The sequence below is a fragment of the Pecten maximus genome, chromosome 6, assembly GCF_902652985.1.
Source record: "Pecten maximus chromosome 6, xPecMax1.1, whole genome shotgun sequence".
Lineage (NCBI taxonomy): Eukaryota > Metazoa > Mollusca > Bivalvia > Pectinida > Pectinidae > Pecten > Pecten maximus.
Window position 1 is genome coordinate 45,247,591 of NC_047020.1, and position 144,179 is coordinate 45,391,769.

At 37.9% G+C, this 144,179-nt stretch overlaps 3 protein-coding genes across 9 annotated transcripts in view; 1 reads left to right on the plus strand and 2 right to left on the minus strand.

Annotated features, from left to right (window-relative positions):
* Positions 1-528, minus strand: part of LOC117330217 (serine/threonine-protein kinase fray2-like) — an 867-nt gene extending 339 nt beyond the window's left edge. The window contains exon 1 of the mRNA XM_033888439.1: positions 1-528. This exon is cut by the window's left edge and continues 339 nt beyond it. Within this exon, the coding sequence (XP_033744330.1) occupies positions 1-528 (528 nt within the window).
* Positions 529-12,115: 11,587 nt separating this feature from the next.
* On the plus strand, positions 12,116-101,597 carry LOC117329882 (protocadherin beta-2-like). 7 transcript variants are annotated; one of them, XM_033888090.1, is made up of 6 exons: positions 12,116-12,452; positions 71,753-74,630; positions 95,362-95,506; positions 97,961-98,546; positions 98,860-98,952; positions 100,235-101,597. In XM_033888090.1, the coding sequence occupies exons 2-4, from the start codon at positions 71,964-71,966 to the stop codon at positions 98,263-98,265; spliced, it is 3,117 nt and encodes a 1,038-aa protein (XP_033743981.1). In that variant the 5' UTR covers positions 12,116-12,452; positions 71,753-71,963; the 3' UTR covers positions 98,266-98,546; positions 98,860-98,952; positions 100,235-101,597. The 7 variants fall into 7 exon arrangements, with proteins under 7 accessions (XP_033743981.1, XP_033743978.1, XP_033743980.1 ...); XM_033888087.1 differs by lacking the exon at positions 12,116-12,452 and adding an exon at positions 55,089-55,208; XM_033888089.1 differs by lacking the exon at positions 12,116-12,452 and adding an exon at positions 55,249-55,416.
* Positions 101,598-135,117: 33,520 nt separating this feature from the next.
* LOC117330218 lies at positions 135,118-135,675 on the minus strand. Its single transcript, XM_033888440.1, has one exon. The coding sequence runs from the start codon at positions 135,673-135,675 to the stop codon at positions 135,118-135,120; it is 558 nt and encodes a 185-aa protein (XP_033744331.1).
* Between the last annotated feature and the right edge of the window lie 8,504 nt (positions 135,676-144,179).

Sequence of the window (144,179 nt, forward strand, 5' to 3'; positions counted from 1 at the left end):
ATCTCGTAATCTATCTCGTAACATATCTCGTAGTCTATCTCGTAGTCTATCTCGTAATCTATCTCGTAATCTATCTCGTAATCTATCTCGTAACGTATCTCGTACCATATTTCGTAGTCTATCTCGTAACATATCTCGTAGTCCATCTCGTAACATATCTCGTAATCTATCTCGTAACATATCTCGTAATCTATCTCGTAACATATCTCGTAGTCTATCTCGTAGTCTATCTCGTAGTCTATCTCGTAATCTATCTCGTAACATATATCGTAGTCTATCTCGTAACATATCTCGTAATCTATCTCGTAACATATCTCTTAGTTTATCTCGTAATCTATCTCGTAACATATCTCGTAATATATCTCGTAACATATCTCGTAATCTATCTCGTAACATATCTCGTAGTCTATCTCGTAACATATTTCGTAATCTATCTCGTAACATATCTCGTAGTCCATCTCGTAACATATCTCGTAATCTATCTCGTAACATATCTCTTAGTTTATCTCGTAATCTATCTCGTAACATATCTCGTAATATATCTCGTCACATATCTCGTAATCTATCTCGTAACATATCTCGTAGTCTATCTCGTAACATATCTCGTAGTCCATCTCGTAACATATTTCGTAATCTATCTCGTAACATATCTCGTAGTCCATCTCGTAACATATCTCGTAATCTATCTCGTAACATATCTCGTAATCTCTCTCGTAACATATCTCGTAGTCCATCTCGTAACATATCTCGTAGTCCATCTCGTAACATATCTCGTAGTCCATCTCGTAACATTTCTTGTAATCTATCTCGTAACATATCTAGTAGTCCATCTCGTAACATATCTCGTAGTCCATCTCGTAACATATCTCTTAGTCTATCTCGTAATCTCATATTTCTGTTCATGTCTGAAACCATTCTTGCCTCATGATTCGGTCTTAAACTAACTTTCCTATATAATATTGACCTAAATCAGTAAAACGTTCAATAGCGTAATCAACAAAATGACGTATCACGTGCCCCTATAGATAAATTCAACACAGCCTTCGCGATCAGTGCAGAAGTTTCCGGTATGTCAGAGGAGTCGGTGTAAGACAAATATTATGATACTAGATTTGTATTAAGTAAACTACATCTGGGCCTATTCAGGTAGGCATATTTAAAATAATGTTATCAAAAAAAAGTGCCAATTATGTCATCAAAAACATGATTCCGGTACATTTGGCTGACCGAGTAATTTGACTGAGTAATTTGGCTGACCGAGTAATTTGACTGAGTAATTTTCGCTGACCGAGTAATTTGACTGAGTAATTTGGCTGACCGAGTAATTTGACTGACCAAGTAATCTGACCGAGTAATTTGACAGAGTAATTTGACTGAGTAATTTTCGCTGACCGAGTAATTTGACTGAGTAATTTGACTGACCGAGTAATTTGACTGAGTAATTTGTAAAACCCGCCTGTCATGGGGTCATGATTTGCCTCAACATACATTTGATGTAATACTAGCAAATGCAAAATAAACAGAAAATTGTTATTGCCTACGTGCTCTATAAGATAAGCATTAAACAAATTTACAAATTTTGTTATATTGGTCTGGAAATCACTGCTTATCATAAATACGTTTGTAAGACAAGTAAAACAGTGTAAGGGACATGATTATGTATCAAAAAAGTTTAATCATTTTTTGTCTGTGTAACTGGACTGACTGTTAGAAGATGCTTGATATTTCGTTTAGAATGTTCTCAGAGAGTTGTAAAGTGTTGACATTTAACTAATAAAAAAAACCGTGTTCCCTAAAGGCAGGTCGTGTGGTACAGTACTTACAAGTTCACTATAAGTTCAGTGTGGATAGAATCTACAACATAAAATAAATAATAATTTTGACAAAGATTTGAAATATCATATTTATTAATTATTATTATTTTGATAGAACATACCGGGACATGAATTGTGTTTTAAACATGTACTATCTAAGTATTAACTAACAATGACAGCACTATATCCTTAATCTCATTTGATTTATTTTAATTACCAAAAACAACAAAGAATACCAACATATAATATCGAAACCATAATGACTCCTGGAAAATACAGGGAGATTAGGAGATTATAGCATATCATGTCCCCAGATAGGACTACAGCCCTGACAGAGTAAACAGTATCCCAGATAGGACTACAGTCCTGACAGAGTAAATAGTATCCCAGATAGGACTACAGCCCGGACAGAGTAAATAGTATCCCAGATAGGACTACAGCCCCGACAGAGTAAATAGTGTCCCAGATAGGACTACAGCCCGGACAGAGTAAATAGTGTCCCAGATAGGACTACAGCCCTGACAGAGTAAATAGTATCCTAGATAGGACTACAGCCCTGACAGAGTAAATAGTATCCCAGATAGGACTACAGCCCTGACAGAGTAAACAGTATCCCAGATAGGACTACAGCCCTGACAGAGTAAACAGTATCCCAGATAGGACTACAGCCCTGACAGAGTAAACAGTATCCCAATAGGACTACAGCCCGGACAGAGTAAATAGTATCCCAGATAGGACTACAGCCCTGACAGAGTAAATAGTATCCTAGATAGGACTACAGCCCTGACAGAGTAAATAGTATCCCAGATAGGACTACAGCCCTGACAGAGTAAACAGTATCCCAGATAGGACTACAGCCCTGACAGAGTAAACAGTATCCCAGATAGGACTACAGCCCTGACAGAGTAAACAGTATCCCAATAGGACTACAGCCCTGACAGAGTAAACAGTATCCCAGATAGGACTACAGCCCCGACAGAGTAAATAGTATCCCAATAGGACTACAGCCCGTACAGAGTAAATAGTATCCCAGATAGGACTACAGCCCTGACAGAGTAAACAGTATCCCAGATAGGACTACAGCTCTGACAGAGTAAACAGTATCCCAGATAGGACTACAGCCCTGACAGAGTAAATAGTATCCCAGATAGGACTACAGCCCTGACAGAGTAAACAGTATCCCAGATAGGACTACAGCCCTGACAGAGTAAATAGTATCCCAGATAGGACTACAGCCCTGACAGAGTAAACAGTATCCCAGATAGGACTACAGCCCGGACAGAGTAAATAGTATCCCAGATAGGACTACAGCCCGGACAGAGTAAATAGTATCCCAGATAGGACTACAGTCCTGACAGAGTAAACAGTATCCCAATAGGACTACAGCCCTGACAGAGTAAACAGTATCCCAATAGGACTACAGCCCTGACAGAGTAAATAGTATCCTAGATAGGACTACAGCCCTGACAGAGTAAACAGTATCCCAGATAGGACTACAGCCCTGACAGAGTAAATAGTATCCCAGATAGGACTACAGCCCTGACAGAGTAAATAGTATCTCAGATAGGACTACAGCTCGGACAGAGTAAATAGTATCCCAGATAGGACTAGAGCCCGGACAGAGTAAATAGTATCCCAGATAGGACTACAGCCCTGACAGAGTAATAGTATCCCAGATAGGACTACAGCCCTGACAGAGTAAATAGTATCCCAGATAGGACTACAGCCCTGACAGAGTAAATAGTATCCCTAGATAGGACTACAGCCCTGACAGAGTAAATAGTATCCCAGATAGGACTACAGCCCTGACAGAGTAAATAGTATCCCAGATAGGACTACAGCCCTGACAGAGTAAATAGTATCCCAGATAGGACTACAGCCCTGACAGAGTAAATAGTATCCCAGATAGGACTACAGCCCTGACAGAGTAAACAGTATCCCAGATAGGACTACACCCCTGACAGAGTAAACAGTATCCCAATAGGACTACAGCCCCGACAGAGTAAACAGTATCCCAGATAGGACTACAGCCCTGACAGAGTAAACAGTATCCCAATAGGACTACAGCCCTGACAGAGTAAATAGTATCCCAGATAGGACTACAGCCCGGACAGAGTAAATAGTATCCCAGATAGGACTACAGCCCGGACAGAGTAAATTGTATCCCAGATAGGACTACAGCCCTGACAGAGTAAACAGTATCCCAGATAGGACTACAGCCCTGACAGAGTAAACAGTATCCCAATAGGACTACAGCTCTAACAGAGTAAACAGTATCCCAATAGGACTACAGCCCTGACAGAGTAAACAGTATCCCAGATAGGACTACAGCCCTGACAGAGTAAACAGTATCCCAATAGGACTACAGCCCTGACAGAATAAACAGTATCCCAATAGGACTACAGCCCTGACAGAGTAAACAGTATCCCAATAGGACTACAGCCCTGACAGAGTAAACAGTATCCCAGATAGGACTACAGCCCTGACAGAGTAAACAGTATCCCAATAGGACTACAGCCCTGACAGAGTAAACAGTATCCCAATAGGACTACAGCCCTGACAGAGTAAATAGTATCCCAGATAGGACTACAGCCCGGACAGAGTAAATTGTATCCCAGATAGGACTACAGCCCGTACAGAGTAAATAGTATCCCAGATAGGACTACAGTCCTGACAGAGTAAACAGTATCCCAATAGGACTACAGCTCTGATGGAGTAAACAGTATCCCAATAGGACTACAGCCCTGACAGAGTAAATAGTATCCCAGATAGGACTACAGTCCTGACAGAGTAAATAGTATCCCAGATAGGACTACAGCCCTGACAGAGTAAACAGTATCCCAATAGGACTACAGCCCTGACAGAGTAAACAGTATCCCAGAAAGGACTACAGTCCTGACAGAGTAAATAGTATCCCAGATAGGACTACAGCCCCGATTTATTCAAAATGTCGTTAAGAAGTTTAGAGACTTTATCAGGATTCTTATGAAGCTTAACAATCCAATATAAACGAGGGATATCCTAATCCTTCGCACTATCAGGAATAACATAATATCTTAGTCTTCACTTCCTAAAATGTACCTTAAAACCGACCGAATAATTTCAACATCTGAATGATGTTTACTTCAATTTCACTTTAGCTTCAACTAACCAGCGTCCACGCCTGACCTTTGACATAAACTACATGTGGGATTGAATTAACTAGAACGGTACTTTTCATAGTCCAAGTCAGTTGAGATTTGTATCTTGAATTTGATTGGGGTTACAGGTTACGTAATCTAAAACAGAGGTAATATATCTACGTCTTCCGTTCGTTTTGGGGTTTAAGTCCCGGGACTTGGAGGTAGTCCTACTTATTTAACGTATAAGACGGTCTATTAATATACGTACACACAACATCGACCTCTGTTTGTTTAGTGATGACAACAAATCTTTATCCCAAGAGATTAAATCAGATTTATGAATATAAATATTCCGGCCCTCAAGTGAAAATAAGAAAAAAGAACTGACGGCAAACATTGCTCGGGTCGTTTCGGACGGAAGATCCTGGTTTTTTATCATGTAACAAAGACATACAGGTGTACAATCTATTGTTATCACAATGGTACACACTAATACACATACTTCAGCTCGGGACCAATCTGGGTCCACGGGACCGCCCGGGGGTGGGGATTTGTTGTCTTTTGTCCGTGATATCAGATGTTTAGTAAACATGACTATACAAATAATTCGGTAAACACAAAGAAACAGCTGGACGTTCAAACAGAGTCCTAAATCACATTGTTACTGGTATAGACACCACTATCAGGTAAAATTCTCATCGTCCGGGCAAGATCGCCCTTTAACCACACTGGAGAATATACATGTGCATGTATAAAGATGTTTGTACATTTTGCTTCGTTTCGCTTAAATGAGAAGATATTTTCATCATGATATACTATTGTGTTATTGATATATTTGTACCTTTTTATTTAAGTCAGGCGTGATTCAATTAATAGTCAAAATTGTAGTTTTTATATCGTAAAAATTACTAATACGGTATTCATTCTAGAGTTATTTGTTTACGGTTATCCTGTTAATTTTTGTGGTATTTTTTATTTTGAAGATTTTTGTTTGATATGTACGGCAGCGTATTAGGGCCACTATGAAAAAAAATTTAATCGTACGTACGGATTACTAATTCGTACGTACGATTTACTAATTCGAAATAGTAATCCGTACGCACGAATTAGTAAATCGTACGTACGAATTAGTAAATCGTAAGTACGATTTAATTTTTTTTATAGTGGCCCTAATTCGCTTCCGTAGATATGCATGTACGAATACACAAAAAAGTAGAAACAAATTAAGAGTCATTCATCTTCTGAAGACTGCAATGTTTATCACAATGTAAAATTACAAATGTTTATTCGTAAGCATTAATTTGCTTTGTTTTAAGGTATTTAACGTCCTCGCAAAAGCCAGGGTCATATGAGGACGGGTGTCAAGGTCACACCAACAGCCAGGGTCATATGAGGACGGGTGTCCAGGTCACACCAACAGCCAGGGTCGTATGAGGATGGGTGTCAAGGTCACACCAACAGCCAGGGTCATATTAGGACGGGTGTCAAGGTCATACGAACAGCCAGGATCATATGAGGACGGGCGTCAAGGTCACGTCAATCGCCAGTGTCGTATGAGGACGGGTGTCATGTCAAACCAACAGCGAAGATCATATGAGGACGGGTGTCAAGGTCACACCAACAGCCAGGGTCATATTAGGACGGATGTCAAGGTCACATCAACAGTCAGGGTAATATGAGGACGGGTGTCAAGTCACATCAACAGCCTGGGTCATATTAGGACAGGCGTCAAGGTCCCATCAACAGCCAGTGTCGTATGAGGACGGGTGTCAAGGTCACACTAACAGCCAGGGTCATATGAGGACTTGTGTCAAGGTCACATCAACAGCCAAGGTCATATGAGGACGGGTGTCAAGGAGACGCCAACAGCCAGGGTCGTATTAGGACGGGTGTCAAAGAGACGCCAACAGCGAAGATCATATGAGGACGGGTGCTAAGGTCACATCAGCAGCAAGGGTCATATGAGGACGGGTATCAAGAAGACACATGGGGTGTGTGTGTGTGGGGGGGGGGGGGGGGGGGGTACTGCAGTAATAATATGATGTTTTTTGGTTTCTTGAAGGACTGGTCGGGGATATACAAGTACAGTAAACCTGGCTAATTTGCACTTGTTTTCTCCGAACGACAAATTACCTGTCAGAACCTCAACGACAAACGGATTATGAAACATGACAAATAAAACCTTTCCCTTCTGAGATGTGAATTCGGCAATGAAAAATGATGTTAAATGTCAAACAAGAGATAGATATGAAGTGGCTTAAATACAGCGACCCCGGCCCGAGAAAGTTCCCCCTTAACTTTACGTATGAGTATTTGTCGTTGTGACAGTCGTCTACATGGATATGTATCATTAGAAATCAATCTGGATTAAAAGAAGGAAGCCCCCTGTAGCCGTACATAAATACGAATTCACTTCGCGATGTCTATTGTTGTTTACAATAAAACCATTCTAAATTAAGCCATATATCTGAATTAGTTGGCGGGAGACCGTTGTCTTTTGGAGCCTGATTAACGAGATAGCCCGCCGAGATGTTCGCTTTACTGGAGACACGACTTACACCTCTCCTTTCTCCCCCTCCTCGCAACTTCCGCCCAACTCTCGCACCGTAAATAAATCGGAACACGTGATAACGCCTTCGGCCAATAATAAGACACCATAGTCTTTCAAAACAGGACGGTTTAAGGACGCACCAGAAAAATATTTTTACTATATGCTGGTTCCTCCGTCCACTTAATCGCTCATTTGATGTTTAAATTGAGTGAGATTTACATCAAAATAAATTTGAAATTCGCGCTAACTGAGAAATGATGTTATTGTCTAACTTAATGACATATCAGAGCACACGAGTACTCGAAAGTGGACCTTAAGAATTCCGGCCTTTTTTCATCTGTAGTTCTGCGTCATTCTATTTTGCATTAGGGGTGTATATTTAAGTTTTTCATGTCTTAAGACATTGCTCTTTATTCTTGTATATAGGAAGTACCTTTTTACATATGCTATTTTGTCAGGAAAGTTACCACAAACCTCATGGTCGGACAGGAAACTCCTATATCTTTTCACGCCCGAACGGGGAATCGAACCCCGGTCGCCGAGGTGAAAGGCTAACTGATTTCCCATTGCGTCATATAACAACCCAGCAAGTAATGAGTAAATAGCTATGTATTACACCAATTAAAATCAGTATACATAACGATACCCTCAGGAAGTGATTTACACTGTCGGAACCCGTACAGGAAACTCTGGATAGTGTATCCTCTTCCGAGTTCCGGACAGCTGGTGTGGTTCAATATTTAATGGATCCTTGGTCACACCTCAACAGAAACCAACCAGATAAACAGTATTTTACACCACACTCACCTCACCAGAAATCTTACACGTTGGCAATATTGTTCATTTCAACTGACGAAAGGTTTATTACCAGACCCAAACCTATGTGTATGGTACTGATTCCATTGTTATTCAAAGTATTTCTCTCCCGCCGACAGCTTCAGCGCCTGCCAAAAATCAGGCTTTACGGAAAAAGAACATTTCCCCAGCTTCATTAAAGAAACATTCTGAAGTTTATGTACCTAGTTTTTGTTTTAAAGATTATCCAAAAATAACCGACATTGTATGTTGGAATTCTCTCAGCATAATGGAACGTTATTTTATTTTGATAATGGCCGTCTTTATAAAATCTCCAAATCAATGAAATGCAATTCCAAATCTCTTTAAGTGTTGTAAGGCCGTTGAAGGAACCAACTGTAAAAGGCATTTCATTAACAATATGGTAAATTCTCTCCTGGTTTTAACCGCTATACAAATTGTTCCATGTACATGTGTTCATCATAGTTTCCGGATAAAGTGAATTAGTTGGATCGGTTACTACACTGCCGCTGTGAGGAATGTAACACAATGAGATTGTCCCTTATCGGAACATTCTAAGTCGAGAAAACGCTGTCGTAACTAACTTAATATCCGGACCGTCACTCAGATAGACACACTTACTTGATCAATTTCTAATTTGCAATCCGTTATATTCGGAGTACAGGGAGCGGTTGTCTTCATTGTACCAACGTCAACGTAGGCAAACAAAAATTCAGCCAATTCTTATACAACTCTTTAAAGAAAGTGTAATTGTTGGAATTTGCCATGTATTACCATTAGATACTAAATAAATTGATCACCTCGGAGGACCAGCACCATTTTTGTATAAATATTTAATTTTTGTTTTATTCCAACTCCGGGTAAGGACAGTGAATTTCTGTTGTATTGGTGAATTATTTACATCTGTGTGTCTAACTAAAAGTATACTTATATAAATTACCATGTTGTGCAGGCCAAACGAAGGATATCGGAAAAGTCAACAGTACATTGATACTGAACCTGTTACAGATGTACACATTGACCCTAACCCTTCCCCGACGGACACTTCCCACGTAGGAAGTCGCACTCGTAGAATACTACCGTCATGCCGTATTTCTTTCTGTTGATTCGTGTAGCGATAATTTCTCTTCAGTTATTCGATAAGCACCTGCTAAATAAACCAGAAATTATAGGTTCGATCCCTAGATGAGTCATTCACTTCCGGTATACTGACATATTGACTTCCGGTTTGTGTGGGTTGTTCTGTATCGAGATTTATTCAATTGATTGTCACTTTTTTTCATCAGAGACACGATGGTGTCCACCGATACATATCATAGCTGTGCTGCACTGAAATGCTGTCATTTTGCAGTCATAGCGTAACCTCTGTTTTCCTTCTCATGAAAATGACCTTTGACCCCAGAATATAGTGTAACAGAGCGCAGGATTAGTTAAATTTTAATCACTGCCTCCGCTAGGGATCGAACCCGGGACCTCTGGCTTACTAGCCTTACTCTCAACCGATTGAGCTAAAGAGAAGATCTCTCTAGCCGAGCGGTATATTGCGGCTAGTATTTACCAGGGTTACATACTCCCCCTCCAGGAAAGAACTCGTCCTCGAGTTTCCAGGAGTAACAGCGATGCTTTCGCAAGCAGCGATGAGTATCATTTCCGAGTCCCTACATGGGCGCCAACGTAACAGAGCGCAGGATTAATTAAATTTAAATCACTGCCTCCGCTAGGGATCGAACCTGGGACCCCTGGCTTACTAGCCTTACTCTCAACCGATTGAGCTAAAGAGAAGATCTCTATAAGAGCGGTATATTGCGGCTAGTATTTACCAGGGTTACAATAGTAAGGGTAATTTAAACAAATAAAAACAAGGAAATATATGTTTATTCTTAAATGGATTATTTTTAAATCGGAATTTGCTGTCGTTTCACAAATATATAGTATTTTAGTAGTTGTCATAAGTTTTTATTTTTGCGTGATCACCGAAAAACGTAACGAGCAGGAACTGTATGGTAACATACCATTGTATGTGGTACTTATTTGATAATATATTTTACCTTTATCATCGGACAGACCGTATTTCGAGAGAATGTTCTGGTGACTTATAAGGAGCCAGATATGATGTTAATTTCCCTGAACAACAACTTAACCATAAAACTAGACTCGGTCTCACACTTAGTAACGTGGTTACGTTTATCTATTTCTCTCGAAAGCTCAGACAATCCCAGAATCTTCTAGTGCAAAATTTCTTTAAATAGAATCACAAATAATTCCATTGTGTCAATGTCATACAACAGTATGCTCAATACGGAATTCGTAAACCGCACCATATAGTTATCTAAACAGCTTCAACAGTTCCAATGGCAGAACACGACAGACTCGCACTTAAAATCCATATAATTTGTAGTTTATATGTCAACAAGATATTGTTTTTGTGAACATAACCACATATTTCCCCTTCTCCTTTACAATGCATTGATTTGTATGCATTTCCTTGTTATTTGACCAGTAGGTCAAGGTCGAACTTAACATTGTCAGTATTATTAGATAATACCACTTTGACCTTTGACCCTGATATTACGGTAGCGCTTAGTCTTGAGGGGAGTGAGATAACTGGTTTGCCGATTGTCAGTATAATGTGACCAAGTGGTGTGTCCTGCTGGGTGTCTTCGTCAGTATTTTTCGGTGAGGTAGCAATCAAAAGTCGGCATTAGTTCCGCGCTATCACATGGAGACAAACACAAAAATACCGCAGCCTCCAAAAAATAAACAACAACAACAACAACAACACACATACATCATAAGCATGCATCTGGCAGACATGGGAGGCTGTCTTTAAATGACCATAGTTGTTGATATGACGTTGGACAATACCAAACCAGCCAGGTAGGACGATTTCTGTCGGAGATATATCTTTGTATCCGTATCTCGTTTTCTGATCAGATTTAGTAGATATGAATAATTAATTTTGATTCTTTATTTACATATTAGTCAGCAATCCGCATGGTAATTCCCCCATATTGCTTGCATCTGTGACTGTAGTTGGCTTTTAACGAAATCTCGGTTTTGAAGATTTCGCTTTGATGGAATATCCATTAATTTATATTGAATAAAAAAATTGCGGGAAATGCTGATATTTAAATGCCATCATTTTTCTGAAATGGTCTGTCATAGATCGACGAAAAGTCAAACGCTAACATCTGATAGCTTTAATGCAATGGGTAATTTGGTTCCGTAGAACACGGGTTCAAAGGGAGATATCAGTTTGATATTTCGCTTTGAGACCCTAGAATAGGTTAAGTTCAGTGAGTGGGGATTGAGTATATTACGCAATTAAACGGAATAACATGTAAATGTCTGTCGTTTAGGAGTGCCGCATGGATTATGGTATCAGACTTTCATTTCATTGCAATTTCTTTAATTTAAAATCGCATATCTGGAAACAATATCCATTTATATTGATAGATCGGCTATCCGAAGTCCCGGTCTGGTTCGGTCGGTATCTGGACTACAGCCCACGGATAACGATGTATACTTTACCTAATCCATGGACACGACATGGACACGATATGGCCAGGCTGATTGCGTTTCTATTTCTGTCCAACGATGATTCTCTGGGTTTATTACGGAGTTGTGAGTACGCGCGCTCCACAGCGGATTGGTAGTATCCGACCCAACAGCTCCAAGAACACTCAGTATTACTTGTACAAGATACAAAATAACTCGGACAGGTTTGATTGATGTCTCGTGTCGTCCACGTGATCAAGACTTGTCAATCACTCAGTGGTTTGAATATCGGAATCACTAATCCATGACCATATCTATCATTCAAAGACTTGCCATGGTATCAGCGTAAATGTCGTATTGGACGTGGTAAAGGATTTGTTCCAAACAAGCTCTTAAAATATAGATCTGAACAATTGACAAACTGTGCTGTGCTGTTCAACAACGACCCTTAGAGAGGACGGATGGTTTGGTGTTTTTAAAACTACAAATGTTTTTAGTGCTGAGCATGGACTCTCTTGGGCGAACATGTCTTAAATGGAATGCCAAATCTGTTCTAAACAATACAAGTTGTTCGATTGCTCGCCTGGGAGTCAGCAACGAGGAAATCTATATACCGGCCTCGTGCTCACGCGCAGCTGACATAGTTTACAGGTATGTACAGGTAGCATGTTATGGATCATAAGATCGCACTCAAAACTGTGTTCTCTGAGGTGACGCAATAATGTGTTTTTAATGGTTTGGGAAATGCATTTGTTTTGTTTGTCGATATTTAATGAAATAATTAAACAATATACTGGTGATTAGGTTTGGACTTTAAAAGCAATTGTAAAAGTTCAAATCCACGTATTTATTGATTTCGTATCATTCAAGCCATTCTATCATCCTCTTGAAATCATTTAACATATTTTCTCATATTACGGGAACCCGTGGCGTAATCAAGAATGACTAATTGCCGAGATGACAGCTCCAGTACGGCGAAGTAACGTCATGCCCACAGTTTGACAGATTAACAATTTATTTTCATTAGCAGATGAAATATGAAAAATTACAGAATTATTTTCAGATTTACACCAGTTTGTCTAAGTCCTGGCAATAACATCGATATATTCCCCACGCACTATCCACATCCTCGTCTTTTCACCGTATGAGGAGGAAGCTAAACTCGATTTAAAATTTGAACAAACGCTTCCTCCATCTTTTATGAATTCCCTCTCCTACCGTTTCTAATTAAACCACTTAATGTGTTCTACACTGGGAATTTAAACTGTTAAACTTATCCGTACCAAAATATACTCCAGCTCCATAGTGTGAATATACTCGGCACTCATATCCACTTCAAATCGTTAAAGAAAGAGAAATTTTATCAGTTGGCTTGCAAGCAAGTGCGTGTTTATTTCTTCATTAGAGAAAACAAATATGAATCATATATCTGTTTTTCCTACTATTTTTACACTCTCTTTTGAGTTTATTTACAGCAAAGATGTATTGCAGAAGAAAGATATTGGGTAATTGGCAGTAGTTAAGGACCGTTTCTGTCAAACGAGTCGAGTTTAATCTTTCTACGAACGATGTTAGAGTATATGTTTTAGTGTAGCACACAATACAATACTAAGATTTACAGCGCTACATAACCTCCCGAGAAGTAGCGTTTTGATGGGTAATCGTCTAGAATTCCAAGTCCGTCTGTGTACTTCGTAACTCATTTGGATTAATGTCATGTTGTTGTGTTGAGTATGGTAACTAGTTTTTTTTCACGGCCAACGGTTGTGATTGAAGATGTGTATTTATCAGTCTGAGAGAATTACAGTATTATCAGAGGCACGTGACAAAGGTAAGATATGTCCATCGATCTGATCTAGCCTAATAAGCTTTTGTAACTACAGGTGTCAACGAAACATGTCACATGTCAGCATTCTTCTGTCCCACCTCTCCCTCATTTTCCCAATTTTGTTTGTTTTCTTGGTGCCCCCCATTTTGCATATGTTTCCCTTTTCTCATAGCCATCTGCTCCATCTAAACTCCCCTCTCCTTCTAAGTATCCCGTAACCCTCCCCACGCATATTATTTCTCTTTGGCTGGTATTCCTCTCAGCCTTTATTAATTTTCGTTTCTCTTTGCCACCCACACCCCAATTCCCCCTCCCAAACCCGTTTTCGGCCCTATGTACCTGGCGACCTCGGGTCGATATCCAATCATAAGAAGGGATGTGAGATGATGTCATGTTATTTGGTTCCAATATCGATATGCACATCTGAGGCGCACATTGAAAAAAGAAAGAAACACATGCTCGACCATGGCATATTTATATAACCAGACAGATTGATTAATGGAAAGTTTATCTCCGAAATTGAGACAGAAAATATTGGTCTGAACTAAATAAAGTCAATATGTCGTTTCCGGTTAGTGTTTTATTACTTCCGGTGACAATCTTTGCTATCGCTCTCAAGCATTCAAGCATATTTTGTCTGTATTTACACTGCGGAATATTTTGCATGTCCTAAACCAATATCAGAAGATTGGAAAATGCCCCGAGCAGGTCGTGTTTTCACCAAGGATACAACTGAATATTGCGTTTAATGGGAAGATGCAGATGGAAAATATGTTCCAGAATGTCCTCGACACTCTCAAAGGTCATCGACACCCGTCAAGGTCATCGCCCAGGAAGCACGCAATAATTACCAGAATTTATCGTTATCGTGTATGTCGTGGAGGCGAATTAGTATTATCTGTGTAATAATAACTTACTAAGACTTTGGTTTCATTACCACTGAGCGTTTCGCTAAATTGAACTTTTAACTTCCGTCTACACTTTTCCGGTACGATGTACATGGATTACTCAAGAAAAACCACTTTAGTGCAATTCTGTGCAGTATTGAGAATGAGTTTCCAAAAATTTGCCCTAAATTGCATTATTTGTGAACTTCTGATGGTTTTGTCAGAATTAAAAAAAGAGAAATTGATTTTGACAAGCTATAATTACATGCTAAAACTGAAAATAGTCATTCAACTTCAACCCGCATGCTACAATTGGGTAATTAGACTGAAGTATAAAAGCCGTGCCTTTGTCAGGTACAAAATCCCTATGGAGCCGTACGATACTTCAAATACATTGCAGAGTTCACTTTTAAGTATGATATGAATATGGTAAAATTCTTCCAGTCAAAAATCTGTATTTTTCAATTGAACATCGCCATATTTCTTAATAATTTATTGCACTCTTTCGCCTTCAATTGTTTATTGATTTTAGGAATGAAATAAATAATCCCAGACTCTTTTGATTCTTTATGCTGAAGCATATTTTGGATCGTTTGAACGTTCACATCAGAGTCGATATGATTTACCGTCCATTTTGAAGGTATTTCCTTTGTCTGAAGGTTGCGTTTCCCATTTAATGTCTGCTGTTATGCTGTTCATTCTACAGGCTTCACATGTGCATGGTCAATGGCCTTGCGCGAGCCTTGGTGGTCTGCACGTGTACGTTTACTACGACTTAAAACCCATGTCTTTGATTGATAATTGGTTTCCTTCCTAGATCTGAGCTTTACCAACAAGCGTTCAGATGATCAGTTCATCAAACAAGCGTCTACACCACCATGCTCTGTCTGCGTATATAATGATGAATCCATCTGGTCTACATTCCTCGAACATTACCGTTCCTGTAGATTTACGTCCAATTTTTCACCGATTGTGTCTCAATTAAGCTATACCAGGGATTACATTGAACAATCCCTTTGTTTGCCAATCCACATATCGACTCAGTGTTTTTTGGCGGGCAGTGTTTTTGATGTCGAATCTTTTTAAATTTTATTTTACAACAATTGCAAACGTTATACCAGCTTATGTTAACAACGCTTTTTGGTCCGGATTGACGCGCGCGAGTTATCTTACTGTGGCAGGAAACCTGGAGTACCCGGAGAAAAAAAACCCACGTACATTATTGTAGGCAGGTGACCCCAAAAAATTCACGACCTATCGGGGAATCGAACAACGGCCGCCTAGCTAGATGAAAGGCCAACCACGTCCCATATTCCGTTAAAAAGTAAACACGTTACCACTTTGGCGCTATTTAATTATTGATATTAGTATCAAACAGTAAACACGTTACCGATGTGTCGCTATTTAATTACCAACATCAGTATCAAACAGTTTAATTACCAACATCAGTATCAAACAGTAAACACGTTACCACTGTGGCGCTTTTCGTTTGCCAGCAACAGTATCAAACATGAACTAAATGATTGGCTAAACCTCTGAACACCAATTTTTAGGTCACCTGAGACAAAGTCTCAAGTGACCTATTCTAATCCCCTTTTGTCCGTCGTCGTGCGTCGTGCGTCGTCCGTCGTGCGTCGTCCGTCGTCCGTCGTGCGTCGTGCGTCCGTAAACAATTCACATTTTCAACTTCTTCTCCAAAACCCACAAACCAAATTCTATGAAATTTGGCAGACAGCTTCTATGGCTAAAGGTCAACCAAAATTGTAAATTATATGGTCCCCACCCCTAGGGGCCTGAGGGGCGGGGCCAAAAAGGGTCAAATTGACTAAAACTTCAAAAATCTTCTTCTCTACTCTCAGATATGCTGGAATCAAACACTCTTCATAGATGGAAGGGTCTTAAGGTGCTTTACCAAAATTGTAAACTTCATGACCCAGGGGTTTCACGTTTGCCCCTGGGGAGGGGCTAAACTTTACTATAGTTTATATAGGGAAATCACATTTTTGAATTTAATTTATTTTATTTCTATTGGAATTCATTCTAATTTTGTAAACATTGTCAGCATGGGATGACAGTTTGATGACATGCACATGTTGGCCCTGACTGACCCCCAGGGGCTGATGGGCGGGGCTAAAAAGGGCCAAATTGACTAAAACTTCAAAAATCTTCTTCTCTACTCTCAGATATGCTGGAATCAAACACTCTTCATAGATGGAAGGGTCTTAAGTTGCTTTACCAAAATTGTAAATTTCATGACCCAGAGGTTTCACGTTTGCCCCTAGGGAGGGGCTAAACTTTACTATAGTTTATATAGGGAAATCACGTTTTTGACTGAATTTATTTTATTTTTATTGGAATTCATTCTAATTTTGTAAACATTGTCAGCATGAGATGACAGTTTGATGGCATGCACATGTTGGCCCTGACTGACCCCCAGGGGCTGATGGGCGGGGCTAAAAAGGGCCAAATTGACTAAAACTTCAAATATCTTCTTCTCTACTCTCAGATATGCTGGAATCAAATACACTTCATAGATGGCTGGGTTTGAAGGTTCTTTACCAAAATTGTGAATTTAGGACCCTGGGGTCTCAAGTTTGCCCCTGGGGTGGGGCTAAACTTTACTATAGTTTATATAGGGAAATCACATTTTTGACTTTTATTTCTATTGGAATTCATTCTTATTTTGTAAACATTGTCACCATTGTGTTACTATAGTTTATATAGGGAAATCACATTTTTGACTGATTTGTTTTGATTTCTATTGGAATTCAAAAAGGTTCATTTAAATAAACTGAAATATTTCAAATCTCAGGTGACCGTTAAGGCCCATGGGCCTCTTGTTATATTTATGTCAATTGATTGTCGTTATATACATATGAAACCTAAAACACCAGAGAATGCGCCAAACAGTATTACTCTACTGTGATGTAGATAAAAACATCCAATATTTTCACCAGGTGTTGGACCTCTTTCGGGCTGGTTTGATATTAATCATGTTGTATCTAGCAAGCAAGATTTTAAAACTCAGCATTCAACTGAAAACACAATGCATATATATCCATCGTCGATGGTAACATTATATAAAGTAATTTGATATTTTTGATAATAGAGTTCAGATTTTTTAAAGAATTTTAACAGTTCCATATAATGCACGTGTGAAATGCCTTGCTATAGGTACGAGGAACAAAATGACCTTTTTGTAGAAAAAAAACACGACACCTGTGTGGTGTGGGAAAAATCAGCGAAAACGGAAAATCTTGAGGTACGGTAGATGACGTTATGACGAGAACGGAAGCTACCTTCCCCGGAAGCCACAAGCAGGACCGGATGTTTGGTTTGTGTTTTAGATGATTTTTATAGTTAACTAATCACAGATAGCACTCTGTATTGTACAAACAAAACTTCCATGATGTGCAGCTAACAAATGTATAATATACAGTTTAAAGGACTTACGAGATAATTGAACGTTTTAAATATTTCAGAAATAATAAAATTATGAAATACAGAAACTCCAAAAAGTTTAAATATTTGTATAAACTGAACGTGAAAACCATAATTTTGCAAGTGCTTTATAAATTGATTATATCATTTATAGAAAAAAAAAGTAATTTGAACATTTTTGAAGTTACGTTGTGTTTCATTCGGCCCACTTCCCTGTTGTACTAGTTCCGGACTAGTCTCCTAGACGGATCAGCGCATTTCTAATCATTTTCCAAATTGTTTAAATCTAATAATCGAAAATTATGGGGGAAGGAACCGAATTTTTCCGAGAATAATCTGAACGGTTCTGTCGTAAAATCTGTTACACAATGATGTTCTTCTTCCGTATCTAAATCTTTAACACATCGTGACGTCACTTTGAGTAGACAATACCAATACAGTTTATATTGAACTGAAGATATTTTAACTGGCATACATGGCATCTACACGAAATCTACACATAATTCATCAACAATTTCTACAATTTAGTAAACATCTATAATTTGGGATTTTGTCTTTTCTCCTTAAAACCATATTTTCTTCCTACTGTATACTGCCCCACATTTGGCCTGTTGGACGTTCGACTACTGTATACTGCCCCACATTTGGCCTGTTGGACGTTCGACTACTGTATACTGCCCCACATTTGGCCTGTTGGACGTTCGACTCCTGTATACTACCCCACATTTGGCCTGTTGGACGTTCGACTACTGTATACTGCCGCACATTTGGCCTGTTGGACGTTCGACTCCTGTATACTACCCCACATTTGGCCTGTTGGACGTTCGGCTCCTGTATACTGCCCCACATTTGGCCTGTTGGACGTTCGACTCCTGTATACTGCCCCACATTTGGCCTGTTGGACGTTCGACTACTGTATACTGCCTCACATTTGGTCTGTTGTACGTTCGACTACTGTATACTGCCCCACATTTGGCCTGTTGGACGTTCGACTCCTGTATACTGCCCCATATTTGGCCTGTTGGACGTTCGACTACTGTATACTGCCCCACATTTGGCCTGTTGGACGTTCGACTCCTTTATACTGCCCCACATTTGGCCTGTTGGACGTTCGACTCCTTTATACTGCCCCACATTTGGCCTGTTGGGCGTTCGGCTCCTGTATACTGCCTCACATTTGGCCTGTTGGACGTTCGACTCCTGTATACTGCCCCACATTTGGCCTGTTGGACGTTCGTCTCTGTGATGAAGGCTTTTGATTCTGACGATATTGTATGATTTGTAAGAGGCGACTAAATCTTATTGTTTCTTTTAATCGTCTCCCAAGTCACTGACTCAATTTTCACCTTCATCTGATGAGTGTACTTCATGTGAGGAATGCTATGGATTGTGTCCCTTGGCCGTGACATACACACCTCGTATACAATCCATGTGAGGAATGCTATGGATTGTGTCCCTTGGCCGTGACATACACACCTCTTATACAATCCATGTGAGGAATGCTATGGATTGTGTCCCTTGGCCGTGACATACACACCTCTTATACAATCCATGTGAGGAATGCTTTGGATTGTGTCCCTTGGCCGTCACATACACACCTCTTATACAATCCATGTGAGGAATGCTATGGATTGTGTCCCTTGGCCATGACATACACTCCTCGTATACAATCCATGTGAGGAATGCTATGGATTGTGTCCCTTGGCCGTGACATACACACCTCTTATACAATCCATGTGAGGAATGCTATGGATTGTGTCTCCTGGCCGTCACATACACACCTCTAATACAATCCATGTGAGGAATGCTATGGATTTTGTCCCTTGGCCGTCACATACACACCTCGTATACAATCCATGTGAGGAATGCTATGGATTGTGTCCCTTGGCCGTGACATACACACCTCTTATACAATCCATGTGAGGAATGCTATGGATTGTGTCCCTTGGCCGTGACATACACACCTCTTATACAATCCATGTGAGGAATGCTATGGATTGTGTCTCCTGACCGTCACATACACTCCTCGTATACAATCCATGTGAGGAATGCTATGGATTGTGTCCCTTGGCCGTCACATACACACCTCGTATACAATCCATGTGAGGAATGCTATGGATTTTGTCCCTTGGCCGTGACATACACACCTCTTATACAATCCATGTGAGGAATGCTATGGATTGTGTCCCTTGGCCGTGACATACACACCTCTTATACAATCCATGTGAGGAATGCTATGGATTGTGTCTCCTGGCCGTCACATACACTCCTCGTATACAATCCATGTGAGGAATGCTATGGATTGTGTCCCTTGGCCGTGACATACACACCTCTTATACAATCCATGTGAGGAATGCTATGGATTGTGTCTCCTGACCGTCACATACACTCCTCGTATACAATCCATGTGAGGAATGCTATGGATTGTGTCCCTTGGCCGTCACATACACACCTCGTATACAATCCATGTGAGGAATGCTATGGATTGTGTCCCTTGGCCGTCACATACACACCTCGTATACAATCCATGTGAGGAATGCTATGGATTGTGTCCCTTGGCCGTCACATACACACCTCGTATACAATCCATGTGAGGAATGCTATGGATTGTGTCCCTTGGCCGTCACATACACACCTCGTATACAATCCATGTGAGGAATGCTATGGATTGTGTCTCCTGACCGTCACATACACTCCTCGTATACAATCCATGTGAGGAATGCTATGGATTGTGTCCCCTGGCTGTCACATACACTCCTCGTATACAATCCATGTGAGGAATGCTATGGATTGTGTCCCTTGGCCGTGACATACACACCTCTTATACAATCCATGTGAGGAATGCTATGGATTGTGTCTCCTGACCGTCACATACACTCCTCGTATACAATCCATGTGAGGAATGCTATGGATTGTGTCCCTTGGCCGTCACATACACACCTCGTATACAATCCATGTGAGGAATGCTATGGATTGTGTCCCTTGGCCGTCACATACACACCTCGTATACAATCCATGTGAGGAATGCTATGGATTGTGTCCCTTGGCCGTCACATACACACCTCGTATACAATCCATGTGAGGAATGCTATGGATTGTGTCCCTTGGCCGTCACATACACACCTCGTATACAATCCATGTGAGGAATGCTATGGATTGTGTCTCCTGACCGTCACATACACTCCTCGTATACAATCCATGTGAGGAATGCTATGGATTGTGTCCCCTGGCTGTCACATACACACCTCTTAAACGATCCATGTAAGGAATGCTATGGGTTGTGTCCCCTGGTCGTCAAATGCACACCTCTCATACAATCATAATTGGGGTTTTTTTGGGGGGTTTTTTATCATTATTAATATTATTCAATGCTCAGCACTGAGAGGATCACACATGTAAATATAACTGTCAATATCCAGTGTACCGGCGATATGACAGTTCAGTTAACAACACTATAAAACGACACCCACTTGTTCCCATTGACGAAGGCGCAAGCTTTAAATTGCCTTATGTTGACTTGTACAGTGGAACCTCTATAAACCGAACATGCATGGGACATGACTATTTGTTCGGTTTATAGAGGGTTCGGTTTGGAGAAGTTGATCGAAAAATGAACGGTCAAATTCTGGATATAATTGGTAGGACGATGTTTTATTAGAATGCACCCGATTACAAAACGGCACGTACATACTTAGACAATTTGGATTGTCTGAATAATATGCATATTATGAAAGTTAATCAATGTTTATATTGCAGAATATATAAGAAAGGCAAATGACTATAACAATAGTTTTAAACAGTATTTTCACATGTACAACTACACTTTACGATCGGCCTATATTTTGTTACATCCGGTGAAGCTTCGTCATGTGGATGGGGCCAATAGTCCGATACGGAATATTTTACACATCAAATAATATTAAAGGGTGTGAAGATGTTTTGTTTCAATATCAATTACAATTGATCAGATGATACTGGTCGTATTTCCGACATCGCTGTTGTCTAAAAAAAACATCACGGGCTTCTTTACGAAAACAACCCCTTTTGGGCCTCATTTAAATTAAATGCGAAACTCAGGCTTCTAGCTCTACTTGCATTGAGAAGATAAACGAACCGACGCGCTTCAATGAAGTGTGGCATTGTTTCATACTTGTCGTGTTGATTATACACTAGGCCTTCCGTCATAATGCCCCCTTGGGGTATATATTGGATACCTGTACAAATCACCTACGTAGGTCCCGAGACAATAAGGCTTCACACAATACCCGTCACAGTTGTTGTTTCACGGTTGACTGGCCTGACCTCGTGTCATAATCGCTCAGGTAAGACCGGTTTTCAGAAGTAATTTTTGTTATATTTTAACAGGAACAGGACACAAAATCAGTCCGGTGTTCGGAATTCAGAGGGATCGGTATTTGGAAGTTTTTTAATACTATAATAAAGAAGGACCAATTCCGTACAATGACAATTCGTTCGGTATTCAGAGGTGTTCGGTTTTTAGAAGGTTCGGTTTTCGGAAGTTGCACTGTATTTAGCAAAAATGGTTCGTGCCAACAATTCTGGATAAAAACTGGAGACACGACGTCAGTATTTGCTGTCAATCCAGATTATCCGGATTAAGGGACTCGTGTTAGAAAGTTGTTTTATTTTAATGGCTGTAACTTTTATATTACTTATTTTGGTATTTCAATTCCGTATGTTGTTTTCTTTATTATGCGATGCACTTCCGGATCCGGGGATATGGTATAAAGCCGGGAAATGAGAACACGTATTTGAGATATTATAATTTAATCCCTCCACGTCGCATAATCAGCACAGTTGATTAAACAATTATTCTGCTCTGAAATGAAACACACTTTTAAACGAAACTACGTGTAATTCCATTAAATTCCCCACCGGAATAACTTGCAGGTCAGAACTCCTTCCCTTTGTTTGGTGCGAGCGAATTGGTACATCGTTCACTATTTTGATAACCATGGAAACAGTTGTTGTGGAAACTCGCTGTTCATCTGATGGAGTGAAATGTTTCAGTTTAACAGTTACCTGTGTGTCGTCAAAGTACGTACACTGACGTTAGAGTAGTTTACGTTTCAATAAGTTCGTTTGATGATTTTTTTTTCTAATTTGGTCACCAATTCGGTTCCATATACATCTGGCCGTTATACAAAGGAATCGATTTCTGGTTCGAAATAATGTATCTTAAGAGTACATGCTAACTCTAAACTGATATGTACCAGTAGTTAACCCCGCCTCCATTCACAATTCCCTTTCTCCCCTCCCTCATCCCCCTATCATTCTATCTATCTCTCTATTTCATCCTTCCTATATTTTCTCACTCCCCCCTCCCTTTGCCCCCCCCCCCCCCCTCCTCCTCCTCCACCCCCCCGCCCCCCTCCCCCCGCCTTGCCGTTCCCTTAATCGCCTTCCCTCTATCCATCTCGTCTCTCCTGATATGACGATATGGTAATTCTAGTGTAGCCCTAGTCACTAATCTATCGGTAAATACATTATTTATACGAAAAGAAAAAGGACTGTTGTATATTTTTGTATAATTCATACTGAGTTTTGTTACAAATTACCAATTAAGTAAATACAACATGCTCGGAGGCTTCACCAACAATTCACCAAATCCATACAAATCACGCGTAAGCCAATGACTTGCTGTCTAAGGTCCCTCTTTTTGCTGGCCTGTTGTCAAAATCTAGTCAACAGCTCTGACAATGCAGGTAGACTGCACTTATGATCTTGCTAAATGCACTTGTTTTATTTGATTGCAATCTTGACATGGCAAACATGATTTGACAGATTTGTAGGCAGAACGCCCCGATCGTGCCTGATAGGGTTCCCGGATGAACGCCGATCAGACAGGCGGATACAACGACAATATATGCTGAGGAAGTGATCGTATTGAACGAGATTGTGTTTCTATCAAAAGCTGCTGCATTCGTATAGCAAACAATTTTACGTTCTGTAAAACATTCCGAAGAAGAGGTAAGCTCGTGCATGGTAGATGCACAGCGCGTGCATAAAAAGTAAGCGAAGGATGACCATGTCCCTGTATATCATGTTGTCACCATGGCAATACTTACACGTGTACATATTGCTGTCGCCATAGAAACATATACATCTTGTTGTCATGGAAATACTAACGTCTTGGCATTTTGACAACATTTACATCATGTTGTCAATGTGGGAAATCTCTTGTTGTCATCAGGGATCTATGTAAATGACTTTGTCACCATGACAACGTATACATATTGTTATTACCACGACAACATGTACATATTGTTGCCAATATGGCATCTGTTATCGTTACTTTCGCAAATGTACACATTGTCATAATTATGTCAACAACAATCACCATGGCAACAATATAACATATTAGCAACATGTAGAGTTCTTTATCATAATGACAACATAACATATGTATCATTATATCGGTCCCAATGCTTAATGGTGTTTGAATAGCAACGCCAAAAATTGCAGTTATTACCTAGGCAACGCTGATGCCATTTGCGTATATTGTTGTCATTGTTTCCATGGTAACAACACAGCCCCTTCTGCAAGCAATAAACACATCGATACACTATGGAAGTCTGCCAGATCTCTACATGCATTTAAATTAATAGTCACATCAACGCCATGTTCGGTAGATTAAACATTATACAGAGCAAGGGGCCTATATATAACATTATACCGAACCCAGGGCCTATATATATAACCATGTTACGCGTGTTTTCAATTGTTTAAGGATATCACGGTTAATACTACACAAGTGTTCGTCGTCCCGAGAGCACTTCACACACTCCCAAAACATCGAAATCACCGACATCTAGGCAAATAGGCCAATAACATTATAAACAGGTTTTACAGAAAACATTCATTAGATAAACCGTTCTCGTACAAACAACCACCGATCGACAATGTTCTCCTCGGTATTAATAGAGACGGAGTCATTAAAACTAGCTTCTAGAATGAAGGAGGAACTGCTCAAATTCTCTGAACGGCAGACAAGAATTTCGTTTTATGTTTTCAATTAAATGGTTGACGTTCCCGTATGATTTAATTTTCAGACGAGTTGTGTTATCATAAATATAGAAGTATGGAAAATGTTAGAGTCACGTGTTTTGCTTTAGTTTATCTATTTTCTCAAGAAGACGGATTGTCGAGAACGACTGCATAAGGACGATCTAATCCTTGTGTTAAGATTCTAAGTAATTTGAGCCTCTTTATAATTCATTCTTTTAGAAACGAAGATTAGTTTAAGATATATGCCTGGGTTATAAATCAGCATCAGTTGCTTTTCTCGTATCGGGTGTTCACGACCGACAATCATATATCTGGTGCAGAATAGTCATGCCATTAAGTGGGTTGTCGCATATGTCAAAATTTTCCGTTTAAACTTAAATATAAGTTTCGTCTTTAAAATTGGCAATTGGTGATATAGAAGGTAGCATACACGCATAAGAGAACAGCTATTTGTTCAGGATGTTTCAAATAAATTATTACAGAAAGAAAGATATAGAAAAGCACGATAACTCCGTTTGCTTACTTGCTTGTCCATAGATGTTTGTCATCCATAACACTTATCATGTATGGTGATAGGAAGATACTGCCATGCGTTTATGACAGGGCTTTAAACTTCCTTTAAGTAACATATTGATTAAATTGTTAGGCGTTTATTCTTCTTTAAAAAACTTAACCAAGGGAGACATTCTGAAGAAGTTAATCATGAATGGCTAAGCAGACTTTCTGACAAAAAGTAACCAGGATTTGCTAGGGAGATATTCTGAGATTAGATAACCAGGGGTTGCTAGGGAGATATTCTGTCAATAGATAACCAGGGGTTGCTAGGGACATATTCTGACAAAAAGTAACCAGGAGTTGCTAGGGAGATATTCTGACAAAAAGTAAACAGGGGTTGCTAGGGAGATATTCTGACAAAAAGTAACCAGGAGTTGCTAGGGAGATATTCTGACAAAAAGTAACCAGGGGTTACTAGGGAGATATTCTGACAAAAAGTAACCAGGAGTTGCTAGGGAGATATTCTGACAAAAAGTAACCAGGGGTTGCTAGGGAGATATTCTGACAAAAAGTAACCAGGGGTTGCTAGGGAGATATTCTGACAAAAAGGAAACAGAGGTTGCTAGGGAGATATTCTGACAAAAAGGAAACAGGGGTTGCTAGGGAGATATTCTGACAATAGATAACCAGTGGTTGCTAGGGAGATATTGTGACAATAGATAACCAGGGGTTGCTAGGGAAATATTTTGTCAACAGATAACCAGGGTGTGCTAGGGAGATAGTCTGACAATAGATAACCAGGTGTTGCTAGGGAAACATTCTGACAATAGATAACTAGGGGTTGCTAGGGAGATATTCTGACAATAGATAACCAGTGGTTGCTAGGGAGATATTCTGTCAATAGATAACTAGGAGTTGCTAGGGAGATATTCTGTCAATAGATAACCAGTGGTTGCTAGGGAGATATTCTGTCAATAGATAACCAGGGTTGTAGGGATATATTATGTCAACAGATAACCAGGGGTTGCTAGGGTGATATTCTGACAACTGATAGCCAGGGGTTGCTAGGGAGATATTTTGACAAAAGATAACAAGGGGTTGCTAGGGAAACATTCTGACAATAGATAACCAGGGGTTTCTAGGGAGATATTCTGACAATAGAAAACCAGTGGTCGCTAGCGAGATATTCTGTCAATAGATAACTAGGGGTTGCTAGCGAGATATTCTGTCAACAGATAACTAGGTGTTGCTAGGGAGATATTCTGACAATAGATAACCAGGGTTTGCTAGGGAGATATTCTGACAACTGATAACCAGGGGTTGCTAGGGAGATATTCTGACAATTAACCAAGGTTTGCTAGGGAAACATTCTGACAACAGTTAACTAGGAATTGCTAGAAAAAACATTCTGACAATATGTCATGTATATGGTAAACTTTATTCATTTCACAACAATAAAGAAAGAATTTAACCTGGGGTTGTCAGGGAGACATTGACACAATAGGTAACCAGGGGTTGTCAGGGAGACATTGACACAATAGGTAACCAGGGGTTGTCAGGGAGACATTGACACAATAGGTAACCAGGGGTTGTCAGGGAGACATTGACACAATAGGGAACCAGGGGTTGTCAGGGAGACATTGACACAATAGGTAACCAGGGGTTGTCAGGGAGACATTGACACAATAGGTAACCAGGGGTTGTCAGGGAGACATTGACACAATAGGGAACCAGGGGTTGTCAGGGTGACATTCACACAATAGGTAACCAGGGGTTGTCAGGGAGACATTGACACAATAGGTAACCAGGGGTTGTCAGGGAGACATTGACACAATAGGTAACCAAGGGTTGTCAGGGAGACATTGACACAATAGGTAACCAGGGGTTGTCAGGGAGACATTGACACAATAGGGAACCAGGGGTTGTCAGGGTGACATTGACACAATAGGTAACCAGGGGTTGTCAGGGAGACATTCACACAATACATGTAGGTAACCAGGGGTTGTCAGGGAGACATTCACACAATAGGTAACCAGGGGTTGTCAGGGAGACATTCACACAATAGGGAACCAGGGGTTGTCAGGGTGACATTCACACAATAGGTAACCAGGGGTTGTCAGGGAGACATTCACACAATAGGTAACCAGGGGTTGTCAGGGAGACATTCACACAATAGGTAACCAGGGGTTGTCAGGGAGACATTCACACAATAGGGAACCAGGGGTTGTCAGGGTGACATTCACACAATAGGTAACCAGGGGTTGTCAGGGAGACATTCACACAATAGGTAACCAGGGGTTGTCAGGGAGACATTGACACAATAGGTAACCAGGGGTTGTCAGGGAGACATTCACACAATAGGGAACCAGGGGTTGTCAGGGTGACATTCACACAATAGGTAACCAGGGGTTGTCAGGGAGACATTCACACAATAGGTAACCAGGGGTTGTCAGGGTGACATGCATACAATAGGGAACCAGGGGTTTTCAGGGCGACATTCACACAAAAGGTAACCAGGATTGTCAGGGAGACATTCACACAAAAGGTAACCAGGGGTTGTTAGAAAGACATTTTGAAAATAGGCAACCTTTGGTTGTTTTCGAGACTTGCTAAATATGTAAGACAACAAGTTATAAAATACAACAACAAACTTTCGATATAATGTCTTAGTTTATATAAACCACCCCCAACATACCGTCACCCGTTGCAGGTGTACGCTGTACATACCTAAACCCCATTACATCGCCAAACGAAGACTAGAGACGACAATATTCTGTAACCAGTTTTTAAAACAAATCTCAAATGAATCTTATTGACATCTGACATAGGTACCGATATGTTACCAAGGAAATACGTCCCTGATTACATTCACAAACTGTGTCTTGTAAGTGATGGATACGTAGTCTTTCGACCGATAAATAGTATCAGTATGTCACACTACTGTGATATAGATATAATCGGGACGTAAATGTCACGTCCTCCGCGGAGGGGAATCACGTGATCTGAAGATGAGAATTCAAAATGGTGGCCACCAGTGTAGAAAGCATAAAATGAGGTAAGACACTGAAAATACATAGGCTTTTCATTGTAGCGAGCATATGATATACTCTAATCTAGACATATCCATACCTAATGTGTTCTGGAACGTAGTTTTCCGTAACATTCTAACCAAAATTTTGAATCGAATTCGTCAGTGGAATCCTTTCGATTCGAAATTTTGGTCAGAATGTTACGGATAACTACAAACTGTCCTAGCACACATGAGGTATGGATATGTCTAGATTAGAGTATAGAATATGCTCGCTACAATGAAAAGCCTATGAAATGAGTATTTTCAATATCTTACCTCATTTTATGTTTTCTGCACTAGCGGCCGCCATTTTGAATTCGTTTCTTCTGATCACGTGATTCCCCACCGTGATCCTCGCTGTCACCTAGCGGTGCGTGACCAGTATCGGCAAGTCATTTTTCAGTATGCTGACAGATTTAAGAATTTCGTCTTTTCATTTTTTTGCCGGCAATAAGACATCAAACGACAAACGTAATACAATTTGATATCTATTTAAACATGCGTGTATGGCTGTATTACATCGAATATGTTATTATGGATTAAAAAAATTGTGATTAGGTCCCAATACCGTTCTACGATTTTCCAAGATTAGGAGACTTAATTTTTGTAAATTTTCTGTATCATGTTCAAATTCATAAAACCCCATTTTGGTTTTCTAGCTCCCTTGTAGACAATCACTTAATGCTTTATACTTGTAAGGCATACTCAGGGTGGTGTGGGTCACGTGCCTTGAATAGTAAACATTTATTTCCATTAAAGTAGGTAAATGTTCTTCTAATTAATCCTACAACACTGTTTCTTTATTTACAATGAGGATATGTCCGCTGTTATAGTCTACATATTCTAAGGATCCTGCCTATTTCTGGAACTTAAGGTTAAATCATCAAACCTCAATTTAGCTGATCTACATTGATTATATTTGTCCATTGTCTATATTTGTACATTGTTTATGTTTGTCCATTGTTTATGTTTGTACATTGTTTATGTTTGTCCATTGTTTATGTTTGTCCATTGTCTATGTTTGTACATTGTTTATGTTTGTACATTGTCTATGTTTGTACATTGTTTATGTTTGTACATTGTCTGTGTTTGTACATTATCTATGTTTGTACATTATCTATGTTTGTACATTTTCTATGTTTGTACATTGTCTGTGTTTGTACATTGTCCATATTTGTACATTGTCTATATTTGTACATTGTCTATGTTTGTACATTATCTATATTTGTACATTGTCTATGTTTGTACATTGTCTATGTTTGTCCATTGTCTGTGTTTGTACATTGTCTATGTTTGTCCATTGTTTATGTTTCTACATTGTCTATGTTTGTACATTGTCTATGTTTGTACATTATCTATGTTTGTACATTTTCTATGTTTGTACATTGTCTGTGTTTGTACATTGTCCATATTTGTACATTGTCTATATTTGTACATTGTCTATGTTTGTACATTATCTATGTTTGTCCATTGTCTGTGTTTGTACATTGTCTATGTTTGTCCATTGTTTATGTTTGTACATTGTCTATGTTTGTACATTGTCTATGTTTGTACATTGTCTATGTTTGTCCACTGTTTATGTTTGTACATTGTCTATGTTAGTACATTGTCTATGTTTGTACATATCTATGTTTGTACATTGTCTATGTTTGTACATTGTCTATGTTTGTACATTGTCTATGTTTGTCCATTGTCTATGTTTGTACATTGTCTATGTTTGTACATTGTCTATGTTTGTACATATCTATGTTTGTACATTGTCTAGGTTTGTCCATTGTCTATGTTTGTACATTGTCTATATTTGTACATTGTCTATGTTTGTACATTGTCTATATTTGTACATTGTCTATGTTTGTACATTGTCTATGTTTGTACATTATCTATGTTTGTATATTGTTTATGTTTGTACATTTTCTATGTTTGTCCATTGTTTATGTTTGTACATTGTCTATGTTTGTACATTGTCTATGTTTGTCCATTGTTTATGTTTGTCCATTGTTTATATTTGTCCATTGTTTATATTTATCCATTGTTTATATTTTTCCATTGTCTGTGTTTGTACATTGTCAATGTTTGTACATTGTCTATGTTTGTACATTGTTTATGTTTGTATATTGTTTATGTTTGTCCATTGTTTATGTTTGTACATTATCTATGTTTGTACATTGTCTATGTTTGTCCATTGTTTATGTTTGTCCATTGTTTATATTTGTCCATTGTTTATATTTATCCATTGTTTATATTTGTCCATTGTCTGTGTTTGTACATTGTCAATGTTTGTACATTGTCTATGTTTGTATATTGTCTATGTTTGTACATTGTCTATGTTTGTACATTGTCTATGTTTGTCCATTGTCTATGTTTGTCCATTGTTTATGTTTGTCCATTGTTTATATTTATCCATTGTTTATATTTGTCCATTGTCTGTGTTTGTACATTGTCTATGTTTGTACATTGTCTATGTTTGTATATTGTCTATGTTTGTACATTGTTTATGTTTGTACATTGTCTATGTTTGTCCATTTTCTATGTTTGTATATTGTCTATGTTTGTACATATCTATGTTTTTCCATTGTCTCTGTTTGTACATTGTTTATGTTTGTACATTGTTTATGTTTGTCCATTGTCTGTGTTTGTCCATTGTCTATGTTTGTACATTGTCTAAGTTTGTACATTGTCTATGTTTGTACATCGTCTATGTTTGTACATTGTCTATGTTTGTACATTGTCTATGTTTGTACATTGTCTATGTTTGTACATATCTATGTTTGTACATTGTTTATGTTTGTACATTGTCTATATTTGTACATTGTCTATGTTTGTACATTGTCTATGTTTGTACATTGTCTATATTTGTACATTGTCTATGTTTGTACATTGTCTATGTTTGTACATTGTCTATGTTTGTATATTGTTTATGTTTGTCCATTGTTTATGTTTGTACATTATCTATGTTTGTCAATTGTCTATGTTTGTCCATTGTTTATGTTTGTACATTGTCTATGTTTGTCAATTGTCTATGTTTGTCAATTGTCTATGTTTGTCAATTGTCTAGGTTTGTCTATTGTTTATGTTTGTCCATTGTCTATGTTTGTATATTGTCTATGTTTGTACATTGTTTATGTTTGTCCATTGTTTATGTTTGTCAATTGTTTATGTTTGTACATTGTCTATGTTTGTCCATTGTTTATGTTTGTACATTGTTCATATTTGTCCATTGTCCATATTTGTTCATTGTCCATATTTGTATCTTGTCCATGTTTGTCCATTGTCCATATTTGTATATTGTCCATGTTTGTACATTGTTTATGTTTGTACATTGTGTATGTTTGTACATTGTCTATGTTTGTATATTGTCTATGTTTGTACATTGTCTATATTTGTATATTGTCTATGTTTGTACATTGTCTATGTTTGTACATTGTCTATGTTTGTACATTGTCTATGTTTGTACATTGTCTATGTTTGTCTATTGTCTATGTTTGTACATTGTCTATGTTTGTATATTGTCTATGTTTGTACATTGTCAATATTTGTATATTATCTATGTTTGTACATTGTCTATGTTTGTACATTGTTTATGTTTGTATATTGTCTATGTTTGTCCATTGTTTATGTTTTTCCATTGTTTATGTTTGTACATTGTCTATGTTTGTACATTGTCTATGTTTGTACATTGTCTATGTTTGTACATATCTATGTTTGTACATTGTCTAGGTTTGTCCATTGTCTATGTTTGTACATTGTCTATATTTGTACATTGTCTATGTTTGTACATTGTCTAGGTTTGTCCATTGTCTATGTTTGTACATTGTCTATGTTTGTACATTGTTTATGTTTGTCCATTGTCTATGTTTGTACATTGTTTATGTTTGTACATTGTCTAGGTTTGTCCATTGTCTATGTTTGTACATTGTCTATATTTGTACATTGTCTATGTTTGTACATTGTCTATGTTTGTACATTGTTTATGTTTGTCCATTGTTTATGTTTGTCCATTGTTTATGTTTGTACATTGTTTATGTTTGTCCATTGTTTATGTTTGTCCATTGTTTATGTTTGTACATTGTCTATGTTTGTACATTGTCTATATTTGTACATTGTCTAGGTTTGTCCATTATCTATGTTTGTACATTGTCTATGTTTGTACATTGTTTATGTTTGTAAATTGTTTATGTTTGTCCATTGTATATGTTTGCCCATTGTCTATGTTTGTACATTGTCTATGTTTGTACATTGTCTATGTTTGTATATTGTTTATGTTTGTACATTGTCTATGTTTGTCCATTGTTTATGTTTGTCCATTGTTTATATTTGTCCATTGTTTATATTTATCCATTGTTTATATTTGTCCATTGTCTGTGTTTGTACATTGTCTATGTTTGTACATTGTCTATGTTTGTATATTGTCTATGTTTGTACATTGTCTATGTTTGTACATTGTCTATGTTTGTCCATTGTCTATGTTTGTCCATTGTTGATGTTTGTCCATTGTTTATATTTATCCATTGTTTATATTTGTCCATTGTCTGTGTTTGTACATTGTCTATGTTTGTACATTGTCTATGTTTGTATATTGTCTATGTTTGTACATTGTTTATGTTTGTACATTGTCTATGTTTGTCCATTGTCTATGTTTGTATATTGTCTATGTTTGTACATATCTATGTTTTTCCATTGTCTCTGTTTGTACATTGTTTATGTTTGTACATTGTTTATGTTTGTCCATTGTCTGTGTTTGTCCATTGTCTATGTTTGTACATTGTCTAAGTTTGTACATTGTCTATGTTTGTACATCGTTTATGTTTGTACATTGTCTATGTTTGTACATTGTCTATGTTTGTACATTGTCTATGTTTGTACATATCTATGTTTGTACATTGTCTAGGTTTGTCCATTGTTTATGTTTGTACATTGTTTATGTTTGTACATTGTTTATGTTTGTACATTGTCTATATTTGTACATTGTCTAGGTTTGTCCATTGTCTACGTTTGTACATTGTCTATGTTTGTACATATCTATGTTTGTCAATTGTCTATGTTTGTCCATTGTTTATGTTTGTATATTGTCTATGTTTGTACATTATCTATGTTTGTCAATTGTCTATATGTGTACATTGTCTATGTTTGTATATTGTTTATGTTTGTACATTTTCTATGTTTGTCAATTGTCTATGTTTGTCAATTGTCTATGTTTGTCAATTGTCTAGGTTTGTCTATTGTTCATGTTTGTCCATTGTCTATGTTTGTATATTGTCTATGTTTGTCAATTGTTTATGTTTGTACATTGTTTATGTTTGTCCATTGTCTATGCTTGTACATTGTCTATGTTTGTCCATTGTTTATGTTTGAACATTGTCCATATTTGTCCATTGTCCATATTTGTCCATTGTCCATATTTGTATCTTGTCCATGTTTGTCCATTGTCCATATTTGTATATTGTCCATGTTTGTACATTGTCTATGTTTGTACATTGTCTATGTTTGTACATTGTCTATGTTTGTATATTGTCTATGTTTGTACATTGTCTATATTTGTATATTGTCTATGTTTGTACATTGTCTATGTTTGTACATTGTCTATGTTTGTCCATTGTCTATGTTTGTACATTGTCTATGTTTGTACATTGTTTATGTTTTTCCATTGTTTATGTTTGTACATTATCTATGTTTGTACATTGTTTATGTTTGTACATTGTCTATGTTTGTCCATTGTCTATGTTTGTACATTGTTTATGTTTGTACATTGTCCATATTTGTATATTGTCTATGTTTGTATATTGTCTATGTTTGTACATTGTCCATATTTGTATATTGTCTATGTTTGTACATTGTCTATGTTTGTACATTGTCTATGTTTGTCCATTGTTGATGTTTTTACATTGTCTATGTTTGTATATTGTCTATGTTTGTCCATTGTTTATGTTTGTACATTGTTTATGTTTGTATATTGTCTATGTTTGTCCATTGTTTATGTTTGTATATTGTCTATGTTTGTCCATTGTTTATGTTTGTACATTGTTAATGTTTGTACATTGTCTATGTTTGTCCATTGTTTATGTTTGTCCATTGTTTATGTTTGTATATTGTCTATGTTTGCCCATTGTTTATGTTTGTACATTGTTTATGTTTGTACATTGTTTATGTTTGTACATTGTCTATGTTTGTACATTGTCTATGTTTGTACATTGTCTATGTTTGTACATTGTCTATGTTTGTCCATTGTCTATGTTTGTCCATTGTCTATGTTTGTACATTGTCTATGTTTGTACATTGTTTATGTTTGTATATTGTCTATGTTTGTACATTGTTTATGTTTGTACATTGTCTATGTTTGTACATTGTCTATATTTGTCCATTGTTTATGTTTGTACATTGTTTATGTTTGTACATTGTCTATATTTGTACATTGTCTAGGTTTGTCCATTGTCTACGTTTGTACATTGTTTATGTTTGTACATTGATTGTCTATGTTTGTACATATCTATGTTTGTACATATCTATGTTTGTCAATTGTCTATGTTTGTCCATTGTTTATGTTTGTATATTGTCTATGTTTGTACATTATCTATGTTTGCCAATTGTCTATATGTGTACATTGTCTATGTTTGTATATTGTTTATGTTTGTACATTTTCTATGTTTGTCAATTGTCTATGTTTGTCAATTGTCTATGTTTGTCAATTGTCTAGGTTTGTCTATTGTTCATGTTTGTCCATTGTCTATGTTTGTATATTGTCTATGTTTGTCAATTGTTTATGTTTGTACATTGTTTAGGTTTGTCCATTGTCTATGCTTGTACATTGTCTATGTTTGTCCATTGTTTATGTTTGAACATTGTCCATATTTGTCCATTGTCCATATTTGTCCATTGTCCATATTTGTATCTTGTCCATGTTTGTCCATTGTCCATATTTGTATATTGTCCATGTTTGTACATTGTCTATGTTTGTACATTGTCTATGTTTGTACATTGTCTATGTTTGTATATTGTCTATGTTTGTACATTGTCTATATTTGTATATTGTCTATGTTTGTACATTGTCTATGTTTGTACATTGTCTATGTTTGTACATTGTCTATGTTTGTCCATTGTCTATGTTTGTACATTGTCTATGTTTGTATATTGTTTATGTTTGTACATTGTCCATATTTGTATATTGTCTATGTTTGTATATTGTCTATGTTTGTACATTGTCCATATTTGTATATTGTCTATGTTTGTACATTGTCTATGTTTGTACATTGTCTATGTTTGTCCATTGTTTATGTTTTTACATTGTCTATGTTTGTATATTGTCTATGTTTGTCCATTGTTTATGTTTGTACATTGTTTATGTTTGTATATTGTCTATGTTTGTCCATTGTTTATGTTTGTATATTGTCTATGTTTGTCCATTGTTTAGGTTTGTACATTGTTAATGTTTGTACATTGTCTATGTTTGTCCATTGTTTATGTTTGTCCATTGTTTATGTTTGTATATTGTCTATGTTTGCCCATTGTTTATGTTTGTACATTGTTTATGTTTGTACATTGTTTATGTTTGTACATTGTCTATGTTTGTACATTGTCTATGTTTGTACATTGTCTATGTTTGTACATTGTCTATGTTTGTCCATTGTCTATGTTTGTCCATTGTCTATGTTTGTACATTGTCTATGTTTGTACATTGTTTATGTTTGTATATTGTCTATGTTTGTACATTGTTTATGTTTGTACATTGTCTATGTTTGTACATTGTCTATATTTGTCCATTGTTTATGTTTGTACATTATTTATGTTTGTACATTGTCTATATTTGTACATTGTCTAGGTTTGTCCATTATCTATGTTTGTACACTGTCTATGTTTGTACATTGTCTAGGTTTGTCTGTTGTCTGGCTTTGTCCATTGTTTATGTTTGTACATTGGTTATGTTTGTACGTTGTCTATGTTTGTACATTGTCTATGTTTGTCCATTGTCTATATTTGTACATTGTCTAGGTTTGTCCATTATCTATGTTTGTACACTGTCTATGTTTGTACATTGTCTAGGTTTGTCTATTGTCTAGCTTTGTCCATTGTCTATGTTTGTACATTGTTTATGTTTGTCCATTGTCTATGTTTGTCCATTGTCTATGTTTGTACATTGTTTATGTTTGTACATTGTCTATGTTTGTACATTGTCTATGTTTGTACATTGTCTGTGTTTGTACATTGTCTATGTTTGTACATTGTCTATGTTTGTACATTGTTTATGTTTGTACATTGTCTATGTTTGTACATTGTCTATGTTTGTACATTGTCTATGTTTGTACATTGTCTATGTTTGTACATTGTCTATGTTTGTACATTGTCTGTGTTTGTACATTGGTTATGTTTGTACATTGTTTATGTTCGTCCATTGTCTATGTTTGTCCATTGTCTATGTTTGTCCATTGTTTATGTTTGTACATTGTTTATGTTTGTCCATTGTTTATGTTTGTCCATTGTCTATGTTTGTACATTGGTTATGTTTGTACATTGTTTATGTTTGTACATTGTCTATGTTTGTACATTGTCTATGTTTGTATATTGTCTATGTTTGTACATTGTCTATGTTTGTACATTGTCTATGTTTGTACATTGTCTATGTTTGTACATTGTTTATGTTTGTCCATTGTCTATGTTTGTACATTGTTTATGTTTGTACCTTGTCTATGTTTGTACATTGTCTATGTTTGTCCATTGTCTATGTCTGTCCATTGTCTATGTTTGTACATTGTTTATGTTTGTATATTGTCTATGTTTGTCCATTGTCTATGTTTGTACATTGTCTATGTTTGTACATTGTCTATGTTTGTACATTGTCTATGTTTGCCAATTGTCTATGTTTGCCAATTGTCTATGTTTGTCCATTGTCTATGTTTGTACATTGTCTATGTTTGTCCATTGTCTGTGTTTGTCCATTGTCTATGTTTGTACATTGTTTATGTTTGTACATTGTTTATGTTTGTACATTGTCTATGTTTGTACATTGTCTATGTTTGTCCATTGTTTATGTTTGTACATTGTTTATGTCTGTCCATTGTTTATGTTTGTCCATTGTTTATGTTTGTCCATTGTTTATGTCTGTCCATTGTCTATGTTTGTACATTGTTTATGTTTGTCCATTGTTTATGTTTGTACATTGTCTATATTTGTACATTGTCTATGTTTGTACATTCATTGTCTATGTTTGTACATTGTCTATATTTGTACATTGTCTATGTTTGTACATTGTCTATGTTTGTATATTGTCTATGTTTGTACATTGTCTATGTTTGTCCATTGTCTATGTTTGGACATTGTCTATGTTTGTCCATTGTCTATGTTTGTACATTGTTTATGTTTGTACACTGTCTATGTTTGTCCATTGTCCATGTTTGTCCATTGTCTATGTTTGTCCATTGTCTATGTTTGTCCATTGTCTATGTTTGTACATTGTTTATGTTTGTACATTGTCTATGTTTGTACATTGTTTATGTTTGTACACTGTCTATGTTTGTCCATTGTCCATGTTTGTCCATTGTCTATGTTTGTACATTGTTTATGTTTGTCCATTGTCTATGTTTGTACATTGTTTATATTTGTCCATTGTCTATGTTTGTACATTGTCTATGTTTGTCCATTGTTTATGTTTTTCCATTGTCTATGTTTGTCCATTGTTTATGTTTGTCCATTGTTTATGTTTGTATATTGTCTATTTTTGTCCATTGTTTATGTTTTTCCATTGTCTATGTTTGTACATTGTTTATGTTTGTACATTGTCTATGTTTGTCCACTGTTTATGTTTGTCCATTGTTTATGTTTTTCCATTGTCTATGTTTGTCCATTGTTTATGTTTGTCCATTGTTTATGTTTGTCCATTGTTTATGTTTGTCCATTGTTTATGTTTGTCCATTGTTTATGTTTGTCCATTGTCTATGTTTGTCCACTGTTTATGTTTGTCCATTGTTTATGTTTGTCCATTGTTTATGTTTGTCCATTGTTTATGTTTGTCCATTGTTTATGTTTGTCCATTGTTTATGTTTTTCCATTGTCTATTTTTGTCCATTGTTTATGTTTGTCCATTGTTTATGTTTGTCCATTGTTTATGTTTTTCTATTGTCCACTGTCATATCATCAGTAGTGTTATATGTATGATCTACCGGGAATAAAACCGAAAATTGCCTGATACTGGATTGGTTGATTTTATCTATGTGATTTACAATGCCGTTTCTTTCCGGTATTTCTGAAATATATTGAAACATCGCGATAGTATTTTCTTCTTCTCCTGTATTTCAGGTATTTTCTGTCTGACGGAGATTTAGTTTCTGTATGGGTGTGTATTATATTAAGTCCCTATGATTTACTTTCAAGTTTAAACAATAGTTTTATCAGAGGTTAGCCCGTTATATATAACACACATTTTTTTCTAATTGATGAGATATTTTCCTATTGCTAGGTTTAGTGTCACCCACGTTCTCCTATACAAAAGCACGCTAGCGGCTTTAAATTTTGTCAACAATTCTTTGTATTCAGAAATACAGATATCACCACTTATCATGATTTTTTTACTGAGGAGGCTTTTAGGAAAGGAATTAAATTTTGCTGATATTGCTTAGTACTTAAAAAAGAGATATTTAACAGTAGCACGCGAGGGATACAGTTTATCAATTATGCGTTTCCAAGGTTTAGCTTGGGCGAACTCTTAGATCTCAGATCTTACAAATCCAATATTTTATGGAGCCAACTTGACAGAGGACACGCAAATAATGGCACGGCCGCTCCTGTGTGCACTAAACTCTAAACAATCCTAAAAGTATTAATAAGCATATGTCATTCTTTAAATGGCTCTTCAATCGAGGGAAGAGTTCACTAAACGCTGATTAGTTTTAATTGATTAAAATTAACTAAAGTTTATACCAATTCCATGCCATGAACATAATGACAGTCTTCAAAACGTCATCACACCAGGATTGTTTGATGGTGAATAACCGATGACGATTGATGGTCAATTAACGATGACGTTTGATGGTGAATTACCGATGACGTTTGATGTTGAATTACCGATGACGTTTGATGGTATGGTGAATTACCGATGACGTATGATGGTGAATAACCGATGACGTTTGATGGTGAATTACCGATGACGTTTGATGGTGAATTACCGATGACGTATGATGGTGAATTACCGATGACGTATTATGGTGAATTACCGATGAAGTTTGATGGTGAATTACCGATGAAGTTTGATGTTGAATTACCGATGACGTTTGATGGTGAATTACCGATGACGTTTGATGTTGAATTACCGATGACGTTTGATGGTATGGTGAATTACCGATGACGTATGATGTTGAATTACCGATGACGTATTATGGTGAATTACCGATGACGTTTGATGGTGAATTACCGATGACGTTTGATGTTGAATTACCGATGACGTTTGATGGTATGGTGAATTACCGATGACGTTTGATGTTGAATTACCGATGACGTTTGATGGTATGGTGAATTACCGATGACGTATGATGGTGAATTACCGATGACGTATTATGGTGAATTACCGATGACGTTTGATGGTGAATTACCGATGACGTTTGATGTTGAATTACCGATGACGTTTGATGGTATGGTGAATTACCGATGACGTATGATGGTGAATTACCGATGACGTTTGATGTTGAATTACCGATGACGTATGATGTTGAATTATAGATTGTTTTTGATGGTAAATTACCGATGATGTTTGATGATAAAGTACTGATGAAGTTTGATGATAAAGTAGTTATGGATTTTGATGAGAAAGTATTGATGACGATTGATGGTGATAACGATTTAGTAATCCCGATGGTAATGGATCGTGTAGTCCCCTGACATAGCAATGCGGCCACGTTAAAGTGCGGCGTAAAGAACATTCAATAACAATGAATTATTTCTGCTTCACGCAAGATGAACGACGACAATCAAATGTAATTCATCACCAACTGGAATTAGATAGAAGCCATCAAACGACCAACAATATTAACAGGGTAGATTGTCTTATAGCCGTACATTATAACGAAATGAGCTGTATAGATTTCAAATTTTAAATATGCACGTGCGGATAATATTATCACGCTTTTTCAGATATATGAAAAGAGAAGTTCCTTCTGTTTGTTTCAATACCGGTACACTTCAGATAAAATTGACACGTGTTTCCAACCCTACGCCCAGACTTACCTACATGTTATAGAGCCGTTATAAGTGTTCGTGGTCTATAAAACTGTATAAATTTCAGTCAAATTCTACGCATTCAGTAGAAAAAAAATAAAGATTCACCGACGTACTTTTCCCCAGGGGAGGAGCACAAGTACTCTAATTTGACCTTTGACCTGTCACACGTGTAACCCGATGGTGCTCAGGCTGAGTAGAGAAAGGGACCCCTCGGGCCAGTAGCAAACCGCAATCAGTGAAAGGTGCAAAGACTTCATCTCCTTGAGTTGACAAAACCCACACGGTAGGATCGAATTGAATCTGGGACCTGTCAGTCCTAATCAGGGTTTGTGAATTGTGATTCGAACCGTAGTTATCTCTGTGACATAGCCCCTCTAGTTTATATCGCCATTACCCCAATAACACATGAACTATATTGGTCAAACTACCAAATGCTTGTTAAATGTTGGGTGTCATGCCCCCCCCCCCCCCCCTTCTATGTAGGGGTTTTTAATGAAGTTTATTCAATAAACTTTTCATTGTCTCAGTAGTTATACATGTAAAAACATATTTTCTGTTGGTGCGTATGCGCGACCACTGTAGAAGGGGGATGTATCGATTGACACTAGCAATAAGGTAGGCAGTTACTGAGTATTACTTCTATATGTGATTTGTTTTACTTGTGTGATTTGTTTTATTTCTGTCTGTGATTTGTTTTACTTGTGTGATTTGTTTTATTTCTGTGTGTGATTTGTTTTATTTCTGTGTGTGATTTGTTTTATTTCTGTGTGTGATTTGTTTTATTTCTGTGTTTGATTTGTTTTATTTCTGTGTGATTTGTTTTATTTCTGTGTGTGATTTGTTTTACTTCTATATGTGATTTGTTTTACTTCTGTGTGTGATTTGTTTTATTTCTGTGTGTGATTTATTTTAGTTCTGTATGTGATTTGTTTAATTTCTGTATGTGATTTGTTTTATTTCTGTGTGTGATTTGTTTTATATCTGTATGTGATTGTTTTATTTTTGTGTGTGATTGTTTTATTTCTGTGTGTGATTTGTTTTACTTCTGTGTGATTTGTTTTACTTCTGTATGTGATTTGTTTTATTTCTGTGTGTGATTTGTTTTATTTCTGTGTGTGACTTGTTTTATTTCTGTATGTGATTTATTTTATTTCTGTGTGTGATTTGTTTTATTTCTGTGTGTGATTTGTTTTATTTCTGTGTGTGATTTGTTTTATTTCTGTGTGTGATTTGTTTTATTTCTGTCTGTGATTTGTTTTACTTCTGTATGTGATTTGTTTTGTTTCTCTATGTGATTGTTTTATTTCTGTGTGTGATTTGTTTTATTTCTGTATGTGATTTGTTTTATTTCTGTGTGTGATTTGTTTTACTTCTTTATGTGATTTGTTTTATTTCTGTGTGTGATTGTTTTATTTCTGTGTGATTTGTTTTATTTCTGTATGTGATTGTTTTATTTCTGTATGTGATTTGTTTTACTTCTGTGTGATTTGTTTTACTTCTTCATGTGATTTGTTTTATTTCTGTGTGTGATTGTTTTATTTCTGTGTGTGATTTGTTTTATTTCTGTGTGTGACTTGTTTTATTTCTGTATGTGATTTATTTTATTTCTGTGTGTGATTTGTTTTATTTCTGTGTGTGATTTGTTTTATTTCTGTGTGTGATTTGTTTTATTTCTGTGTGTGATTTGTTTTATTTCTGTATGTGATTTGTTTTATTTCTGTATGTAATTTGTTTTATTTCTGTGTGTGATTTGTTTTATTTCTGTGTGATTTGTTTTATTTCTGTGTGTGATTGTTTTATTTCTGTGTGTGATTTGTTTTATTTCTGTGTGTGATTTGTTTTATTTCTGTATGTGATTTGTTTTATTTCTGTATGTGATTTGTTTTATTTCTGTTTGTAATTTGTTTTATTTCTGTGTGTGATTGGTTTTATTTCTGTGTGTGATTTGTTTTATTTCTGTGTGTAATTTGTTTTATTTCTGTATGTAATTTGTTTTATTTCTGTATGATTTGTTTTATTTCTTTGTGATTTGTTTTATTTCTGTGTGATTTGTTTTATTTTTGTGTGTGATTTATTTCACTTCTGTATATGATTTACCGTAATGATTACTTCACCAGTCATATTGTGATGTTCATGCTGAAAGTTGGAATTGCGTTGCATGGTGGGAATTGATTTTAATATAACACATTTGGGTAAAGCTTAAATACTTGTGAAGTCGACAGATATGTCAAAACGTTGGCAGTTTTGAAAACCCGCGAGATCTTGTCTCACTTAATAAAAGTCAGCCTTATTACAATCGTGGAATATAATCGGCTTCAGCAAGTCATTGTTAGCTGAAACGTTACTTACAGTATATAGACCGTCCCGGGGGGGGGGGGGGGGGGGGGGGGGGGCCTCCGGGGAGGGGGTCACGTCGACAGATTCCACACACTGGTTTTTTGAGACCATCATCACCAGGACTCCTAATATCTATGATACCAATGCTTTATTTATGATTACCTACCACCCCACACCAATCCTAATGGAATTACTGGATATCATTGAATTACGATAACGCTGTTACATTAACCCGTTTGATGTTACAGATTTAAACTACTAATTTCGATTTAGATTGTAACCCTAGGCCTACTCGCGACTCTAAATTAGAACAACTACTGATCTAGGTTATAACCTCTACTCGCGACTCTAAATTAGAACAACTACTGATCTAGGTTATAACCTCTACTCGCGACTCTAAATTAGAATATCTCAGTAAGGCAACACGACAATATTAGCGCGACAACACGAGACCACCATCTTTCTGTCTATCTCGCCCATCGTACAACTCTCGTATGCCATAATACCTGACATAAAACAATTAATAAATAGATTTGTGCAACCATCGTCGCTAGACCCCTCCCCACGTGGAGGAAATGCACCCTAACTGTAGGTGGCGCCCCGCACTACATCGATCTCGTTCGTTATTACCAGATTATCCGTAACCTCTGAGGAGCAGGTGCCCGTCTATAGTTGTCACTCACACTTATTCTACTCACTTGTTACCGTAGATACGGCTTTGATAAACAACCCTGAATCCACTCTCCGAATTCCCAAGGTCAAGATACCCATCTTATCTACAGTTGTATGTTCTGACCACGAAAGCACCTGGTCAACGAGCTATCCAATGCTATATAGCATCACAGAGGAATACTCATCTGTGTGGTCATACGATTGTTTGTTTCGGGAAAAAAATATTCATTATTTGTAAAGAGAAATTTATCTCATACGTTTGAATGGTCAGAGTTATGAGTCCAAGACTGGCCATCGGTAGGGTTAAAGTGTCAAAATGTTCTTCCTGGCAAAGTTTTCCTTACTCCGTAAATAATGTATCATAATGTTACTTGGGGAACGAAGTCTAAGGCGGATTACAGTACTTACATGTAATGTAATCGGTGTGGTTTCGCTTCAGTTAGTGTCACGGTATGGTTTATAAACAACAGCATTACGTTTGAATTTTATATTCAAGAATGTCCGCGTAAATTTAAACGGACAAAATAAGTACACACAAAACCGCATGTGAATACAGTACATAGGAGTATACACAAGTGCCTGAACAACGTTACTATGTGTAGGATTCTGCCGTGTAGTCGGAGTTCAGTAGAGGTTACTAGCAGCGTTTCTATCTGTTCCCGAACCAAGCTCATTACATCTACAAGGGCATGTCTGATGGTTAAGTATAGCGAGAATATATATCATACACCCTGCATGAGCTTCTTTGTCTTATCATCAGTCCCATATATTTTAATCAAATTCCCGTGAATAATGTGATCAAGATGGATGTGTAATGGAGCGGTTCTTGCCGCCGATGGTTCAAATCAGGTGGTATAGGCTCTTTAATGGCATGTAATTGTTCTGTGGAGTCTTTTTAATCACTATTGGATTAGTCAGGTTCCATTTCTCTCTGTACTGAAGACGTTAATCTCTGCAGTTAATTTGAGTGGGAGCTCTGCCACATCTTGACTGAGTTAGGGACATGACATTTGAAACGAAGGGCACGACAAGCGATAGTCATTTCTCATTTGGTACATGTCGTTACAGTTTTTAGATAAATCACTGAAATTGTAACTGCAGCTTTCGTTTTCGGACACAGCCGTCCAATTCTCGCGAGGACTAGACTGTAATAGGACCTAGGGAATAGCACGTGCGCCGAACACCGGACATGATTGATGAGGTTACGGTTGACTCAATCGATGATTGGCCAGTGGTCCATCCATCACACCTGATTGACCACTCCACACGCCGTCCGAACTGACCATTCCGGAAACGGCCTCCATGATATGCTGTTAATTACTACCTCATCTTTGCTTTACCCATCAATAATTTTCAATTTGGGAGATTTTTTCCGGTGCATGAGCGGCCTTCATGTCCCAACGCAGACGAAACTCGTGTTTGATGTCATACTGTAATGCCTTCTCGAACTGACGAGACCGGGGCGTCCGTGACAAATGATGGCGGCCGAGAGGAACGCATCGTCTATTGTAATGATAGAATGTTATCCTATAACGCTACATCTGTGGTGTTATAATGAACTACTTCCTGACCCTGGGCACCTCGGGACACCTCGGGGCACAAGGGTCTCTTCGGGACACCTCGGCAACGACCAAGTAGATTAGTAAATCATACGTAGGTAAATAATTCATATCGTCACATTATCGGCCGTGACGATGTTCGGACATAATTCGATTTCATGATCGAAACCTGGAGGTCGTGGAGTAATTATCCGTCCCAAAACACACGGAAAATTTAGGGTTCTTAGTACGAACAACCTCGTAAATTTAAGTGCAAATAACACGTTTCTTGGTATCGTACAATACTCACTACAAAGGAAAGCGAGATGCCGAATCTATTCTTTAAAATATTAACGACACTGTAAAAGTAAGTGTCTAAAACAGCATTCCGACGACACAGGGGACAAATAACTTACTGCACCGGAAATAGTGGTTACATTCCAACATACAGACAGGAAAGAGAGGTTAAAGTTCAAACAAGAAACAGCAATTAACAATTAACAGAGAAGAAAGTAAATAAACTAAACCCGGAAATAGTTGTTATAATGTAATATACCAATATATATCGGGTAGTGTGTTCGAACTTTGAACCGGAAATAGTGGTTATAATGTGATATACCAATATATATCGGGTAGTGTGGTCGAACTATGAACCGGAAATAGTGGTTATAATGTGATATACCAATATATATCGGGTAGTGTGGTCGAACTATGAACCGGAAATAGTGGTTATAATGTGATATACCAATATATATCGGGTATTGTGGTCGAACTATGAACCGGAAATAGTGGTTATAATGTGATATACCAATATATATCGGGTAGTGTGGTCGAACTATGAACCGGAAATAGTGGTTATAATGTGATATACCAATATATATCGGGTAGTGTGGTCGAACTATGAACCGGAAATAGTTGTTATAATGTAATATACCAATATATATCAGGAAGGGTGGTCGAACTATGAACCGGAAATAGTTGTTATAATGTGATATACCAATATATATCGGGTAGTGTGGTCGAACAATGAACCGGAAATAGTGGTTATAATGTAATATACCAATATATATCGGGTAGTGTGTTCGAACTATGAACCGGAAATAGTGGTTATAATGTGATATACCAATATATATCGGGTAGTGTGGTCGAACTATGAACCGGAAATAGTTGTTATAATGTGATATACCAATATATATCGGGTAGTGTGGTCGAACTATGAACCGGAAATAGTTGTTATAATGTGATATACCAATATATATCGGGTAGTGTGGTCGAACTATGAACCGGAAATAGTTGTTATAATGTAATATACCAAGATATATATCAGGAAGGGTGGTCGAACTATGAACCGGAAATAGTTGTTATAATGTGATATACCAATATATATCGGGTAGTGTGGTCGAACTATGAACCGGAAATAGTGGTTATAATGTGATATACCAATATATTTCGGGTAGTGTGGTCGAACTATGAACCGGAAATAGTTGTTATAATGTGATATACCAATATATATCGGGTAGTGTGGTCGAACTATGAACCGGAAATAGTTGTTATAATGTAATATACCAATATATATCAGGAAGGGTGGTCGAACTATGAACCGGAAATAGTGGTTATAATGTGATATACCAATATATATCGGGTAGTGTGGTCGAACTATGAACCGAAAATAGTTGTTATAATGTAATATACCAATATATATCAGGAAGGGTGGTCGAACTATGAACCGGAAATAGTTGTTATAATGTAATATACCAATATATATCAGGAAGGGTGGTCGAACTATGAACCGGAAATAGTGGTTATAATGTGATATACCAATATATATCAGGAAGGGTGGTCGAACTATGAACCGGAAATAGTGGTTATAATGTGATATACCAATATATATCAGGAAGGGCGGTCGAACTATGAACCGGAAATAGTGGTTATAATGTGATATACCAATATATATCGGGTAGTGTGGTCGAACTATGAACCGGAAATAGTGGTTATAATGTGATATACCAATATATATCGGGTAGTGTGGTCGAACTATGAACCGGAAATAGTGGTTATAATGTGATATACCAATATATATCGGGTAGTGTGGTCGAACTATGAACCGGAAATAGTTGTTATAATGTGATATACCAATATATATCGGGTAGTGTGGTCGAACTATGAACCGGAAATAGTTGTTATAATGTAATATACCAAGATATATATCAGGAAGGGTGGTCGAACTATGAACCGGAAATAGTTGTTATAATGTGATATACCAATATATATCGGGTAGTGTGGTCGAACTATGAACCGGAAATAGTGGTTATAATGTGATATACCAATATATTTCGGGTAGTGTGGTCGAACTATGAACCGGAAATAGTTGTTATAATGTGATATACCAATATATATCGGGTAGTGTGGTCGAACTATGAACCGGAAATAGTTGTTATAATGTAATATACCAATATATATCAGGAAGGGTGGTCGAACTATGAACCGGAAATAGTGGTTATAATGTGATATACCAATATATATCGGGTAGTGTGGTCGAACTATGAACCGGAAATAGTTGTTATAATGTAATATACCAATATATATCAGGAAGGGTGGTCGAACTATGAACCGGAAATAGTTGTTATAATGTAATATACCAATATATATCAGGAAGGGTGGTCGAACTATGAACCGGAAATAGTGGTTATAATGTGATATACCAATATATATCAGGAAGGGTGGTCGAACTATGAACCGGAAATAGTGGTTATAATGTGATATACCAATATATATCAGGAAGGGCGGTCGAACTATGAACCGGAAATAGTGGTTATAATGTGATATACCAATATATATCGGGTAGTGTGGTCGAACTATGAACCGGAAATAGTGGTTATAATGTGATATACCAATATATATCGGGTAGTGTGGTCGAACTATGAACCGGAAATAGTGGTTATAATGTGATATACCAATATATATCGGGTAGTGTGGTCGAACTATGAACCGGAAATAGTTGTTATAATGTGATATACCAATATATATCGGGTAGTGTGGTCGAACTATGAACCGGAAATAGTTGTTATAATGTAATATACCAATATATATCAGGAAGGGTGGTCGAACTATGAACCGGAAATAGTGGTTATAATGTGATATACCAATATATATCGGGTAGTGTGGTCGAACTATGAACCGGAAATAGTGGTTATAATGTGATATACCAATATATATCGGGTAATGTGGTCGAACAATGAACCGGAAATAGTGGTTATAATGTAACATACCAATATATATCAGGAAGGGTGGTCGAACTATGAACCGGAAATAGTGGTTATAATGTGATATACCAATAAATATCGGGTAGTGTGGTCGAACAATGAACCGGAAATAGTTGTTATAATGTGATATACCAATATATATCAGGAAGGGTGGTCGAACTATGAACCGGAAATAGTGGTTATAATGTGATATACCAATATATATCGGGTAGTGTGGTCGAACTATGAACCGGAAATAGTTGTTATAATGTGATATACCAATATATATCAGGAAGGGTGGTCGAACTATGAACCGGAAATAGTTGTTATAATGTAATATACCAATATATATCAGGAAGGGTGGTCGAACTATGAACCGGAAATAGTGGTTATAATGTGATATACCAATATATATCGGGTAGTGTGGTCGAACAATGAACCGGAAATAGTGGTTATAATGTAACATACCAATATATATCAGGAAGGGTGGTCGAACTATGAACCGGAAATAGTGGTTATAGTGTGATATACCAATATATATCGGGTAGTGTGGTCGAACAATAAACCGGAAATAGTTGTTATAATGTGATATACCAATATATATCAGGAAGGGTGGTCGAACTATGAACCGGAAATAGTGGTTATAATGTGATATACCAATATATATCGGGTAGTGTGGTCGAACTATGAACCGGAAATAGTTGTTATAATGTGATATACCAATATATATCAGGAAGGGTGGTCGAACTATGAACCGGAAATAGTTGTTATAATGTGATATACCAATATATATCGGGAAGGGTGGTCAAACTTTGAACCGGAAATAGTGGTTATAATGTAATATACCAATATATATCTGGTAGTGTGGTCGAACTTTGAACCGGAAATAGTGACTAAACAGTACAATCCTGAAAACTACACGAAATAGTGACCAACAAATTGATGAAATAGCGGTTAATCTATAGACCAGAAACTGTTAAAATAAGCGAGAAATATGTGAAACAAGTAAACGGGAAATATGTGAAACAAATAAACGGGAAATATGTGAAACAAGTAAACGGGAAATATGTGAAACAAGTAAACGGGAAATATGTGAAACAAGTAAACGGGAAATATGTGAAACAAGTTAACGGGAAATATGTGAAACAAGTAAACGGGAAATATGTGAAACAAGTACACGGGAAATATGTGAAACAAGTAAACGGGAAATATGTGAAACAAGTAAACTGGAAATATGTGAAACAAGTAAACTGGAAATAAGTGAAACAAGTAAACGGGAAATATGTGAAACAAGTAAACGGGAAATATGTGAAACAAGTAAACTGGAAATATGTGAAACAAGTAAACGGGAAATATGTGAAACAAGTAAACTGGAAATATGTGAAACAAGTAAACTGGAAATAAGTGAAACAAGTAAACGGGAAATATGTGAAACAAGTAAACGGGAAATATGTGAAACAAGTAAACGGGAAATATGTGAAACAAGTAAACGGGAAATTATTGACCAACATTTCAATCGGAACAAGGATTTAATATAAAACTTATAATGGAAACGGTGGTCTGACATGTACAAAACCGTAAATGCTGATTTAAGATTTATTGGAATATGCTTACTTATTAAATAAAACACTGGATTTGTTTTTAATTAATAGGTATTCTTAATGCATGTAGCTTTACCGGAAGGAACAAACATCTTGTTTTTTTTTCGATTTTGACACGTTTACTGTTACTGTTTTTGCCAAAATATCTCACAGGAGTGAAGTCTTGTACATTGTCAGTCTTACTGTCGAGCATTAATGACAAAGTAACACTATTTAAATGTTTTGTTTAAGTGGTGTTCATTATCCAATGGCGATAGAACATAGACTTGCTGGCGACAGGCATTAGATGGAGGAGATGGAGGTTACCTATTCATAGCCCAAACAGCCAAACTTTTTATATAAAAATTCCTTTTGTCTTTAAGTCGTCATGTCTGTTTCCGGGTTCACTGGGGCTGGTTTTGATTTGCGTTCCGCCTGTATTATCATTATATTATAAACCCCGCGTCACAGGGAGAAAGTTTCGCGCGTGTGTAGTAACACTTCCATGTGGAACTTTGTATACCCAATTTACTGGTTCTGTTTAAATGATATCATGGTAAACTAGATCATGGTAAACCAGATCATGGTAAACCAGATCATGGTAAACAAGATCATGGTAAACCAGATCATGGTAAACTAGATCATGGTAAACTAGATCATGGTAAACTAGATCATGATAAACTACATCATGGTAAACCAGATCATGGTAAACTGGATCATGGTAAACTGGATCATGGTAAACTACATCATGGTAAAAACCAGATCATGGTAAACTAGATCATGGTAAACTAGATCATGGTAAACCAGACCATGGTAAACTAGATCACGGTAAACCAGATCATGGTAAACTAGATCATGGTAAACTGGATCATGGTAAACTAGACCATGGTAAACCTTATCATGGTAAACTAGATCATGGTAAACTACATCATGGTAAACTAGATCATGGTAAACCAGATCATGGTAAACTAGATCATGGTAAACTAGATCATGGTAACTAGATCATGGTAAACCTACATCATGGTAAAACAAATCATGGTAAACCATATCATGGTAAACTAGATCATGGTAAACTAGATCATGGTAAACCAGATCATGGTAAACCAGATCATGGTAAACAGGTCATGGTAAACTAGATCATGGTAAACCAGATCATGGTAAACTAGATCATGGTAAACTAGATCATGGTAAACAAGATCATGGTAAACTACATCATGGTAAACTAGATCATGGTAAACTAGATCATGGTAAACTACATCATGGTAAACCAGATCATGATAAACTAGATCATGGTAACCAAATCATGGTAAACCAGATCATGGTAAACTAGATCATGGTAAACTAGATCATGGTAAACTACATCATGGTAAACTAGATCATGGTAAACTAGATCATGGTAAACTGGATCATGGTAAACCAGATCATGGTAAACTACATCATGGTAAACTAGATCATGGTAAACTAGATCATGGTAAACTACATCATGGTAAACCTTATCATGGTAAACTAGATCATGATAAACCAGATCATGGATGCATGATATCATTTACGTTTTCGATAATTCGAAACTGACTCGGATGCAGGGAATTCTCAAGATTGCATGCATGTGAAAGAAATCGAATCATTTGAAATATATATGCTGCTAAACGCACCAAGGTATATATTTAAATATTTACCAAAAACACATGTTTCACATACGGAAACCGACAACCACACGACCAGGCAGGGAAACCTATGTACAGGGATGAGGCCATAAGCCAGACGAGGCAAGAGCAGAAGCCGGAACCAACAGACTCGTGAAGTTCCGGACATTCACGGTTCAGTGCTCTCTAAAAGTCACGTGTTCAATCTAGAATTCATTTGTTCCAGAATTTCAAACACAGCCATGTGTTTTAAACAATGTATGTATGTTGTCTTCCAATTATATTGTTAAATTTGAAATGAAACAGCAGTGTATGATTGTCTCTCGCGTGGCCTCCCCCTCCCCCGGGGTTATTTTATCGGAACGACCCCTAGGAGAGGATCCGTAACGGATGGGTACAGTGACGGGCACGTGCCCTAGCAGACAACGTGATACTCGGCGTTTTATTAATAATATCATAAAAGAACAAGGATTTATTTGTATATCCGTATGAATATATGAAAGAATTAAATTGTGTATATTTTTATGAGGCGTTTGCCAAACGAATGCTTCCTCTGTAATGAAATTTGTTTCAAGTACAAATACATTATGGGGAGAAAATTCAAAGCAGCTTCCGGGATTAAATTTGATGATATACGTGAAATAAGATTGTAGCTCTCTCAAACAGCGACAAAACCCATCAGACAAAGAATTTGTCTAGGCGGCCATGTCAGGCCAAGCGAGAAAGCTTCTAGACATCCCCCTTCCCGGGTCAAAACCGATTCATATGATCACTTGGCGTAACGTCGTGTTGGCAATGAACATCTCCCCCGGGGTCCCTAATCCTCGGGTCGGGCGTGACAGAAACCCGTCTCCCTGGGTGTCTAATCCTCGTGTAAAGGTATACATACCGCGCCCCAGGTGCTCAAATAATGTATAGATTTACTTTACAGACGCAAAATTGAAACTCCACAACGGATTTTCATTCTCATATTGAAGTATGTACATATTACTGTATATACGATATAATAAGCCTGGCTAATCTCGTTTACTGACATCTCAAAGACCCCGCACGTAAGGTAACACTGCCACGTACAGAGATGGCAAGGTCACGTGGTCCGTTTCTGATTTTTTTTTTTTTTATTTATTTATTTTTTTATCTTTTTTTTTGTGTACACATTAAACTCTATTTACTATGAATATAGAAATTGCTAATTAAAAGATAACTTGTATAAATAAATAATCATACGGTTATAATTGCATTTACCAAAAACACCACTCATGTACATACTTCTTTATTTTTATGGATGTCAATATGAGGCGCTTAATTTGTGTGTCATTTTCATGGTGTTTAAACTTGATAAACAGAAAATTTATCAATTTTAAAACCAACTTTTCGGTACCTTTTCAATCAATGATCAGCTAAATGCTTCAAAATAAACAGCACTAGAACATATTTGTTTTCTCTAGAACAGACAGGATGGTCAGAGAACATATTTGTTTTCTCGAGAACAGACAGAACGATCAGAGAACATATTTGTTTTCTCGAGAACAGACAGGATGGTCAGGCAATTGAGCTGAAATAAAAGTGGAAAAAACAACATGTTTGCGAGTCTCACCAAAAACACAGATCGTTTTCATTGGCTTGCGTTCATAATCACACTTTACAGAAATCAGTTATCAATTTTTGTGACAAAATGGTCGCCTGGTTTTGACGTTGCGCTGATCAGTCGCCAAGAGAGCCAACCATCCTTAATCAAATGCAGGGAAAACTCTAGTCACTGCTGACAGATTTCTAAATTAAAATTCGAGACCGGATTTATTTCTCCGGATCCAATTGCAAGAACAATGTCGGGAAGTTTCCCAATTGTGTCCTGCAAAGCTAGAAAGATGAGTCAGAATGTAATCATGGCGATGAGGTCGCTTAATACATTGACAAACATAATAACCAGGGGTCATACACGGTCATGCATTACGGGTCAAAAAGGTCGCATAATAAGCTGCAAAAAAAGATATTATACTGCATGAAAAAAAAACAGAAAACGATCCGATATGACTAAGAGTGGGCAATGAGAGCTGTATGACCAGTACCGTCCATCTTTGTTTGACACGGTACCGTCCATCTTTGTTTGACACGATACCGTCCATCTTTGTTTGACACGGTACCGTCCATATTTGTTTGACAGGCTGTCGTCCATCTTTGTTTGACACGGTACCGTCCATCCTTGTTTGACACGATACCGTGGCGTCCATCTTTGTTTGACACGGTACCGTCAATCTTTGTTTGACACGATACCGTCCATCTTTGTTTGACACGGTACCGTCAATCTTTGTTTGACACGGTACCGTCCATCTTTGTTTGACACGCTGTCGTCCATCTTTGTTTGATACGGTACCGTCCATCCTTGTTTGACACGGTACCGTCCATCCTTGTTTGACGCGCTGCCGCCTATCCTTGTTTGATACGGTGCCGTCCATCCTTGTTTGATACGGTGGCAGTGGTGCTGTCCGTCTCTTTTTGCCAGAGATTAACTCGATACGGAAGCTTCTTAAGAAGAGTATCTCAGAGCAGCAGATAAGCTAAAATGGCGGCGTAAACCAAGCTTTTACGATAACGTTATGTCAACACTACATAATGCGCGTCGGTTTGTTTTAAGATTTTGTTTCAAACACGAGTCCGATAGATGTTGCCTCCGCTTTCTACATCACACACGAAATACAAGACTACACATAAAAACGGGAAGTCGATTTACCAACGCCTGAAATACTATATACTGTATGTATGTATACAGAGTTCATCAAGAAATATGTGTTTTTATTTACATTCTGATATATAACATGCCAACTTAAATTCCTCTTTGAAGTGATTCTTCTGTGTTATTTCTAGATATCAATACAATGGACCAGATTTCGCAACGCGCCATTCAGGAAAATCATTCAAAATTTAAGCCGGTTGGCCTTCCGCGCTCTAATCACGCGATCCTCCTCCTAGTTATATGTCCTCGCTGTACGCTCCACAACATTAATGAATTTCGACGATAGCGGGATCTCAGACGCACACTGCACGCCACTTAAAACCTTACATTTTAATGGCAAATGTGGTTGACCATCACTGTATGTAATTGTGTTTTTGACCAGTGGTCACTCCCTGGACAACCGAGGACCGGGAAGGAGTTTAATTTTTATATTGTGTACATTTTACTCAACATGAACTGAAAATATTCTATGACATCACAGCGAACCCTCTCAACACCTTTACTACCCAAGGTACCATCGTAACGGAGATCGGAAGTTAACTTGCTCATAGCTCTGCATTGGCCGAGTGGCCCGGGCCCCGGGGTACATTAACGCTCCTGTCAAATAGATGGACATCAATATTGATACATGTACGAGTGTAGCGCCATGAAAGCTGGATTTATACCTGTACGTACTCCGAACCTGTCTGAATATTTCATGGCACATAAGAAAGGTGAGTTCCCGAGTACGATTTAATTATTGAAATCAATTACATATGGTTTTGTTTGACAAACGAATATCTAGTCAGATGTCGACGCGCTCGAGGAATCAGTTTAAATGAGCGGTATATACATACAATATCATTAGTGTGGAAGTATTCGGAGACTAAACACCATTCTACGATTGATCTCGAGTATCACAACATTTCACAGATACAGAAGGTAATGGCTGTTTTTTTTCTATTTAATTCATCTCTTTGTTTTATCTTGAAACTTAATGAATACTTCTCTGAAATTCAATTTATTTCTTTTTCAATCCGAGAAATTCTGTAAGTCGTTAAAGTTCAAGCGTTTATTTAAAGATTTCATTTATTTTCGATTACTTTCGGCTGTTTTAATTTGATGGTTGTCGGCTAGTTGCCATCGCCGTCACACATACAAATGTAATATTGATATGCCAAGCATTGCAGGTGTTAAGACGTGTTCCTATAACTTAAGATGAGTACATGTATATATGGTGCATTTCCCCAATCCCCCTCCCCCTAAATCCCTTCCCCCTCCCCCTAAATCCATTCCCCCTCCCCCTCAATCCCCCACCCTCCCCTCTGTAGCTGGTTTGCTTGCCACGTGTATCACTTGCTGTAAATGTCAATTGGAATTATTTTTTCTGCTAAACTTTTTACTGCCCATCAAATTGTATAATTCTTGCAGATGTTTCGTCTCAAGAAACACAAACTCCATATTCTTTAGGTGTTCTTACCTCAAACATGACAACATAGCTTTATATCTAACACACAGCCTTGGCAACGTGTTTCGTGAATTGGCTGTTTAAAATTGAATTTTTGTTTAAGGTGTCCGACTATTTTTACTTGTCAACATTGAAGGAAACGTCACTTTCATTTCTACCAGACAATTTTGGAAATAACACCTGTGTTTTGTAGGATTTAATTGATTTAATTGCCACTTAAACAGTAATCCATTTCTTCATTGTCCAAATTGCTCGTCTCCAGAAAATGATTTTATTGGTTGTTGAAGAATCACGTGGTTTTGTTTAGCTACATTTAAAGATACTCTGTACCCGACACTCAGTTGTAACTGTTTTATCATGTTACATAAAAGTCAATATTTCATTAAATGTCACCTGTCTTCAAAGGCCATTGGACATACAGATTAACTGTCCTTAACGACCGCGATGTCGATTATACTAACCTGTCTATAGCGAATACCTGTAGACAAGGACATATATAATGGTCGTCTGGGATCAAGTAACCTGTCTATAGCGAATACCTGTAGGACAAGGACATATATAATGGTCGTCTGGGATCAAGTTACCTGTCTATAGCGAATACCTGTAGACAAGGACATATATAATGGTCGTATGGGATCACGTAACCTGTCTATATCGAATACCTGTAGACAAGGACATATATAATGGTCGTCTGGGGTCAAGTTACCTGTCTATAGCGAATACCTGTAGACAAGGACATATATAATGGTCGTCTGGGATCAAGTATCCTGTCTATAGCGAATACCTGTAGACAAGGACATATATAATGGTCGTCTGGGATCAAGTAACCTGTCTATAGCGAATACCTGTAGACAAGGACATATATAATGGTAGTCTGGGATCAAGTAACCTGTCTATAACGAATATCTGTAGGACAAGGACATATATAATGGTCGTCTGATATCATGTAACCTGTCTATAGCGACAGCTTGATATAACGGGAATAGGCCCATAACCGTTACCTGTATAATAAGGTATGTTTTATATAATGAGGTATGTTTTATATAATGAGGTATGTTTTATTCGTTTTTAAGTGTTCAACGTCCTTGCTACAGCCACGGTCATATGTGGTCTGTTTTATAGTGGCATACTAACCCACACACACCCTCGGGTGGCCGTTATATAAAGTATAGACTCAATCAAGCGACCACTTCCATGATCCTGTAGAGGACGGTCATAATACCTACACATGCACTTTAATCATTGAGCAAACTACGTTCAGGTAATTCTAACAATACTGGTACAATGTAAAACACACACACACATATGTATATATATATATATACATGTATGAGTGCAGTCTATTGTTTCTGGGTTTAGAATTATCTTCAAGTCTTGTTTAGTTGTCCAAAGTTAGTAATGATTTTCAATACTATTGCATTTATCTCACATCGAAACTCCGTGTTAAGTATATCAAGTATCTCGACCTAGAGGAACAATGATCACTATATACTGTCTGCGCGTGTTAGCGAGCCTTGCGTGACGGATGTAGATATTTACCTGGAAGATTACGCCCGTAACCATCAGACCAATCCTCCCAGTCTTCCTCATCAGGTATGCATCGACACACAGGCACCTTTTCACTGGAGAATGCATACTAGATGATGATGTTCCCCAAAACTAACGGAATACATTTGTATCTGTCATTCGCGGGGAATGATAGGCGATTAAAAATGAACCCAGCTGATGGGCATAGATAATAAGTATAACAGCATCCACGTGAAGTACTGATAATTATATGTACAAGTTAGTGAAAATTGATATAGATGAAAGACATTGGACTAACATCTGTATTAATTATACATAAAACGCCTGTGACAATTATACCTGCACAAGTCGTGTCTAGGTACCACGTAATATAAAGTCGGTGTAGAGATGTAGATAACAACATAGATTGTATATATCTACTTTTCCAATCATATTCACTGTCTATACCGTCACCCGTGTACTACGAAACCTGGCTACAGAGACCATCCACAATTTGGTATAGAAACCTAACTACAACATGGTCCTTATTAATGGTTTGCAGACAAACAACTTTTGTTGCTGGGTAGTTTTAAAGCTAATGTACATGAGTTGTTTGCTGAGATTTCTGCAAACGGCATACAAAGCCATTTGGTCGTTATCAACAGGTTGCTGATATCAGAAAACATTATTTTCTAAAAGATCCATAGCTAAGTATTTTTCTCTATAGACAGGTGGTATTTATAGACAGGTGGTCTTTATAGACAGGTCTGCTTTATGGGCAGATGGTCTTTATAGACAAGTGGTCGTTATAGACAGATGTTATTGGTAGATGGGTAATCTAGTGGCGTTTATGACCAGTATTAACGTAAACGTATTTACGAGGATCGGCGGAAGCAGCGATAAATTGAATTTGTAGAATTAAACATTTATTATTTATATATCAATACGATACGAATCGAGTAGCACGTGGGTAGTTAAATAGTAATGAGGTTTATATCATATATATCTTATATATATATAGGTATGATACGGCCTGGTATTTGTTACTGCAAACGTGTTTATCAATCAGTAACGGTAATGACCGACACGGTAGCTGGCTACAAACATGTACTCTGACAACAAGGACTAATGGTCAAGCCCTTCGATAGGTCATCTAATGTCCAGTTTTGGTAATGTTCTCATAATTAACTGTCCAGTTCTCAATACAAGTCGATCATTGGACATTTGTTAGAAGTGATGGAAATGGTCACTTAACTGGACAGGTATTGATTATGCTTAGAGCACCTGTCGAACTGACCAGCACGGGTAGGATATATATCTGGTCATCTACCCTCCGGCCAAGCCAGTGTTACGCCAGTAGGGACGGCGAGATTAATGGTATTGGTCAATCTGGTGAGGCGTCAAGCTTATGGTCAGTTTGCATGGAATGGTCAGTAGGGTAACAAATGGACAGTTAGGGCATATGATCGCTGTTAGTGTATGGTTAGCACGCGAAAGGATCGCTTTAGGCTTATTGATGAGTTATGACTCGAAAGGAAAGATAGAAGTGCTTCGATATACGAAGCCTCGTGATCAGAAGGTTTGGTGATATACGAAGTCACGTGATCATAAGGTTTGGTGATGAAGCATTCGTCGATTTGACAAACAAATAATCACGGATATGTATTGTGTAACATTTGTGCACCAGCCATCAACAATCAAACAAATAAACAAATAAATAAACAAACAGACAACACCGTTAACAACCGACAGCAAGCTTCACAATAACCTACTTAATAAGCAGATACAAACTGAGCATACTTTTGGCTGATATAATCGAAATTGATTTGAAATCTTCCTGATTTAAGTTCATAATTGTAAATATATCCCGATATCAACATATGATGTTTCCGTGGATACCTGTACAAGGAAAAGAAAACTTATGCATTTTGAGCAAATACGGGTTTTTTAGTTTTGTTTTCGGGGAAAATGAGAAACGGTCCGGTCTGTGTTGGCGTGGTTGTGTCCATGGGAGGGGCCGCGTTGGCCGCGTGGTTAAGGTGTTCCGACACTTGTCCTCGACCTCTGGGTTGCGATATCGAAACCCACGTGGGGCAGTGGCCAGGTACTGACCATAGGCCGGTGGTTTTTCTCCTGGTACTCCGGCTTTCCTCCACCTCCAAAACCAGGCACGCCCTTAAATGGCACTGGCTGTTTCAAAATATGACGTTAAACAAAATAATCCAAAATCAAACGTGTGCTTTGGCAAGACACTTTACCAATATTGCTCTGGATGGCGTGCGACGGGCCTCTCGTATGTTGTTCACTGAGGTAGTCACCAACTACTACACGAATACCACGCCTCAAATTTTCTATGGCGATAAACTCAGCAAATAACAAGCAAAGTTTTTTGAAATGTATTTAGAGTAGCCACGAAAACAAGTGGCACGTGACTACAAAGCATATGGTCGTCATCTGTTTCCAGTGAGTTTTAAATCAAAGGTATTCGTTTTATAATAACAAAACACTTTGTCTTTATCAACAAGTATTTGCCTTGATAGATTTCGAGAAAATTAATAGTTGGAAGTGTATTTATAAAGTGTCAAGTACTTATTAGGTATTGACTCTTTGATCGATGATTATCAGATCTACGTCACCAACAAGCTTTGATGTCAAATCTCGTTTATAAAAAGAATAACCAAGTAATTGAGTCGGAGCAGAGAGGGAAAAATAGAGCTCCGTGTGTTATTGTTAGTTTCTTTCTTGTCGCACAAAGTCCTCTACCTGGAGGTGTTCCGAGTCATACCGAACATGTACAGATGTATACGTCATACCGAACATGTACAGATGTATACGTCATACCGAACATGTACAGATGTATACGTCATACCGAACATGTACAGATGTATACGTCATACCGAACATGTACAGATGTATACGTCATATCGAACATGTACAGATGTATACGTCATACCGAACATGTACAGATTTATACTTGTATGTTGAGACAAGATTATAACTTTCCGGTTTTGTTTGTTTTTTTGTTTGTTTTTTTTTGTTTTTTTTTTAATGTATGCATTTTCGACACAACGTACTCTTTTGGAACTCCCGAGATTTTAAGAAAAAACATCCAGCCTCGTTCCGGGAGGAATTGGCCCGGAGATCATTGCGTATATAAGTGTGTTATAGTTTATGGTGTTTGGCCAGGTTTCCACGGCCAGTTCTCCACCAAGCTAACCAGTGAATGGACCCGGTCTAGATCGATCGACAGTAAACAGCACTTTGCATGCAGTCAATTGGTGGTTTTTCTCGTATTTCTGTCTTTAACTGAGACGATAATGTGGATGTTATGTTTCGTAACATAGACTCGTACATTAATTACCATTGAAACTGGGAAAAGAGCTTCGTGTTTATAACCTGTATATGTACTTCGACATTCAGTGGCGTGAACAACGTCTCTCTCTATCCCGCCATCAAATCACCAGTAGGGGGCGCACTCGACAGGAAGTCGCTAAAATGTTAATCACAGCTTCGTACTTCTAGCACATGCCTATTGCCTTTAAATAAAATAAAGCTTAAATACTCTGAGATAAGCGCAAGGTTACGCTATTATCATGAAATATCGGACCAGAGGTATTCATCCTCCTTTCATTTTGCACTAGACACGCGCCCATGCCCGTCCGAGATAGCACGAGACTTTGTAAATCTCGCGGTATCTGTCTGTCATCAATGACGCCGTTCAAATCTCACCCTCGCAAATTGAGACTAAAAAGCGTGGACAGCGATAAAGAACCATTTATCCACGTAAAAGGCTGATTGTGATGGTCTATAAAAGAAATCGGCCATTTATCTGCCGTCTTAACTAGGTGGCACGAGCGTGTGTTGTTAGGGGCGACGTGAGATGTGCAAATCACACGGGGCGGACATCACACTGGCGCACACCCCTTTCATTTAGGCACGTGAATTTACGCGACAGACAATGAAGATGAAAAACTCCTTAATTAGTGGTCGCCTTGACCTCTAAATCGCATCCGAATTTCAAACCATGATTACATTTTACAGTTTTTCTTCTTCAATTTAATTATTCAGATTTTGGAGTTGTAATCACAAGGCATTCGATTCAAAGACATTTTAAAATGCGTCTCATGGCTGGCAGTGAGCTTAATAACAGCAGTATAATCTCGTGTAGTTGAGTAACACAGACAAAAATGATGGAGTTCTTGAAGTCCAAAGTTGTTTGGTGGAAAAGCCATATCGACAGTCATCACGCTAGCTGCACCATAAAGGTAGACAATCGCGATAAAAATGGAATAAACTCCGGAGTTAAATGTGATATTTCAGATTTCCTCGTCTCAGCCACACCAAGGTGTCGAGTGAAGTTTTCAATATCACGCGTTCTAAAACAGAACCCATAATTAAATTGGATCGAAGAAGAACGATCGTTTATTAATCAAGGAAACAAAATCTACAAGGAACTTCCTCTTCCGGTTCCATAACCCATGCGGTTTAAACCAACACGTGATCTTTTGACAATAACAAGGCCGTCGTCCGTCGTATTTTTTTTTTTTTTTATTTATTTTTTTTTTTGGGGGGGGGGGGGGGGGGGTGTGATCACAGATAGAACATAGAGTTAACGTCATTTGAACTCGGCTGATTGGCTAATTTATGTGTCTTTTAAAAATGAGAATCTTTTTAAGAATTAAAGAGTACAATGTACATACGGTTCGTCATGGTCTCTCTGTAGTTAAATATATATAACTTGGCTCTGCTCAAACCCTACATATTGAAAAAAACAAAATCTTGTATAATATATATCTTCTATACAGATAAGGTAAGCGCAAACGAGGGAAACCTACAATGGCTTCCAAACTGTCACATTGATAAGACTGTCTTTGTTTTAAATTATTTCCAATTTGTGAAATTATGATATCTTTTTTCAATTATTGAATAAATTTATTTATTGCTTCAAATAATAAACACGAACGGTCCATTTTCACTGAAATAATTATACATACACTTAAAGTTAATTTTACCAGTCTCGTACACCAACAAATTTTACCTCCGGTATCATACCATGTATCATAAACAACTTCCCAGTAAACAATGGCTATCTGCCTGAATCGCCAGCGACAGACAATAGTGATTTTTGCCTTTGTTGGTACTCTCTATAGCTTTGGTCAACTTGCCACACCAATAACGAAATATTTTTCGGACCCACAGACTCGGAGTGACAAGTAGTAAACGACGAAGTACAAATGTATATGCAAATATTTGTACATTTACAAAGAATAACAACCCATTTATTTCGTATTTACTCTTATATTTTAAATAATGTTTTTTTTAAATATGTTTTTAATGCAAATAACGTAAACAATTATATAGCGCCCGTTTTGAGTACCTACCTGACGATCTACATAGTGTATAAGAGGGGCCAAAACCCAACTCCGCCTATACGAATACTCCGGTTATTTGCATATTTTGTCATGGAAAAGGGGCTATGCAAATAAGCGGGTTGCTCTGTACCCCCAAAACAGGAATCACTCTACACCGGACTGTGTCACTTGGAACTGCCTCGTTTTCAAAACTCACAGCGATGTAAATTTGACAGAGCTTTTCCCCATATTCCTGAAAAAGGTGAAATAGTCCAGCTGGATATTTGAATCGATATTAGCATAGAAACATAACCGGATCTTAGCATAGAAACATAACCGGATCTTAGCATAGAAACATAACTGGATCTTAGCATAGAAACATAACCGGATCTTAGCATAGAAACATAACCGGATCTTAGCATAGAAACATAACTGGATCATAGCATAGAAACATAACCGGATCTTAGCATAGAACATAATTGGATCTTAGCATAGAACATAATTGGAAGTGCAAAAACAAGTACATTAAATGGGGGAAAAGTTATTGTGATGTCGCTTTAAAGATATATTTACAATCAAATTATTCACCGCTTGTGTGTCGGAAAATAATATCTTTAATAATATGTCACCGGAAATGATTAATTTTACAATCAGGAAAATGGCGGGAAAGGTGCGCTATATATGACCCTCATAAATTCCGGAAATGTCCGTTACTTGTCGGAATCGGTCGAAGTTTAGGATGGTATATGAACATTGACGTTAGGAAACACAATACAGCTCCATCATACATCACAGAAAAATACGTTCGGCGTCCAGTGAACATCCCCAGATATTCGCGAAAACCCATGAGATGTCTAACGCTTGAAAAAGAAAAATGGACTCTGTCGCGGGACGATGATGAATGTGGTCGTAGTGGTTAGAATTATTCAATATAGATAGGAGAGAAGAATGTTCTGTGTACGATCTCGGTATTATATGTGTGGTTTGGTGGTATTATATGAACGACATACCTACGGAATGATGTAATATGGAATACTTCACAGTAACTATAGACGGGCAAACGAGCGGGCACAACCAATTGTTATGTGAGATAGAGTGATAGATTTGAAGACGATCTCAATTTATTTGAGAATGGCGGAGAACAGTCCAGCTCAGGACCTGATCCTTTAATAACCCGCCTGATTGATGGATTACCGTTCGTTCCTCTGAAGAGACAGTGCTGCCATCTGTCGGTGGTACAGGAGCTCTGTACGTATGTGTATATATAGCAATCGGTGATGAATGTAGTGATGCGGTCGACAAATCACCCAACCGAATCCATCTGTCACACTTCCGTTGTAGCTTACTGCTAATGGGGGAACTATTACACTCTATCAGAACGACGGTTAGGAGTGAACACTACCTCGTACTCAACCGGTTAGGAGTGAACATTACCTCGTACACAACCGGTTAGGAGTGAACACTACCTCTTACTCAACCGGTTAGGAGTGAAAACTACCTCGTCCCCAACCGGCTAGTAGTAAAAACTACCTCGTCCCCAACCGGTTAGGAGTGAACACTACCTCGTACACAACCGGTTAGGAGTGAACACTACCTCTTACTCAACCGGCTAGGAGTGAACACTACCTCATATCCAGAGTTATATCAGTTTTGCCGATAAGGAGACAAAGTTATCTCGTACCAGACCGGTTGGTAGTGAACACAGTCTTATCTCGTACCAGACCGGTTGGTAGTGAACACAGTCTTATCTCGTACCAAACCTGCTAGAGCTTACACGTTCTCGTGTAAGTACTGGCTGGGACTCGGCGATACCTCGTACTCAATTGCGTACGATTACAATTACCATTCCTTGTATTTTTTTCTGGAACCCTCCTTGTCGATCATGTATCGATCTCCAGCAGATATTACGGTGTGTATGTGACCGTAGACTGTTTACCTAGCGAGACGTTTGACTTATAGCTTATAGCAATTATCTTATCATCACTCCAAGGGGCCTTCTTCTAGAAACAACCAAACACGCCTGATGACGGCGCACAGTGTTTGGAGGGTAACCTCGTTATAATGACAGTTTGCCTAAATGAATTGGCGTTGTATCAAGGTTTTATAGTATACAGGTGTCGTAATTTCGAGGTTAAATTATGTTTCGTTGCCTTTTCCTTCTATGTGAAAGTTTAGTTGTCATCTCTGATAAATCTATGGCACAGGCGTCCAATATATTAAAACTACGGCACGACGCCTTCTGCAACAGACGCACTCAATACAAAAGTTATGACATATGCGTCCTCTACGTTAAAGTTATGACATATGCGTCCTCTACGTAAAAGTTATGACTTATGCGTCCTCTACATAAAAGTTATGACATATATGCGTCCTCTATATTAAAGCTATGACATATGCGTCCTCTACGTAAAAGTTATGACATACGCGTCCTCTACGTAAAAGTTGACATATGCGTCCACTACATCAAAGTTATGACATATGCATCCTCTACGTAAAAGTTATGACATATGCGTCCTCTACATAAAAGTTATGACATATGCGTCCTCTACATACAAGTTATGACATATGCGTCCTCTACGTAAAAGTTATGACATATGCGTCCTCTACATAAAAGTTATGACAAATGCGTCCTCTACATAAAAGTTGTGACATATGCGTCCTCTACGTGAAAGTTATGACATATGCGTCCTCTACATAAAAGTTATGACATATGCGTCCTTTACGTAAAAGTTATGACATATGCGTCCTCTACATAAAAGTTATGACATATGCGTCCTCTACATAAAAGTTATGACATATGCGTCCTCTACATAAAAGTTATGACATATGCGTCCTCTACGTAAAAGTTATGACATATGCGTCCTCTACATAAAAGTTGTGACATATGCGTCCTCTACATAAAAGTGATGACATATGCGTCCTCTACATAAAAGTTGTGACATATGCGTCCTCTACATAAAAGTTATGACATATGCGTCCTCTACATAAAAGTTATGACATATGCGTCCTCTACATAAAAGTTATGACATATGCGTCCTCTACGTAAAAGTTGTGACATATGCGTCCTCTACGTAAAAGTTATGACATATGCGTCCTCTACGTAAAAGTTGTGACATATGCGTCCTCTATGTAAAAGTTATGACATATGCGTCCTCTACGTAAAAGTTATGACATATGCGTCCTTTACGTTAAAGCTATGACATATATGCGTCCTTTACGTTAAAGCTATGACATATGCGTCCTCTACGTAAAAGTTATGACATATGCGTCCTTTACGTTAAAGCTATGACATATGCGTCCTCTACGTTAAAGTTATGACATATGCGTCCTCTACGTAAAAGTTATGACTTATGCGTCCTCTACATAAAAGTTATGACATATATGCGTCCTCTATATTAAAGCTATGACATATGCGTCCTCTACGTAAAAGTTATGACATACGCGTCCTCTACGTAAAAGTTGACATATGCGTCCACTACATCAAAGTTGTGACATATGCATCCTCTACGTAAAAGTTATGACATATGCATCCTCTACGTACAAGTTATGACATATGCGTCCTTTACGTAAAAGTTATGACATATGCGTCCTCTACATAAAAGTTATGACATATGCGTCCTCTACATAAAAGTTATGACATATGCGTCCTCTACATACAAGTTATGACATATGCGTCCTCTACGTAAAAGTTATGACATATGCGTCCTCTACATAAAAGTTGTGACATATGCGTCCTCTACATAAAAGTTATGACATATGCGTCCTCTATGTAAAAGTTATGACAAATGCGTCCTGTACATAAAAGTTGTGACATATGCGTCCTCTACATAAAAGTTATGACATATGCGTCCTCTACGTAAAAGTTGTGACATATGCGTCCTCTACGTAAAAGTTATGACATATGCGTCCTCTACGTAAAAGTTGTGACATATGCGTCCTCTATGTAAAAGTTATGACATATGCGTCCTCTACGTAAAAGTTATGACATATGCGTCTTCTACGTAAAAGTTATGACATATGCGTCCTCTACGTTAAAGTTGTGACATATGCGTCCTCTATGTAAAAGTTAGGACATATGCGTCCTTTACGTTAAAGCTATGACATATGCGTCCTCTACGTAAAAGTTGTGACATATGCGTCCTCTGCATAAAAGTTATGACATATGCGTCCTTTACGTTAAAGCTATGACATATGCGTCCTCTACGTAAAAGTTATGACATATGCGTCCTTTACGTTAAAGCTATGACATATGCGTCCTCTACGTTAAAGTTATGACATATGCGTCCTCTACGTAAAAGTTATGACTTATGCGTCCTCTACATAAAAGTTATGACATATATGCGTTCTCTATATTAAAGCTATGACATACGCGTCCTCTACGTAAAAGTTGACATATGCGTCCACTACATCAAAGTTGTGACATATGCATCCTCTACGTAAAAGTTATGACATATGCATCCTCTACGTACAAGTTATGACATATGCGTCCTTTACGTAAAAGTTATGACATATGCGTCCTCTACATAAAAGTTATGACATATGCGTCCTCTACATAAAAGTTATGACATATGCGTCCTCTACATACAAGTTATGACATATGCGTCCTCTACGTAAAAGTTATGACATATGCGTCCTCTACATAAAAGTTGTGACATATGCGTCCTCTACATAAAAGTTATGACATATGCGTCCTCTACATAAAAGTTATGACAAATGCGTCCTCTACATAAAAGTTGTGACATATGCGTCCTCTACATAAAAGTTATGACATATGCGTCCTCTACATAAAAGTTATGACATATGCGTCCTCTACATAAAAGTTATGACATATGCGTCCTCTACATAAAAGTTATGACATATGCGTCCTTTACGTTAAAGCTATGACATATGCGTCCTCTACGTAAAAGTAATGACATATGCGTCCTCTACGTTAAAGCTATGACATATGCGTCCTTTACGTGAAAGTTGTGACTTGTTTAGACTATGACATATGCGTCCTCTATGTAAAAGTTATGATACATGCGCCCTCTATGTAAAAGTTATGATACATGCGCCCTCTATGTAAAAGTTATGATACATGCGCCCTCTATGGCAATGTTATAGTACAGACATCCCTATATTAACGTGATGGCGCCCTCTATATTATAACAGTAAACGTTTCAGACATCACTTACTGAGTACAATAGCCCCGGTTGTGATGTCTGTCTGTAGACGGTAATCGGATGGAGGGGTCTTACATCAAGTTGTGCCAAATCCCAAATAATTACCGGACCCGATCGTGATTTTATGGCCCCATTCAAATCAAGTGTTTACAAATGATGCTGCATGTTATACAAACTCCGATCGTTACCTTTCTTATTATCATTTTATGACGAATGGGTCGCTGGATACTTTAATAAATGTGTTTTTTCCCCTAACTAGTACTCTAGCTTCAGTATATGAAACCTTCTATTCAAACATTAATGAGTGTTTTTGGTTAAAGTTCAGGACGAACCCCAATCGCTCAAACAAGGATGGATTTCTTTGTTGAACTAAGCTGGGTTAGTGTGCGTATCCATTATAAAAACTTGAACCACAAATATTTGAAGATAATATTTTCAAATGGGTATTGAAGAGGCTTACCGCTGTGCCTCGATCTGAATCTAATCTCTCTCTAAGATACGCTTGTCATTCAGTGGCTGCTATTGACTTCTACAATTTACAAGGTACTGCCTTCTGTAACTTTCAACATTGTAAGAATTTATGAATATTTTTAATTATTTTGTCCATCTCACAATCCGTCCCTCGGGTGCCGTGTCACATGACAATAAATACACCTAGGTGGCGCTCTCGGATGTCCTATCGCCCACGAGTACACCTCACAAAACATTGTCACTTTTCATGATTTATATGTATCTTTTTAACTATTCTACAGCGTTGTAACTCAGCATGTAGTCGGCTCGGGTAGCTTAGACATCTAGAGTTTCACGACAACTCATCTCTCCGGTTACCCGTGTATTCTGTACGCCTAGTAAGCCCGAGTCATGTGTAAAATATATACAATACAACATTAATAGGCTATAAGTCTACCCCGGACAACACAAGCCAATGTTGATATATATTAACTCGCGTTATAATTGCAAATATATTCAAATCTTGTGGGTTTTATGACTTTATGATGAGAATCAAGCTTCGCCCATTTACCCTTCACTGTCAGTCCGATAGTGAATGCGTCATAAACTGTCCTGCGTGTTCAAAACTGTCAGAATTCACAATACACGATATTATTCAGATCCGAAACATATTTGCACCATAAAGGGTTGTGATGGATGAGTTTCCGATAACATAAGAGGACTTTCAGCATTAACGCCAAATCCAGTTTCATATATAACCGAAGGAAATGTTTAGATAATGCAATTTACTCCCCATATTTATGATTTTACTACTAAAAGTCAATTATTCAATGGAAGAGTGGTTTCCATTCCGTGAAATCTTAAATTGAATTTCTCACACTTTCTAATGCGAGACAGACATCAATGAACTACTATCTGTTGACTTCTAGACCTTGATGAAAATCATTATTTTTAATTTTGAAACCTTCAGACAAGATAATTGTTTGAAGTGTGATGATATGGAGCGCGTGCTACCCGATACGATAATTATTGTCATGTTTACATTATGACGATGAAAGGGAAATCTGAAACACTTAATCAATTGCAATTTGTGTCCATCTATCGTGCATTCATACATAAACAAACATTAATTATTGATGATTCTGAAATGTCCTGAAAAGACATGATGTCATATGGTGCAAATGAAAATTAATGTGTATACATATATTGCAATCTCGATATACATTTTATCGACGGAGCGAAATGTTTTCACGCGCTCAAATCTGCGAGATTAAATTTTATCATTTTTTCGATGGAAATATTAATAACCAAATCGATACATTGTATAGGCAAAAGAAGTTTATGACAGTAGCAAACAGTGGTACGTAATGACCGGATGTGCAAATACGCAGGCGTCGAAAGTAACAGGAAGTAAGCCATGTCTTTGTTGTAGTAACTAAATTGAATCATCTGTGTATATTATTTTAGCGAAGTCTGTTGTCGTGTGTGGGTTAATACAGAGGGAATTCCAGTTTAGGAGGCGATAAAGATACATTTCTCTGAATCTAACATAATAAATGTTTTTTTTTATCGTAGCAGTATTGATTCCAGATATCTGCACGTATGAAAACTTCGGCAAACTCGTAGGCAATTTATTGGTGTCCAATATTGTATGATTGCGTTATAAGGTGATGTCAATGCAGTGACTAACATGTTATAAAGCCCCCCCCCCCCCCCCCCCCCCCCCCAAAGACACAGGAACCCAGACATAGCGACATGTAGAGTAATTACAGACGAACAATTTTTTATTTGTCTTGCGATGGAATACAAAATTGCTTGCCTTGCTACTCAAAACGAATTCTACGACAAAAAAGTATTCCTTTTTTTAAACAACATTACATATTATTATTATGATATAGTGTTCTAGCTCGCAAATTCGTTAGAAATTGTTTTAATGCTCATAAGTACACCAATGACGTTTAGTTCTCAATGTTAAGCTTGAATTTAGTTAAAATATATTTAGCTGATGACGTCATGTGAAATATGAATCTCTTTGAAGAAATATAAGAAATATATACAATACAGGTGTAAAATATCGTTTAAGCTAATACACCTGTACATCTGAAATCGTTTTGCACGGAAGGACCTCGTCCTGGTGCCATTTCGAAACAACCTCATAATCACTCATCAACACAAATTGTTTAATGCATTTAAAACAAGTACCAAGAAATGTTTGATTCGCGTTAGGACGACCAGTATGAGAAAAGGTGGAAGCTTAAGGTGTGATTAGAACAGGGGGTATCACGGAGCATCACCGCACGAGATGGAATCGACACAAGGATGAGGGGCCCTGCGGGGAATGGGCATGATGATAGTAACTACAGCTTATTTTACACGTGCTTTACATGACTTGGGGAATGGCAAATATCGCGCGGTAAATGTCAGTACTATGTACCCACAGGACGGACAGTAGATAGATCTAGACTATTATCGTGTCGATTAGAGGGAAAGGGAAAGGGCGATCTGTTAGCTGATGAAGGGGTGTGAATTTACATGTACTGTGAACACTTCCTGGCAACACGTGCACATACAAAGTACGCGAACTGCCACTACAATCGATATATTCTCCAGCCAGATAAAAATCTGTGTGTAAAATTCATGAGAATTCGTATCATTTTAATATCAAATCGAGTGTGAAGGCCTAGAGCCCCTTAGCTATTATTAATATGTTGATTGAAATTACTGCTGATCTCTACCCTGAATCGTGGTATAAATTGTAGCACCTCCCCTAACGAAGTAAAATTTAATTCGGATCTCCCTACCATAACATTGGTGTTGTTTGGTGAATAGAACACTAACAGTGACATTTCTGAAGGATTACTGGTGACTGAACCTAACATAAAATCCCCGCAGCGATCATAACACGGTAATAGAAAGGGGATTTGTACCTGCTAGAACGTATCTGTGACACTCACTGTAGCTTCTGATTGGCCCAGACAGATAAAGGGGTGGAGACTAACTCGCGGTAGCTTGCGACGGCAAGGATGTACGGCGATACACACAGATACACGCGGTACAGCGCTGTGTAGTGTGGTACTGCTATTTACACTAGGTAACGAAAAAAACTTTAATTTGACAGTAAACTCAACAGTGCTGACCACACAAACAGGACATAATGACTACAACTACATCCTATTTGTGTGGTCATTTACGTGAAATATTTCGGCATTATTCTATAACATTGACAAAGACTTTACAAGTAACTGTTAACTTTCAACTCTCGGCTTGTAATAACATTGACGAGGATTTAATACTCATAGCCAATAGTGTGTACAAATATTGATATAATATTACATTTACAGGGCCATGTGGTGATCTCAGCTGGGCGGAATACTATAGAACGGACATGAAATGACTACTGAGATTCTACGGCCACCGAGGTGGATGAGGATCGCTAACCAGCCTTGCATGGTGTCGGATTAATCCCCAATTACCACGAGCGCTATGGCACAGTTCGCAAGTGCATGTGGGCTGCTTTAAAACATTTGATTGAATAGGACCTCCACAGACAGGATGGATGGTCTAGCGGGCGTGGTTCTGGCCCTGCTCCTGGGGATGTGTGTGTGTACTGACATCGTATACCGAGTAACGGAGGAACAGTCGGGCGGTATGTTTATAGGAAATGTGGCACTGGATTCGAATCTTAATTTAAACCTGAGCGAAAGTGATTATAGAACATTGCGATATAGTGTTCTGGCTAGTACGACAGATAACGACCACCAGTATTTTACTATTAACCAGACAACAGGAAACCTGTACACTTCGTCCCTACTGGATCGGGAGGTCATCTGTCCATACACTGACCAGTGTAAACTGGACATTGAAATAACGGCCCAGTCAGCGATAACTAGCTACTTCAAAAAATTAACCATTATTGTATACATTGATGACGTGAATGATCATTATCCTGTGTTTCTAAAGACCTCACAATCTCTAACGATACCAGAGTCGGTACTTCCGGGAACCTCCTTTACTGTAGATGGTGCTAAGGATGCCGATCGTAGCACCAACTATGGTATACAGAGCTATATATTATATCCTCAGGATTTACCATTTTCTGTAAATTTTGTTAAAAATTTGGACGGTACGTCTGTTGTCCGAATCATAGTCGATGGTACGCTTGACAGAGAATCTCGTGATCTTTATGAATTGACGCTTGTTGCCAAAGATGGCGGTGTTCCACCAAAAACGGCAGATCTCTCAGTGGACGTGCACGTGACTGATGTCAATGACAACGCCCCCGTGCTAAGCCGGAAGACGTATAACGAAACCGTCCGAGAAGACATGCCAGTGGGCAGTACATTACTGACTTTGTCGGCGACTGACCTCGACTCCGGACGTAATGGGGAGGTCAGGTACGGAATCAGCCCTCATCAGACAGAGACAATTAAAAATTTGTTTTTTATCAATGCAACATCTGGTGAATTAATTTTAATAAACCCCTTGACCTATGTCCGTGGGAACTCATATAAGATCATCGTAGAGGTCAGTGACCGAGGTCAACAGCCGATGACCACACAGACCTACGTCATTGTCACTGTGCTTGATTCCGGAAATAACCCACCGGAAATTATCCTCGGACTACTGACGAATGGTGTGGCAAAAATTTCCGAGTACGCACCGTTCGGAACAACTGTGGCGCACGTGGCAGTAGTAGATCAGGACTCTGGACATAATGGTATTGTAATGTGTAGTTTAGATAGTACAATATTCGAGTTACAGGTACTCGACATAAACGAGTACAGGGTTCTCGTGTCGCAGGCCCTTGACCGTGAACGTCTCGCAAGGCACAGCGTCACGGTTTCGTGTCAAGATAGCGGTACACCCATGCTCGTATCTAACGCCAATTTCTTTGTGGAGGTTCTTGACGTCAATGACAATGCGCCAATATTCCACATGCAGACCTACTCTGCCAGTATAGACGAAAATAACAAAATTGGTAAGGAAATCTTACAAGTTACTGCTACAGATTACGACGAAGGTCAAAACGCCGAGGTCAAATACCGCTTGTTACATTCGAATGATACTGTGATTCAGGTTGATGCGCACACAGGTATTATTCGTGCCAACGCCGTTTTCGATCGCGAGCGGATGTCGTCGTTCATGTTCAAAGTGCTCGCCATCGACGGAGGAAGTCCCCCAAAGTCTGGGACAACGACGGTCTCTGTCACTGTTCAGGATGTTAATGACGAAAAGCCACAATTCCTAGAGAATTTGTTTATATTTAAGCGAAAAGAGAATCGTCAGGCTGGGACGATAGTTGGAAGGTTGATGGCTATGGACGACGACGAGGGAGACAGCGGGAGGGTTGTATTCTCGCTGGCAGAGGAGTCGCCTATTTTCAGCACACTTCCATTTGTTGTGTACTCGGACGGTATAATAAAAACAACGTCGGAACTAGATCGCGAGAGAAAGAAATTCTACGACTTTAAAGTGATGGCGTCCGACCTCGGTCGTCCAACTTTAAGTAGCACAGCTAATGTGAAAATATTTATCGAGGATGAAAATGACAACAGTCCTAACATCATATTCCCTAGTTATACCAACAATACAATAGTGATATCGGTGGGAACTCCACCCGGAAGTGTTATTGGCACTGTGCGTGCGCAGGACCCGGATGAAGGGTTGAACGGAGAAGTGTCTTATAGTTTCGATGGTGATAATCAAACATCATATTTCAGAATATTTTCTGAAACTGGGGATGTCATTTTACAGAAAAGTGTTGAATTATTCGCCGGAAGTGTATTTTCTCTAAACATAATCGCCACAGATCAAGGAGACCCCCCACGAAGCTCTCGACAGACGATGAAAATTATCATCGGAACAACGCTAGGTTCCAACAAAAACATCAATATTATCATCGTTGTTTCTTTGGTGGGAGTAACGTTAGTGCTGTCTACAGGAATAATTTTAGTAATCTGTATTATAAGAAGAATTGACACCAATAAAGAGAGGTCAAGAAAACCCACTTCTGACACCATCACGTCCAACGGCCTGGCCGGGGTCCCAAATAACACATACGGGACCCTCAATAAACCGGTGGCGGAAGTGATATCTGAACTGGAACGGAAGCGGAAGGAAGTTACTTTTGCTTTCAGTCCTGACCAACAAATACCCTCTGATGAAACGTATTATGAAGACAAGGGTCATAAATCAGTTGGGAAGCAAGTTTCCTATGGGGTGAGTGTTTCTTCACATTTACCAGTTTTTGATGAGCTTTTCTGTTCAATTTAAGTATTTTTTTCTCTGTGGTAATCCCTTTTACTTCTTTAATGGTTTGTGACGTTTTTCGTGCTTTCAAATTACAGTGTGCCATTTTAAGTGTAACTTCAGTTAAATTGCAAAACATGGAAATGCTATTCTTATTGGCTATGCTATTAAAGTGTCACATGACAAGTCTTATGCAGTCACTTCCGATCCCACTAGCGTCACGTGACACACTCTCAAAGGACATGTTTTAACCAGGCATTACATAATGCGACTTCAAATATGCATTTAATTACGATTTCAAAAAGTAGTCAATTTAATTCATTCTTGTGAAGTTAACATGAAGGCAGAATGGCTAATGTCAAATTTCTTCAAATCTCTTTCGACAAAAACTACGAATTATTTTCTCCGTAATAAGAATAATTTTAATATGCCGAATTTAAGAACCGGGGTAATTACCCCTCGCGAAATTCTGTCAAAATTGTATCGTAATTATGTGTTTGAACAAAAAGAATTAAAAAACCCAGACAAAACACAATAGCATTCGTATTGTGAATATCTAAAAAAAATATTCATGAAAAAATGGAAAATGTGACTGTTATTTCTGTACTCTTACCGATTCCGTGTTATTTGATATCACAACGTGCAGATAAAATTCGATAGTATGAAGAATCTCTCGCCAATAATGGAAAGTTTAGAACCAGCTTGGCGTCCAATTGCATCACATGGTTGTTTGTGTGTGCTGTTAAACGTTTAGGTTTGGCAATCCACCTCTGATCAACGGGTTAAGATATGAGACAAGATAGATATACAACTCGCTGTTGTATACAGAGTTTTAGAGACCTATAAAACGTTTGGACCTCGGGGTAAAGCGGTTTTCGTATAATATTGTGACATAGGATTTCGTTAGCGAGTGTATCGCAAATGTCAGTGATCGGAATGGAAGCGAGCGCTGTTATCGAATATTATGGCACTTGACGAAATGTTCTGATAAAGATCTTCACCAGCTAACTCGACCGAAACGGTATTATGTCTTTAGTCTAATCTGCCATCTTGGACTTTTTATGAAGCATGTGAATTTGAATACAAGTGGTTTCCATAGGCGGTTTGTCAAACAGAAATCGAGGTGGATTATTTACATGTAACTTGTGGTTTTGATTTATCTGTTTAGGGGAGGAGAATACTTGGTCCTCTGGGGATAGTGGTTTATTTACACGTGACTTTGCGCGTGTAGATCATATTCCAACAAACGCCCTCGTCCATCATACATCCTATCTTATATAAATGGGTCTAAATATCAAAAGCTAACAATTTTACCGATAAAATTGCCGAGGTCTTCGCCCTCGACATCAACACTATATAAACTTTCCGTGCTGTTTTCTCCAGTTCGCTATATTCATTAAAATGTTCTGTCCTTTCTTATCGTCCGTCTTTCGTCTATCAAGTTATACTGGGTTAAGTTATAAACGGATAAGATATCTCTCTACTCAGAGAGCCTACATTGGAGTTCCACACAATAATATTGTTACAACACAGCTTTGCCACTTTGAGACAATGATCAGTCGATTGTCGGAGAACAGTGTTTTGTTGTTTTATTACACTGCTGACTCCGATATAATGTTTCTGAATCGTTTTCCCGGGACGATAGAAACACACGCGACCTTCAGTCTGGTAATTACATATAAAGTGTAACGGACATCTCTAAAAATAATTCAAACTTCTCGGAAAGGTGTTGGTTTCAATTACCGCCCCGTAGAGATACCATTATTAAACCGATTTATGTATAAAAGTAGTGAAACTGACACTACAAATCGGAAACAGAAATGTATTACTTAATTTGACAGCATCCTGTTTGACGTAATATTCTCGTGTGTATTTCAAATAATGGCCGAGAAGTGATATTTGGTGTGATATATACGTGTCTATCCGTATGTCATACATCTGAACATAGCTGGGCGATATACTGATGGGTAAATGTCATTCTTCTGTGTATGTTAGGACGATAGAGTTTCTCGATATGCCTGCCACACGAACATTTCGTATGTAATTCTGTCAGATTTACTGTGCATTCAACATTTTTATAACTCTTTTAAGAATTTTGTTGCCAAGAATTTTTCTTTTAAATCTTGATTTGAATTAAAATTCGCTATACACTTCGTGTTATGTACCTAAATGTGGGTTCTTATAGTTTCCCCTTTCATTTCCATAACTTTAATGCTGATTTGTTTGTTGGTAATCGATTGCTGGTGGTTTTTTTTGTTTATTTGTTTCTTTTGTTTCTTTTGTTTTTTTTATTCAATTTTTTTTTTGGGGGGGGGGGGGGGGGGGGGGGGTTGTTGTTTTTTTGTTGGGTTTTTTTCCCATAAGAAGTTAACTATACTTTATATAGATAGGCTTTACTTTCACTTTGATGAAATATTTCAAAACAATTATCATCAGGAGAATATTATATTTACCATGTAGGTAGGAGTATAAAATTTCTGAAAATTAATGAATAATGATAGTAGCACGGTTGGAAATCAAGCAAAACATGTACCGGCATATTGGAGTTATCTGTTTGAAATATTGCTTCCGACATATGTAATTTTTAATCTGAAACCTCCCATGGGGTATCTGATAAATTCGAAACTGAACACCAACATTCCTTCTACATTTACACGAAGTCATGTACTTCAATTTCCAATGTTTGGAAGGATTGAACACAAAAGACATGCAAGATATTAGTACCTTTCAATGTAGATTGAGAGCTACATTTACTAAAGTAAAAATAAATTAAACTGCATCAAAAAGCTGTTTCGTCCTTCTAAGACTCGTCAGTGATCCTAATTTGCTAAAATGTTAAAACTGGTAGTTTAAACATGGACAGGAGAATTTTTTGTTCCAGCAATTCCGCGCTCAAATTTCCCCAATAACTTCCCGGCGTGATAAACTAGCCTGGCTCGGGTTTCCTCTGTACTGCTGTATTGAGTATGATTCTCTTGACCATGTCGCCCATATTTCCCCGACCAATCAGTACTTTATGACGGCCCCTGACGTCCCTGGTATACATCGTATACCAGATATTACCGATATTTGGTTCGTGTAATATCTGGCTTGACAAAGGGCACGCCCATCTGATTTGAATCAAATATATGTTTGGCTTTCACGGACTGTAAACTGTTCGTGTGGTGAAAATACCCCCGAAATGACGAATTAAACAATTAACAGCAGTTTCCTGTACTTTCATCCACATTTTCCTCTCCACGATGATATAATTATCACAATTAGCTTTTCTAAAGTTTAAATAATTATTTTTAAAATTGAAATGCCTTGTGAACAGACGTGCTAATATATATCACATTACTCAATCCTGGATTTTGATAAAAACATAGAGTTTTCGTACTCACCCTCTGCAGTAAAGCTTTAAGAACTTTTTTACACGAGTGGTTAAGTATTACATGTACAGCGAAGCAATATTTACATCAAGGGTCGACAACTCGCTGTGTTAATTAGTACTCAAGTGTAAAATGGGCGTCTCGAGTGAATATGATAACACATACAGCCGAAGGAGGGGGTTGTCTCGCACGAGGAATCGCCATTATCGACACTCAAGTACGCACGCGCGGTTATAAACCGATCCAAGTGTCAGCAACGCTTGTGTCAACAACCCACGGGCGAATGCGCCCCACGGTTTCTGGGCAATGGTTCGAAACTAAAACAAATCTGGTTGAATGCATACGGCTAATGGCTTTGACACAAGTAGAAGTATCATTATCGGTAAAGTGCAAAACTAGCTTATTTATAAAGTATAATCAACTTATTCTCGTACCCCGACCCCGAGATTTCGTCTTCAGCAAGTGGCGCCCAAAAACCAACCCGGCGCTTGGGGCCATTTCTTCCAGTGCCCACGGTAGGAGAATGACCATCGGCGATATGTAATGCATAAAACCTGGTGCACGTGCGTCAGTGTTGATTGTCATGTGTTCTGGTAAATCTTGTCAAATTCTAATTGAAACTGCTGGGTGACAGGATTCGCTCTTAATGTATTTAGCCGCCCAGTCTTACCTAAAACACACAGAGGCCCGCGTTTAATATATTTCTCAGTACTTTATCATGATCGCGAGATTTATATTCCCTTTAAAAACCGATATAAATCACGGAGATAGAGAAGGTTCAATCCGATTAAACCACCGTGAAGGAAAACCTGCCATTCCGCCGTCTGTCGCCGGAACCTGTGACGGATTTCTCTCGAGCAGCCCTGCTAAGCCCGGGAAAATTTGATTAATTTCGGCAGAACCTGAAATATTTCAAACTATCTAGGTTACTTTGAAGTACATGCCAAGCGTGAACTCGATATGGTTGTAACCAATTGACGATCCGACATTAAGGAACGGTTTTTGTAAACCTGGATTATTAATTTTTAGTTTAAAAAGGCGTCGGGTCTACAACATGTATGTGTAAATTTTAAATACATTTGTCGTGAAGAAAAGGACCAGATGTTGTCTATGTAGTACAGAAAAAACAGTAAATATCTTTCATAGGCTCAAAATAGCACACGGTTTGTAGATTTACTTTCAGAGATTTTTTGTTATCATTATTATTTTGAAAACGGTGCTCCGACCTTTTTGTTTTTCTTAAACGTTATTTATTTCACAACAGTCATGAAACAGGTTAGAAAAAATATATCAATCAATGTTGCTAGCCCTTGTGGATGAACCGGAGAACCCTGCAGGGAAACCCACTAGGTCAGGCATGTGATCTGTTACCTATCCACGTGCGATCGGGGTTGCGAACTCCTGGTGAAAACTCATCCGGAACTCCTCAGTTTTCTTTTTAAAATATAGTCAACCCGAGGATCATCCGAATGGGTGAAAACTAGGTCCCCAAACCACCTTGGATTATGCTTCCAGGATATAAAATATGTTACGCTACTACAATTGCGGGTCACGTGGAATCTCGACTGAACTTCCCGCTTTAGGATGGAAATCACTCATGGTTCACGTGTTATGATTGTAGCTAATTTATAACTTCAAAGAATTCACAAAAATACACAGAACTTACAAGTTTATCTAATATAACAGGGATTGCTTCGTCCCCTAATATCTAACAGCCATATTGTTGTGTGGCGCGTTCGTGTAATTCCCAGTTTCCGTCTGCGATTAAATTTAATGCTTATGTTTTTATTTCATGTATTAACGACCCTAATGTTTATATTTGGATTGATACTTATATACGTATGTCTACAGAGTTGAACTGATACACAACATGTGTGTTTCCATGGATGTCAATAAATCATAATTTATTGTATAGATGTTCGTTTCATCACTTCACGAGGCTGGGGATGTAGCATTTCCTCAGATTTTCGGCATTTTAAAGATCGCATGAATTGTAATAGATTGCATAATATAGCCGAGAGAGCCGGAACGTAAGGAGTAATGAAAATGAATGGAATATATTAGACAAGATTAGATAACTAGGTTCGCCTTGTCTTTTTTGGTTTCTGAGCATGCATTTCGCAATAAAAACATAACGAAAATGAATGTAATATGTTGGGAACCTTTTAAATAATGATTGTATACATGCCTTCTCAGGTCACGTGTTTTAGAAAACTTTGTTGAGCTTTATCTTCGTTTTGTAATGATTTGGTATCTTCTAACTACAAAATGTCTTTGAAAAATACAAAAAAAAAAAAAAAAAAAAATCAGACAAATAGATTTCTACAACAGCACCGAATTCCAAATATTAGAAATACAGAAATACACAATTGCAAATATATTCAAACTGTCAGAAGCATACGTTGTACACTTTCAGTTCGTTACTGCGAATATTTTGTAATTAAACAGAGAAAGATTTCAACTAAAGCCACTCTACAAATTCTTTTACATTCTTAAAAGAATTTGTAGAGCTCGCATTTAAAAGATTATCTTATACTTCTGTATATGTAAGGCCCGAATATAGCGACGTGTTGTCTTGATACATACAGTCCGGAAAAACAAGACCATATCGAATATCAATACTACGTCAGGTAATCTCCTTATTTTTCTGATATCAGAAAATTTGTCTCGCAATTTCAAATTAAAATGATAAATAATACTGCATGTACTAATTAATTAATGGAATAATAGGGATTTCAGTTTCCTCTCACACAGAAAAAAACACCCTTTCCATTAAGGCCCATTTATAACTGTTGATTATAAGAAAGTTAAAAATGGAGTTAATTACACGGAATTAATCTTCAGACAAATGTAAAAATCGGAATAGCAATACATTCATTTTCTTCTAGAGTTACATAACACGGCCCTTCGCTCTGCTCATTTTTTCATCTGTAATTCAAATCCATATTTGACGAGATGCGCATGCGCAGTCCAACTGTACCAGGGTATTTGGGACTCTGGGATAATCTAATAGATGGACGAAGAATTGACATATTATGGTTTAAATATTGGAAATAAAAGTCATGATACAACCACCACACACTCATGAAACATTCGCGTAAATGATATCTTGTGTGAACCGTATGTAGTATATATATAGGGGCCGCGGTGGCCGAGTGGTTAAGGTGTCCCGACACTTTATCACTAGCCCTCCACCTCTGGGTTACTAGTATGAAACCTACGTGGGACAGTTGCCAGGTACTGGCCGTAGGCCGGTGGTTTTTCTCCGGGTACTCCGGCTTTCCTCCACCTCCAAAACCTGGCACGTCCTTAAATGACCCTGGCTGTTAATAGGACGTTAAACACAAACAAACAAACAAGTATATATATACCTGAACATGACGAGTTACGTCCCCTTAACAGCTATCGACATTCACGTGGCCAATCTAATTGATAATGTACTGTAGTTCCGGACTTCTAATGTACTGTAGTCCCGGACCTCTAATGTAATATAGTCCCGGACCACTAATGTACTGTAGTCCCGGACCTCTAATGTACTGTAGTCCCGGACCTCTAATGTAATATAGTCCCGGGCCTCTAATGTACTGTAGTCCCGGACCTCTAATGTACTGTAGTCCCGGACCTCTAATGTACTGTAGTCCCGGACCTCTAATGTAATGTAGTCCCAGACCTCTAATGTACTGTAGTCCCGGACCTCTAATGTACTGTAGTCCCGGACCTCTAATGTACTGTAGTCCCGGACCTCTAATGTAATATATTCCCGGACCTCTAATGTAATATAGTCCCGGACCTCTAATGTACTGTAGTCCCGGACCTCTAATGTAACATAGTCCCGGACCTCTAATGTACTGTAGTCCCGGACCTCTAATGTACTGTAGTCCCGGACCTCTAATGTACTGTAGTCCTGGACCTCTAATGTAATATAGTCCCGGACTTCTAATGTACTGTAGTCCCGGACCTCTAATGTACTGTAGTCCCGGACCTCTAATGTACTGTAGTCCCGGACCTCTAATGTAATATAGTCCCGGGCCTCTAATGTACTGTAGTCCCGGACCTCTAATGTAATATAGTCCCGGACCTCTAAGGTAATGTAGTCCCGGACCTCTAATGTACTGTAGTCCCGGACCTCTAATGTAATATAGTCCCGGACCTCTAATGTACTGTAGTCCCGGACCTCTAATGTACTGTAGTCCCGGACCTCTAATGCATTGTAGTCACGGACCTCTAATGTACTGTAGTCCCGGGCCTCTATTGTAATATAGTCCCGGACCTCTAATGTACTGTAGTCCCGGACCTCTAATGTAATGTAGTCCCGGACCTCTAATGTAATATAGTCCCGGACCTCTAATGTACTGTAGTCCCGGACCTCTAATGCATTGTAGTCACGGACCTCTAATGTACTGTAGTCCCGGGCCTCTATTGTAATATAGTCCCGGACCTCTAATGTACTGTAGTCCCGGACCTCTAATGTAATATAGTCCCGGACCTCTAATGTACTGTAGTCCCGGACCTCTAATGTAATATAGTCCCGGACCTCTAATGTACTGTAGTCCCGGACCTCTAATGTAACATAGTCCCGGACCTCTAATGTACTGTAGTCCTTGACCTCTTATTTTATATAGTCCCGGACCTCTAATGTACTGTAGTCCTGGACCTCTAATGTAATATAGTCCCGGACCTCTAATGTACTGTAGTCCCGGACCTCTAATGTACTGTAGTCCCGGACCTCTAATGTAATATAGTCCCGGACCTCTAATGTACTGTAGTCCCGGACCTCTAATGTAATATAGTCCCGGACCTCTAATGTAATATAGTCCCGGACCTCTAATGTACTGTAGTCCCTGACCTCTAATGTACTGTAGTCCTGGACCTCTAATGTAATGTAGTCCCGGACCTCTAATGTACTGTAGTCCCGGACCTCTAATGTACTGTAGTCCCGAACCTCTAATGTACTGTAGTCCCGAACCTCTAATGTAATATAGTCCCAGACCTCTAATGTACTGTAGTCCCGGACCTCTAATGTACTGTAGTCCCGAACCTCTAATGTAATATAGTCCCAGACCTCTAATGTACTGTAGTCCCGGACCTCTAATGTACTGTAGTCCCGAACCTCTAATGTAATATAGTCCCAGACCTCTAATGTACTGTAGTCCCGGACCTCTAATGTACTGTAGTCCCGAACCTCTAATGTACTGTAGTCCCGGACCTCTAATGTACTGTAGTCCCGGACCTCTAATGTACTGTAGTCCCGGACCTCTAATGTAATGTAGTCCCGGACCTCTAATGTAATATAGTCCCGGACCTCTAATGTACTGTAGTCCCGGACCTCTAATGCATTGTAGTCACGGACCTCTAATGTACTGTAGTCCCGGGCCTCTATTGTAATATAGTCCCGGACCTCTAATGTACTGTAGTCCTGGACCTCTAATGTAATATAGTCCCGGACCTCTAATGTACTGTAGTCCCGGACCTCTAATGTACTGTAGTCCCGGACCTCTAATGTACTGTAGTCCCGGACCTCTAATGTACTGTAGTCCCGGACCTCTAATGTAATGTAGTCCCGGACCTCTAATGTAATATAGTCCCGGACCTCTAATGTACTGTAGTCCCGGACCTCTAATGCATTGTAGTCACGGACCTCTAATGTACTGTAGTCCCGGGCCTCTATTGTAATATAGTCCCGGACCTCTAATGTACTGTAGTCCCGGACCTCTAATGTAATATAGTCCCGGACCTCTAATGTACTGTAGTCCCGGACCTCTAATGTAATATAGTCCCGGACCTCTAATGTACTGTAGTCCCGGACCTCTAATGTAACATAGTCCCGGACCTCTAATGTAATGTAGTCCTTGACCTCTTATGTTATATAGTCCCGGACCTCTAATGTACTGTAGTCCTGGACCTCTAATGTAATATAGTCCCGGACCTCTAATGTACTGTAGTCCCGGACCTCTAATGTACTGTAGTCCCGGACCTCTAATGTAATATAGTCCCGGACCTCTAATGTACTGTAGTCCCGGACCTCTAATGTAATATAGTCCCGGACCTCTAATGTAATATAGTCCCGGACCTCTAATGTACTGTAGTCCCTGACCTCTAATGTACTGTAGTCCTGGACCTCTAATGTAATGTAGTCCCGGACCTCTAATGTACTGTAGTCCCGGACCTCTAATGTACTGTAGTCCCGAACCTCTAATGTACTGTAGTCCCGAACCTCTAATGTAATATAGTCCCAGACCTCTAATGTACTGTAGTCCCGGACCTCTAATGTACTGTAGTCCCGAACCTCTAATGTAATATAGTCCCAGACCTCTAATGTACTGTAGTCCCGGACCTCTAATGTACTGTAGTCCCGAACCTCTAATGTAATATAGTCCCAGACCTCTAATGTACTGTAGTCCCGGACCTCTAATGTACTGTAGTCCCGAACCTCTAATGTAATATAGTCCCGGACCTCTAATGTACTGTAGTCCTGGACCTCTAATGTAATATAGTCCCGGACCTCTAATGTACTGTAGTCCCGGACCTCTAATGTACTGTAGTCCCGGACCTCTAATGTACTGTAGTCCCGGACCTCTAATGTACTGTAGTCCCGGACCTCTAATGTACTGTAGTCCCGGGCCTCTAATGTACTGTAGTCCCGGACCTCTAATGTACTGTAGTCCCGGACCTCTAATGTACTGTAGTCCCGGACCTCTAATGTACTGTAGTCTCGGACCTCTTATGTACTGTAGTCCCGGACCTCTAATGTACTGTAGTCACGGACCTCTAATGTACTGTAGTCACGGACCTCTAATGTACTGTAGTCCCGGACCTCTATTGTAATATAGTCCCGGACCTCTATTGTAATATAGTCCCGGACCTCTAATGTACTGTAGTCCCGGACCTCTAATGTACTGTAGTCCCGGACCTCTAATGTAATATAGTCCCGGACCTCTATTGTAATATAGTCCCGGACCTCTAATGTACTGTAGTCCCGGACCTCTAATGTACTGTAGTCCCGGACCTCTAATGTAATATAGTCCCGGACCTCTATTGTAATATAGTCCCGGACCTCTAATGTACTGTAGTCCCGGACCTCTAATGGAATGTAGTCCCGGACCTCTAATGTAATGTAGTCCCAGACCTCTAATGTACTGTAGTCCCGGACCTCTAATGTAATATAGTTCCGGACCTCTATTGTAATATAGTCCCGGACCTCTAATGTACTGTAGTCCCGGACCTCTAATGTAATGTAGTCCCGGACCTCTAATGTAATATAGTCCCGGGCCTCTATTGTAATATAGTCCCGGACCTCTAATGTACTGTAGTCCCGGACCTCTAATGTACTGTAGTCCCGAACCTCTAATGTACTGTAGTCCCGGACCTCTAATGTACTGTAGTCCCGGACCTCTAATGTAATATAGTCCCGGACCTCTAATGTACTGTAGTCCCGGACCTCTAATGTAATGTAGTCCCGGACCTCTAATGTAATATAGTCCCGGACCTCTAATGTACTGTAGTCCCGGACCTCTAATGTACTGTAGTCCCGGACCTCTAATGTACTGTAGTCCCGGACCTCTAATGTAATGTAGTCCCGGGCCTCTAATGTACTGTAGTCCCGGACCTCTAATGTAATATAGTCCCGGACCTCTAATGTACTGTAGTCCCGGACCTCTAATGTACTGTAGTCCCGGACCTCTAATGTATTGTAGTCCCGGACCTCTAATGTAATACAGTCCCGGACCTCTAATGTACTGTAGTCCCGGACCTCTAATGTAATATAGTCCCGGACCTCTAATGTAATATAGTCCCGGACCTCTAATGTACTGTAGTCCCGGACCTCTAATGTACTGTAGTCCAGGACCTCTAATGTAATGTAGTCCCGGACCTCTAATGTAATGTAGTCCCGGACCTCTAATGTACTGTAGTCCCGGACCTCTAATGTACTGTAGTCCCGGACCTCTAATGTACTGTAGTCCCGGACCTCTAATGTACTGTCGTCCCGGACCTCTAATGTATTGTAGTCCTGGCCGTCAAATAATTAAGAAATAGAATATGGTCTATTTTGATGACACGTCCCAAAGTGTCGTAAAGGAAGTTTGGTTAATTATTTTCAAAGCAATGTAACGAACATAAAAGCATAAAATAACTTACAACAAGAAATATCTTTAAAAAAGAAATATCTTTAAAAAAAATAAACGGCATAGTTTTAATGCTGGTGGTTATAATGTAAAACTACTGGTGAAATAAATTAACGAACTACGATGTAATTAATAAATGCGCAGTTTCATCACGGATAACAAAATTATATCAGCTTGAATCATTTTTGGTGATAATAGATGCATCCACTTATTCAACTTAAAAACTCAATTTAAAAGGGACATCACGGTAACAACGTTGCAATTTTCACTGAATGTACGCGTTTTGTTCCTTTCCAGTTATGTTTCTGTGCTGTCCCAATGTTGACAGTCAATCCCTATGTCCAGCTTGACCACTCGATTTAGTTGGGAATCCCCCTCTAAATTTAGCGCGGAAATTATTCTTAAATCATTACATGACTGTTTTGAAATCGTGGCAACACAAACACACGATAGTTTACAAGGCGATATCTATATTCCACCTGGGTTAGTTGGATAACGATATTATACATAGTGGTTTAAATGTTAAATAACACGTTCTGTATATATTACGGCACATATTTATGTGTAAATAAGTGTAAACACTTTTCATATAGTATAGTGACAGTATCGATGTACTGGTACAGACTGTATAAATATTACCGAGTTTGTGGAACTTTTACCGAGTTTGTGTGAATATTACCGAGTTTGTGGAACTATTAACGAGTTTGTATGAATATCACCGAGTTTGTGTAAATATTACCGAGATTGTCATGACCTACTATCAAACAATCAAGCAGAATACGAGCGGCGTCCGTATTACTGCTGTTTTCATGTTTGAACTGTTACAATCTATTGTACTGCTTCCCAAGGTTAATTCTAGGATTGTGTTTGACCCATTTTCCCATTATTCTCTTCATTGCGGAAGCTGTTATCGTTTTCAACTGCAGTCGATTCACATTGGAAGCCATTTTTGTTCCCATGTGTTATCGTATATGTCACAAAATTTGCATATTCAGAGTGATAACCTTTTGATAATTGATGTTTTTATGTACATACATCATCAAATTCGAATGGTTATTGTTCAGAAGGTTATTTTTTTAAAAGATATACCCAATAATATGATAAAAAATACAAAATAAATATTGGTTTACCGTGAGGTCCATTTAACTTTGTTCCGTTTTTAACTGTATATCTGCATTTTGTATTGACCGCTACATTGACCAATCACATACTTCATCTTGACAAGTAACGCCACCTGTCGCGTCATATCCGGGGCCAAAACAAAATCAGACAGCTATGCCGAAAAACTATTTCACAAAATATCAGACTTTGAGAAAATATGTACTGCGTCGTAGTAATGCCAGGACAGTTAATAAAAGTGCTGTAGGCTAGGGTTACTGTTATCGATTGGTTCGCTAACCACGTCAAGCTCCCTTGATAAACTCATACGTATTTATATCCACGTGTAAAGCACGTGTATCTCACCTAATACAATTCATTATAAATCCTTTATAACAAAGTTATCTCCCCTTATTAAAAATGAGTCAAACAGTTGTCTTCCTTCTTCATTTGTGCTGCGCCATTGAAACGTTCTTTTTTAAGAACTCGGATGTGTCGCAGCGGTATAAGCTGCGGGTATTTCTAGCTAGGCGATTGGGTGCCGTAGATCGTGAGTTCGAGGCCCGGTCAGGGCACGAGTCAAAAAGTTGTCTTCCTTCGTCATTTGTGTTGCTTAGTTATATATATACATGTATATACGATGTAGCCGCGAAAGTACAGGGAGACAGTAGATCTGTGTTTGACTTTTTATTGTATTAGTATTTACCGTCATATGGACACGTTAACTTTATCCTATATATACATGTATGTATGATTTATCCTCATAGTGTATTAGTTAGTTTTTCATTTTCTTTTTTCAAAAATATTACTGATTAAAATTTCTCCAGAAAGTTTGGAACTCTTTTAAAAAGGAGGTAAATATCAAAAAAGGTAATGATGTCCTTAATTACGGAGTGTACGTTACATAAAACACGTAAATACATGTAATTAAAACCGCCATAGCATTGTGGTCGCATCACGCGATGTGGTCATAGTTGAAAGACCCGGATGATGTCGAAGTAGAGTATATATGTAGATATCCGACCGAGATGATAGAGATATTGGCAGGGATCATTGTCTGTAGTCCCCTTGGGATCCAAGTGGTGTTTGCTCTTTGTAAGAGATATGGGTTAGATCACGAACATTCTTTGATATGTGTTTCAAAAATTCCCCATTGGTATTCAAGCAATATATACATGTACGGTATACTACAAAACTTGCGTAACAAAGCCACGACGTGCCTCGGACATGTGTGTTGATACGCGGTGAGCACGCGCATACCTATCGGTGTATGTAAAGCGAATATTTCCACAAAAAAGCAATACTATATCGGAAGTAATCTAGGGTTAGCTCAGATTGTCTTTCTATGAGAACAGATCGATTGCAGTTTTACGAGCCTCTATCGACGGGCGGCTGAGTACCTCGGTATTAATATTTTAAAAGTTTGTCATTTTCTGGGTCAGTACCGAGATAGGAAACTAGAATACCGTTACCAAAGATTTGTTAGCTTAGCAAATTTAAATAAGAAATTATGTATTTAAAACAACATTGTCTTCTGTTGGTCAGTTCTAATCGCAATACCTGGGTTTCATTTGAATTTTTTCACTTCATTAATTTTGCATGCACTTCTGGCTTTGATATAATAATGTAATTCTCATCAGACTTTGACATTATAATGTAATCATCACGAGACTTTGACATTATGATGTAATCATCACCAGATTTTGACATTATAATTTAATCATCACCAGACTTTGACATTATGATGTAATCCTCGCGAGATTTTGACATTATAATGTCATCATCACCCGACTTTGACATTATAATGTAATCATCACCAGACATTGACATTATGATGTAATCATCACCAGATTTTGACATTATAATGTAATCATCACCAGACTTTGACATTACAATGTAATCATCACCAGACTTTGACATTATAATGTCATCCTCACCAGACATTGACAGTATGATGTAATCCTCGCGAGACTTTGACATTATGATGTAATTCTCGCGAGACATTGACATTATAATGTAATCCTCGCGAGACTTTGACATTATGATGTAATCATCACCAGACATTGACATTATAATGTAATCATCACCAGACATTGACAGTATGATGTAATCCTCGCGAGACTTTGACATTATAATGTAATCCTCGCGAGACTTTGACATTATAATGTAATCATCACCAGACATTGACATTATAATGTAATCCTCGCGAGAATTTGACTTACACAATCCACGGCTATCAGGTTATAACGAGTTTTTGTCGTAGACAACCTCCTTGTGTACTGCTGACAAGGATGGATCCCCTGATAGCCACAATATAAAAACAGATATTTATGTGACAGCTTCTGAGATTCTCATCAGTTTAAACCCATATTTATTATTCTTTCTCATTCTATCCGAAATCTTATGTCTGTCCTCTTATAAACTAGTACCAGTCCGAGGTTAGCGCTCCAAGACCAACCCCCCACAAAAAAAAAAAAAAAGGGGGGGGGGGGGGGGGGGGGTACTGAATTTAGTGTTCTGGTATAATTAAGAGTTATTAATATATATTCATTACGATAATTATTTGTCTGTAATCGTATTTCTATGATCGTTGACACGACACATCTTGACATAACCCGTATATGTTTTTACATATGTATAATATGTTACAGCAAATTACAGAAATGTTAACATTCAACAAAATGAAATAATGATTAAGTTACAATTTTACAACTACACCTAAGAAATAAAACAGTATCCCGGACCAGTAGAAGACACTATTCTTAGTAATTAAATTGCCGTTTTGGCGTGGATTTTTTTTGTTCGAATTCGTTTAGGCCTAATATCCGCAAAATAAACTACAATAGAATGGGTCCGAGATCTTGGGGGGAAAACAACTTCACTATTACACAAAACTTTAACCAACGTAACTTAATTTTAAGTGCGATAGAAATGTCGCATCTTAATACTGTAAATACAAAAAAAAATCTTCCCTGGACTGACAGGATCTGTAGACCGACAGAGGCCGTGTTTGCTTTTTATTAGTGTGTCTTGTAAATTAATAGGAAGTTATTTCGCGTCCTTGAATTACACCTGATATAATATACTTAGTATCGACCGGCCGGCGTAAAATGGCAATCAAAGAGTGTCAGACGATAGGGCCAGATATCATGTTATGGCTAAAATTACGTTCGATTCGATATACAACGGTTTAATTGTGTTTGAAATAATCGCAGATCGATATGCTGATGCATTTCGTTGCAGGTTAAACCAGATTCGTGGAGATGGAGGTCATTTCATGGGTAGCGGTGCTGTCCCGCATAAAAAAACTGGTATAATTACATCATTTTGTCGTCAATGTTGATTTCCTCTGTGGTAACATGTCCTGTATAGTCGTATAAACAAGCATTACCCTATCTGTAAGACAGATTCCGGAAGTAGCGCCATTAGTTATATGAAAGGTCGAATCCTCGCGACAGACACCCAAGTCTCTCGTGCTGACATGCCACTAATGTCCGGGGGGAGTGCACGTGGTCTATACAACCTTGGCTCTTCGGCTGATCCAGGCTTTTCTACATTTCTTTATTCAAGAATGAAAACGGTAATTGATATCGTCTGATGTTCATTTAATAAACAGTAAAATTGGTTTGTATAAATCACGAGCGCGCGACGGATCGATAGCCAATCACAGCGCGGGCGGCTGGGACAGCACCACCTTGCATGAGTTATCGCCCATTTCTGCAAGACAAAACTCGAGATAATTGCAATTAGGATCTGTAGGGAGTGGTCAGTTTCGACTGACCGTTGTATACCAACTGGTACCGTCATTATAGTAATTGATCGTTATTATGATTGACTGCTGGCTTTCATGATTTAAAATTAAGTTTGTATTGGAGCAGACGGAGGAAACTTGAAAGTTATTTAGTTTTAGTGGAATGTTTTCTCCCTTGACGACATTAGCGTGGTGTTGATGGTTGTTGGACTGACATTTGGGGGTGCAGTCCATCAAACGACGTGCGCTGGGACCTTACCATCCCGCTGTTTGTACCGGAACCGGCTGATTACTCCGTTTTAATTAGACGATGGCTGTGGGGTCGACCATAATGCCCCCGATAACGGGGCCTAATCTTCAAACACAGTAGCCGGACGGACCCACTTGTTAGTTCTCATGGCGCATATTTCTGGGCAAATGTGCTATCTGCATAGTTTTTAATATCACAAATAGTCCAAACCAATTTGTGGAGTGCTCTGTCGAGATGTAGCTTACGACGGGAATTCGCCATTAACTTTATTACCCCATTATAGCTAATCTTCTTTTCCTAGAAAATGCCACGCTAAACGAAATATGCAAATACACGTACTGAAGTATACAATGAATTAGCTCGGTGGACAGTACAAAGTCTGCCTAGGAAATAGGTGCGTTCGACTAACAACCTGGTATAGAGTGTTCCTGATTTATGGTTACGCCATCCGACATACATATTAGTTTTATGTTCCGGACTAATTGTTGCGCATTCCGATCCATTTATTGGCTGAGTGCTTTGAATATATAGATATTGTCCTCAAGACCATTTTAGTGATGTTATGGACAGCTTACAAGTATGCCGGCCTACCCAGATACTTAGATGTGTGTTCAGGGTATACTTGCACGTGTGGTGGCGCGGCGTCCTTGGACTATCGTCCTTTCAGCGTCAAACATTTTCCTCAAATGTATGAATTGAAATAGTTTCATACCTTTCCACCAGTAATCAAGAGTCTAGGGGTCACGATATTAGACCAGCAGCGCACAGGAAAGTAGGCTTACCAAATTGGTTTAAATGAATGACCTTGACCTTAATTTGAGGGTATATGACACAAATATGTTGACATTTAGGCCTTTTGTAATTGGTTACACTTCCTAATTCCTAGTGTGAAGTTCCTGTGGTATACTGACAACGTTAGATACGTATATGTACTTATATGTGTACGCAATTCGGTCGATGACGCAAACCATTCCTGCCTATATATGGTTCCGGGTTTCCGGGTACGTGTATCTTAACCCAGATTTTAGTAGAGACCTGGTGAGCGTTTGTTCAGGGAATATCACACTTACTGACATCCGTTGTCCGAGTACGTCTGCTACAATTAGGAAGAAAATGTATTTGTTATGATAAGCTTCATTAAAATCATAATTGTCAATATTCACAATAATAAGTGTAAATTGTTTATCTTCCGAAATATTGGTTCAGATAGTCCTCCTATATACAGGGGCTTTGTAGGTTTTCGTTGGGTTTGAGTGAGGAACGAAAAATATGGATAGCTAAACATCCACAAATTCTTCCTCGGAGATAATTGAATTTTGGTTAAAATGATTCCAGATAGTGAAACTCTACTACAAATTAAAGATAACGACGTGCAGCTCAATGGTTTTATAATTAAAATAAATGAAGCAAAGCAACAATTACAATGGAAATGTTTCAAAACTGTATAAGTCATGTGTTCAAAATGTTTTATAATACTGTACTACTCATAAAATATTAGAAAAACTCGAAAAAACAATTTTTTTTGAAATTGGATTCAAATATTCTCCATGATATTTCATTTAACAACTAATGTTAACATGCTTCACATTGATATGTGAGAAGAACAGGGAGAGCTTCACCGGTTTTCAAATTCAAATATTTCATGTTTTTCATCGAATCAATACGAAATATAACGGTCTATTTGAACAGTGTGACTAGATGTGTATCGAGCTGTACAAACATGCTGACATGTCCGTCCTACACCTGTCCCCGGGAGTACAGGTGATGGATTGTCTTTCCCCGGGGTAGGATCTTGTTTATCCATCTCGGAGTCATTTAACCGAAACACCGATTAACCGCTTCCGGCGACTCACTCGCCCTAGCTATATCATGCACATCGGTATATTAACGCTTGATCTGAAATTGAACACTTCCAAAACTATCGGCACGATATCAATGTTATATCAATAATATTAATTGCTTAATTAGGAATCTCTCGAGAAAGATCCTATTAAACGCCGCAGGTCATAAGCTGACATACTTTGAGAAAATGATAGCTAAGCAATAAATATGTATATTTAACTTATCGATCTGAATAATTCAGCACAGATTTTCAAGGCCATGGCTTCACTGATTATAATCCCAGCCTCGAGGAAGTCAAAAAACGTCTGCCACATGTGGCCCCTCCGGATAATGATAGTAACACGACCTCTGTACCTTCAGCAAATTAACTTAAGCATTAGAAACTTAATTAACTTATACACTGAATATATACATTTATGTTTATTCACAAAGATCTTAATATTTCTAAGTACTTTAATGGTGTTGTTTTGTCAGAAGCTGAGTTTTCAATGCTGAAATATGTTTTTTTTAAATTTCGAGTTTGAAAACTTAAAAATTAAGACCAATATAACACTTCAATGCATGTGTTTGAAAGCTAACAAATCTTTCCGCGTGATCACCAGGTGCCTGATGGCAGAAATGCGGCGCGGGTGAGCCGGTGTATGGTTAACAAAACTAAGCATGTTTTTGAGATCTTCCAGAACCCGGTAAAGGTATTATATACCAGCGGCATGTAATGAATAATACAGTTTGTTAATTACAGAACGAATACTCTTTTATTATTTATATCGGGGGATATTTTATATAAAATCACCTCCAAAACTCCAACATATTATTAAATAACTGCAAAAACCGCTTTACAATTTGAAAAATGTATTTGAGGAAATTGTCCTGTGTGAGTTGACGAGAAAAACAACAGGTGTTTAATCCCTCTCAATGTAAACCGGCTGGTTTCTCCTCCGGTTTCTATTTTCTGTGGCATTCCGTTTAAAACGGAGTAATCTCCCCTTGGATAATTGCCCGCACGATCCTAAGAAGCACAGCGGGTCACCCCATTTGACTAATTGCTTTAGCGTCTTGAAGAAAACCCCAGAATGTACTTCTTGTCTTCACATAAGTGTTTGTTTTTTTCTTATTCGTTATATATGATACATTAAATGAAAGCTCATAAATCTCCTATAAATCATAAAATAGCGTTCCGTGAATTGGGGGTATTCGATTGTAAATAATTTTCTGGTGATGCTATTAAACTTGATTCGTTTAAAGTGGAGGATAACGCAGCAATCTTGCAATCACTGTTTTGAAAAAGAGTATTTCTAAAACCCCACAAACGACCCATTACCAGAGCATCAGTTCGGGCGTGCGTATGAAACCAATTATATCTGCCTTTGGCGGGTATCCGTTTTGTTCCGAGTTTAATAGTGGTATGGATCTTGTAAAATTGTTTTTATTTGTTTATTTATTTTTGTTTCTTGATAAGCAAATAATCATAACAGATGGCAAATGAAAGCCACGTGGCATTATCTGGGATGAAAGTTAGCCTATCATTAAATCGGTGGTATTAATTACACTTGACGAAACCTAAACGTGCCAGGGTCTTCCTAGCGAAAATAATCAGATCTGGGAAAGTCTTGAGATGTCTGTGATAAGTTTGAATTTTAATCTGTGTGTTTATTAGGAGTTCAGCAAACGACGATTTTAAAAGTCAGTTTGATGTTGGCGTGTTTCCGTCTCGGGAAATCTATGTAGCTATACCAGCCAACTGGACGAAAACATCACCCCGTCTAACTAAACTTTGACTCAGTGGTGTTCTTTACCAAATTGACACATTCTTCTTGCCATGTTTATTTCCGCCATTGTTTTTATAAGTTTTCTCAAAGTGTTGTCAAACTGTTCGGGTCTCTCCGTAATTATCAGGGGCCAATCATGTGTTTTAATATACATTGTATTCAATTCAAAACTTGACGAATACTCGATTGTTTCTGGTTGGTGTTTCACGTCTGACAGCAATATTGACTTGAAAACCATTTTAGCGTCTCTGCAAAAAAGGCTTTGTCTGCCATAAAGATTAAAACGACATGTCCTTGAGTGAAATATGGTAATAATCCATTAGTTTACAAACAACCGCGCCTCATATCATGTCTTGAGTATCGTAAATATATATGAATATGCATTGCATTGCTTTAGTCAATGTACATTCTGCGTTTTAGCAACCGATATGACATTTTACATCTCACACAGATTGCGTAAAATCAGCGCACTCTATTTAAACTGATTTATGTTTCAGGAGCATGTAAGCCAAGCCTTCCTTAAGCTACAAGACGATAACCACAGTGAGACGTCAGGGGAGACAAACACGAGCGACAGTGGGCGGGGCCTCAGCGATGACGAAGTTCATGGGTCAAGAGGCGGGTCATACAGTAAAGGTAGAGGTGAGTTTTTGTCATTCTCTGGTCACAAGACGGCTGTTTCTGGCACAACCGGGATCAGCAGGTAGTTGACTGGCATAAAATCCTCTCTTTAAGACAAAAACAAGGGACTAGAACTGAGGGTAAATAATTAATTGCAACTGCAATCGAACTTCGTTATTTGGAATTCGGACAATTCGAAGACTGCTTAACTCGAAGTAGACTGGCCACCAGCCCCTAAGTTTTTTGTTAGAATTGCTCCACTAAATTCTAATACTAGATTATCTCCCCCTAGTTTGAAACTTAGAATCAGATATATCCTAGTGACCAAAATCATAAAGGTCAATTTTATTTATAATTTTAATATTCTAGAGACAGGTGACCAGTCTAAACTCGAAGTAAAAATATCAGTTCCGACAATAAAAGAATATACATAAAATGTATTCGATAACCTCGAATGCCCGGGATATCTCATCACATCTCTCATCATATCTCATCATATTTCATTATCTCATCATATTTCATTATCTCATCATATTTCATTATCTCATCATATCTCATTATCTCATCATATCTCATCATACTCATTACTCATCATATCTCATTATCTCATCATACTCATTATCTCATCATATGTCATTATCTCATCATATCTCATTATCTCATCATATCTCATCATATCTCATTATCCCCACTGACCTCAAGATAACGACGTTCCACTCTTAATTAGACATGTTGGTTCCAAGATAAAGTCGTAAAAACACTGGTTTTATTCAAATAAAGGAAAAGGCAGGTCTGGTGTCAGTAATGACGTGAAACTGGCCACTCATCTTGTAGAGGAGTTTAATAAATAAGACCCGGATGTTGTGGACAGAGAGTGAGAGGCGACAAAATGGGGAGAAAAGAATACAAACCACTAACGATGGATGTTTTAAACGCAAAGTCAAATACATAACATTTCTAAATCATACTTACCGTTACAATACAGTGCTATATTTTACCGTTACAATACAGTGCTATATTTTACCATTACAATACAGTGCTATATTTTACCGTTACAATACAGTGCTATATTTTACCATTACAATACAGTGCTATATTTTACCATTACAATACAGTGCTATATTTTACCATTACAATACAGTGCTATATTTTACCATTACAATACAGTGCTATATTTTACCGTTACAATACAGTGCTATATTTTACAATTACAATACAGTGCTATATTTTACCATTACAATACAGTGCTATATTTTACCATTACAATACAGTGCTATATTTTACCATTGCATTAAACAGCGCTATATTTTACCGAGGCACATGATTGTTAGCATTGCTTCTGTGAATTTAAGTCTATGGTCGACAGTTTTTATTGATAAATATAAGTATATATATACATTTTTATTTGATGAGTTAAACTTGGGTTAGTATGACGACACCGTGACCTTCAGCCATTGTGAATATAACCCATATACATTCACACCGTCAGGACTACTACGCATGCCCAGTTCATGCTCAAAAATCGGGTCCATATCATGTCAGCAAAGGAAAATCTAAGGTCAAAGTTGAATGAGTAAACAATATGAGAACGGTTTCCTGTTAAACATATAGAATATATCTATATCTTTATACATATAGGCCGTGTTTTTCTTTGAAAACAGAAACGACTGGTTTATTGAGGTGAAGATCAAATGAGATTAAAAAATACTTTCGAAAGAGGCGGGTTCGGTTTGTAAAATGTTTCCTTAGGGACAATGGATGACAATGCCGGAGATATGGGGGTGAACTATAAAATTTCGTCGTGTATTAATGACTACAGAAAAGTTCATTTGTATGAGGTTAAACGTCAAAGTGCAAGGATACACATCGGCAGTATAATCCATAAATATTTGTACTTTCAGCGTGGAAATGTCTTCTAAACAACAATCGTCTGTTAATGACGTCACATGGGGGCTAGAGTAATATTGCCACCAATATTGGTTCAATTTTAGAGAAAGGACTGCGAGGCATAAAAACGAGCATATAAGACAAACACATTGCCGTAAACAAAAACGTCGATTAACCAATAAATCATTTTAACTGTAAATATTATGAGTTAGATAATATTAACGTAGAAAAAAATCTCTAGTATCAGGCGCTAATACGAAATAGGCAACGGTGTCGCGTTCTCGCCTCGCGCTGCCCGTGTCTGGCACGTGTTGTAGATAAGACCACACAAATACAGCCCAATACGGACAGAGCGTACATCACAGCAGAGAAGAAAATAGCCTTTCAACCCTTATATTATCTCTAAAACAAGAGAAAACAGCTGTTCAATACATCAAAATTTTATCTTCAAATTAATGATGAAATATTTAAGTCATTGAGAGATTCGTTGTCTGACAAAGTCCACTAAATCATTAACATCATGACGTGTATCTTGTTATGTTTTACGACCACATCAAAGACATGACCATGTACTCTTCATTTTTTCAGTCGTCCCTAAAAGTAAACCGAACATGGAGGTGAACGTGTACCAGAACCAGAACACATTCTTCCCGGATGGACGTGAACCAATCTCCCCAATATCTCTTCCACGGTTCACTGCTTACCCCCCATACACCTCCAACAACGGACGATACCAAGGTGACACCGGAAGTAGCTACGCGGTACATAGACCTCTACAAACTTTCCATTTTGGGACAAAATCTTCATCCATTGATGACGATAGTGGGTCTACTTCCGGTATCCACACGATGGACGAGGATTTTACGGCACACTTAAAAGACAGTGTTATATAGCAAAAAGGAATCATTTTCTACGTCATAAACAACATATTGTTTCGTGATTTTAATGTGATAACTTGAGTTTCTGTGATATTATTTAATTTTATACGTAAACAATATATTCTAAAGCAATGTAGCCAATCAGAAGCTGTTTCCAAATCCAAGGAATAGAAACTTGTGAACGTTTTCGAATGACCGGAAATGGAGCTCGAATACACAGCGGAAGTGTTCATACAACGGATGGGCCCAGCAGTATGCTCGAAGCGTGTGGCGGACAGAAGCCTCAAGCAGGCGAGGTAAATCACAATGGTTTTTTTATACTACTCAGAACAACAGATTTCTCTTACGAACTGCAGCCAGAGTACACATTCTAAGAAATGAGTAAAACAACCCAACATCTCAACAAGGGACATGTTTAATCAGACAAACCATAGATTCGAGTAGTTGGCTTTACGCCGTAGATATACACATATCGATCTCGACGTCTAAAAATGGTGTTTTTGTAAGGTAAATCGTGGTCCTTTCGGTACGGGAGTATTCTTCACATCATACCAAGTAATGAAAACAGATGTATGGGGAGTAACCTTGTGTGCTTTACTGCCATTCCAGACACGTTGTCCGCTGGTATGCCTCGGCACACGAGACCTCTTCACCGGATATGACGTTGTCTGCATTTTGTCAGTATGGCTTCCATTTGGCACGGTAAGCTAAAGATTTTTAACTACAAATAAACGTACACACTTCAGATATATCAAAAACAAAAACATTGATAAATTAATCTTTCTGCCGATCAATTTTTGTATTCATAAATGACAAAGACGTATTCAATCACTGTGTAGTAGTTTAGCTTTCCACCAGTTGTTTTATCAACGTGGAGCTTCCCATACCCTAAACCCAATGTTACTTTTCTTCTAATTATACCAGTTTTTAATTAGTAGTTGATTTCATTTGCTTTAAATTAAATCACAAAAGTAACAAAGCGCAAATTATCTAATTTGAAAGCGCGCATGGGTGAGCTTTTCTTGTTTTCGTTGATAAATTTCCGTTTATATGACGGGATTAGCTTGAAAATGGGAGAGGGATTTACAAACCCCCCCCCCACACACACACACACACACACACACACACACACACACACACACACACTCCTCCCATCAATAATTAATATGTATAGCATTTTGTAGTTAGTAAAATATCTTTTTACATTGCAAATTGACTAATTTCAAGGTTGTTTTTCTTCAAATCCAAGGAAAAGATGGAAAATGTGACAACGCTTAGCGCTTAATGTCAAAAGCTAGCAGGCGAATAATTCGGTTGGAAGAGAGAGAGATTGCTGGAGGGTGAAAGGGTTATATATGTCATTAGCTCATGAAGACGAGCTCACATATCGATCTTAGACTTTTTGGTTTGGTTACATGTTTTGTTATGTATGCAAATTTTCTCTAGGGGGTAACGTTAGGCATTGTTAAATTTCTACTGTGATAAAACCGTGCCTAAACGGTGGATTAATTTCACTGAACTACCCTCTTCTGTCGTAATCTGTGCAGCTTTGGCTAGGCAACATACTGCTCCCATGACGTGATAGATTTTGGTAGACCTCGAGATGTTAATGATCGTACAATACAATCGCTTTGTCAGGCACGTCGCTATTTAAAAGATAGTTGTTGTATGAAGCTGTGTAGCGGAGAAATTTGGTCTATGTTCCCTTCCTTAACACGTATATGCCTTCTGGAAACGTTCTGTATTTAAACTACGGTTTGACAATAATAGGTAGCAGATCACTTATGCTTTAAGATTTTTTTTTTTTTTAAATTTGGGTCGACGATAATGGAAGTTTATAGCCTGTCAGTCGAAACCGACTTGTTTTATCTGGCATCGGTCACATTGAAAGCCTTCCCGTGTTTTTATCTGCCTCAAGGAAGTGAACCATGTTTTTATATTTTCTTAACTGTTTTTTCAACTTTCAATTTCATTTGCTTTTTAGATTCTGTGGGACGCCCATCCGATAAACGAGGGATTGTTGATCGCACCAACCACGCCCAGGATTAAAACAAATCTCTGTGACATTGTTCAAACTTAAGCAGAATGGAGGATTTTTATTTGCAGTCTTAGCGCGTGTTTTTGTAGTGTTAACTTGAAAGCATGTACCTTGTCCAATTGTGCCAAATTAGTATTGTCCGGTAATAGGGCTTTTCAAATCACCATTATGGTGTCCCTGAGATACTGAGGACATCCATGGTTTCTAGCACAATCTTACTTGTATTTTTTACCAAGGGACCACACAAAATATTTATTTCAGCATCGTATATAAACCCTTACCCATACGAATACAACACGAAAAGCTACACAATCATATCATATTCATCCTTTCATATATAAACAAAATCGTCCCATACAAACATTTGGCGATTGGTCAAGTAATTTTGAATAATTTGTTTGCTAATGTCTCAATCTCACGTGCTCAAGAGATATTTTTGGTACATTTATATACGATTTCTCTAAAGATGTACGTGTATATCTTGATAATATGGAGTTACCTTACTAATCTCAACATGTCGGATTGGAGGATGGTGTCGGATTAAAGAGTTTCGATGTGTGTGATGGCATTCGAAATAAGGAAGTTTTATGACCAGCTTGTGTTGAGCTCCGACTGTGAATAATGTGAACATCCCTCAATCTTACCGTGAATATCTAACTTTGTTGAAATGTCAGTTTATACAGATGTAATTTCATACATGTATAAGGCTATGTTTCAAGAAATCATATTTACACAGAGTAAAAACTTGATTTTTATTTTGGCCAAGATATGACATTTACCCGTCAGGGAATCATGGAAATATATTAAAGTTTTGGTAAAATGAAACCTGTATAATAAACCTGACTTTGCCGACACTGTACGGGACCGAGTCAATGTATCGGATATGACACTGTGTCGGTAAAATCAGGGTGTCGGATAAGTCAGTGTGTCCCGATATGACAGTGTGTCGGAAAGGTCAGTGTGTCGGATATGACAGAGTGTCGGTAAGGTCAGTGTATCGGATATGATAGTGTGTCGGTAAAGTCAGTGTGTCGGAAATGACAGCGTGTCGGTAAAGTCACTGTTTGCATTGTCAGTGGAACATATCACCGTTCTTCTGGATAAAGTTGGATTATACAGAATACCGTTGATGTCATTGGTCGGTAAAGTCAGTGGTCGGTAAAGTCAGTTGTCGGTAAAGTCAGGTTTACTGTATTTTGTAATACCATCAGCTTTCAGAGTCTATTAAGTTCTAATACTCATCAACCAGCGGACCTCTTACGGTACCGAAGGCTGGCGTATATTTGTACTATTAAAAACCTATATGAAGTCCATTTGTTGTGTTCTTTATGTTCAAAGAAAGACCAATATCCGAATGTTGACAGGAATACTGATAAATAGTGACATCTTAGTGAGATATAGTGACACGTTCTCTAGGTGAAAGCTCTTTGAGGAAATTACTCTAAAATTATTTACAATAAATCTATGTATAGACCTAAAAATCAATTAAAACGATGAGAAGGAAATCCAAGGTCCATTACCGTCGCTGTTCGGAACACTCCAAGTTATTGCCATCTTATAGCACGCGGAGGTCATTCGAGTCGATTCGGCTATATGAATGTATATAAAACTCTCTTTATGTGTAATAAAACAAAGCAGACAAGCGTTCTTGTGAATCTGATATAGTAGCTGGAAAAACAATCGCCGGCAAGAAGATTCCGGAATGGACTTATTTTGTCACTCTTTTATATGATATGGTTTGACTTGATAATATCCAATGTATTTAAATCTTGTATTGTTTCTATTGTGTTACGACCTTGCTCTACAAAACTATCAATAGATCAACATATTCACTTCAAACACTGTCATCTCATATGACAACATTTAATATCGCTTTATTCAAGAGTTATCTCCCCAATCTCATACTTCCGGCTTTGATGTTTTGGCGATTTAGTCACTATGGAACGATCTAGTACCGACCATTGACGTCATTACCGTAATTGTCTCCGGTCCGTATTGCCATAAATGCGCCAGTCGAAATTACAATTGATTGATCAAAACATTGCAGAGCTCAAATAACACTGTTCGGAAAAAAACACTATCACCGACAAGCATGTAAGTCGGGGAATTTGATTGGCTAGAAATGTGCTGGACCGGACAGAAAACACCTTTAGTTCCGGCGTTGTCATTTGTGGGTGTTAGTGATAATGTTACTGCAATTTTATTGTCGTCGAATAGTTGATGGGTTCAGTGTTACGAGATCATGTATAAGTTGGATCACGGAATCCTCCATGATGGAATGTTCTTGTAAGTTGTGCCTTTTCATCTTGTAACTGATTTGGCAAATAAAGACATTTAAACTAAATGCATACGTGTACAAATATACAGTTATTATGACCATTTCAGCAATAAATATAATTTTCACCAAATAATGATTCAACTTCAGAGCTAGATATAGTAGAGTGAACCATTAGTTAAACCATGTCGTACAGCTGCTTCGTTCGCATAGGAATATAACTAAAACCACACGGACTTGGCACGAATTTTCATTCCACGGTCAATATAGTCATATGGACAGTAGACGTCGTGAAAAAGTTCCTGTGACTGAAAAGGGTTCTTTGCTGAGCGTCGGCAAAACAAATATAAGCGAATAAGCGTTCAGACAACATGCATTGTAAGTAAAATTCTTACATTACCAACCATTACTAAATGAACGTAGTTTGTTTCAATATCTAATATACAATCAATCGATTGTTCTTTCCAAATCCATGAAGAAAACAGTTCTCGAAACTCTTACGTGTAAGCGCAGTTCAAAAACAATACAGACATAACAACAAAACAATACAGACAACAACAAAACAATACAGAAATATCAACAAAACAATACAGACATAACAACAAAACAATAAAGACATAACAACAAAACAATACAGACAACAACAAAACAATACAGACAACAACAAAACAATACAGACATAACAAAACAATACAGACATAACAACAAAACAATACAGACATAACAACAAAACAATACAGACATAACAACAAAACAATACAGACAACAACAACAATACAGACAACAACAAAACAATACAGACATAACAACAAAACAATACAGACAACAACAAAACAAAACAGACAACAACAAACAGACATAACACAAACATACAGACATAACAAACAATACAGACACACAAACAATACAGACTAACAACAAACAATACAGACTAACAACAAAACAATACAGACATAACAACAAAACAATACAGACATAAACAAACAATACAACTAATACAGACATAACAACAAAACAATACAGACATAACAACAAAACAATACAGACATAACAACAAACAATACAGACAACAACAAAACAATACAGACATAACAACAAAACAATACAGACATAACAACAAAACAATACAGACATAACAACAAAACAATACAGACATAACAACAAAACAATACAGACAACAACAAAACAATACAGACATAACAACAAAACAATACAGACATAACAAAACAATACAGACATAACAACAAAACAATACAGACATAACAAAACAATACAGACAACAACAAAACAATACAGACATAACAACAAAACAATACAGACATAACAACAAAACAATACAGACATAACAACAAAACAATACAGACATAACAACAAAACAATACAGACATAACAACAAAACAATACAGACAACAACAAAACAATACAGACATAACAACAAAACAATACAGACAACAACAAAACAATACAGACATAACAACAAAACAATACAGACATAACAACAAAACAATACAGACAACAACAAAACAATACAGACATAACAACAAAACAATACAGACATAACAACAAAACAATACAGACATAACAACAAAACAATACAGACAACAACAAAACAATACAGACATAACAACAAAACAATACAGACAACAACAAAACAATACAGACATAACAACAAAACAATACAGACAACAACAAACATAACAACAAACAAGTACAGACATAACACAAAACAATACAGACAACAACAAACAAACAGACAACAAACAAAAACAATAATCAGACATAACAAAAAAGCAATACAGACAACAACAAACCTACAGACAAACAAACAAAACACTACAGACAACAACAAAAATACACAATAACAACAAAACAATACAGACAAAACAAAACAATACAGAACATAACAACAACGCAATACAGACAACAACAACAAAACAATACAGACAACAACAAACCATACCAGACATAACAACAAAACATACAGACATAACAAAAAACACAAACAGCAAACAAAACAATTACAGACATAAAACCAAACAATCAGACAACAACACAAACAATACAGACCTAACAACAAAACAATACAGACAAAACAACAAAAACAATACAGAAATAACAACAAAACAATACAGACATAACAACAAAACAATACAGACATAACAACAAAACAATACAGCCATAACAACAAAACAATACAGACAACAACAAAACAATACAGACATAACAACAAAACAATACAGACATAACAACAAAACAATACAGACATAACAACAAAACAATAATTCAAACACAGTATCTATTGAATGAAGTAAAAAAAATGCATTGCCACCAAAAAACACAAAGAAAAAAGGAAAAAGAAATAGTTTTCTGTTTCATCGATGACGCCCACCATACAAAAGATATGTCAAATCCAGGTTAACTCACAATCTCACAATATCAAGAAAGATGGTGACAGCGGAACCACAAGGCATAACAACAAGCATCAAACAAAACGTCTTCATACCTTATATGGAAATAGATTATTTTCAAATGAGATTATGATGTCGATATTGAACATTCCAAATGGTCTTCATAAGCTTTTTTATTTTCCTTATACTTTTTCATATTCAGATTGACTTGACACATTACTTATGCAGTTTCATATGCCGAATAAAAATAAAACTATTACTTGGTGTCGATATCTTCCAATGAGTATTTTTATAACGGAGGAGATGATTGTCAGAATACCCGATAATAACGGAGGAGATGATTGGTCAGAATACCCGATAATAACGGAGCTGATGATTGGTCAGAATACCCGATAATAACGGAGGAGATGATTGGTCAGAATACCCGATAATAACGGAGCTGATGATTGGTCAGAATACCCGATAATAACGGAGGAGATGATTGGTCAGAATACCCGATAATAACGGAGGAGATGATTGGTCAGAATACCCGATAATAACGGAGGAGATGATTAGTCAGAATACCCGATAATAACGGAGGAGATGATTGGTCAGAATACCCGATAATAACGGAGGAGATGATTGGTCAGAATACCCGATAATAACGGAGGAGATGATTGGTCAGAATACCCGATAATAACGGAGGAGATGATTGGTCAGAATACCCGATAATAACGGAGGAGATGATTGGTCAGAATACCCGATAATAACGGAGGAGATGATTGGTCAGAATACCCGATTACTTTGTCCTACTGGTACACTTAATAGGAAATATGTGTTAACATAACAACAGTAACATCTTAATAGAAAACAGATCATTAGTGGCCTGTGTAAATACCAACACACGAAGGAGACTTGAATATATACACTACAAAACAGTTCTAGATAGTGAATCCCGTATACTCTTTTCTTATTTCATCATTCAAATTTTGTAATCAATTTGAAAAGATATATTTCAAATGTATAAACATATTAGCTTTAATAAAACTTGAATCTTTATCGCGATATAAATTTGATATTTCGAGGGAGATAACTCTAACACAAATTTTAAAAAGGTATCTGGTAGCGTGTAGCCTTAAAGACAAGTCAGCGGTAGATTGTGACCAATGAAGAGGAGAGGAATTATTCCTTTACCGAAATAGAACTAACACCAACAGCTGATCAGAACACACACTGACCAGTGGTCAGTGTATTGATGAAATTAACATTTTGAATGAAAAATTATCAAAAACTATTAGTGAAAAATTATTGCTAGCAATAAGTATGAATCCATCAATATTTAGCATATGATAAATATTACTGTAAATTTGCACTAAAACAAGAACGTTAAAGTGTCACAATGCTTAATCATATAATTAATGAGATAAACTTTTTATAAGTCCTTGAATTTCACTTCTGCAGGTAATATCGATATCCCTGTCACACACAAAAATAACGATGTCACAAATATCAATGTCTAATAAAAATACGAAATGAAACTGTTTCAAAGTGTTTCCAAGTGCTTGCAACATTTTGGATTTTTTTTAATGTCCAGATTTTTCCCGTGATTTGCAAAGGTCCCTATACCATATAACTGATGTAAATTCACGAAATGAAAATGAAATACTTTTATCTTGATAAATGATGCTGCATTGTTTAACGGTTCAACATAATATGTACCCATACAATGAACATTGTCTTTCGTAGTTTGAGAATCTGTAAGCCTTTGATTTCCAACAATAGAATTTTCTCTACAACCTGGTCCTTTACGATAATTTTTGATGATAATAATGTTCGTCCATTCGGCAGTGCTCGACAAACGATGATCATGGACGTTCTTGTTGTACTGTACAACTTTATCCAGTAGTGCTCACACACGCAGATTTTCTACTGACTTTTCACAATGTCTCATTGCGTAGTAATACAATTGTAGTATATTTTAACGGATGTAGTTTTCTCGAATAGTTAAATTGGCTATGTCATGTTATCCAATGTATCTTTTTTTGATTCACTTGGTAGACTTTTGAAGCTATGAAGTGTGGATGGGCTATATTCTTTCTCCAGCCATGTCATACCTTCTGTCTTCGGTTTGCAGTAGTGTTTGTGCATCTTCGCCATTGAAAGCATCTTTCATACATTCCTGTCTAACTTCGGAATTCACATCACAATATATAGCATGAACGTTTCAAAAGTATAACCTTGGCAAACACCGAAATTGGCTGCATTTCCAATCTGTCCATAATGTATGTAACAGTCCATTTCTAATCTGTCCATAATGTATGTAACAGTCCATTTCCAATCTGTCCATAATGTGTATAACACAGTCCATTTCTAATCTGTCCATAATGTGTATAACACAGTCCATAATGCGTGTAACACAGTCCATTTCTAATCGGTCCATAACGTGTCCATTTCCAATCTGTCCATAATGTGTATAACACAGTCCATTTCCAATCTGTCCATAATGTATGTAACACAGTCCATTTCTAATATGTCCATAATGTGTGTAACACAGTCCATTTCCAATCTGTCCATAACGTGTCCATTTCCAATCTGTCCATAATGTGCATAACAGCAGTAGTGTTTGTGCATCTTCGCCATTGAAAGCATCTTTCATACATTCCTGTCTAACTTCGGAATTCACATCACAATATATAGCATGAACGTTTCAAAAGTATAACCTTGGCAAACACCGAAATTGGCTTTATTTCCAATCTGTCCATGATGTATGTAACACAATCCATTTATAATCTGTCCATAATGTGTGTAACACAGTCCATTTCTAATCTGTCCATAATGTGTATAACACAGTCCATTTCTAATCTGTCCATAATGTGTGTAACACAGTCCATTTCTAATCTGTCCATAATGTATGTAACACAGTCCATTTCTAATCTGTCCATAATGTATGTAACACAGTCCATTTCTAATCTGTCCATAATGCATGTAACACAGTCCATTTCTAATCTGTCCATAATGTGTGTAACACAGTCCATTTCTAATCTGTCCATAATGTATGTTACACAGTCCATTTCTAATCTGTCCATAATGTGTGTAACATAGTCCATTTCTAATCTGTCCATAATGTATGTAACACAGTCCATTTCCAATCTGTCCATAAAATGTGTAACACAGTCCATTTCTAATCTGTCCATAATATATGTAACACAGTCCTTTTCCAATCTGTCCATAATGTATTAACACAGTCCATTTCCAATCTGTCCATAGAATGTGTAACACAGTCCATTTCTAATCTGTCCATAATGTATGTAACCTAGTCCATTACTAATCTGTCCATAATGTATGTAACACAGTCCATTTCTAATCTGTCCATAACGTGTCCATTTCCAATATGTCCATAATGTGTGTAACACAGTCCATTTCCAATATGTCCATAATGTGTGTAACACAGTCCATTTCTAATCTGTCCATAATGTATGTAACACAGTCCATTTCCAATCTGTCCATAATGTGTATAACACAGTCCATTTCCTATCTGTCCATAATGTGTATAACACAGTCCACTTCCAATCTGTCCATAATGTGTGTTACACAGTCCATTTCCAATCTGTCCATAATTTGTATAACACAGTCCATTTCCAATCTGTCCATAATGTATCTAACACAGTCAGCTTCCAATCTGTCCATAATGTGTGTAACACAGTCCATTTCCAATATGTCCATAATGTGTGTAACACAGTCCATTTCTAATCTGTCCATAATGTATGTTACACAGTCCATTTCTAATCTGTCCATAATGTATGTAACACAGTCCATTTCTAATCTGTCCATAATGTATGTAAGACAGATGTAACATTCTCAAATTGACTTAATATTTCCGTCCCTCAATACTAGGAGATATGTATGTTTATCTTCACTCTTAAATGTCAGTTTTGCAGCATGTCCACTTCGTTAACTTCTCTTACATCAATCAATTTGCCGCATTCGGATTTCTGCAGACATACACATTCAGTTACATAATAAATTGCTTCCTGTGCAAAATCTTTTCCCAATAAAGTTATTGTTTAAAACTGCCTTGTAGTAATGTCGGTATTGTCTGTGTTTAGCCTTGTAAGTTCTCAGAATTTAATCCAATACTTGATTCAATAGGCCTGTGTTTGTTACATTGTTGTTCAATAGGCCCGTGTTTGTTACATTGTAGTTCAATAGGTCCGTGTTTGTTACATTGTTGTTCAATAGGCCCGAGTTTGTTACATTGTAGTTCAATAGGTCCGTGTTTGTTACATTGTTGTTCAATAGGCACGTGTTTGTTACATTGTAGTTTAATAGGCCTGTGTTTGTTACATTGTAGTTCAATAGGCCTGTGTTTGTTACATTGTTGTTCAATAGGCCCGAGTTTGTTACATTGTAGTTCAATAGGTCCGTGTTTGTTACATTGTTGTTCAATAGGCCCGTGTTTGTTACATTTGATATTTTGCTGTGTAGTAGTAGTATTGCTCTTTCAGTACGCTTCCGTTTTGCCTCACCAGATTGTATATAGATGAACATACAAGGAACAGGTCTGTTGTCTTTTTTTCTGTTCGTCTCTCATTCTTTCTCAGCATTTCTCCGAAGTCTCTCGGATTCTCGTCTCTGTTTTCGTCTTGTACTCTCTTTGTTGGTGGTGGATGTTGGTCATTGTTGGTGGTGGATGTTGGTCATTGTTGGTGGTGGATGTTGTCAGTGTTGGTGGTGGATGTTGGTCAGTGTTGGTGGTGGATGTTGGTCATTGTTGGTGGTGGATGTTGGTCAGTGTTGGTGGTTGATGTTGGTCAGTCATATGGACCAAAATGGAAGGTGAGTCCGGATACTTGTACCACTATTTCATACAGTTAAATTTGTCCATGTTGATTTTTTGACATAAAAATTAAATCAATAGTCTATATTGATAAAATTACATAATCGACAATAGATTTGATATATTTCTACATACTCGCTATTCTATTCTTCTTTCGCCGCAACCTTCATCTTGAAAAAACGAATAGTTTGGCCAATTCTCAGTGTTTTAAATACATATTCAAAAAGATATTTCATTACTACATTTGCATGAACAGTATCTTACTTTATGTGTATATCTTATGTATATCATGGTATGTAACATCGGCCTGATAACCTTAACAGGATAGAACAACCTAACGTCCGGTCTTTCTCACCCATTTTACTGCGCCCATCTTTCCTTCGTGGTGTCCACTACCAGGATATACATGTAACATCTACATACATAGACATGCCACCAGATCCTAAGTTTTTTTTTTTTGTTAAGAATTGCCAAGCTAAATTCTAATACTAGATTATCTCCCCTAGTTTGAAACTTAGAATCAGACATATCCTAGTGACCAAAATCATAAAGGTCAATTTTATTTATAATTTTAATATTCTAGAGACAGGGGGCCAGTCTACTACATAGAATACGCCCCTTCTTACGAATTTATCGAAGTTAATGGAAGACGAAGGGGAAAATTGCTCCTTCTCACAAGAGAACAGTTTGATGTTATTTCAACACTCTTTTGACATCATAACTGGAACTCTGAAGATGTCATTGTAAATAATGCTTGGCAAACGTCAAAGGATTTGTCAGAGGTGCTAGCTGGCCACATCACAATCGGCAACAATCTAGGAATTATTTCTGTCAGACTTTCCTTAGCAGGTGGTGATTCTGGTAATGCTTGACCATGCATATGGTGACCTCTCGGGACGGTGAATGTCCAAATTGTAATGTAATCCCTGTTAATAACTAATAACCAGCACATGATCGGAATTCATGAATTCGAAAAGTACACCACAGGGAATTCTGAACTTTACCCTCCATATAGATGTATGGGTAGATATCAAACAAAGGAAAATGAGACTTTTTGAAAGAAGCTTATGAATAAAGATTATTAACAGCTATAAGTAACAACCAATCAGAAGAGCTTTCTGAAATATTTAATCAAAAATACAACAAATCTTTTCTAGTACGTCCCTATCTGACCGGAGACATTGATCATCAGATCGGAGAAAGTGATCATGTGACCAGAGACAGTGATCATGTGACCGGAGACAGTGATCATGTGACCGGACACGGATTGACACTGCGCAGAATGTCAAATTTTCAAAGTCAGGATTTTGATCATGTCAAGCAGCTAATTTACGTTTAAGTGTTTAACGGTGTCATGTTATTACCTCTTCCCCATGTATCCATCATTAAATCCATAAAAATAGCGCTCAAAGACACACAATCACGATGTTTTTTGGTAGGGAAATCTTCAAACTTTGATATAAATTTCACAACATCTGAACTTCAAATGAGCGATGGAGGGGATTGAGTCGTTGGTATTAAGATATAATGAAACAATCAGTTGGGTGAGACCTTTACCAAACGGAAATGTAAGTTTGATGTTAAACTGTAAATCAAAACGAGACGCTGGTTCCGCAATATTCTATAAAGGTGACGCAAAAACCACAACTTGTTTGTTAAAAAAAAAAAAAAAAACTGTTTCAAGTAAAGTATCTAAAATATTCAAAACAGTAGTACAACAAGCACAAGATATCTCCAATCCACGTACAGACTCTACAGTTTGATAGACCACAAACAACTTGCTAAATATATTTTTGTTTGTTCTATATTTAATTGGCTTGTTAAACTTCTCAAATCATATCATAAATATATATATATATATATATATGAGTCTAGATGTAAATGAGTATATAAATACATATATCTGTAAACAACATATATATGTACCAGGTTAAATGTGGACCCATGTAGACTTGGAGGCTGATAGATCACCGGGTAAACGTGGAGTGCATTTTGTGCAACCTTTATTAGTCTACACTCAACTGTATTTTCCTACACTGGTTTGGTTTGTTTTTGTTTAACGTCCTATTAACAGCCATGGTCATTTAAGGACGTGCCATGTTTTGGAGGTGGAGGAAAGCCGGAGTACCCGGAGAAAAACCACCGGCCTACGGTCAGTACGTAGCAACTACCCCACGTAAGTTTCGAACTCGCAACCCAGAGGTGGAGGGCTAGTGTTAAAGTGTCGGGACAGCTTAACCACTCGCCCACCGCGGCCCCCATTCCTACACCACGTGACCACGTGATACATGGCAGAAGTATAAAGAAATAGCCAACAAAGACAAATAAAGAGAGAGAAAAAAACTAGCATGAAAATATGGCAGGAATGGAAAGAATTGTTGACTAATTCGCGACATGCTGCAGTTTACGCACAGATCGCAAAGTATACAATGTGACGGGAGGGCACCGCCGCTACAGCGGTTTGTAATAAAACTATTATGGTTTGGACTGGAGGAGAATTTCCACTGGAGGTGTCTACAGGAAAGCGTAGCCCTGACATGACGAAAAAAAACTAGGAATACAACAAAAGCATTAGTTTGTGTTATCGAGATCTTCAGCGAAGCAAAGGGTGTCAAGTAATGCGGCAGTGTACCATATTAGTTTTGTGAATTTCTAAATAAAAAAGTCTGTGGAGAGGGAATTGTTACAGATGGAAACACGTTACAGCGTTGGTTTGTCAAATGGCCATTGTCGTAGTTGACACTAAACATGGCCTTTATCCAAGTCGTCAAACGTACAATGTACGTGAATACATATGTATACATCACAGAGAAGAAGGGGCTCCCGAAGGGTTTCCAATATATTAAAACCAAAAAATTACACGTTATCACAAAATTGATGAGGTTTATAACAGATTTCACATGACGCGTTGTCAATCAAATATGACAGTCCTTTTCGGATGTAGGTCTTTAGTGCGTTTCAGTTCTTGACAGATTTTCTTTCTTAATTTTGTTTTCAATTTAAAAATAACCCTATTGACCCTCTCAGCTATATCCAATACCACGTGACCTGCCTTTGGTAATTTTGCTTTCTCGGTTTAACCATTGAAACAAATCGAAAAAGTTGACAAGTGAAATCGTGTTGAATGGATGAAGTTTGATGCATTGAAAGAGCATTGTTCTCGAGGGTTTAGTCGACAAAGAGCTCGCAGAAGTTCCAGAAAGTCACGATTCAACACCAATGTGCACTTCTATAATATTATCCCTAATTTTCAAAGTACATCTCAATATAACTCATTGTACGTGCGCTTTGCATGCATCGCACATGTACACAGACAAACGGTTAGGATCACGTGAAAGACGTGTTAACCAGACAGCCACGTAATCAGACGTTTCCTGGGCGTGATTTATCACAAATGAGGATTACTTCTTTATCCTTTACGACAAAGTTCTCCAATACAAGACTATGTCGTCTCCAATACAGGACTATGTCGTCTCCAATACAAGACTATGTCGTCTCCAATACTAGACTATGTCGTCTCCAATACAAGACTATGTCGTCTCCAATACAAGACTATGTCGTCTCCAATACAGGACTATGTCGTCTCCAATACTAGACTATGTCGTCTCCAATACAAGACTATGTCGTCTCCAATACAAGACTATGTCGTCTCCAATACTAGACTATGTCGTCTCCAATACTAGACTATGTCGTCTCCAATACTAGACTATGTCGTCTCCAATACAAGACTATGTCGTCTCCAATACTAGACTATGTCGTCTCCAATACTAGACTATGTCGTCTCCAATACTAGACTATGTCGTCTCCAATACAAGACTATGTCGTCTCCAATACTAGACTATGTCGTCTCCAATACTAGACTATGTCGTCTCCAATACAGGACTATGTCGTCTCCAATACAAGACTATGTCGTCTCCAATACAGGACTATGTCGTCTCCAATACAAGACTATGTCGTCTCCAATACAGGACTATGTCGTCTCCAATACTAGACTATGTCGTCTCCAATACAGGACTATGTCGTCTCCAATACTAGACTATGTCGTCTCCAATACAAGACTATGTCGTCTCCAATACAGGACTATGTCGTCTCCAATACTAGACTATGTCGTCTCCAATACAAGACTATGTCGTCTCCAATACTAGACTATGTCGTCTCCAATACAGGACTATGTCGTCTCCAATACAAGACTATGTCGTCTCCAATACAGGACTATGTCGTCTCCAATACAGGACTATGTCGTCTCCAATACAGGACTATGTCGTCTCCAATACTAGACTATGTCGTCTCCAATACAAGACTATGTCGTCTCCAATACAGGACTATGTCGTCTCCAATACTAGACTATGTCGTCTCCAATACAGGACTATGTCGTCTCCAATACTAGACTATGTCGTCTCCAATACAAGACTATGTCGTCTCCAATACAGGACTATGTCGTCTCCAATACTAGACTATGTCGTCTCCAATACAAGACTATGTCGTCTCCAATACTAGACTATGTCGTCTCCAATACAGGACTATGTCGTCTCCAATACAAGACTATGTCGTCTCCAATACAGGACTATGTCGTCTCCAATACAGGACTATGTCGTCTCCAATACAGGACTATGTCGTCTCCAATACTAGACTATGTCGTCTCCAATACAAGACTATGTCGTCTCCAATACAGGACTATGTCGTCTCCAATACTAGACTATGTCGTCTCCAATACTAGACTATGTCGTCTCCAATACTAGACTATGTCGTCTCCAATACTAGACTATGTCGTCTCCAATACAGGACTATGTCGTCTCCAATACTAGACTATGTCGTCTCCAATACTAGACTATGTCGTCTCCAATACAAGACTATGTCGTCTCCAATACAGGACTATGTCGCCTCCAATACTAGACTATGTCGTCTCCAATACTAGACTATGTCGTGTGGAGCCATGCAACTACAGTGACAACAGTACGGTTATATAGGTATCCAGTGTTTATCTGACAACAGTGACAACGGTACGGTTATATAGGTATCCAGTGTTTATCTGACCACAGTGACAACAGTACAGTTATATAGGTATCCAGTGTTTATCTGACCACAGTGACAACAGTACGGTTATATAGGTATCCAGTGTTTATCTGACCACAGTGACAACAGTACGGTTATATAGGTATCCAGTGTTTATCTGACCACAGTGACAACAGTACAGTTATAACTGTATCCAGTGTTTATCTGACCACAGTGACAACAGTACAGTTATATAGGTATCCAGTGTTAATCTGACCACAGTGACAACAGTACAGTTATATAGGTATCCAGTGTTTATCTGACCACAGTGACAACAGTACGGTTATATAGGTATCCAGTGTTTATCTGACCACAGTGACAACACTACAGTTATATAGGTATCCAGTGTTTATCTGACCACAGTGACAACAGTACGGTTATATAGGTATCCAGTGTTTATCTGACCACAGTGACAACAGTACAGTTATATAGGTATCCAATGTTTATCTGACCACAGTGACAACAGTACGGTTATATAGGTATCCAGTGTTTATCTGACCACAGTGACAACAGTACAGTTATATAGGTATCCAGTGTTTAACTGACCACAGTGACAACAGTACGGTTATATAGGTATCCAGTGTTTAACTGACCACAGTGACAACAGTACGGTTATATAGGTATCCAGTGTTTATCTGACCACAGTGACAACACTACAGTTATATAGGTATCCAGTGTTTATCTGACCACAGTGACAACAGTACGGTTATATAGGTATCCTGTGTTTATCTGACCACAGTGACAACAGTACGGTTATATAGGTATCCAGTGTTTATCTGACAACAGTGACAACAGTACGGTTATATAGGTATAAAGTGTTTATCTGACCACAGTGAAAACAGTACGGTTATATAGGTATCCAGTGTTTATCTGACTACAGTGACAACAGTACGGTTATATAGGTATCCAGTGTTTATCTGACAACAGTGACAACAGTACGGTTATATAGGTATAAAGTGTTTATCTGACCAGTGACAACAGTACAGTTATATAGGTATCCAGTGTTTATCTGACCACAGTGACAACAGTACAGTTATATAGGTATCCAGTGTTTATCTGACCACAGTGACAACACTACAGTTATATGGGTATCCAGTGTTTATCTGACCACAGTGACAACAGTACGGTTATATAGGTATCCAGAGTTTATCTGACCACAGTGACAACAGTACAGTTATATAGGTATCCAGTGTTTATCTGACCACAGTGACAACACTAAAGTTATATAGGTATCCAGTATGTGACCACAGTGACAACAGTACAGTTATATAGGTATCCAGTATGTGACCACAGTGACAACAGTACAGTTATATAGGTATCCAGTATGTGACCACAGTGACAACAGTACAGTTATATAGGTATCCAGTGTTTATCTGACCATAGTGACAACAGTACAGTTATATAGGTATCCAGTGTTTATCTGACCACAGTGACAACAGTACAGTTATATAGGTATCCAGTGTTTATCTGACCACAGTGACAACAGTACGGTTATATAGGTATCCAGTGTTTATCTGACCACAGTGACAACAGTACAGTTATATAGGTATCCAGTGTTTATCTGACCACAGTGACAACAGTACAGTTATATAGGTATCCAGTGTTTATCTGACCACAGTGACAACAGTACAGTTATATAGGTATCCAGTGTTTATCTGACCACAGTGACAACACTACAGTTATATAGGTATCCAGTGTTTATCTGACCACAGTGACAACAGTACAGTTATATAGGTATCCAGTGTTTATCTGACCACAGTGACAACAGTACGGTTATATAGGTATCCAGTGTTTATCTGACCACAGTGACAACAGTACAGTTATATAGGTATCCAGTGTTTATCTGACCACAGTGACAACAGTACGGTTATATAGGTATCCAGTGTTTATCTGACCACAGTGACAACAGGTACAGTTATATAGGTATCCAGTGTTTATCTGACCACAGTGACAACAGTACAGTTATATAGGTATCCAGTATTTATCTGACCACAGTGACAACACTACAGTTATATAGGTATCCAGTGTTTATCTGACCACAGTGACAACAGTACGGTTATATAGGTATCCAGTGTTTATCTGACCACAGTGACAACAGTACAGTTATATAGGTATCCAGTGTTTATCTGACCACAGTGACAACAGTACGGTTATATAGGTATCCAGTGTTTATCTGACCAGTGACAACAGTACAGTTATATAGGCATCCAGTGTTTATCTGACCACAGTGACAACAGTACAGTTATATAGGTATCCAGTATGTGACCACAGTGACAACAGTACAGTTATATAGGTATCCAGTGTTTATCTGACCACAGTGACAACAGTACAGTTATATAGGTATCCAGTGTTTATCTGACCACAGTGACAACAGTACGGTTATATAGGTATCCAGTGTTTATCTGACCACAGTGACAACAGTACGGTTATATAGGTATCCAGTTTTTATCTGACAACAGTGACAACAGTACAGTTATATAGGTATCCAGTGTTTATCTGACCACAGTGACAACACTACAGTTATATAGGTATCCAGTGTTTATCTGACTACAGTGACAACAGTACGGTTATATAGGTATCCTGTGTTTATCTGACCACAGTGACAACAGTACAGTTATATAGGTACCCAGTGTTTATCTGACCACAGTGACAACAGTACGGTTATATAGGTATCCAGTGTTTATCTGACCACAGTGACAACAGTACAGTTATATAGGTATCCAGTGTTTATCTGACCACAGTGACAACAGTACAGTTATATAGGTATCCAGTGTTTATCTGACAACAGTACAGTTATATAGGCATCCAGTGTTTATCTGACCACAGTGACAACAGTACAGTTATATAGGTATCCAGTGTTTATCTGACCACAGTGACAACAGTACAGTTATATAGGTATCCAGTGATTATCTGACCACAGTGACAACAGTACGGCTATATAGGTACCCAGTGTTTATCTGACAACAGTACAGTTATATAGGCATCCAGTGTTTATCTGACCACAGTGACAACAGTACAGTTATATAGGTATCCAGTATGTGACCACAGTGACAACAGTACAGTTATATAGGCATCCAGTGTTTATCTGACCAGTGACAACAGTACGGTTATATAGGTATCCAGTGTTTATCTGACCACAGTGACAACAGTACAGTTATATAGGTATCCAGTGTTTATCTGACCACAGTGACAACAGTACGGTTATATAGGTATCGAGTGTTTATTTGACCACAGTGACAACACTACAGTTATATAGGTATCCAGTGTTTATCTGACCACAGTGACAACAGTACGGTTATATAGGTATCCAGTGTTTATCTGACCACAGTGACAACAGTACAGTTATATAGATAAATTCGTTATCATCACGGTCCAATTCTATCCTGATCCTATAAATCATCCGAATGGACAGTGGACTTGGAATCATTCGTGTTAAGTCCCTGTTTGTCGCGTGGTCGAAATAACGCATCTTTTGGATAAATGTATATGAGGAAGTTCAATCCATTAAAAAGAACTATCAGTAAACATGAAATAAATGAAGCATGACCTTTTAATGAGTTGCAGTGTTCGTATCAAGGTCACAACCAACTCCGTAACATATTTCGAATCGTAAAGATGGCTGTTCAGTTCGTATCGAAGCGGGAGACAACCGAAGAGCACAGACAAGTCATTATTCTTCCGCGCAGGTGGCGGAGCATTTTCATATTTGATTCAAATTTCAACGACAAACTTGATATTTCAATTAAATCATGTTATTTTGATATTGTTTCATGGTTAATATGTTGCGTACTCGTATTGTTGTCTTAATAATACAGTTTGGTCATCATATGATGACGGACTATTTCTTTTAGCACAAACCATTAGACTCGCAAAAGTTCTGGTACTGAAGACTTGTACCTCTTCAATTTATTTGGGGGAAAGCGTGTTCATTGAAATATAAGGATTGAATGCTGCTTTGATGTAGTTCAGGGGGTGATGAATTGAGTTGCTCTTGTGCCAAATTCAAAATGAACTGCTTATTCAATTTGTCTCAGGAGCAACTTAATTCAACACCCCGTGAAATTGACCAAAGCAACATTCAACCTTTAATATTGATATCATTGACGTCACAATTGAGCCCAAATGTGAAAAATCTATATTCATTAAATCATGGTTATAACATAAAGACATTGAAATCTTGTGTGAAATACGAATCTAAGATCATATGAAACAAATCGCAAAAAAAAAAAAAAAAAATGCGAATTTTTCTAAAAAGTGAAACATGCATATGTATTTGAATAAATATAATATATTTGATTATGTAGTAAAATGAGGACAGTGTCAATTTCTAATCTCTTTGTCAACGTAAAATCCTTCGTCACGTACAAAATGTGTACAGAATTATAAATAGCAGTAGTTGAATACCTGAAGTCACCATTCCGCGCGTGTTCATGTATGAAATATGCAAAGCACAACATCAGTGCTCGTTTATTTGAATTGCCGTCAGAGAACGCATTATAACATTAAAAAGCCTCATTCCACTAGTTCCATCCTTCCCTTCATCGCCACCAATATGTCAGCTTAGTCGTAAACGTACAATAGTTTCATATCGATACATTAATAAGCCCGCACGTCCATTTATCATACCATAACAGTTCTGACGGCCCGTCCCCCGGGGACCAATAAACTGTAACACGGTAATGTAAAAATCAACTGACGCATTTCAAACATGGATGAAAGAGATAGAAACCTATCACCAATCTGACTGAGAATCACTTTCCTCGGGGACCACGCCAGCCCTTTTAAGGTAGATACAACATCATGTCAACGATTCTTGTTAGAAAATTATCAATAAATGGCGAGTTTGCTCGTGAGGACAACCCGGCGATAAGGCTAACCATACTTGTTGTACAGGAACACGGTTACACTGGCAGGGACAAGACTTATTATACCCTCACGTGTTAATATTAAAATACATGTAAACATCTTCTTGTCTGACGATTATACTGGCAGGGACAAGACTTATTTTACCCTCACTTGTTAATATTAAAATGATGTAAACAACTTCCCGTCTGACGATTCGTGTGTTTTGTCATTGTTTAGGAATAGCTGTTGTTTTAGCTACATATAGACTGTACTATGGTTGTTCTATTACCTTCCACTGTGACGTAATCACTTATGAGCCAGAATTCCCTAGAATGTGTTTGTAATGTCTTCCTGTTTATTTCCTGTTGTATCTAGTAATATTTGCGGTGTGATATTGTTTAGGCTTTCATATTCTGTTAGCGACATATTATTTGTGGTATGTTCATGAGATTGTTCTTATTGTTAAGTTTGAAATTTGATTTTAATTGTGTTTTGCCTTTGGCATAAATCGCATCAAAAAATATCCGTAGTTCTAAATAAAACGGTATTTCACAAAACAGTTATCTACATATGAGAGGGTGCATGCAACCTCTTGTTGCCTAACGGAAATCTTGTTCAAATCCACATCAACCTAAATTGCACTTTGAGAAATGATCTCTGCTGTTTGATATTCTTGTATGTTTTTAAAACACCGGAAGTCTGCAAAAAGTATTGTCGTGTCTCTGACGAGATAAAGTGTTTTAAATGGAAACCCTCTAAAACTGGTGGTCTTGTAACCAGAAATATACGAGAGTTTTCAGAAAAAAATATAGCTTTGTACTGTGTGTTGCTTTGGTTTTGCCATATTCCCGCTAGATTTCCAGTAGCACTGCCTTGTCTTTGACAGCAATCAAACGCATAAACCACGCTCGCGAGCCTTTGTTTTCCTAAGATGGAATAAATGGCACAAAACAATTCTGTCGTTGACTTTGAAAATCACCCGGTCATGTGGGCGGATGTAAGTGTTTCACCATTGTCAGAAAGATGCAGATACCGCAAAGTCAGTCGGCTGTAAAACGTCACGTCTGAGTCGCCGAGTAGAAGCACATTTAGCAATTTAATCAGAAATGAAAACATACGACCTCTTCGGGATGACATTTCCGGTGAATGGTCATACCTAAAGGTCACGACAGGTCCAGCTGACCTTTAATGAGTGACCTTAGAGTATTGCCCTTATTTAGACAGAACAGTCGGGAAACGGCATTTGTCTCCAGACTTCTCCACGTGTCCTATTGCCACAGACTAATATCAATACTCATAAAAATGTCTTTGTTTAGGAATATACTTACGAGGTTGAACACCTTGTCACAAACGTTAAGTGTTCTGAATCCTGCTACACACAACACACGGTTTGTCCAGAACCATTCAACATACAACCCATGGTACATGGTTTATCCAGTACCGATCACCATACAACCCATGGTACATGGTTTATCCAGTACCGATCACCATACAACCCATGGTACATGGTTTATCCAGTACCAATCAACATACAACCCATGGTACATTGTTTATCCAGTACCGATCACCATACAACCCATGGTACATGGTTTATCCAGTACCAATCAACATACAACACATGGTACATGGTTTATCCTGTACCAATCACCATACAACCCATGGTACATGGTTTATCCAGTACCAATCACCATACAACCCATGGTACATGGTTTATCCAGTACCGATCACCATACAACCCATGTTACATGGTTTATCCAGTACCGATCACCATACAACCCATGGTACATGGTTTATCCAGTACCAATCACCATACAACCCATGGTACATGGTTTATCCAGTACCGATCACCATACAACCCATGGTACATGGTTTATCCAGTACCAATCACCATACAACACATGGTACATGGTTTGTCCAGTACCGATCACCATACAACCCATGGTACATGGTTTATCCAGTACCAATCACCATACAACACATGGTACATGGTTTATCCAGTACCGATCACCATACAACCCATGGTACATGGTTTATCCAGTACCAATCACCATACAACCCATGGTACATGGTTTATCCAGTACCGATCACCATACAACCCATGGTACATTGTTTATCCAGTATCGATCACCATACAACACATGGTACATGGTTTATCCAGTACCAATTACCATACAACCCATGGTACATGGTTTATCCAGTACCGATCACCATACAACCCAAGGTACATGGTTTATCCTGTACCAATCACCATACAGCCCATGGTGTTACATGATACTGGTGTTACTATCCGGACCAGTGAGGTAACAGATGATTTATTCCGGATTTTATCGGGAATCATTTAAAATTACATATAATCTAAATACGTCTGTAAACACGATTCCAGGCGTAAAAATGTGAATTTGATTGATATCTGTACTACATGACTCTCCCCACACCAAATATAGATTTGATAGTAGATCGTGAAATAACCTTTTATGCATAGTGAAACAAAGCATGTTGATTATAAGAACGCGTGTGGCCCCAGGCCCCAGTAGCGACATAAGATGGCTTTATTCAATATTCAAATAACACATGACCACCCAAGCGATCAGTTTCATGTTCACTCTTCTTATTTGACAACACGTGAATAAAATCTGTCAATTAATTCAAGATTCTATAATAGTTTCCTGTCTCTTTTGACAAACGTTGATTTCTCTGTTGCTATTTATTTTTGTACCCGTGCCTCTGTACCAGCTCCGGAACGTTTAGTAGAATCGCCTAGTCACTACAACGTTTAATTAAAATTCCAATTAGAATGGAGGAAATGCTATTTTCCAACTGGACAGACATGCGACCATGTGAATGCACGTGCGTACGTGACAGCAGGCCCTGAACCGTTGGCGGTGTCCTCTGTCCGGCCCTTTCTCCAATTGGAGCTGACAGGAGTCCAGAAAGGTCTTCGGAAATGCTGCCCCGCGGGAAAACTGTAAGCAGGACTTTTGGATCGATGGCAGTTTATTATGATGGAAAAATAGTATGTTAAATCTCGGCCTTTGATAAGATCTAGAAAATGTTCAGAACGAGGCTGAGTCATCTCCGTATTTAGACAGTAATGAAGTTATGGTGTAAATATCGCGTAAAAATTGCGCTATGAATAACGAGGATACTTGCCACATTACCGAAATCAAATATTGGCATTGACATGAAACATCTGCAACCGATCCCCGCGAACAATGAACGACTGTATGTATTAGTCAAAATTGATTAATTCTTGTTGTGATCATTTTAATTTCAATCGATAGAAAATGATAACATTTGTCGAACGTTGTTGTTAAAATTCGCAATTTGTAATACCGAAAAAAGGTTTTAATTTTGAGATTCGTAGTTCGCTGTTGTTATGAGGCGACGATAGGCTGGCCTCTAGGGCATCTGAAAAACACTTCCATAGAACTTTTCAGCAGCAAACAAAAATAGCAAAATGGCATTTATTGAAAGATGTGTACTCTTAAATGAGGGGAGAAATTGTGAAATCTTTTTGGCGAAGATGGAGAAGAAACTACACACTGTTAATGGGAGAGAGGCATTGACAGATTTAAATGGAAACAAATCGGGCGCGTCACTGTTCCTGCCACGCAAACATCGAGTTTAATTTGTTACACTGGGCGACATCACATAACACCGCCCAATTCGGACCGGAAAATACCGGAAAGGAGAAGAAGATTGAAAAACCAGGGAAGCGAACATTCCCCCCTAGATGTACTGGATCGCGAGACATAAATTACCCTTGTACATATGTGGTCGAGACTCTTTTAACACCATTCCAGAAGATTAACACGCAAGTGTCGTGATAAATACCACAGCGTGTTAGGGTAAAAAGAGATTTCGTTTGAACAAAGACCAGCACAACCATAGGATTCAAGCCTTCCCAAATTCTGTTTTTTTCAATATATCATTACGTGTGGCCCTTAGTGCATGTAAAGCAAACGTATAATTGATGGAGACTTTCTCGTGTCTACTCAGAGCTAACTGTAAGCTGAGAAAGTGAGCAATTTAGTACCAGAGGAATCTGGGATAACAAACAGGCATCGCTGGGTTGTACCTTGTACAATACGCTGATTGCCCTTTTCGTAGATTAACGCTGACCAAAACACGAATGAGATAGGTTGTCTCCCTTGGGAGTAATTCTCCATACAGCTGATGTGGATTTTTTATGTACTTCTGGAATCACAGATGGAAGAATACTGTGCTCTAATGACCAAAAGGAAAGGTCTCGGTAAAAATAGATTATAGTTATCAGGTTATTGTTTCTGCGAGACAATATCGACGAGAACGAAATTCCCTCTTCAACATCATGACATATCTGAATTTATCAAGATTGGACAGAAGCATGATTGGACAAAAGTTCAAACAGATCCTGGCGATCAATTGATTGATTATTTGTGTGTTTTTTTCAGTTTGTAATTGCTGATGTCATAGAGATAACACAAATCGAAATATAAAAAACTAAGGGAAAACAGAGCCAAAGAAAATATCGTTAATACTTTTGTCGAGGCCTTGGAATCGGACGGACAACTAGCATCATTAAGCGTACAAACTGAGGGCATCGGACAATTTTGAAACATTTACTGATACATATTTTTCAGCAAACCGCATTTACAATTTCTTTTGGAAGCTTGCCAACTTGCGTTTTGAAATGGTAACAATAATTGTTTTAATGCAATTAAGTCGTTTTAACGTTATGTGGGTCAAACCTACCGGGACGGAACCATTGGAACGCTGGCTGTAATGATACATATCGAGATCGAGGCTGATAACACAAGCTATCCCTTATACGGCCATAGATATTGCCTTTAGCATCACGAGTATCTGGGTCAAGATTTAAGTAGTGTAATATTAAATATTAAAGTATTAAGGTAATGTAAAATACACAGATTTGTAACGAGTTTCTCCATCATATAAGCGAGGTGTGATAGATATTAAAAAGAGGTATTGTGATTTTAAGGATTCTTAAATTTCTAAGATCACAAACTCTCGACTCGGGGGACAGTACAACTTAATTATTTATTTTGATATATAAATATCTAGCATTAACACATTGTTATTTTGGCAACTTTAAAAAGTGGATTTTGTCTGATAAGGTGAAAGAGCTTAGTCACCGATTCGTTATCCTTAAAGACCCCAGAATGGTTGTGATAAACGTAAGTTTATTCACGTTTTGGCAACTTGTTGACTTGGCTTTCACGAAAGTTTTAAGGAGGATGTTGAGGAGGGGGTCAAAGAGGGGGTCGAGGAGGGGGTCAAAGAGGGGATCGAGGAGGGGGTCAAAGAGGGGGTCGAGGAGGGGGTCAAAGAGAGGGTCGAGGAGGGATTGGAGTAGGGGGTCAAAGAGGGGATCGAGGAGGGGGTCAAAGAGAGGGTCGAGGAGGGATTGGAGTAGGGGGTCAAAGAGGGGATCGAGGAGGGGGTCAAAGAGAGGGTCGAGGAGGGATTCGAAGAGGGGGTCAAAGAGGGGTCGAGGAGGGGGTCGTATATCAATGTTATCCTCTTTACCTCGATATTCTCCATCACTTTACATGTAATTGTGCGTGAGTGGTGGTGTCCAATTTGTTTCAGAAATATGGCTATTGCTTTGAATTCTGTGCAACACACAGTGCTCCTGTAGATTCCATAATTCAAGTACCGCGGTATTCCAATTTCCTTTGTTTACTAATAGTTTGAAATGACACACTTAATAATTTCTAAGATCCAGTTGAGGTCCGTGAAAGTTTCAGACTTATTTTGTTCCATTGGATAGAGGGTATTGTTCATGACTGTTCTCGAACACGGGAACAAGGTTACAACTTACATCGAAAACAAAGTACCGAACATGTTCTAGGAACGAAATTATCACACTGCCTCCACAGCAAGAACAGGAAGAACAAAGATGGCGGCGCTGGGTCAATGTAAACTGCCAAACGTCAGTATGTCACTTAAATTGTGTTCAAAATATATTGTTCGTTTAGGAAATTGCTATACTGTTATTAAATGATATTTGGTCCGCACAATTAACCGATAAGAATTGAAAATTGACACAGACAGTCATTGCCTGGCGTATAATTCCTGTCTTTTACTTGGTGTGTATCAAAGAGGCATTGATTGATCTAAGCATATTGCGCCTTTAAGTAACCCTGGCTATTACGTAGAGGTTAAACATCTTAAAAAAAACAGAACAAAATCAAAAATGAATGCACAAGTAACTAATGGTGTATTGATAAAGACAAAATGAGTGATTGAAATTTATACACTGTCCGGTTATGTTTGGGGACGCCATTCCTGGTAATAGGATGAGACTTCACAGGAACGAGTTCTATATTTATTTTTGTTTTTGTTTTATTCAGTTACAGCAATGTAATTGAGTAAAACCATTAACTCACGTGCAAAGGTATGCACCTCACTGGTGCACGGTGCACTTTGCCGTATTTGTGAATCGGTGGTCAAACCTCGATAAACATGATCGAGGACCATCGCAAATGGTCAATTCCAAATTCTTGACCAAATTAAATTTGTAAAAGATGTTAGGAAAAGTTCTGAATTCAAACTTTGCTATAACAGGTCTGACGGCCGGCCAACGTCTTCTGTCCGCAGCTGGCTACAGAGTTTGTACCTTTTTAAGGTAAGAGCTTCCCATGCATTTTAACTGTATAATGTAAGGACTTTGTAAATGTCTTGTTATCTTAAACTGTATCGTATTAAACAGTAATAATTTATGTTATGATATACCGGTAATGAATAATTATTTAACTAAAGTTGTTATCGTAGATGGACATGTCTGTGTATTATAATCCGTGTTCATTAAATGGTGTGTATTAAAAGTTAGAAGCTGGCTACAGAGTGAATTTATACTTTGTTTGAGGTCAAACTCACTTATAAAATACACAGGAACCCGATTGTTAGGGGTCACTCAAGCTCCCTCATACATTCCTTGGTGGACAACAATTTGTTGGGGCAACTTTAGCTCAGGACTGCTCGTGAAACAATAGCCTCGCTTCATTGGCGCATGTCAATCATAATAGATTTCATGTCACGTGACAACTTCCGGCACTAAACCAATGAACGTTTGATAACAACATTAGACCCGAAAATAAACGGTATTGGTGTTGACATAGGGTGTGAAGCGGGATAAAGAAAATAAGCCGCGGAACAATATTGCATTCCTGACACCAACCATGTAATCATAGGCGCTTGTTTCTATGTGTAGAAATCCTATAGTCTGTAATCTTTTTATTTCGGGAGGACACATTTACGAGAGTTTGTAAAACAAGGTTATCAGATCAGTATTCTGGCATTTCTAGGAACACAGGAAATAGATGCCGAAAGCATTGTCAGCTTAGTTATATATGTTATATAAATGTGTGTGAGTAAAATAGGAGGCAAACTTTTAAAATGTGAAATATGTCTTGAAGCTAAACTGGATTTAAATTCTTTGAATTCAAAAAAGATATATCTCTATTGAAAATTTTATTGGATAACATTTGTTTTGGAAGTTTGAAAAATCGTATAAAAGCTGACAGAGCTTGAAGGAATGGCGTGTGGCGGCTACACGGATAGCGCTGGTAATCGGCGGTCGATTGACCCGAAGTACAATTCCAGAACGTTACAACAAATGGCCGTGTCAAATAAACAGAACATTGATCTTACACAAAAACATGCATTCTAACATTTTGGACCAAGTGACCTTGAGCGCTACCCTTTCCGACCTATGGCCAAAAGCAATGTCGGGTTTTCTTGTCTTAAAGTAATCGTACAATACAGAATACATGTTTTAGAACTCGGAGATGAAAGGGCAAAGAAGCAAAACGATTTGCTGCAATGAAGGACTGACATTTCATCTGTTTTATTTGAACCGGCTGTAGGACTCTCCTGTGGCTCTGAGACCACCTTGAGGGCAGACATAATTCGATGTAAGAGACTTCTAATTCTATAGTATTGCCGTCTTTACAATAAAACCTCTCTATAATTTCCCTCGTTTCTTTAACAACTCGCTTAGTCAAACACAGTTTGGGAGACTTTTTACAGGTTTATATATTACAGTTACATTTGCTCGCCTAACGTACAGAACAACTTCGTCCACACTTGTCCAAACATCGCGCGTACACCGTGGTACAAATGCATGCACCGCATACAAACGATGCATTGTTTAGCGCACAACTGTACTATGACATATCGCGTATTCTGTGCGGTTTGGAGAGTTGGTTAATAAAATTTTCCTTTGGAAAATGTGTATCGACAGGCCCATCAATCAAATTCAATAATTTGTATTCTGTATCATGTCCCCTCATTAGAAACAACAGGATTTACCCATGTTAACACGATCATCATAACATCTACCATAACATAAACTTCATCATTTCCTGAAGACTACTTAGCTGTAGATTCATCGCTAACAATCTTATTGTACGAATCGCTAAGATATGACATTTTTATATTTTGTTATGTTTTTTGAAGTACCATTTTATTTTCCTTGACCTCTTTGAAAGATATTTTCAACATTAGATGTATGTTTGATACAGGGCGTTCAGCAAAAAGATGAACATGTTAAAATAGGAAATGTTCTATTGGATGAAAAAGGTAAAATGACCGATCTACTCCGTATTTGTACAAAGTAAAATGTAAACAAACTACCAACCAGCGACATACACAGATAACAGTGACGTCACTGGTGGATAGATAGTGTGATATTTAATACGGTATTGATTTTTTATCCTTTGTTATTATACACAGGCAATATTTTTTCACATGAAATTCACGTGAATTTTTTTCACATGAAATTCACGTGAATCACTAGTGAAATTTTCATGCAATTCACGTGAATTTTACGTGAACAAATCTTATGTGAATTTTCACTTTTTTGTCCTTTTCACGTGAAATTCATGTGAATTTCATGTGAATTTCACGTGAAGGAATATTGTCTGTGTATAGTCTCATTAACATTGTTTCATTAACCGTGCATTTAGGACATTTTGGAACAAACCTACCCTGTCAGCATCGTATTACATACGATTTATATTAACACTCGGACACTGTTATATGTGTTACACGAGGAAATATATATGACACAATGGACATCTAAGTTTAGAAACGATAAGGTATTATAAAATAAATAAATACAAATGTTATAAATAGTAACATCCTTATAAATGTAATCCAACGTAACGGTACTATTGTTTAATCGATCATGTGACCAATTAGTTGTGGAATGTCAAACATTTTGACGTAAGTTCCTTTTATTCATTTTTCTGATCATGTATCAATGTTTGTTTCATTAAACTGTCTCGGGACAGAAAACAGGGATTACCAATGTTGTTCTGACGAGTTTAATGTGTTCTACTTTGTCGAATGTAGTATGGTCTGATGAAACAAAGGGTAACAAATATATTTTAACAATGGAATTCTTACTGAGAGCTAATTAACACAAAAAGTATTGATGGGTGTTCGGAAAATAAATTCTAGTTAAATGTACACTTATTTTGCTAACGAGAGAAAAAAAATGTATTTCCTGTACCTGTCATCATGTGAATTATACTAAGGAAGACCATATAAACCATGGTTATTACCTGTTAAAGATAACGCGTTGTATAACAATTACTAAACTACTTTATCCATTTCAAACAAAGACAGACCATTGGTTAGGAGGGCAAGTCTGTCTGAGACTAAAAAACTACAAAGTATAGGAAGTTAAAGCGCGCCTCTTTACGAACGGAAGGCAAATGATGAACGTGTTAAAACGTAAAAATCAAAAAATATATATATATATTATAGATTTTTTTTTGTATACGGAAGGAAGGTATGTGGTACTGGTGATATATAAGTATACGGAAGGAAGGTATGTGGTGCTGGGGATTTATCATTAGGAGATTTATTTTCAATATTTTACAGATCTCGTTGGGGATCATTGCGGTTCGGATTTTAATGGTAAAAATACCGATTGTGTGTTTCCTGAACTTGATCCGGATTTTAGGTTTGAAGAATGACTTGGTGTAATCAAGATTCTGACTAAAGATAAATTAGGCATTGACATTTGTTTGGAGGAGAGGGCTTTAATAAGTTGTATAATTTGTGCCCAATCCTCATGCTTTTATTTGAAGCAATAAAAATATGTTTAAACTATAAGGCATTGACATGATCCTTAATGAATATTTGATTGAATATAAAGATATTTTCACACCAGTTCTGTTTAAGCTGTTTAATAATGTGTTTGAAGTAGGATATTTCCCTCAACCTTAGATACGGTGTGTAATTGTGGCTTTATATAAAGGGAAATAAAACAATGATTTTAGGGGAATTACTCTCATTAGTCATGTAGCTAAATTATTCCGAACATATTTACGAGTGTGTGGCTACAGATGCCCAACTTGGGTTTAAGCCTGGTCTGGGTACAGATGATGTAATATTTACATTTCATACATCATTACATAGATTAGTTATAGACACTTTACAAACAAATAAAATGCTTTATTGCGTATTTACTTTACATTGGCTTAAAATATGGAGAATTGGAATAATAATGGTTGATTGCTGAATGTAATTATGTCAAAAATTCAGCGGGAAATTTTCTCTTATGTTCGATGTACTTTACAATGTGTTACTGTTGTGTTTGATGTACTTGTAGGACTTTATTATGTGTTACTGGTATGGAAAGCAAACTTATTAACTCGGTTTTCTTTGCAGAAGATATTAACTGTCTGCAATGTACAATGTATGTTAGATTGTCCACAAACTTATACTGAAATAGGGACCTTAACGGTTATCATAGAAAAAAAACATGATTGTTATTTTCAAAAGAGCAAGCGGATATTACGTAAAGAACCATCAAGGCCGTAGATCTGTTTTGTTATTTAGATTTTTTTTTTTTTTTGTTATTTAGAATGATTCTTTAACTATAACAGAAGGTTTGCGGTGGCTCAGCTTTTGCATATGAAGGAAGGAAAGCTTATTATCTTCTGAAGAATAGAATATAGGATTATATGCTTAATACTGAAAGTAGGATATCACTTTTTGTAATATAGCATGTAAGCTTAACTGTGGTTGTGAGGTGTGAAGTCATTATCCAGGACCAATTAAAAATGACCACCTTCTTTTTCTCAAAGAAATATTAAATGTAAAGAAACCCGTTGATAGTTCTATGGTGTATATTAAAGCGGGCATACATTTATTTCAGGTACAGCAAAACAAATCTACTAAAAATGTTGATTAAAATATACTATAGCAAACAATTGTATTTCAAAACCATATCTGTGATGCTTTATTTCAGTTGAATATCAGAAAACAAAATTGTAAATTCAACTGGATTTATCAAGTTAAAAACGATTTATGAAGAATTGGATTGCACAATATTTGGATCGCTCAAAATTTACAAAGTGAAAGGCAGTTGATGAAACTCTATTCCCAACTCTTGTATGATACATTTATGTAAGAATTTCGAAGTGCATTTGATCAATCTTCTAAATGTGACTTATATAAACATCTTGGTGATAGCTTCCAAAGTCATTTTTACTTAACAAAACCATAAACTTCTAGTATCAGAAAAGCATTGAGTAAATACCGCAGGCACGCACGCTGTCTTAATATTGAGTCAGGACGTTACAGGACGTCCCAAGGGGCCAAACGATATGTATAGTGTCTGTACCAAAAATGATGAGATGCATTTTATACTACCCAGATAATTCCGAGTTAAGAAATGAATATTCATATACATACAATACATCACACACATATCACTTGCTTATTATATAGACAGATAAACATATATAAGTTATATAAGAGAAGCTATTTTGGTTAGAAAAGTTCAGAACTTGTTATTTCGATAGTGATGATATACCTTTTAACTAATTAAAGCCTCTCTATGTTTCCTTTTTAGAAATATAAAATTTAATCATGCTAATCTTCATAATCCCTTATGGCTTTATCATCATTCAATATTCGTCAAATCTTCTTGGTTACGTCTGAATTCGTAAGTAAAATATGTAATAAACATCTAAAAATAGAACGTGAACTAACCCTTCGCGCGCCGAGCTATGTCCCCGGATGATAAACAGGAAATCATAGGTTTCAGATGCTGAGAAGATTCACAACCATGGTGACAGTTCACGTTCAACCTACCTTTATTTTTGTCAGATTTACGATGACTCTATAAGTCGTAAGTGATGTTGCAATTTTACCCAATCCTTTTATTTGCCTTCGCGTCAGCAACAAGTACGTCTGACCGACATTGGCTTCTGAAACGTGTAGCTTTGATCGCTAGTGATGAAAAGGAAATGACAGTTCTGCGTCACCCCATCCCTCCTTCTTTATTGATAGTAAATCCCTCCCTGGCGGGATGGATGAGTGAGGGATGAGGAATTGACCCCGTGACCTTTAACTAGTTTAATTTATTATATTGATGAGAAGGTATAACTGTAGTGAGTGATATACTTTACGTCAGGTTTATTTATAGACCGACAAGTACAAACATGATGTGCGTAACCTCAGATTAGCATATAAAACGTACAAACACTAGATTATTGATTCATTCTTCAATTATGGGTTGGAAGGAACACTTGGAAAATATCTACTTTTATCTGAACAACCCTATTAGTTATGCAGGACCAGAAAAGATCTACAAATTCTTGAGAAAGGAAGGAAAGTACAAGGTCGGAATTCATGCCATTCGACGTTTCCTTCAGGATACCGATGCTTACAGTCTACAACGCCCGCTACGTTACAAGTTTAAGACTAGAAAAGTTATATCTCAGGGCATCGATGCTTTATGGGACGTTGACTTGGCAGATGTCTCCAACATTGCGAAAGAAAACGACGGAACGCGGTACTTGTTCATCGCCATTGACGTGTTTTCACGCCATTTATGGGTAGTTCCCCTGAAGAACAAACAACACCAGTCTATCATAGACGGATTCAAACTTATCTTTGGTCAGGGTAGAATACCTAAAGAGGTGAGATCGGACCCCGGCAGCGAATGGAAAAATAGATGGGTAAAACAATACCTAGAAAGAGAGGGAGTAGGTCACTATGTCACTCATAACGTCACTCATGAAAATTATGCTGAAAGGGTGATAAGAACACCGAAAGCGTTGATGTATAGATATTTTACTCACAACAGAACCTATCACTACCTGGACGTTTTACAAGACATCGTCAGAAACTACAACGCAAGATCTCACAGCGCTTTAGATGGAAAATCTCCGGATGCTATTAAGAAATCAAACCAAGCAATTGTGTGGAAGCATTTGTACGTAGACACAAAGAAGCCTAAGGCAACGAGAAGAAAACATCCTCCAATACCATTTAAATTCAAGATAGGAGATGCGGTACGAATATCAAGTACAAGACACATGTTTCAACGCGATTATGAACAAAAATGGACGGAAGAAGTGTTCACCATTAAAGTACGATACTTACGCCAGAGTATTCCTGTTTACAAAATCGTAGACTATGACGGAGACTCAATAAAAGGAACTTTTCACAACAGTGAACTCCAAAAGGTCAACAAAGGAAGAGATGGCTTATTCAAGGTAGAGAAAGTACTAAAAAGACGAAAGAGAAGCGGAGTAAAAGAAGTTTATGTGCAATGGCTTGGCTATCCTAAGAAATTTAACAGCTGAATCAACGAAAGTGATTTAGAAGACATATAAATACGGTCAACAGCTAAATCATCGTCATTTGTGATTTTGCCATCCGAGGATTAACATCAAAATGAGACATCAGTGCAATCTCTGTCCAAAAGGATATTCCAGAGTTCAAGATTTACAAAGACATAAGCGAGATAAACACTCTCCAGAGATGTTGATAGAAGTGCCGCAAGAGGTGTCGCAAAAAGTGCCGCAGGTGCCGCATAAAGTGCCGCAAGAGGTGCCGCATAAAGTGCCGCAGGTGCCACATAAAGTGCCGCAAGAGGTACCGCAAGTGCCGCAAAAAGTGCCGCAAGAGGTGCCGCAAGTGCCGCAAAAAGTGCCGCAGGTGCCGCAGGATTTCGTATTCATGCATCCATTTACGGCTAACGTTTCCGGACCGACGTCCTGTGGGAAAACCTTCGTCAAATCTCTCTTACAAAACCGTTTGATCAAAATATCACCTCCTCCACAGAGAATCATCTGGTTATACAAGAGATGGCAGCCTTTGTATGATATCGTCCAGCGTACAGTCATCCCCCCAGTAGATTTTGTACGAGGAATACCCATAGATATAGACCAGGACTCTTTTCTCGACATTAACACGAGGAACTTGATCGTGGTAGATGATCTAATGTCAGCAGCTTCAAAAGATCCTCGTGTTAATGTCGAGAAAAAAGTACGGAAACGTTAGCCGTAAATGGATGCATGAATACGAAATCCTGCGGCACCTACGGCACTTTTTGCGGCACTTGCGGCACCTCTTGCGGCACTTTTTGCGGCACTTTATGCGGCACCTGCGGCACTTTTTGCAACACCTGCGGCACCTCTTGCGGCACAAAGGCTGCCATCTCTTGTATAACCAGATGATTCTCTGTGGAGGAGGTGATATTTTGATCAAACAGTTTTGTAAGAGAGATTTGACGAAGGTTTTTCCACAGGACGTCGGTCCGGAAACGTTAGATGGCAGCCTTTGTGCCGCAAGAGGTGCCGCAGGTGTTGCAAAAAGTGCCGCAGGTGCCGCATAAAGTGCCGCAAGAGGTGCCGCAAGTGCCGCAAAAAGTGCCGCAAGAGGTGCCGCAAGTGCCGCAAAAAGTGCCGTAGGTGCCGCAGGATTTCGTATTCATGCATCCATTTACGGCTAACGTTTCCGTACTTTTTTCTCGACATTAACACGAGGATCTTTTGAAGCTGCTGACATTAGATCATCTACCACGATCAAGTTCCTCGTGTTAATGTCGAGAAAAGAGTCCTGGTCTATATCTATGGGTATTCCTCGTACAAAATCTACTGGGGGGATGACTGTACGCTGGACGATATCATACAAAGGCTGCCATCTCTTGTATAACCAGATGATTCTCTGTGGAGGAGGTGATATTTTGATCAAACGGTTTTGTAAGAGAGATTTGACGAAGGTTTTCCCACAGGACGTCGGTCCGGAAACGTTAGCCGTAAATGGATGCATGAATACGAAATCCTGCGGCACCTGCGGCACTTTTTGCGGCACTTGCGGCACCTCTTGCGGCACTTTTTGCGGCACTTGCGGTACCTCTTGCGGCACTTTATGTGGCACCTGCGGCACTTTATGCGGCACCTCTTGCGGCACTTTATGCGGCACCTGCGGCACTTTTTGCGACACCTCTTGCGGCACTTCTATCAACATCTCTGGAGAGTGTTTATCTCGCTTATGTCTTTGTAAATCTTGAACTCTGGAATATCCTTTTGGACAGAGATTGCACTGATGTCTCATTTTGATGTTAATCCTCGGATGGCAAAATCACAAATGACGATGATTTAGCTGTTGACCGTATTTATATGTCTTCTAAATCACTTTCTTTGATCCAGCTGTTAAATTTCTTAGGATAGCCAAGCCATTTCACATAAACTTCTTTTACTCTGCTTCTCTTTCGTCTTTTTAATACTTTCTCTACCTTGAATAAGCCATCTCTTCCTTTGTTGACCTTTTGGAGTTCACTGTTGTAAAAGGTTCCTTTTATTGAGTCTCCGTCATAGTCTACGATTTTGTAAACAGGAATACTCTGGCGTAAGTATCGTGCTTTAATGGTGAACACTTCTTCCGTCCATTTTTGTTCATAATCGCGTTGAAACATGTGTCTTGTACTTGATATTCGTACCGCATCTCCTATCTTGAATTTAAATGGTTTTGGAGGATGTTTTCTTCTCGTTGCCTTAGGCTTCTTTGTGTCTACGTACAAATGCTTCCACACAATTTCTTGGTTTGATTTCTTAATAGCATCCGGAGATTTTCCATCTAAAGCGCTGTGAGATCTTGCGTTGTAGTTTCTGACGATGTCTTGTAAAACGTCCAGGTAGTGATAGGTTCTGTTGTGAGTAAAATATCTATACATCAACGCTTTCAGTGTTCTTATCACCCTTTCAGCATAATTTTCATGAGTGACGTTATGAGTGACATAGTGACCTACTCCCTCTCTTTCTAGGTATTGTTTTACCCATCTATTTTTCTATTCGCTGCCGGGGTCCGATCTCACCTCTTTAGGTATTCTACCCTGACCAAAGATAAGTTTGAATCCGTCTATGATAGACTGGTGTTGTTTGTTCTTCAGGGGAACTACCCATAAATGGCGTGAAAACACGTCAATGGCGATGAACAAGTACCGCGTTCCGTCGTTTTCTTTCGCAATGTTGGAGACATCTGCCAAGTCAACGTCCCATAAAGCATCGATGCCCTGAGATCTAACTTTTCTAGTCTTAAACTTGTAACGTAGCGGGCGTTGTAGACTGTAAGCATCGGTATCCTGAAGGAAACGTCGAATGGCATGAATTCCGACCTTGTACTTTCCTTCCTTTCTCAAGAATTTGTAGATCTTTTCTGGTCCTGCATAACTAATAGGGTTGTTCAGATAAAAGTAGATATTTCCCAAGTGTTCCTTCCAACCCATAATTGAAGAATGAATCAATAATCTAGTGTTTGTACGTTTTATATGCTAATCTGAGGTTACGCACATCATGTTTGTACTTGTCGGGCTATAAATAAACCTGACGTAAAGTATATCACTCACTACAGTTATACCTTCTCATCAATATAATAAATTAAACTAGTTAAAGGTCACGGGGTCAATTCCTCATCCCTCACTCATCCATCCCGCCAGGGAGGGATTTACTATCAATAAAGAAGGAGGGATGGGGTGACGCAGAACTGTCATTTCCTATTCATCACGCTAGTCCGCCATTATTTTTTTTTTAAATCGGTTTGCCCATGCGTGCATGGCAGAATTTCCGCAGCTCATTTACATCTAGAGAGTGGAGCACCGGATTAGATATTTTCCGTAATCACTGGATAGCTTTCCCCCATTTTGCAATTATGAAGAACTACGGTATTGATTCTCATAATATTTGAATTTATATAATAATAAAGAGAAATATTTTTGTTTCGTACGGTACATAAATAGGTAATAAAATGCACCCCAAATGCGTTCAGTAAACCTGTTACATATGCCATTGTCTCGGAAAAAAATATACCATCTACTTGTCTCACCGGTAACTTAAAATTCGAACGGCTTTAGAGTTTCACTATTGTTTTTTTTTTTTAGTTTGTTCTGACAAATTCATTGAATCTTTTCTACCCAAATTCTATTTTGAATAAGAATAATACTGCCCACGAGATATGCTAGCAATCATGATCAGTGAACCATTGCTGTATGATATGATCAAGATGTGGTTGTTTTAAAAAATCTCTGTAAAATCTATCAGGCATCAGTAATTTGTTATGGAATATGTAAAAACAAAATCTGGTTTCGTTAAAATACATTTTCAAAAGCCAATCCATTAAATGAAATGATGTCATTTTGCAAATGTAAAGCTCATCGACGGTATCTGCTGATGAGTTTGCTTTCGTTGCTAATTAGTCTGTTCCAAAAATCTAGCATTCTCAATTTAACACGAATCTCCAACGGCACATGACCCAGTTCGTCATGGATCATAAAATTGGACGCTGTATATCTCAAGTGAGGAATTCTTTTACACAACTTAAGATGATTTTTCAGTCATTTTCAGGTTATACCTGTACATACGTATAATAAAATCGGTTCTACTTGATAATCAAATATCTTAATGTTAAGTCAATCGGAAGAGAAAGGGGTCTTTAAAAAGCGTGTCAATGGACCATTGCAATCCATTATAGTACTGTACTGGGGGACTTACAATATCTTGGGTCACGTGATATTTTACCTGTATTTTGAGCTCGATGTCAAAAAACAGGACAGTAACTGGCGTAGATTGCAAAAATGACGGTAAGCTCGTCTTCCAGGAATACTCCAGGTGTTCTAATTGGTGTTGCTGAGGATAACTCAATTATTCAACCAAAATGCTTTCTTCAAACGATTATTACAAGAAATAGCAGGTAATTTGACAGGTACCACACGTGGCGAAGGAGATGCTGCCGATTATGTCCCAACATGTTTTGTTATTGGTGATGGTGTCTTCCATTTTATTTTGGTATCAATTTGGATACCGTATGATTTATATCTTACGAGTCAAAACTGGCGTTTATATAACTTCGTAAAACATCCGAATATGTAATACTCGTAATTAACTTATTGCAGAACGGGTTTAGTCTGAAGAGGTAACCGTGCATAGAAAATCAATACCATAAGTCAACAATATCCACAGACTGGACATCCTGTTGACCTTGACCTTTGCACTGCAATACAAGCTGTAGTTAATATCGATATATTGGTGAAGATGGAAGCTAGTACACACATAACAGGTTATGGCCGTCACCTCTGTCTAAATTAATTATCGTAAAAGACATGCAGTCGTCCTTCAACACCCGACTCAACGGGGAATCCAAACGAGCTTATTTATGTTATGTTGACAATAGCGCCACCTGTCGCTTATAACTCCCATAACCGACACATCGGACACATACAGATGTGTTTTCTACTGTAAAACACAGTCACAAACATCCAAAACCTTTGACTCTATGTGCTATGCGCTACTGTGTGACTAGATGGGTGTCACGTGCACGGTCGTGTCGATTTCAGATCGTCTTCCAATCTGTAAATGTAGGTCTGTCTCGCGACTGAGCCGGAACACGTGCTGATATAATTTTAGTTTCGGTTGAATATAACTTTTTCCCTTTTGGGGATATAACAGACACCATTTATATATATATATATATATATATCTGCATCCCTCTCTTTTCAGTAATAAAATGACATCATCTGACCCTTCAACCTTGAAGAAAAAAGAAACGGTATTTCTGAAATTTCGAATAATATTTCTAAAATCGAAATCATTATAAAGCATACCCAAGTACATGAATTTGTTCTAAACGTGTAATAAAATAAACTTACAACGATACAAGAGCGAGTAAGACGGACTGTGTAGGTATTATTGATAGAGTAGAGTACTGTATCTTGAGTTTCGTCTTCGATACTAAAGGTGTTACGTCACCTGCACTCCTGAAATATGTCATAACAAAGTCGACAGTAACTCATCACCCTGGAATATGTCATGACAAAGTCGACAGTAACTCGTCACCCTGGAATATGTCATAACAAAGTCGACAGTAACTCGTCACCCTGGAATATGTCATAACAAAGTCTAAAGTAACTCATCACCCTGGAATATGTCATAACAAAGTCAACAGTACCTCATCACCCTGGAATATGTCATAACAAAGTCGACAGTAACTCATCACCCTGGAATATGTCATAACAAAGTCGACAGTAACTCATCACCCTGGAATATGTCATAACAAAGTCTAAAGTAACTCATCACCCTGGAATATGTCATGACAAAGTCCACAGTAACTCATCACCCTGGAATATGTCATAACAAAGTCGACAGTAACTCATCACCCTGGAATATGTCATAACAAAGTCTAAAGTAACTCATCACCCTGGAATATGTCATAACAAAGTCGACAGTAACTCATCACCCTGGAATATGTCATTACAAAGTCGACAGTAACTCATCACCCTGGAATATGTCATAACAAAGTCTAAAGTAACTGATCACCCTGGAATATGTCATAACAAAGTCTAAAGTAACTGATCACCCTGGAATATGTCATAACAAAGTCGACAGTAACTCATCACCCTGGAATATGTCATAACAAAGTCGACAGTAACTCGTCACCCTGGAATATGTCATAACAAAGTCAACAGTAACTCATCACCCTGGAATATGTCATAACAAAGTCTAAAGTAACTGATCACCCTGGAATATGTCATAACAAAGTCGACAGTAACTCATCACCCTGGAATATGTCATAACAAAGTCGACAGTAACTCATCACCCTGGAATATGTCATGACAAAGTCGACAGTAACTCGTCACCCTGGAATATGTCATAACAAAGTCGACAGTAACTCGTCACCCTGGAATATGTCATAACAAAGTCTAAAGTAACTCATCACCCTGGAATATGTCATAACAAAGTCAACAGTACCTCATCACCCTGGAATATGTCATAACAAAGTCGACAGTAACTCATCACCCTGGAATATGTCATAACAAAGTCGACAGTAACTCATCACCCTGGAATATGTCATAACAAAGTCTAAAGTAACTCATCACCCTGGAATATGTCATGACAAAGTCCACAGTAACTCATCACCCTCGAATATGTCATAACAAAGTCGACAGTAACTCATCACCCTGGAATATGTCATAACAAAGTCTAAAGTAACTCATCACCCTGGAATATGTCATAACAAAGTCGACAGTAACTCATCACCCTGGAATATGTCATAACAAAGTCGACAGTAACTCATCACCCTGGAATATGTCATAACAAAGTCGACAGTAACTCATCACCCTGGAATATGTCATAACAAAGTCGACAGTAACTCGTCACCCTGGAATATGTCATAACAAAGTCGACAGTAACTCATCACCCTGGAATATGTCATAACAAAGTCGACAGTAACTCATCACCCTGGAATATGTCATAACAAAGTCGACAGTAACTCATCACCCTGGAATATGTCATAACAAAGTCAACAGTAACTCATCACCCTAGAATATGTCATAACAAAGTCGACAGTAACTCATCACCCTGGAATATGTCATAACAAAGTCTAAAGTAACTCATCACCCTGGAATATGTCATAACAAAGTCGACAGTAACTCATCACCCTGGAATATGTCATGACAAAGTCCACAGTAACTCATCACCCTGGAATATGTCATAACAAAGTCGACAGTAACTCATCACCCTGGAATATGTCATAACAAAGTCGACAGTAACTGATCACCCTGGAATATGTCATAACAAAGTCGACAGTAACTGATCACCCTGGAATATGTCATAACAAAGTCGACAGTAACTCATCACCCTGGAATATGTCATAACAAAGTCGACAGTAACTCGTCACCCTGGAATATGTCATAACAAAGTCGACAGTAACTCATCACCCTGGAATATGTCATAACAAAGTCTAAAGTAACTCATCACCCTGGAATATGCCATAACAAAGTCGACAGTATTTCATCACCCTGGAATATGTCATAACAAAGTCGACAGTAACTCATCACCTTGGAATATGTCATAACAAAGTCAACAGTAACTGATCACCCTGGAATATGTCATAACAAAGTCAACAGTAACTCGTCACCCTGGAATATGTCATAACAAAGTCGACAGTAACTCATCACCCTGGAATATGTCATAACAAAGTCTAAAGTAACTCATCACCCTGGAATATGTCATAACAAAGTCGACAGTATTTCATCACCCTGGAATATGTCATAAAAAAGTCTAAAGTAACTCATCACCCTGAATATGTCATAGCAAAGTCTGAAGTAACTCATCACCCTGGAATATGTCATAACAAAGTCGACAGTAACTCGTCACCCTGGAATATGTCATAACAAAGTCGACAGTAACTCATCACCCTGGAATATGTCATAACAAAGTCAACAGTAACTCATCACCCTGGAATATGTCATAACAAAGTCGACAGTAACTGATCACCCTGGAATATGTCATAACAAAGTCGACAGTAACTCATCACCCTGGAATATGTCATAACAAAGCCAACAGTAACTCATCACCCTGGAATATGTCATAACAAAGTCGACAGTAACTCATCACCCTGGAATATGTCATAACAAAGTCGACAGTAACTCATCACCCTGGAATATGTCATAACAAAGTCGACAGTAACTCATCACCCTGGAATATGTCATAACAAAGTCGACAGTAACTCATCACCCTGGAATATGTCATAACAAAGTCTAAAGTAACTCATCACCCTGGAATATGTCATAACAAAGTCGACAGTAACTCGTCACCCTGGAATATGTCATAACAAAGTCGACAGTAACTCGTCACCCTGGAATATGTCATAACAAAGTCTAAAGTAACTGATCACCCTGGAATATGTCATAACAAAGTCTAAAGTAACTGATCACCCTGGAATATGTCATAACAAAGTCGACAGTAACTGATCACCCTGGAATATGTCATAACAAAGTCGACAGTAACTGATCACCCTGGAATATGTCATAACAAAGTCGACAGTAACTCATCACCCTGGAATATGTCATAACAAAGTCAACAGTAACTCATCACCCTGGAATATGTCATAACAAAGTCGACAGTAACTCATCACCCTGGAATATGTCATAACATAGTCTAAAGAAACTCATCACCCTGGAATATGTCATAACAAAGTCGACAGTAACTCATCACCCTGGAATATGTCATAACAAAGTCGACAGTAACTCATCACCCTGGAATATGTCATAACAAAGTCAACAGTAACTCATCACCCTGGAATATGTCATAACAAAGTCAACAGTAACTCATCACCCTGGAATATGTCATAACAAAGTCGACAGTAACGCATCACCCTGGAATATGTCATAACAAAGTCGACAGTAACTCGTCACCCTGGAATATGTCATAACAAAGTCAACAGTAACTCGTCACCCTGGAATATGTCATAACAAAGTCGACAGTAACTCGTCACCCTGGAATATGTCATAACAAAGTCTAAAGTAACTCATCACCCTGGAATATGTCATAACAAAGTCGACAGTAACTCATCACCCTGGAATATGTCATAACAAAGTCGACAGTAACTCATCACCCTGGAATATGTCATAACAAAGTCGACAGTAACTCATCACCCTGGAATATGTCATAACAAAGTCGACAGTAACTCATCACCCTGGAATATGTCATAACAAAGTCGACAGTAACTCATCACCCTGGAATATGTCATAACAAAGTCGACAGTAACTCATCACCCTGGAATATGTCATAACAAAGTCGACAGTAACTCATCACCCTGGAATATGTCATAACAAAGTCGACAGTAACTCATCACCCTGGAATATGTCATAACAAAGTCGACAGTAACTCATCACCCTGGAATATGTCATAACAAAGTCGACAGTAACTCATCACCCTGGAATATGTCATAACAAAGTCGACAGTAACTCATCACCCTGGAATATGTCATAACAAAGTCTACAGTAACTCATCACCCTGGAATATGTCATAACAAAGTCGACAGTAACTCATCACCCTGGAATATGTCATAACAAAGTCGACAGTAACTCGTCACCCTGGAATATGTCATAACAAAGTCGACAGTAACTCGTCACCCTGGAATATGTCATAACAAAGTCGACAGTAACTCGTCACCCTGGAATATGTCATAACAAAGTCTAAAGTAACTCATCACCCTGGAATATGTCATAACAAAGTCGACAGTAACTCATCACCCTGGAATATGTCATAACAAAGTCTACAGTAACTCATCACCCTGGAATATGTCATAACAAAGTCGACAGTAACTCATCACCCTGGAATATGTCATAACAAAGTCAACAGTAACTCATCACCCTGGAATATGTCATAACAAAGTCGACAGTAACTCATCACCCTGGAATATGTCATAACAAAGTCGACAGTAACTCATCACCCTGGAATATGTCATAACAAAGTCGACAGTAACTCATCACCCTGGAATATGTCATAACAAAGTCGACAGTAACTCATCACCCTGGAATATGTCATGACAAAGTCGACAGTAACTCATCACCCTGGAATATGTCATGACAAAGTCGACAGTAACTCATCACCCTGGAATATGTCATAACAAAGTCTAAAGTAACTCATCACCCTGGAATATGTCATAACAAAGTCGACAGTAACTCATCACCCTGGAATATGTCATAACAAAGTCGACAGTAACTCGTCACCCTGGAATATGTCATAACAAAGTCTAAAGTAACTCATCACCCTGGAATATGTCATAACAAAGTCGACAGTAACTCATCACCCTGGAATATGTCATAACAAAGTCTAAAGTAACTGATCACCCTGGAATATGTCATAACAAAGTCGACAGTAACTCATCACCCTGGAATATGTCATTACAAAGTCTAAAGTAACTCATCACCCTGGAATATGTCATAACAAAGTCGACAGTAACTCATCACCCTGGAATATGTCATAACAAAGTCTAAAGTAACTCATCACCCTGGAATATGTCATAACAAAGTCTAAAGTAACTGATCACCCTGGAATATGTCATAACAAAGTCGACAGTAACTCATCACCCTGGAATATGTCATAACAAAGTCGACAGTAACTCGTCACCCTGGAATATGTCATAACAAAGTCGACAGTAACTGATCACCCTGGAATATGTCATAACAAAGTCTACAGTAACTCATCACCCTGGAATATGTCATAACAAAGTCGACAGTAACTCATCACCCTGGAATATGTCATAACAAAGTCGACAGTAACTCGTCACCCTGGAATATGTCATAACAAAGTCGACAGTAACTCATCACCCTGGAATATGTCATAACAAAGTCGACAGTAACTCGTCACCCTGGAATATGTCATAACAAAGTCGACAGTA

What these genes read in the sequence shown, in the direction of transcription:
- LOC117329882 (XM_033888090.1), top strand. Translation starts at nt 71,964, where the DNA reads ATGGATGGTCTAGCGGGCGTGGTTCTGGCCCTGCTCCTGGGGATGTGT. An exon ending in GGAAGCAAGTTTCCTATGGG is followed by an intron (nt 74,631 to 95,361) that starts GTGAGTGTTTCT and finishes TTTATGTTTCAG; the next exon opens with GAGCATGTAAGCCAAGCCTT. An exon ending in GTCATACAGTAAAGGTAGAG is followed by an intron (nt 95,507 to 97,960) that starts GTGAGTTTTTGT and finishes TCATTTTTTCAG; the next exon opens with TCGTCCCTAAAAGTAAACCG.
- LOC117330218 (XM_033888440.1), bottom strand. Translation starts at nt 135,675, where the DNA reads ATGTATAGATATTTTACTCACAACAGAACCTATCACTACCTGGACGTT.